This window comes from Gadus morhua, chromosome 16 (assembly GCF_902167405.1).
Source record: "Gadus morhua chromosome 16, gadMor3.0, whole genome shotgun sequence".
Lineage (NCBI taxonomy): Eukaryota > Metazoa > Chordata > Actinopteri > Gadiformes > Gadidae > Gadus > Gadus morhua.
Window position 1 is genome coordinate 22,113,825 of NC_044063.1, and position 142,735 is coordinate 22,256,559.

Genomic DNA, 142,735 nt, shown 5'->3' on the forward strand with positions numbered 1-142,735 from the left:
TACATTAAGAGGAGGAGGAGCATGTAACAGGTAATGCTAGAAGGAGGAGGAGCCTGTAACAGGTTACGTTAAGGGGAGGAGAAGCCTGTAAGAGGTAATGTTAAGGGGAGGAGGAGCCTGTAACAGGTTACATTAAGGGGAGGAGGAGCCTGTAACAGGTTACATTACGGGGAGGAGGAGCCTGTAACAGGTTATGTTAAGGGGAGCAGAAGCCTGTAACAGGTAATGTTAAGGGGAGGGGGAGCCTGTAACAGGTTACATTAAGGGGAGGAGGAGCCTGTAACAGGTTACATTACGGGGAGGAGGAGCCTGTAACAGGTTACGTTAAGGGGAGCAGAAGCCTGTAACAGGTAATGTTAAGGGGAGGAGGAGCCTGTTACAGGTTACGTTAAGGGGAGGAGGAACCTGTTACTGGTCACGTTAAGGGGAGGATCCTGTAACAGGTTACATTGAAGGGAGGAGGAGCCTGTAACAGGTTACATTAAGGGGAAGAGGTGCCTGTAACAGTTTACATTAAGGGGAGGAGGAGCCTGTAACATGCGTATGTTGGCCATCGCCCAATTTTCAAACACACAGTAGAATCAGTTTTACGATTGATTCAGCAAAGAATACAATAAAGACCATGGAAATGTAACTCTTATTTGTTATCCAAATAATTAGCAGTAGGGCCGAGATCGTTTATTGGCCTGTGGCATGTGCCACCGCGACCACTGACATACCATGGCATATGCCGTTCTGGAACGGTAACTGCCGTTCTGAAACGGTAACTGCCGTCGCGACCACAGACATACCATGGCATATGCCGTTCTGGAACGGTAACTGCCGTTCTGAAACGGTAACTGCCGTCGCGACCACTGACATACCATGGCATATGCCGTTCTGGAACGGTAACTGCCGTTCTGAAACGGTAACTGCCGTTCTGAAACGGTAACTGCCGTCGCGACCGCTGACATACCATGGCATATGCCGTTCTGGAACGGTAACTGCCGTTCTGAAACGGTAACTGCCGTCGCGACCACTGACATACCATGGCATATGCCGTTCTGGAACGGTAACTGCCGTTCTGAAACGGTAACTGCCGTTCTGAAACGGTAACTGCCGTCGCGACCACTGACATACCATGGCATATGCCGTTCTGGAACGGTAACTGCCGTTCTGAAACGGTAACTACCGTTCTGAAACGGTAACTACCGTTCTGAAACGGTAACTACCGTTCTGAAACGGTAATGCCATGGCATATGCCTTTCTGGAACGGTAACTACCGTTCTGAAATGGTAACTGCCGTTCAGGTGGAACGGTAACTGCAGTTCCCAACAATGGTATGTGACACCAGCATAACTCCTCCGTATAATTTCAAGACAGGTATTGCCATAAATGTAAAGGTATATATATTTGGTATTTATTGACACAATATCACAACATAACGCCGTAAATAAAGGGATTTACACGTTTCTCTCGTCCGTGCTGTTGTAAGGATATTTCCGATCTGTTTGTTGTTGCTTTTGTAATGACAGATGCTTTTGAAAACAGCCGGACTTGCTCCGGTGACGGTAGTTATAGCCTAGCCTTCTGGTGGCCATAGAGCTATAGTCTATTGCTTTGTTCCAATATCCATACTATCCGCAGTCATTATACTTTATTTTAGTATGACTTATTTTTTATATAGTTTGAGTACGTAGTGCGTTGCAATTAAGATCAGGGCGAAAGGAAGTGTAGTGAAAGGACCCGAATGGTATACTCAAAACGGTCAAACCGATGAGTGTGGATTGATGTACACCTTTCGTGCTCCACGGCAGCGATCTTAGCTACGTAGCTGAAGAGGCGGAGCCAGGCTGAGCCAACGTCGGCGCATTTTCTTTAATAGGTCCATGCATTTTCCACGTATCCTGCATTAATGGAGTCATTTTGTAGTTTTAATAGCTTTATAACTACTATGTGTAAAGAGTTCACCGTTCAAAGCGAGATGTTTATTGCGGTTGCGATCGTAGTTTCCGGTTAGTGCACCAGAGCCAGGTCCCTATAGGGGTGGCACTGTAGGCTATGGCTAGACAGTCATCCATTTTTCCACTCGTGTTTTATCAAGATGTTCTAGTAGCGTAGCCTATAATAAAGCCTACTGTATGACTGCTTCAGCACATAACTATTCAATAGGCCAAATATTAAGTTTTGCATTTGTTCTTATTGGTGTTTAACCAAATATTTTAAGTAGGCCTATAGGTTCCTATCATTTAACCCTGATCCAGTGTCATAAACCTTTCTATATCGACATGATCCAGTGGTATCATGGCATACAGGCCAAAAGTTTTTCCGCTGGCAAGCCAATTATGTTAATCGGAAGTTCCATTTCCTACTGGAACCACCGTTTTCCCGCTGGCATGCCACTCATGTAAAATGGTATTACCAGTTTCTACTGGCACCTACCGTTTTTCCGCTGGCATGCCACTCATGTAAAATGGTATTACCAGTTTCTACTGGCACCTACCGTTTTTCCGCTGGCATGCCGCTCATGGAAAATGGTAATTACCAGTTTCTACTGGCACCTACCGTTTTTATAAGAATGATTGTGTAGCTGTGAATCATGAGTGGTATGTGTGTATGAACGGGCAAATACCACAGGAAAGGAATATCTACTGGCAAACGGTAGGTGCCAGTAGAAACTGGTAATTACCATTTTCCATGAGTGGCATGCCAGCGGAAAAACGGTAGGTGCCAGTAGAAACTGGTAATACCATTTTCCATGAGTGGCATGCCAGCGGAAAAACGGTAGGTGCCAGTAGAAACTGGTAATTACCATTTTCCATGAGTGGCATGCCAGCGGAAAAACGGTAGGTGCCAGTAGAAACTGGTAATACCATTTTACATGAGTGGCATGCCAGCGGAAAAACGGTAGGTGCCAGTAGAAACTGGCAACGCACTACGTACTCAAACTATATAAAAAATAAGTCATACTAAAATAAAGTATAATGACTGCGGATAGTATGGATATTGGAACAAAGCAATAGACTATAGCTCTATGGCCACCTAGAAGGCTAGCCCAGCTAACAAAATGACGTCCCTAGGACGTCCCCTGAACGTCCCCGAAAGTTAAAAGGACGTCGCAAGGGAACGTCCCCACAACGTCTTTTTGTAGGGTTCCCTAAAGATCCCGGGGACGTCGCAAACAAACGTCCCCGGGACGTCCCCGGTACGTCCCCATGACGTCCTTTTGTATGGTTCCCTAAAGGTCCCGGGGACGTCGCAAACAAACGTCCCAGGGACGTCTATGTAACGTCCTCACAACATTTAGGGGACGTTCAGGGGACATCCCCAGATTTTGGTAGCAGGTCATGCTTTGGACCTTCATATATGCAGGATCAATTTCTCAACCTAGTCACATGCATTTAATGGATATTTTTCTGTATACAAAGTATATATGCATATTAACTAGTAAAATGTAGCCTATAGTGAAAAACTAAACTAAATGAGTTCACTCAACAATGTTATTTAACTTCTTTATTTAAAATAAATCTACTTACAGTATAACAGGCTGTATTGTGTATGTAACTTATTATGTATATGCTTATAGAAGAAAAAACACTGTTTAAAGTATAAACAAATTCTTTATTTATGGGTTAAAGCCTGGATTGACTCCTCTCCCTCCTCCTCCTCCTATTCCTCCACTTCGTCCTCCCCCTCCTCCTCCTCCTCGTCCTCCACCAGGTCGTCCGGAATCAATACCTGCAACAATTAGCTACAGTTAGACAACAGAGCAATTGTACCTGCTTTTAGTGAGAATTATGATGTAATGTAATGCATTAGTATATTAACATAAAAACATCCGATAATGGAGGATTCACATGGAGTAACTGCAGAGCAAATGCGAACATTAAGGCTTCAAGAACATTATTATGAAGAGTTTGCCTGATCTGATCTGCTATCATTTTATCCCAGTGTAACGACCTAGCCGGTGACATAATCAGCTGAGCTAACGTTATTCACCGTAGTTCTAAAGGGAACTACTTTTCGAGGGAGATGAACTTAAACAGAGTATACATTTAATAAGCATGCAATACGAATAAGAAAAAGGCTAATTATTAAAGTATTTGAATTGTTTTATTATGTTGGCCGGCGCGAAGTAGAATAAACTGAATAATCACCTCAAGGCAGGGCAATAAACAGTTTGATATGCCCGGCTCGCGGAAGGTTACCGCCCTCGACTTCGTCTCGGGTAGTAAGCCGTCCGCGAGCCGGGCATATCAAACTGTTTATTGCCCGGACTCTCGGTGATTATTCCTTACTTATATCACTGCTCTTTTCATCACAAAAATGCCATTACATCTTTATTACAGGCAGCATTACATAGGAGCAACACGACTGGCGCTCCACTCGGCTCTCCACTCTGTTCGACGTAGCAACAGTAACTCAGAGAGCATGCGCGTCTGAGTCCGTAACCAGGACAACAATGTCAAATGGCAAAGGCAGCCAACTGTCATTCTGATGCTTTTCTCGCTTAACGTCTTGTGGCTCTTGTCAAAAAGTAACTAGCTTTTGAGCTACTAGACTATAGCAGTAGTCTTAACCTGTCCAAAAGTAGCCAATTCAGCTGTTTTTGTATTTTATATATCCTTAATGGGGCAACACAACTGACGTGTAGGCATATTCCTACTTAGTGCTATCGATAACATTGTTTATACGCGTGTGTCGCGACATCTCAATTTAGCCGACTTCTCTTCAGTTTGAGCTAGTTGTACAGTTATTAATATCGATATTCATAGCTATGGCATTTTCACGTTAGATAAACATACAAATACATAGATACAGGTAGAACGTAAGTTTGTATTAAAATGTATTTACCTCAAATGATGTCCTTCGGGTGTCTGTCCTTCCCACCTTCACAAAAAACTAATCTAAACTATTCAACTATAACACTATACACTATACTAATAACACTATACACTAAACTACACTATAACATAACACAATAACAACTAAATAACTAAACTATCAATACTAAAACTTAAGTTAAATATATATTTACACAAAATGATTATAAAACGGTACTTTTACTAGCTGGATGTGGGATCAAAAAATTGCTGTCTCTCTCTCTCTCTCTCTCGACGTCTCACTCTACAACAGGGTTCACGAGCGTTGATAGGGACCCAACCAAGTAACCAGGCAGGTCCACGAGACGTCATGTCAGATGTCACGAGCAGCCAGGGAAGTTTCTGGAACGTCCGAGTGTCCCTCGAAAACTTCTAACATAATGTAATTTCATAACCAACCAGGGACGTTGCTGGAACGTCCCGAATGTCACCCGAAAGTTTTTAATATAATGTCATTTCATAACCAAACAGGGACGTTGCTGGAACGTCCCGAATGTCCCCCGAAAGTTTTTAATTTAATGTCATTTTCTTAACCAACCAGGGACGTTGCTGGAACGTCCCGAATGTCCCCCGAAAGTTTTTAAAATAATGTCATATCATAACCAACTAGGGACGTTCCTGGAACGTCCCCTGAAAGTTTAAAATTAAATTACTAATTGTGACATTTTAGGAACTTAAATAACGTCTAAACAACGTCCTAAGGACGTCCTAAGGATAACGTCACGGTATAACCTATAGGGGACCAAACAGGGACGTCCCCGAACGTCCCCAGGACGTCCCTTGTTAGCTGGGAGGCTATAACTACCGTCACCGGAGCAAGTCCGGCTGTTTTCAAAAGCATCTGTCATTACAAAAGCAACAACAAACAGATCGGAAATATCCTTACAACAGCACGGACGAGAGAAACGTGTAAATCCCTTTATTTACGGCGTTATGTTGTGATATTGTGTCAATAAATACCAAATATATATACCTTTACATTTATGGCAATACCTGTCTTGAAATTATACGGAGGAGTTATGCTGGTGTCACATACCATTGTTGGGAACTGCAGTTACCGTTCCACCTGAACGGCAGTTACCGTTTCAGAACGGTAGTTACCGTTCCAGAAAGGCATATGCCATGGCATTACCGTTTCAGAACGGTAGTTACCGTTTCAGAACGGTAGTTACCGTTTCAGAACGGTAGTTACCGTTTCAGAACGGTAGTTACCGTTTCAGAACGGTAGTTACCGTTTCAGAACGGCAGTTACCGTTCCAGAACGGCATATGCCATGGCATTACCGTTTCAGAACGGTAGTTACCGTTTCAGAACGGCAGTTACCGTTTCAGAACGGCAGTTACCGTTTCAGAACGGCAGTTACCGTTTCAGAACGGCAGTTACCGTTCCAGAACGGCATATGCCATGGTATGTCAGTGGTCGCGACGGCAGTCACCGTTTCAGAACGGTAGTTACCGTTTCAGAACGGCATTTACCGTTCCAGAACGGCATATGCCATGGTATGTCAGTGGTCGCGACGGCAGTTACCGTTTCAGAACGGCAGTTACCGTTCCAGAACGGCATATGCCATGGTATGTCAGTGGTCGCGGTGGCACATGCCACAGGCCATTAAACGATCTCGGCGTCTCTCATAATTAGTTACCACATGGTGGTAACAATTTACCACCATCGTCCTGTGTACCACATGGTTACTACAATGTTTCCCAGTAAATGGTCCCGAGGAGTGTATGATCCATGAACGATTCGTTCTCTTTGAACAAATCTTTTGTGTGATCCGTTACGTACGATCCGTATCTGCAAGTTGAATCATTTCGTTCTTGATTTTGTGCATGCTCATTTTATAGGGACCTGTTTCCTGAGTGGTGCTTAGATGTGCTTCCTAAAGTCCATCCTCAGACACATCTTTTCTCCATGTACCAAAATAAACCAAAATGTTGATTATGAAAACGAGAATGTTGGCTGTATTGTTTGTCTACTTGTCTGCTTAAAAACAAATTTTAACATAGGCCTATACCTTCTTCACTGTATGACCGTATATAATCCTGTATATGAGCGACTGCATTAGACGACCGTATGTGACACGCATTATTTATATGGTCCGATACATACAATCTATAGGCCTATCTGGGATTGTTCTTTCGTTCAATTCATCCTTTGCAGTCACGTGACTACCATGGCTACCTGGAGGGCAACACACGCCGACAAAATGGCAACGAACAGCGGCCAGCCAGGGGAATTTCTGCCTTGCAGATTTCCAATACTACAATCAATCAACTATTTAGACCATAAATGTTCAAATTAGATATCAAGAAAAGATAAACATACACGGAACTTGTGATCCACACACAGCACCCGCTGATGTGTTCATTACTTTGAAGTTGGCAACGTCTTGACCAGACGTGGAGTTTGGAGATATTTACATTTATCTTATAGAGAATCCTTCACCTTATACCGCACAAAAAATGAAAGCCTAAAAAAGTAAGGATGGCTAACTTTTTTTCAAGAGTGGGTTGATTAACAACATTAATGATTAACAACCAAGCCCTGATTGCAAGTGGTTTCCAACCGTTCTCAATTGTGGAGGACAAGGGATTCAGAAGTTTCACACAGGCTCTCAATCCTATGTATGTTCCTCCAAGCAGGATAATAACACTCTCAAAAAATGATTCCAAGACTGTATGACCGTCGGAATTACGGCATGACACCATTATAAAAGGTATACATAAGGGGTAATATGAAGAGCCGTTTGGGAGACGAAAGAGCCAGCTCTTCTTGGTGAGCCGTTCCAAGAGATCCGGCTCACTAAAAAGAGCCGAAATTCCCATCACTACAGCCTCCGCCAGTGTTGCCAGATTGGGCCATATTTCCCGCCCAATCTGGCAAAACGGGCTTTCCCCTTGACGGCAGAGGGAGGGTTATTTTCATTTTGAAATAATCGTAATTATAATATGCAATTAAACATTATATATTACTTATGGCAAATTCTAATCTTATGGACAATAATAAAACCATAACCCCGGCTTCACTCCTCGGCAGTTATTACATCCCATCGCACAGCAACTATCTGGCATATAGTTTTCACCTCAAAATACCAATTTTCATTCGTATGGTAAAACTGGCGACGTCCTGGCAGATACTTGATTAGTTGCTAAGTTGCTAGAGAACGCTGTTCTTGCCCGCCAGCCAGTCGTCGTGACGTCACTTGCAAAGTATGAATTTGCGCATCGAGCATGATCGATCCGTTTCGAAAAGGTTTTTTCATTTGCATGAACGAGATCCAAATACCCGGTTCCAAAAGGTCTGAACTTCGCTTCACTCTGCCTGCACATAAATACGTGCAGCGAGTATCACAGGGACACCTAATACACTATTGGATTTACGATTGGTGTTGGGAGTGTAATATTCAGAGTGTATGGTACCATTATATCTCCTTTCCCTAGTGTCAGGTGGTGGCCTGACTCAATAAACCGATCCCGCTCATGCATTCTCCTGATCATTCACCCCACGCTCCGTCATAGACTTCCTTTACATCTAAACTTATTGTCACGGTCAGATAACGTGTCACACCACTCATAGCTAGTCCAATCTAAACTCACGTGCTCCTCCTGTGGTACCTGCATGCCGTAACGTCTTTTTTTTAAAGGCACAGAATGCACTTCTATCAGCTCAACAAAATAACTTGCATAAAGCGCCAAACATAATCCTTACTTAATGTGCACACCATGATTATCATAAGATACCTCACATTATTATGGGGAACAAACAACCCAGGTCAGCTTCATGTTGTAAATTTAATTTGTTACAGTCAGAAAGTGAGGAACATCTGGTGAAAATAAAACATGTTACCATAGTCAATGTAAGAACTGTAATGCAATTATTAAGTACTTGTATTGGTAGTTCTGTATAAGCAACTAACCAAATGACATGGCCAGCGTCTGAAAGAAGTGGTATTGGTGCATCCCATTCAGCCGGCCAGAGTTCAGTCAGTAGTCTTACCTATTTAACTAAGGTACCTCTGTGTGTGTGTGTGTGTGTGTGTGTGTGTGTGTGTGTGTGTGTGTGTGTGTGTGTGTGTGTGTGTGTGTGTGTGTGTGTGTGTGTGTGTGTGTGTGTGTGTGTGTGTGTGTGTGTGTGTGTGTGTGTGTGTGTGTGCATCTGTGCGTGTGCGTGTACCTCTCTGTGTGTGTGCGTCTGTACCTGTGTGTGTGTGCGTCTGTGTGTGCGTCTGTACCTGTGTGTGTGCGTCTGTGTGTGTCTGTACCTGTGTGTGTGTGTGTGTACACCTGTGTGTGTACCACTCTGTGTGCGTGTACCTGTGTGTGTGTGAGCCACTCCGTGTGTGTGTGTGTGCGTGTACCTCTGTGTGTGTGTGTCTGTACCTGTGTCGGTGTGTGTGTGTGTGTGTGTGTGTGTGTGTGTGTGTGTGTGTACCTGTGTGTGTGTGCGTGCGTGTGTGTGTTTTAATCAACAAACCAAACAGTACATACAAGTCCATCATGTGTTTGTAAGGCATTACGTGGCTAAAGTAAGGCTGGTTCAACCAGACACCAGCATGAAAGTCTATCGGTTTGCGCTTGAGGCTAAAGAAAATGCAACTTGGTGAGGTTATTAACCAGCGTAAAAAACAAAGATTTACCTTAAGCTTTTACTTAAAGAACTCAAGTTAGAAGCAAGAGGATCACAGGACTTAAGGGAATAAAAACAGTGTTGGAAAACAGGCCGAAGAGGGAAGCGAGGTCAATAAGATCAGCTTCGGCACGGGAACCGATGGACATTGATTTGGTTATTTTGCACAGCATGAAATCCCAGACCGTCCACACATGGGGACATGGTTAGGGGGGGGCCTTCGCTCTGGGACCTCAACACTACGGACACAACCAGCATCATTCACATTTGATACATTAAGACCACACAACGCCTCAAACAATCACATCGAAAAGAAAATACATTCACGAATACAGGTCAAAAAAAATAAGAAAAACTGATAAAAAAAAAAGGAACAAAAACCACCAAATGAACTGGCAGAGAAGAGACTATTCAAATGGCTCAGTAGACAAAACATACACAGGCGTGCAGACATGCGGCCACTCTCAGCCAATGGGATGGAGAGGAAAAGAAAGCATTAAAAGTGGTACTCTTTCAAAGCCGTTTTTGGTATTTTCCATGTTCAATACCTAGAGGCCCCCGGGGCCCTCACTGGAGGGGCCTGGGCCCTCACTGCAGGGGCACCGCTACTGGCTTTGCCATTGTTGATTTATCCTGGATTATTTTATAGATTTTTTGCAGCGAGGGAATGGCGTCTTCACTTTGACGACGATCCCCCACAATTCCCTGAGTCCCCCCCCCCCCCCCCCCCCCCAAATGGAGGAGCCCCCACCCCTCCAACAACGCCCAGGGCCTAGGGCCAGCAGGGTTCCCCATGGTGCAGCGCTACACCACGGGGCGGAGTGGGGCTGCTGTTCTCCTGTCTACAACGAAGCCATTCAGGTCATTCATTGGCCTTCTTTCTATTTGAGGAAGTCTTCAACAGCGTTGGGCTCAGAAGGTGGACCACGAGTGTGCCGGCGGTAAAGGAATGAGCCAAAGAGGATCTTGGACACACATGACATAACATGATGCGTCGGCCAGCCCCGTACCAGATAGGCAAACAATTAGATTCCTGCACACAGCATTTATAACAGAATCTTTCTTTTTTTTTAATTAGCAATCAAACAGAAAGGGATCATTCATGGAAAATGGACCACAAGAGAAAATGATTATGTTTCAAGACACTTGCAAGGGTGTTTTACAACAAGCAAGAGATACATTAGTTGGCATGGCAGGTGCTGCCCCTCCAATATACACGTAGAAAGATGTGTGGTTTCAATATACATGTGGTTTACAGTGCATGGCTAAGTTCATTTACATCTCCTTAATGTCTTTATGTGTCTTGTGTGAGCGTTTGCGGATGTTTTCATAGTTTCATTATTAGTTGTTTTTTTCGTTGTACCGTTCCATCCAAGGATATATTGGCTTAAAGCAGGGACAGCTCCTATGGACAGTGAGTTTGCATTAAGAGACCGTTTCCCTTTACATGGCGTGACTGCGAACTCACATCCTTCACAGTTTGCCTTCAGTGTTAACCACCCTCCCCATCCCATCGACCCCATAAATATACATACATTTCCTTATATTCATACGTATCTCATGTTTTAAAAAAATAAGTTATTGCGCATCCAAAAAAGTGCAATGTTACATTTGAAAAATATCTCTTTCGCACCCCTCCCAGAAACCTCCATTCTGAGGGGCGGGTGTGTGGGGGATGTTGGGGAGGGAGTGTGTGTGTGTGTGAGGGGGGGATGTTGGGAGGGAAGAGGGGCGTCCCCCGCTACGCGATCACCATGGGAACATCGTCGGAGAAGCCGTTGATCATCGGGGTGTCTTCGTCATCGTCTCCTTCATCAGGAAGAACAAACAGAGAGGCATTTAGCAGTATGCCAAGTCATGCAGTCATTGGTCCACTTCAACATGGGGGATGGACCATGTGGAGAAGGACACTGAAAACGAAAAAAGAGCCAACTGCATTGTATGAACTCCTTCCTACTGGGCTGAGCACGGCTCCAACACCACAATAAGATGGGCTTGGTAGATCTTAAGAGATGCTGAGGCCGCTCACTGAACAGCAGAGACTAAGGATCTGATTGGGGACTGGTCAAGGAAGCAGGGGAGCTCCAACATCACATATTACATATTACCTGTATCACATCAGACCGAGGAGGGAAAGGTTTCACGGACAGTCCTGCTACCCTTCTACACTGCTGCATTGCAGAGGTTCTTGAGAGGAAGCTCTGCACTGCAGGGAAAACTTAGACGATTGTGTTCAACAGTCTGAGTCCCGCGATTGGCTCCTGTGATTGCTAGTAGCCCTCGGACAACAAGGTCCTGCTCCTCCACGCCACTCACGTCTTATTGAAAGCGACCGTGTAGTTGGCCGCATCGTGCCAGTCTTTTGTGTGAATAATATATATCTATATAGATATATATCCTAATAAATAAACCCTTACCTAGATCGTCCCCGGAGGAGAAGATGGCCGAGCCCAGGCGGGAGTTGTAGTGGGAGTTGGCGAAGGTGGTGAAGTTGTTCTGCAGCCGTCGGTGGCGCATGTAGAGTGCCAGCAGTCCGCCGCAAGCCCCCAGCAGAAGCAGGAACAGGACGGGCACCACCACCACCGCCACGTCCTCCGACGGGCCCTCAACCCTCTCCGCCAGGGCCCCTGGAACACACGCGGTTAAAGCTCTGCGCGCACAACCACGTCTTCTGTGGTGTTGCATGATGAATAATATCAGGCTTAAAAGTATCACAGGAACGATACAATGGTTTCACTAGTTCATGGATATCTAATCACCTAATCCACATGGCGGTCCCAATATGCTAGTACTCTTGATTCATCTAAGGTAATAAGTTATAACCCTTTCAAACATACACTGCAGGCTGGACATTCTCCGGATTATACCCGGAGGGGCTGCATTTCTTGTCATGACAAAAACGTCCTGAGACAAAGTGACTGCAATGGTTTAAAAATCATTCCGTGTCGTACAATGACTTGGTGAAATCATCTTCTGAAATGCCCATCTAGCCCCATCGCTAATTAGTTCATCTTCTATAAAATATATCAGTCAAAATACGATACATCTGTGAGGTCTCCTCCCAGACGTTGCATGCAACCGTTAACCAGTCCGTCAAAGATTCATGGGTACAGAACTGTTGTCCATTGCTTTCATGCAAAACATGTTGCTGATATATTTACTGTCAAATGAAGTGCAGTCAATTCAGTGAATTCCTGGACACTCTGCAAAGTTCAGCGATGGACTGGTTAACCAGTGTTTCCCATACATAGACCATTGTGTGGCGCGGCGCCACAGAATCAACATCGAGCGCCACGAATTGATTTGGGCTTTTTTTTTTTTTTTAATAACGCGATTTGGAAATCTAAAAATCGTTCCGTCCATTCATCTCCGCATAGCACTCGTTCTCCCTGTCATTCTTGCACACACACACACACACACACACACACACACACACACACACACACAGGGCCGACGGACTGCGGGGACAACGGGGACAGTTGTGGGGGGGCCCAAGGCAGAGGGGGGGCCCATGAAAAAAAAAAAAAAAAAAAAAAAAAAAAATATAATCATAATAATTACGCATCGGCCACGTCCCCCCCCCCCCCCCGTCAACAATCGCTCCATACCCCCCCCCCCCCCCCCCGTCAACAATCGCACCATACCCCCCCCCCGTCAACAATCGCTCCATACCCCCCCCCCCCCCCGTCAACAACTTAGCGCAGGGGGGCCCATTAGTACCTATAGTATAGGGGCCCAGGATTTGGTGCTACGGCCCTGCACACACACACACACACACACACACACACACACACACACACACGGAGCGACGATACGCTAACACATGAACCCACCGATGTCACCCGTCGCTTAGCAACCGGACACGCTGGGGTTGATAAGTTACCGGACTACTGTAACTACTACGGAGTGATAATAACACAGACGTGAATCAGGCAATAAATCCACTTTCCTTGACAGCGGTAAAGTTCGGTGTGCATTAAAGTACAGACGGAGTGGACCAATTGCGAACATCTGCAGCTGCTCTAAGTTAAACCCCAAACTAATCGGAATAAGTGTTTATAGCGGACTACACCACCTCTTCTATTCCGCATAGCATTCTATTCCGAACCGATTGAGTATATATATGATACTTTTCTATTCCGATTGAGCTGTTCTTCCACATCTATGCGGATCAGATGTGTAAACGCGGAGTTACATGCACACTCACTGACGGCTGATTTCGCCCGCTCCTCCTGTCCACGCGCAATGCTTGAGGTATTTGAGAAAAATATATTTGGCACAGAGAAGACGGTCTGCGACATTTGCAGTTTACCAAAGGTTAGTATGATATACTGTGGTCTAACACACCTTCCCAATTTTTTTTTTAACTCAGAAAAGGTAATATTAGCTTTATGAACTCAACGTTATTGATATTGAACATCCCGCACCCGTCATCATAGACGTCGTCGGTAACGCAGCGAACACAACGACACGGCGCGACGCCGTGTCGCGCGCCCCCCCCGCACCACACATTGGTCCTTGGTCTGTGGGAAACACTGGGTTAACACCCAGCAACAAGGGCAGCTGTGGACTGGTTAACACCCAGCAACAAGGGCAGCTGTGGACTGGTTAACACCCAGCAACAAGGGCAGCTGCGGCGGTACCTTTGCCCAGCTGGTCATAAAGGAGCAGGGCGGGCTCCCCACACAGCTGTCCGCCCAGCAGGCAGCGCGCCTGCACCGAGAAGCTGTAGTTGTGCCCGGCCAGCAGGCGGTTGATACGGAAGAAAGTCTCTGTGGTGTTGCCCAGGAACATGGTCTGGTTGCTCACGCTGTCGTACATGTGCACCTCGTAGCCCTGTGGGGGGAGGGAGAAAGATAAAGAGAGAAAGATAGACAAAGAGAGAGAATGAGAGAGAGCGAGAGAGATCAACACATTCAATCAAAGTAGATGATTGCGTCTATAGTATAACAGAGGGATGCAAAACTCGGCATAGAACAACCAGGCATAAATGATGTGCTATTACAGTGGGTCTCAACCTTTTTTGAGCAAGCGTCCCCCTGACCTTACCCTGATCCTCTGTGCGCCCCCCCCACGTTAAAAAAATAAAAATAAACTAACAACCCCACTCACACTCGTGTTATATTGCTTAAAGTTGTCAATGCATCGTTTTTCATTGATTTTGCGTTGGTCACTAATAGCAATGAATGCCCTCTGATTCGGTTTTGGTGCAAAAAATATTAATGAATATTCATGAAATGCAAATGTCTCAACTCTGATTGGCTAACAGCACTGTCCATCATTGTAATAAACCCAATTAAACTTCCAGAGAGACAGAGAGAGAGACAGAGAGAGAGACAGAGACAGAGAGAGCGACAGAGACAGAGACAGACAGAGAGAGACCTTGGGCACCGCGACCACTCCCGCGACTCCCGCCGTGCCCCGGGAACGAATGGCCCGGGAACCACGGGCACCGTGGCCCGGGCAACGCGGACACCGCGAAAACAGATCGCGCGCAGAGGCCTATATATTTTGCATTTGAAATGCAACAGCCTATTCGTGGAAACTACGCTCAGAGCAGCTGGAACTGAACAACAGCAAGAGGAAGGAGGAAAACGGGCAAGAAACCATGTGCTATTAGGTGCACCTTCCAGCCCAAGCTTCTTACAACATTGTGAGTGCATGCATTCGTAGCACATGTTTAAGGTGATTATCAATGGAACCGCCCATGCTAGAAATACATACACTGACAATCTGTTGGCAATTGGCTTGTCCTAGCCTCGATTTCCAGTCTCACTTGTGACACTTTCGTCCTGCAATAAAGCCGCCCTGGAGGAAGCCTCAAAGGAGCTGTATGGGTGATGGAACCGATAATCACTGATAAGGCGCCCCCCGCTCCTTCGACTCCCTCCCCCCCTCCTCCCCACACGGCGCTCCAGTGGGCGCCCCCGCGACCACGCCCTGGAGGCGAGCGCCAGAGTCTCTTCATTTGAACCGTATTGTCATCTGATGACACGTACCTCAATATGGAGAGGCAGAGAAGAAAGCCCTCAGGGTCACAACATAGAAAAAGAAAGATTGGGAAGGAGAAAGGGTGCGCAGGGATGAAAGAAAGCTTTTCAAAGTGGTTGAAAGACAGTCGTTTTTTATGTCAGTGTATCAAGAGGAGGCTTGTAAATATTCAGGTTAGCTAAATCTACTACTAGTAAAACAACAGGTTACTGTTGTCTTGCAACTGTGTACTGATCAGAATGGAGCCTACAATATAACGGATCATAACAAGAAAAATAAAGGAACTTGTTTGTGGTTATTTTGTTTTACTTCAATCTCAATGCAAGTCTTTGTTTTATGTCAATAGACCCAGTAAAAACTGAGTTATAAAGTTGATACTTTATAACTCTGTAATAATCCACAGTATTGCGATGCATCGAAGATCGATTATTTTTCCCACCCCTATTGGTTACTGTACTCCAACAGTTCTAACAGAGTCTATTGTTTTGCATCTAAGCTTTTTGGTGAAGCCAGAGTTGCTGACACGCGCCTTGTGGTGGGGTATAATAAGTGGCAAGTCTCTTTCAAAGATACTGAAGCACCATGAAACAAGTGGTTACCACATAAATGCTTATCTGATGTGGAAAGAATTGGCATCCCGCTTATGCCTAGGTAAAACTATTGATAGCGAATTGCAGAGAGCCTGTTGACTTGAGTGATCGACTGCATACTCTTCCTTGCAGAAAGAAACCTGCCACCGAGGGGGACAAAATGCACAGTTAGGAAATCCTAGAAAGGGACATTTTCTGGGTATCCCTGATCTCATAACACGATATGATGTTACACTGGGAGAGCATCTTAGAAAGGCGGCCTCTAAAAAAAACACTGGATATCTCTCCTGGTGCACTCAAAAGGAATTTTTTTGATTCAATATCAGTGTGTGTTTTAGGTCAAATTTGTGCCCAGATCAAAGAGGGGGGGGGGGGGGGGGGCTGCTATGTGTCTGCATGTGTGTCCTCACCCGGCTCTCGTTGAAACCCTTCTCCTTGACGGCCAGACTCTTCCAGAGCAGGAACACGTGGTCCTTCTCGCTGATGATCTTCAGGGCGTCAGGCGCTGGCAGAGCCACTGAAGAAAAAAGAAGAGTGCAATCTAGGTTTACTGAAACTAGACACGTCGAAATGTGGTCTGTTGTTACATTATGTGTGGCTGCGTTAGCCGGCTAACTCCAGGAAGCCTTACACGCAAACGTGAGTTGAGTCCGTGGACCACGAAGCAGACTTGTGAATGATTGAATGATGTTGGCTAATTAGAATAATTATTTACTCATAACTAATGCTCATAGCCATTATTCACTCAATATAAAAATGTAATTGGTCCTGCACATCTGAGGAGTTTGCGTCATTTATGATCATGGTTCATCAGAATCTCTTCTTTTTTTTTTCGAAAAACTTAAAAGAGGGACAGAAAAATGGGCGGAAGCTGAGGCCACAGGCACCTGGGGCGGAAGCTGAGGCCATGAGAGCTGAGGCCACAGGCACCTGGGGCGGAAGCTGAGGCCACAGGCAACCTGTGGTGAGCGTCCCCAAAGTCCCCAAACTCTGCTGATCTCTCTACCGCTCTGCGATATTTATCTTACATCGATATTCTGCTTGAAGATATCGAGATATGACTTTTGGTCCGTATCGCCCAGCCCCAGCCTTAGGCTGCGAGCGTGAGACTACAGGAAGCTGTGGTGAGAGCTGAGGCAGGTACCTGTGGTGAGCGTGAGGCTGGCCTCCTTGCTCATGTTGCGCAGGCGGACGGTCACGCTGTAGCGGCCGCCCGGCTCCAGGCCCTTCAGCGAGTACTCCACCGTGTTGTTGCTGCTGCTCAGCTTGTAGTCCAGCTCCGCCTTGCGGACCACGTCGCGCACGTGGACCACGTAGGTCTGACAGACAGACAGACACACACACACACACACACACACACACACACACACACACACACACACACACACACACACACACACACACACACACACACACACACACACACACACACACACACACACACACACACACACAATCGTTCTATAAGCAACCAAAATGACAATGCATATGAAAGTGAAATATCTCCCATTTGAGGAGCCTTGCCATGGTTGAGAGAGCTTCTCAAACTCTTAGAAAGGGCACTTAGATCGATATGACATGACGACATTGTTGTGATACAAGTAGGGAAGCCTGACAATAACAACAATAAACCTGACAACAACAATATCTCTGAACGACCAACAAATAAACGGAATGAAAAGGCTTAAAGATTATCGACGTATTTGCAACTATGATCAGTGGATCATCCACGCACAACAACCGCCTGAAGCCCCGTGTGCGTGCGTACCAGGGGGGAGGAGGGGGAGTCGTAGGGGGGCTGCCACTTCAGGGTGGTCCTGGTCTGCCCCACCTGCACCCGGTGGAGGTTCCTGGGGGGCAGTCTCTCGCTGGGGATCATCCTGACCACGGCGAAGGCTGATGGCGGACCCAGGTACGGGGAGACGGCCCGGACCTGGGCAGGACGTAACAAACGTTGTGGTCTAGGACGTAACACACATTATGGTCTAGGACGTAACACACATTATGGTCTAGGACGTAACACACATTATGGTCTAGGACGTAACACACATTATGGTCTAGGACGTAACACACATTATGGTCTAGGACGTAACACACATTATGGTCTAGGACGTAACACACATTATGGTCTAGGACGTAACACACATTATGGTCTAGGACGCAACACACATTATGGACGTAACAAAAGCTTATGCGTGTCCGACACAAGAGCACACACAATCTTATTTTGTGCCGTATTATATGATAGCTTACTGCGACAAGTACATTTACCTTTTCAATTATATAATTAACTATAAAAGAAAAAGCAAATAATAATGAGTTAGTCATTAGTTCTACATTATAGCCTGTGGTACAACATCCACAGGCCTTCGTGCTGCCAGACTCCTCCTGTCCATTTGACCCACTGACCAGGAAGAGGTACTGCTCGTCGGGCTCCACCTGGACCGTGGTCTGGCCGGCCGCCCCACTGCCGCTGGCGCTGCGGGGGCTACGGTACAGGTCCAGGAACGAGGTGGCGTAGAATATACCGTACACCTGCAACACACACACACCCACACAAATGAGTGAAGAGTCCCAGCTGTATTGATCAACGATATTAGCGCCACTAAGCTGGCGGTGAGGTGGGTGCGGGGGGCCGCGTGCTGCACCTGGGCCGGCAGGCCGGCGGTGGTCCAGCTGCAGTCCACGCTGGTCTGGTTCAGGGCCCGGGCTTTGAGCAGGGGGGCCTCGGGCTGGGTGCCGGTGGTCTGCTGGCGGGAGAGTGCGGTGGGGCTGTCCCCCACGACCGTGTGCGCCCACACCGCCACCTCGTACACTGTTCCCGCCGTCAGGTTGGCCGCTGCACGGGAGGAGTCATGCAAGAGTCGGATGACCATCACACACCTCTGACACTCTGGGGGGGGGGGGGGGGGGGGCTGACTCTTAGCTCACAGACTGAGACCAGACTGGGCCCCTGCCAGGGGGCTTCAATGAGTCCGATTAAAACACCGTCTGTAGAACCTAGTCAGGAGCTCATCGTGGACTGAGCCCAGACCGCCATCACCAGTCATGGTGATCTATGGAACCACGGAAAGTGGAATGGAAAGACTTTCTTTACGCCTTCCTGCAGCCTCAAGCCTTTCTTTACCTTCTGAATAGGGCATAGGTTTGAAGTAAGCCTATCTGCGGACACAGTGCTACAGTAGACCCCACTACACTCCCACTGAGCAGAGCCGCTCCAAGCGAGGCCGCAGTCTCAGGACCGCACCCAGCGGTTTCTGATTGTCTTTATTCTTTCCTTCACCACTTTACGGTTAGGGTTAGGGTTAGGGTTAGGGTTAGCCGGGGAGGAGAGCCATTTTTGCTAGGACGCCGTTGTAAATAACACTGAGTTAAGGGTCCAAATTATACTGAGGTTAAGGTCCTAATTACACTTCGGTAAACGAGCCCTGGCTGGAACCCAGCTGTATCCGCCCTGAAACCAAGGCATCCATATGTGTGAACGCACGTTGGAGCTTAGATATCTGAAACCAAGGCATCCCTACCACGGAGGATCCCCTTCTGGACCGTGTAGTTCCTGCTCTCCTTGACGTGGGAGTCGAACAGCCAGGACAGCACCACCATGTAGTGCTTCACCTAGTTAGAAAGATATTGGATGATTAACATACTCCCGCTCTAGTGCTGGGAACCACAGAGCCCAGTTTGAGTCCCAATGGGGCTGGTGGTGAGTCCCAGCCCAGGGATATGTCTCTGGGCTGCCCACCCTGGGCCAAGACTGATCCACACAGAGGTAGTCCCTGTCAGCATGGGAGGTTAGGGTGAGCTCTAGGCCTGATGAGATGGTGAACGCACCGTCCCGTAGTAGCCTCCATAGAGTCTGTTTGTTCAGTGGAGCCATGTGACAGGGCAGCCGGCCAATCATACCTCATCACTATGAAGCGGTTTCGAATGAACAGAAGCAGCCCCCCCGCGTCCCTCCCAAACACCCCAAGTGTGACCCTTCAGGCCTCTGACCTCGTTCTGGGAGTTGAAGCTGAACGACAGGCTGATGGAGTCGTTGGTGATGGTGTCAGCGATGACGGAGGGTGGAGGCAGCGCTAAAGGGAGGACGGTGTGGGAGAGGAAGAGAGAGAGGGAGGAAGAGTTTCTCACCGTTAGGTCTGCATCCTTTCTTCAGAGGTTGTTTTAAATGTGCATCTCTTATGTCATGCCGCTGTCATGTACTGCTGAGACGTCCTCATTTCGCATGTTCAGAATAGATTGATCCTATGTTAAGGGTGCAGTAAGAAGGATTTAAGAGTTGTAATTTGTATCTCATTTGGTAGAAGTGGATGAGGTGTGCTGGGACAATATCCGTCTGAGAAGACAGAGCTTCCTGTTCACAGCCTGGTCAACGATGCTGGCTCACTTCTGACCAATCAGGGTATCTCATCCCTCATCTTACCTGTCAATCACAGATGCTTGAATACAACCAACCCTCAATGGAGCAGTAATGTAGGGAGCAGAGAGGGAGGGATGATGCTCTCTTGGGCTCTACCTCTTAACATCTCATTACACTCAGCTTTACACTCAGGGTTTTGGTTCTAACCTTTCTTTGGTGTGATGGATTTGACCTCACTCCAGTTGCCCACACCTCGACTGGTCACGGCTGCCACCTGGAAGCGATCACAGCGTTGGAAACAAAGACGCCAGCCGTTACAACCAAAATCGTCAACCAAGACGTTTATATATAGTCTCAATGCAGCGATAACCTCAACGTATTCTGACTACATTAAGTTGAATCACAGACACCGTACTCAGATATGATATTACTGTTAAAAGAGCCAGTGAACAACCTGGTTCAGCTGGAGTGCAACAAGTTGAGACTTAAGGGCCAAACCTCAGTAGGTTTGGCCTGAGAGTTCTATTAATCACAAGATGGCGGGGGGAGGGTTATTATTGATATAAAGTTATTAAGCCCATGGTCATATTTGAGATAAAGAGTTGGAAAAATGCAATCAGTATGTTTCATGTATTCCTTTAACAAATATTTATAAATATTTCCATCAATGCTTGATGAGGAAGTAACCCAATTACAACTACACGACCACTCTGCTGATAGTATCACAGATGAGGCAGCTCTCCCCTGCTGACAGGTGCACCTGTAGGCACTGTGGAAACATCCTCCAGACCAACAGAAATGCTGCACTGAGAAGCCAAAGGTGAGATGTACAGTCCCAACTAGCGCTAGTCCCACCTAACACTAAAACCATGATGTCTGCAGGGTTAGCCTGCAAAAAGTGGAAGGATCCTGAGTGAACAACAGTTCGGTCAGGTGATGTTCTTTAGTGTAGAACGCCATCTGCGTTCACAGCAGAGTGAACCCGGCACGTAGTGTTCACGGGAGAATGGATAAAACCTAAGATTTGACCCCTGGTGTTATTTTAGTACGATTAATCGCGATTAATCGCAAATTATTTTTCTATGCTAAATATCCCTTGATTTTTTTGTCCCATAATTCTTCTCATTTTAATTCTCTTATCAACATGGTGAATTGCATCGGCTTGCCTTGTGCAAATTATTTTTTATTGATAACAACATTGGCATATACTGATCAAAACAGGACGATACAAAAAAAGAGCCTATAGTGCAATTAAACGACTGCTTTGAACAAATGTCATTTGAACATAGCAGTCAGGCTACTGCTTCTTTGTTTTGAGCCAAAAAAAAAAAAGTTTTTTTTTTTTTGCGTTAATCGCACGATAAATTTTTTAACGCCGTTAAATTTGGTTTGCGTTAACGCCGTTAATAACGCGTTTAACTGACAGCTCTATATAAAACATAAAAAAAAGGGGGTTTGGATTCACCGGCTCTTTAGTGTGCTCTTCTTACCCTGAACATGTACTGCGTGCTTGGCACTAGCGTGGTCACAATGGCCCTGGTGGTGGGAGTCCTCTGGTATGTCCACTCGGGGTCACTGTTCTCCTTGTAATGCACCTACACACACACACACACACACACACACACACACACACACACACACAAACGTTGAAGGGTTCAATGGAAGACCTTTCTCTTATCCCTCAGTCTATGCATAGCTACTTTGCCGGCGTTATATATATTATATAGGTGGCTACATGGTAATCCAATCTAATATGTATGTTTAGGGCAAGTCCCTGAATATTATATTGCTGCTTCTGAATGGTTTGTAATATTTACACTGTAACACCAAGAGTGTACACAGTTACACTCTTAGTGTTACATGTGTAACTCACTTGATTTTACACCTTGTGTTGAGAGTAAACAACACAAGGGGCCAGCCTCTGGCTAACCAGCCCGCTGGCTAACCCTCCAGGCTGTGGGACTCACTATGTACTCCCTGATGAGGCCTGGTTCTGGGGGGCTGTGTGACTCACTATGTACTCCCTGATGAGGCCTGGCTCTGGGGGGCTGTGTGACTCACTATGTACTCCCTGATGAGGCCTGGTTCTGGGGGGCTGTGTGACTCACTATGTACTCCCTGATGAGGCCGTGGGCCTGGTCCGGGGGGCTCCAGGACACGTCTACCGTTCCATCCTCCCAGTTGTCACACGTCAGCTGCAGGTTCTTGGGAGGGTTCGGCACTATGGATACACACAGAGGAAGGTGACACACACACACACACACACACACACACACACACACACACACACACACACACACACACACACACACACACACACACACACACACACACACACACACACACACACACACACACACACCCACCCTCTCCCAGGCCGTACTCACCTCCCTCGGGGGTGCGGATGGTAATGAAGTCGTTGCTCTTGTGCACCTTGCTGAGGCACTGGGTCAACACCTTCAGCTGGTAGGTGGTGTCTGGCTGCAGCAGTGTCAGCCTGGAGCTGCTCTTGTTGCTCTGCGTGTCCATGCTGCTCCACTCCTGGATGCCCACCACCCTGTAGAGGGGGGGGAAGGGTAGGTAGGGGAGTGTCAAGGGAGGAGCAGGGGGGGGTGGAGGGAGGAGCAGGGGGGGGGGGGGGGGGGGGGGGGGGGGGGGGGGTTTGGAGAAGATAACGTCCAATCAGATGCAGTGTCAGGCATGTATTTTGATAGCCTGCATTAGGCTATCAGATCTCTTTCCAATCCCCTGTTTCCAAGGGTCCAGGGGTGCTTAAGAGCAGAGTTAGGAGGGTCCAGGGAAGGAGAGCTGACCTGTAGTAGATGAGGAAGGCGCAGTTCTCCGGGGGCATCCTCTTGGATGGTGTCCAGGTCAGGGTGATGGCACCGGAGAAGTCTGTGGTCCACTGGATGTTCTGGACCTTGTACACTTGAGCCTCCACTGGAAGGAGGGAGGGAGGGAGGGAGGGAGGGAGGGAGGAAGGGAGGGAGGGAGGGAGAGAGAAACAGAGAAACAAACAAATAGATAAGGCGAAGAGAAAGATCCATGCCAGATCCTGTACAGATTGATCCATACCTTCATGCCTTTCTATAGTTATGAACCCTATAACCCCCCCCCCCCCCCCCCGGTCAGACTGCTCTGAGCGGTGTGGACCTACGGGTGCAGTTGTCCTCGTCGCTGCGGTCAGAGCAGTCCAGGAAGCCGTCGCAGCGCTCGCTGTCCAGCACACACACCTCGCCGTCCGCACAGCGCGTCCCGTTACTGCAGAACAGAGGCCCTCGGGTGGCTGGGGGGAGACAGAGACAGAGACAGAGACAGAGACAGACCAAAAAAAGAGAGAAAGAGAGAAAAAATAAGAAAAGGGAGAATATAATTAATGGAAATGCATACACACAGACAATTGAAAAGCTTGTGATGATTATTGGCAGGTTAGGTAAATGTTGTGTTTCCTTGAAGAGGCAGGTGGAGCTTTAGACCATTGAATTGTGTAAAATGTATTTCGGGTTCTTCCCACCAATAACCAAAGATGAATCTGTTTCATAAGCAAAGAAATCCATCAAATGGTGATTAGGAAGCCACATCGAAACAGGAAGTGAGAAATGTACCATCATCAGTGGAACGTCCCCTAAACCCGTCGGCCCTGAACTCAGCCCTGGTCTAGGGCCAGGGGAGGCTGGTGCTGGGTGTGCTGCCTGGTCTTGGGACTGGAGGCGGAGTAGGGTGTACTCACGGCAGTGGGCCTCGTCCGACCCGTCCTGACAATGCACGCGTCCGTCACACCGCTGCCAGTCGGGGATGCAGTGGGGGGGGCGGCGACAGCCGAACTGGCCCCGGGAACAGTGTCCCGGGGCGGGGGGTACCGGGGGGCCATGGGTGGGGCCCGGGGCTGCCGTGCCGTTGGTCCCTAAGATGGGGATGGGACATAATAATGATGAGGTGATAGGAACACGTGACGACCCCATGAAGCTGGCAGCCCTGAGCACGCACCGGGGGGGCAGCCCAGCTCGTCGCTGCCGTCGAGGCAGTCGGCGTAGCCGTCACACACCCCGGAGTTGATGATGCAGGTCCCGGAGCCGCAGTGGAAGCGGTTGGGGGCGCAGGAGGAGGTGCCCGGGGCCGCCGTGTGAGCAGGGACCCCCCCTGGAGAGTTGAAATGGATTAGAACGACTATCCGAGGTGGACGGTGCCTGGGAGAGAATTTGTGTGAGTGTGTGAATGACCAGGTGTAGCAGTACCTGTATACCAGGTATAGGAGTACCTGTACACCAGATGTAGGAGTACCTGTACACCAGGTGTAGGAGTACCTGTACACCAGGTGTAGCAGTACCTGTATACCAGGTATAGGAGTACCTGTATACCAGGTATAGGAGTACCTGTACACCAGGTGTAGGAGTACCTGTACACCAGGTGCGGCAGTACCTGTACACCAGGTGCGGCAGTACCTGTACACCAGGTGCGGCAGTACCTGTACACCAGGTGCGGCAGTACCTGTACACCAGGTGCGGCAGTACCTGTACACCAGGTGCAGCAGTACCTGTACACCAGTTGGAGGAGGTGTAGCGGTACCTGTGCACTGGGCCTCATCAGACCAGTCCCCACAGTCATTCTCTCCGTCACACTTCCACCAGGTGGGGACACAGTGTCCGTTCCCACACTCGTACTGGAAGTACTTGGAGCAGCCTGGCACCTCGGTGGGGGAGGCTGGGAATACACACACCACATTAACATACATACCTTTAATACTATTGCGTCCATAATGTCATTCCGACTGATAATCAAAAGTGTGCTTGTTCACCCACCACAGTTGGCCTCGTCAGAGTAGTCCCCACAGTCGTCCATGCCGTCACACTTCCACTCCAGGCTAACACATAATCCATTGGCACACTGGAAGGTGAAGGCGTCGCACGACTTGCCAGAATCTGTTGGCGTGGCTGGAGACACACAAAGAATCTTCCAGGATAAACTGAGACAAACTGAGAGAATGATGTTTAATGCATATGCAATAGACCTGATCCATGAACTATCACGTGTATATTTTGATAAAAGGAACAAGTTAATGGTATAGTGGTTAAAGTCTTTACCATAATCACTACTTTACTTCTAAGCCATGACCACTAGTTTTACAGATTAAATTAATTTGAAATCCACAAGGAACCTCACTTGACACTTGCCTACTCAATGTTGCCGTAGACAATGACATCATTGCCCCTTAAATACTTCTGACTCAGGATTACAGCATATTAAGAGAAAATCCAGACAGAATTCATATATTCATCCAAGAGGAAACCATTGTGGGATGGATTTTTGTTTTGGTATAGGATAAGGGATACAAAACCGGCAACAAACGCCTATGCAATGTTTATTTTCCATTTTGTGTGTGTGCAAGTTATTGTGAGCGTGTGTGTGTGTGTGTGCTCGACCCTCCCGATTTACCAAAGCTTTCAGACCCCCTGAAAGCTTTTTTTTTTTTTTGTCACCAATGGTCGCCTAACTGTTTTTAAGCCCACTATGTCCAGTATTCAGAATTCAAAACATTTGACAAATATGTTATTTTTTGCCAAGCAGTGCCAGCCAGTCCTGTTCTGTGCGTATGCAAATTAGCCATGTTCGCCAAACAGAAGAAAGATGTGTTGTTGCAAAATCATACTAAAAATGGCTAGCAAGCCGTGTCACTCACACATTTTGGGTCTATTCGAACTTAAGGTAAGAGGCCATCTATTAAATATTTGCAGTGACTGAATTGTGATGATAGGACTGGGACATAGGGTGCACTATGCATAAGATGAGTGTGTGCAGATGTGTGCATGCATGTCCTTTCCGGCTTGCATGGTAATCAAGGTGTTGTGGTTGGTTGTGGTCCGACTGTGTGTGTGCGTGTGCATTTCTTTTCTGGCTTCGGCATACTGCATGGTTATGAAGGCCTTGTGGTTAATTGTAGTCTTAGTGAGGGTTGGACTAGACCCAGGGCTGATTTTATCTGTGCCTGAAATTATCATGCATGCGAAGACAAGACACCATAGAGAATTTACTTTCTTGACAACAATAAAAGGAGCGGAACTCGAACACCATGTAGCCGATGCAAGAATACGTTTTTATTGCATAAAAGTGTAAAGTACTACCCAAAGTGGTGTGCAAAACGTTTTCAGCCCCATTCAGACCATCCTCAGTGCAAACAAACAAAGGTAAAAGAATTCCTTGTATAGACTACGCCTAGTTGGTGGCAGACATGTCAATCAAAAGGTCAGGTAGGTTGACGTGGTGACTAGACATTTTAAAAAAGGCACCGCTCACCTATTTTCACTTTTCTTGACAACATACATGGCCGAGCTCAAGCCTGAATTCAGGTGCCACGCCTGAACTCTATCAGGCCTGTAGGCCTAATTGTTTACGTGCGTGTGAGAGAGAGCGCACGGGAGTATAAATCGGTCGGGCTCTAGTGTGTGTGTGTGTGTGTGTGCATGTTATCGTGCAAGTGTGTATGTGTGTTATTGTGTGTGTGCGCGTGTAATTGTGTGCGTGCTTGCGTGTTTACCACAGCCGGCGTAAGCAGGGTCTTCGTCCGAGCCGTCCTCACAGTGCTTGGTCCCGTCACACACGAGGGACTTGAAGAGACACTGGGCGCGGTTTTTGCAGACAAACTCCATGTAGCGCGTACACAGGGGGTCTAGAGGGGAGGTTTAAATAGTCTGGATTAGCAGTTGTATCCACCAAAACACCTGTGCTGTGTTTGAAATCGCGCACTTACGTAAGTGCACTTACGTAAGTGCACTTACTTCAAGTGCACTTCATTATCCCTTCAGTACACTTACTTATAGCCGCAGTGCTCTCATTTCTACAGTGCACTGTCAAAACGACCTTCGCGCACCTACCGGAAATTGGTTTGCTTTTTGACGGTTCTTCTTCTGTGGTATTTTTTTTCTGGCTGATAATTTCCATTAGTCGCCTGTATTAGCAATCTAGCAGTATTCATGACATCGTTCTTGATACCAACTGATGACAGAATTAACAATATAAAAACACTGGTCGGATACAGCTTAACACATTGTAGTTGTACTGAAAAACAAACCAAATATGTGTAATTTTACTGACATTTGTAGTGGGGTGTGACTGGTTGGCCCGGGACAGCCAAAGGCTGCTGACCCATTGCAACCATGGATACAATATAACCCCGTATCAATGTGTCATGGAAATTAAGTTCGGAGGGTGAACTCTCACCCCGGGTGGAGACTTATGCTGCAGGTCTGTTTGCTCACCACAGTTGTGTTCGTCTGCGCCGCTGGGACAGTCGGTGACTCCGTTGCAGTGGGCGGCGGCGGGCAGGCAGGTTCCGTTGGGACACAGGAAGCCGATGCAACGCTCGCCCCCTGGGGACACACAGCAGCAGAGGGACACCTGACAGTTGCTAAGAGTGTACACATTGTACACCCACACTGCTCCAGGGTGAGTCTGTAGGTTAGGGTTAGGGGTGTCGACCCTGTAGGTTAGGGTTAGGGTTATAGACCCTGTAGGTTAGGGTTAGGGTTAGGGGTGCAGATCCTGTAGGTTAGGGTTAGGGTCAGGGGTGTCGACCCTGTAGGTTAGGGTTAGGGTTATAGACCCTGTAGGTTAGGGTTATAGACCCTGTAGGTTAGGGTTAGGGTTAGGGGTGCAGCTCCTGTAGGTTAGGGTTAGGTTTAGACTCTGGATGTAGGTGCATGTGGGCCCCTGCCTTCACTCACCGCATTGACTGCGGTCTTCATCCGAGCCGTCCTGACAGTCATCATCCCCGTCACAGACCCAACGCTGGGGTATGCAGTGACCCGTGTGACACTGGAAGCTGCTGGCCTCGCACGTGTGGTGACCCACTGAGGTGCAAAGAGAGCAGCACGTTATAATGCTGCTGCAGACATTTTAAAAGTTATAATACTGCATTATATGTTTATACGTTACAAATGAGAAATAAAAAACCCTGATGTCTTTGTTGGTTGAGTTGGATGTGACAAACTGCAGAATAAGCAGGGCTGGATTATAAATGATCTGCTGATCTCCACGTCCGCAGGGATTTGTTAAAACATAACAAGCACCTGTGCAGTTGGTCTCATCTGACCAATCCCGGCAGTCATTGTCTCCGTCGCAGCGCCACGCCTCACGGATGCACACGCCGCGCGTGCAGGTGAACTCTCCGGGGCCGCACTGGTGGGACCCTGGGGGAAAGGGGGGAGGTTAACCTGAGGTACGCCCTGGGGGAACACACACCGTGTGCTGCTTCTAGAGAACTCACACCGTGTGCTGCTTCTAGAGAACACACACCGTGTGCTGCTTCTAGAGAACACACACCGTGTGCTGCTTCTAGAGAACACACAGCGTGTGCTGCTTCTAGAGAACACACAGCGTGTGCTGCTTCTAGAGAACTCACACCGTGTGCTGCTTTTAGAGAACACACCCTAGAGCAGGGGTGCCCAACCAGTCGATCGCGGTCTACCAGTAGACCGCCGACAGATCCCAAGTCGACCGCGAGGGGTGAAGAAGAATTTTTTTTTTTTTTTTTTTTTAAATATTTTTTTTTTTGCGCGGGACATATACGCGCGGTAGCGCATGCGCTGTCAACAGCAGTTGAAAGCCGTCAACAGTAGTAACGCACTCCTAAACGTTGGCATGGTTGAGGGGAAACGAGCTAAGACCTACCATTTTCACCCTGAGTGGGAGGAAGATTATTGATTATTGTTGAGAAGGTGCCGTGCGCAGACGGAATGAAACCCCTCCTGAAGTCCGTAGGTTCTTCAGTGCCCCCCCCCCCCCCCCGCTTGAAGGTAGGTTTGCAATGTTGATACTAGGCTGGTAGATCTCGGGAGGTTTGGCTACTTGAAAAGTAGATCTTGGGTCAAAAAAGGTTGGGCACCCCTGCCCTAGAGTGAACATACCTTCTGCACATGTGTCCATATGAATTACTGATTAACCAATACCAGATACCAGATAGATCGATAGATAGATAGATAGATAGATAGATAGATAGATAGATAGATAGATAGATAGATAGATAGATAGATAGATAGATAGGCTCGCTTTGAAACCACACAAATAATAAACCAGAGTCCACGTGCTAATCGGTTTCCGTCAGCAACAGAACTCGAAATAAAACGTTCAAATCATTCAGCTCCAGTGTGATGCTCCCTCCCAGTTCCGAGGGGGGTTACCACAGTGCTCTTCGTCGCTGTTGTCCCCACAGTCGTCCTCGTGGTCGCACTTGAAGGCCAGAGGGATGCAGGAGCCTGAGGCCACGCAGCGGAACTGGATGGACGAGTCACAGGACGTGGTGGCTGCAGGCGAAACACACACTCAGTCACCTAACAGTCAGGGTGGACTGATCATGACCGCCCCTGACTTGGACAGGAACCCTTTACCCAACACAAGGGGCACAGAGATGGATCTAGTATCTGGGATGATCAAATATTGCCTATTCATTGTTGGCTTTTTGGACTGAAGTTAGAGAAGGTTAAAATAAGCCTAAACCTTTGAAAATATCCCTTTAAGTCTTAAGGAGAATGTTAATCTAAGAAGGTATATTCGGATACTCACGGCACTCTTGTTCGTCGCTCAGATCTCCACAGTCGTTGTCACTGTCGCATTTCCAGATGCTGCTGATGCAGCGGCCATTGGAGCAGCGATACTGGTTCGGCAAGCAGCTGTGCTCTGATTGAACAAGTAACGTAATTATAATCCAACCCCAATATAATGAGTGTCCAAATCAGGGATTCCTACAGGAGGAGAGCTGAGTAGACATTACAGACGCCTGTTATTTCAGCGATCATAACAACACCCCAGTTTAAATGAATCCAAGCAAACCAGCACCTGTGAGGACTAGTTGGGAGGTGGTTACTGTCTGGGGGGCTAGTGAGAGGTGGTCAGTGTTCCCCTCTAGAGGGGCCGTGTCTGGAGGACTAGTTGGCAGGGGGTCAGTCTCTGGAGGACTAGTTGAGAGGGGGTCAGTGTCTGGAGGACTAGTTGAGAGGGGGTCAGTGTCTGGAGGACTACTTGGGAGGGGGTCAGGGTCTGGAGGACTAGGTGGGAGGGGGTCAGTCTCTGGAGGACTAGGTGGGAGGGGGTCAGGGATCTCCCCTGAACGGGGGGCCGTGTCTGGGAGGACTCCGAGTGAGCGGGAGGAGCCCACCTGTCTTGACGCAGGTGGTGTTCAGCAGCTGGTAGCCGGGGGGGCACTGGCACCGGAGCCCCCCGCCGGGCAGGGCCGTGGTGGGGGCGCCGTCAGGGCACACGCAGGTGTGGCGGTGTCCGGGCAGGGGCAGACACAGCTGGGCACAGGGCTGGTCCGAGCAGCCGTTATGGCCTAGAGGGGGAGGACAAATACACACAGAACCTTTACTACTTCTGAACTGGAGGATACATACAATATGAAGTGCATGCAACATAAGTAATAGATTATTTTATTGGAAAGTCTCTCAAGAATTTCTTAAAAATAAATATAATCTACTAAAAGTCTACGGACATCTGTGCAGACCCCCCCCCCCCCTCCCCCCTCAGAGAGGCCCCCCACAGAGAGCCAGCCCCCCCCCCCCCCCCCCCCCCACCCCTGGTCAGACCCCCCTGTTACCTCGGGCCTTGCCCTTGTAGAAGACCTTAAGGTCCATCACTCCAATCAGCCTGCCTATGATCAGCTCCTTGTTTGGGGAGCCCGACTTTGGAGCCTTGAAGATCCCCATTTTGGACCAGTCGTCCCAGTACAGGTCGTTCTATCAAACAAACAAACAAACAAAAACTCAATACCATTCAAATGAATATAACAAAGCACAAACAACAACAACAACAACAACACAGACACTGAACCAACTTGAGCCAACATGGGGTCCTGACCCCACCCTCCTGTCCTACCACCGGGCGTCCCCTGACCTCACCCTCCTGTCCTACCACAGGACGTCCCCTGACCCCACCCTCCTGTCATGTCCTCTGAGCGCTGAACACAGACCATTGTAGACCCGTGTTCAGGTCAGCAGGCTCTGCAGCGGCCTGGGGGGAACTTTGTGTACCAACGTGTGGTTCCTCTGTTGGTATGTCATTCCTCTTTCTGCTTCGGACGTGTCCCTAGGCTAGCCCGCTAAGGGGGCTAGCACACTAAGGGGGCTCGCTCTCTAATGGAATATCTCGCTGAGGGGCTAGCTCGCTAAGGGGGCTAGCACACTAAGGGGGCTCGCTCTCTAATGGAATATCTCGCTGAGGGGCTAGCTCGCTAAGGGGGCTAGCACACTAAGGGGGCTCGCTCTCTAATGGAATATCTCGCTGAGGGGCTAGCTCGCTAAGGGCTACCTCGCTAGGGGCTACACTCCCAGAGGGGTCCCCACCTTGAAGACGGCGATGGCGTAGGGGTGCGGCAGGCCCTCCATCAGCACGCTGCGCTGCCCGCCGCTGAGGTCGGCCCTCTCGATGCGGTCGCTGTACGCCTCGGTCCAGTACAGCCAGCGGTCGTCCACCGTCACGCCGTTGGGCCAGCGCATGCCCTCCGACGCCACGCACAGCACGTTGGTGCCGTCCATGTGACCCCGGTACACGCCCGCAGCCCGGTCGCCCCAGTCTGTCCAGAACATCAGACTGGGGGGGGGGGGGGGGGGGGGGGGGGGGGAAGAGGAAGAGGAAGAGAGATAGCAAGAGAGAAAGGGAGAGGGAAATGGAGAGAGAGAGACATAATCACTGACTCTTCAGTGGGAATTGTGATGTGAAGTATAAGGAATAACAGAAATACTCAAAGCAATGTGAATTAAACCGGAAAAGAGAAGTGAAACTAATTGGACTTGCTGCAGGGAGCAGCAGGGGACGCGTTAGAACAGAGGGTTGAGCAGGGTGCGTCTGTGTGTGCGTCTGTGTGCGTGCGTGCGTGCGTGCGTGCGTGTTACCCCTCTCCTGGCAGCAGCACCAGGGCTCGGGGGTGCTCCAGAACAGAGGAGTTGAGCAGGGTGCATCTGTGTGTGTGTGTGCGTGCGTGCGTGCGTGTTACCCCTCTCCTGGCAGCAGCACCAGGGCCCGGGGGTGCTCCAGAACAGAGGAGTTGAGCAGGGTGCATCTGTGTGTGTGTGTGCGTGCGTGCGTGCGTGCGTGCGTGTTACCCCTCTCCTGGCAGCAGCACCAGGGCCCGGGGGTGCTCCAGAACAGAGGAGTTGAGCAGGGTGTGGCGCATGTCTCCGTCAGGGTTGGAGACCTGCATCAGAAAACCCATCATTACCATCGATCAAGCTGCTACTCGAGTCCTGTCCTGTCTCACCCTTCAGAGGCTCAAAACTTTTACCTTAGGCCGCCCTTCCTCAACTCTATTCTGTGCTATTTAACACGGTAAACAGTCAAATGAGCCTTCTCCACCCGGTCAACGATAACCAAAGTCAGACCACATCTGTCCATTAACGATCTTTCTCTCTTCACACTGTTCACTCCATTCTCTACACTATGTGGAGGCTACATCAGGGGTTTATTCATGTGTAATCAGTAATACACTGTAGACTAAACATTATACACTTAGCATGTGTTCACCATGTGTTGCTATGTTTAAAGTCCTCAGAAAGAAGCAGAAATATGGATCATATTTCTGCCTACTATGACCGTGCTCAGTGTGAATGAAATGTATTTGACCTAAGCCTACATCTATTATTTCAGCATTAGACAATATAAAATCAATACAGAACTCGACTGGCTACTGCATTACAACGTGTGTCCACTAGGGTGCATTCAAATCTTTAGATAGAAACTCCACGGTCTAATATGTCTGCTAGTCAAACAGCAACACTGAACATCAAGAAAAGATGGAGGCCTAAAATAGAACACATTATATTCACATTGAACACAGTCGTAAGAGGTGGAAATATGATCCATGTGTGTTGTGCTGAAGACCTGATCTGCAACGATGTCTGAACTTCCTCTCCAGAGAAGCGTCCCTGTGTCTGCGTGCAGTCTCTGGCCGGACGGTCTTACTGGCCAGAGTGGTCCCAGCATCATTCATACCACACTCAATCACCCACTCCAGGCCAACCTCTATCTTCTGCGCTCCGGCGTCGACCCAGTAGAGCAGCCGGCTGATGGGGTCGAAGGTCAGAGCCTCTACGTTCTGAAGGTCCTTCCTGACCACGACCTCCTGGCCCGTGCTGCCGTTCAGACACAGCCGCTGCATGGGGTCAAGAACCACAACAGCCGGGCAGTGACCCTCTGTTCTACAGCTGCCTGGCCCCGCTGTGGGGCGGAGCACGGCCTGCCGGTCTGCCACCGTGCCCTGCTGCGTGGGGGGGATGTCTACGCGATGTCTAAGCTCTGTGGGGGTAGGGGGGCATGGAGGGGAGCAGTGTCCGGGTAAAGACAGGAGGGGCATGGCTCTCAGCAGCCCCCCAAAGGAGAGGAGAGGTAACAGGTGACTGGTTACAGATGACAGGGGACAGCTGCGGCCTCATCACTAAAGGGGGTTTATTGGCCTTCATTATGAATCTAAACCTTACTATACCCTACTAGGTTTAGTAAGGAGAGTCAACTGCTTATTTGACTCTCCTTACTTACGCGTTACTAGAGTAAAATGACAATTTGAATTTTTTGTGAAATTAGTATTTTTTCTTAACATTTGGGCGATTTTCTGATTTTGAAGTATCAATTATTTGATTGTTCTCCGCCCCCCTTGTAGCTCACAGACCGCCATGCGTCAGCAGGTGGACCAAAAGGAAACAGCACAAAGGTGAAAAAGACCTGGATGGTGTCCAGGGATATGTCGGCCCAGTACAGGCAGTTGCGGTCGTAGTCAAAGTCCAGGGCCACAGCCTCTCGGAGGCCGGTGAGGGGCAGGGGCGTGTCGGTGCCGGTGGCCAGGTCGTAGCGGTGGATGGAGCTCCGCACGGCGTACAGGATGAACTCGTTGCTCTCTGCAAGCATCACACCGAGGGGCTGGTTAAAGGAGATCAACAGGGGGACAGACTTGCAGTTGTGCACTTGAATAGATATCAGGTCTAACAGGCGAGACTCGGAGGTCCGCCCACTCCACAGCGAATACTTATTTCCGCTGCTATCGAAACCCTTTAACACGTCGCCCTGCCAGAAGGGAGGAACTTTCTCTCCCTATTTTAGACAGTAAAACGGCTGAGCCAGGGGGGGGGGGGGGGGGGGGGTCTACCTCCAACCGGACAAGGAAGCATCTCTCCGTTCAGTCTGGTCTCCACGTCTCCCCCCGTACAGCTGTCCCCAGACACTTTTCTGTACCTGGGAGAGACACAGAGAGAGACACACAGACAGACAGGGACACAGAGAGAGAGACACAGGGACAGAGACACACAGACAGACAGGGACACAGAGAGAGACACACAGGGACAGAGACACACAGACAGACAGGGACACAGAGTGAGAGACACAGGGACAGAGACACACAGACAGACAGGGACACAGAGAGAGACACACAGGGACAGAGACACACAGACAGACAGGGACACAGAGAGAGACACACAGGGACAGAGACACACAGACAGGCAGGGACACAGAGAGAGACACACAGGGACAAAGACACACAGACAGACAGGGACACAGAGAGAGACACACAGGGACAGAGACACACAGACAGGCAGGGACACAGAGAGAGACACACAGGGACAGAGACACACAGACAGACAGGGACACAGAGAGAGACACACAGGGACAGAGACACACAGACAGACAGACAGACAGGGACACAGAGAGAGACACACAGGGACAGAGACACACAGACAGACAGGGACACAGAGTGAGAGACACAGGGACAGAGACACACAGACAGACAGGGACACAGAGTGAGAGACACAGGGACAGAGACACACAGACAGACAGGGACACAGAGAGAGACACACAGGGACAGAGACACACAGACAGACAGGGACACAGAGAGAGACACACAGGGACAGAGACACACAGACAGGCAGGGACACAGAGAGAGACACACAGGGACAGAGACACACAGACAGACAGGGACACAGAGAGAGACACACAGGGACAGAGACACACAGACAGACAGACAGGGACACAGAGAGAGACACACAGGGACAGAGACAAACAGACAGACAGGGACACAGAGAGAGACACACAGGGACAGAGACACACAGACAGACAGGGACAGGGAGAGAGACACACACAGGGACAGAGACACACAGACAGACAGGGACACAGAGAGAGACACAGGGACAGAGACACACAGACAGACAGGGACAGGGAGAGAGACACACACAGGGACAGAGACACACAGACAGACAGGGACACAGAGAGAGACACACAGGGACAGAGACACACAGACAGACAGGGACAGGGAGAGAGACACACACAGGGACAGAGACACACATACAGGGAGAGACAGGGAGAGAGAGACACACAGGGACAGAGACACACAGACAGACAGAGACAGGGAGAGAGAGACACACAGGGACCGAGACACACATACAGGGAGAGAGAGACACACACAGGGACAGAGACACACATACAGACAGGGACAGGGAGAGAGAGAGACAGAGAGATAGAGAGAGACAAATACAGAGAGAGACACAGGGAGAGAGAGAGAGAGAGAGAAACAAAGATACAAGGGAAAAAAAGTATAAGAAGAAAAGACAAAAATTTGAAAACAACAAATGTTGAGCTCTCCCAGTCTGGTGCCAGGTGGCGCTAGAATCAAACAAGTGTTTTTACAACATGCTGATCTTCACAAAGCACCAGTGCAAACAGCAAAGCAAACAGCGGTTCCCCGCTCCCTTGATGCTAGCTAGCAGCAACTGTTGTCAATATGCTAACTAGGGGTTGCCTCGTGGCCATCCTGACGGCGAACATTACCGTTAGATAACAGAAAGTGTATTTACTGTAAGGGATCGGTCCTCCTTTCTAAACACTGCCGCTCTCCAACTCCTCTGGAGAAGTGCTAGGGGTCGAGGTTTGAGAGCGAGCCGAGACGCTAGTGAATGTGGCGTGTTGGACGGGTGATGAACTACAAACAGACATCTGAACTACAACACCGGGGTTGACAGGAACTCCTCCACCGCACGGCTTACCCCTTGCTGCGCCTGTATGTGGTGCCCACGGGGCAGGGCACCGGGGGGGCATAGAGGTTCCCAGAGAACTCGGGGTCAGGCATGCACACCTGCAGCGCCAGGTCCTCGCTCAGCCTGAACCCGTAGTCACTGGGGAGAGATAGAGTGGACAGTAAGGGACTAGTGCTAGTAAAGTACTAGTATAATGCATACTAATACACAATACACTGATAGTACTAATATAATAGAATGCATACTTTTAATGTTACATGAATTCATTCTGTAAGACTGTTCTAGAGCCAGTCTATTCCTGTTCGTTTGGATGATTGCGTTCACATTGGTTGTTTAAAGTCACACGTTGTTAGTCTCTTCATTAGTTAAGAGGTTAGCCATGTTCTTGTAAAGCCAGCGAGGTTCAAGATCCCTCTTTTCATTTGGCTCCGTCTGCCCGTGTAAGCCTTGGATTACTTACAGTTTCATACTATCAGAAACAACTTGGACATAAGGAAATGCTACATCCTCAATAAAAGGACACGCAAGTGCAAGCGACTTTTTGCAGCCTCGTCATTGAAGCTTCCTAGCATTACTCTAGGTCCAGTGTTTCACTATCTGGTGATGGGTGCCTCGCTACTCGCTCAGGTGCCGGAATACATACTAATACACTAATGCGTACTAGTATAATACAATGCATAGTAATACACCGATGTTGCTAGTATAACATTGTCCATACTAATACACTAGTGCGTACTAGCCTTGAAACTTTACCATCAGTTTCCATCTCCAAAGTACCTTTTCACTAGCCTGGTTCTACCAGACTCTCGTACTTCACTTCATTTCATTTGTACAGAGAGTCTGGACGTAATCAATTGACAAACGTTAACTCACTTGAAGGCGGGTGTCTGTTGAAGTTTAAATTGATTGGATCTGCCCAGTGCCACTCTGGATCTGCCATAACCAATCGCTAACGTTTGGTTGTGACGTATGTCATGCGCCGGGAATCACGCGCAGGTTGTACACAAACCAAACACCTTGCGCGTCTGCACGAAAATGTCCGTCAACGACAGCTGCAGGTTTAGCAATTTAATTTATCAGGAAAAAATTGCACATTGTAAATCAATATTTTATAGTAAGGCCAGAGATGATGCATGCAGTCAACTTTCGAAGCCGGGTCTAGTCATTGTTCTCAGACACGCCCTCTGTTCGCTGATTGGGCGCACGCTGTGGTAGCGCAGAAAACCAAATTACATACAGCAGGTCCAGACCTAGTACTGAAGGGAAATTCAAATCGAGCGGAAGTACTTAGGCGGGCGGAGCCAGGCTACCTTTTCACCTGGCCAAGAGCACAATGCCTGGACTCAATTGGACAGACCTACAACCAATCAGATTAACGTGAGGGACATCAGCCGCAGCCATCTCGGGTGTTATTGAAAAGGCCTCAGCCATGCTCCTACAGCTGCTCTGTACATCAAACCCGCCCATATTAGATAAAGGGTTGTGATTGTCCAAAGTCTGCTGGACATCGGTCTGAACAGCAGGGGGCCAGACGCATAAAGAGCAGATGGAACAGAGCTCAGGTCTGTCTGCTTCCCAGGTTCATGACCTCCTGCAGCTATGAGTCATTACATTTCACCACAGGGTTGTTCAGAGCATCCTCCTCAATAAGAAACAGTTTAGAAGTGGATTAAACAACGCATATTTCCACCAATGCCTGGTTTGCCGATGCCAAGGAGCCAGTTACCATTCGTAGTCCTGCCGCTGGCAGGAGCAGTTGGTGGCCGTGACGGGCCGGTCAAAGTCCTCCCCGTTGAAGCAGGTGGCGTGCGGTGTGCGCCTCCGGAACACCATCTGCCGGCCCAGGAGACAGTCGTTCCCTCGCTCGTCCGACGGAGACCAGCGCTTGTAGTCCGCCTCCGCACACGGTACGCCTGACCCAGGGGAGAACACACAGGCCTGCAGTAAAGCACTGGCTCACAGGGGATCTCACATGAGAACTCACAGGGGAACACACTAACAGGGGATCTCATTCACAGAGGAACTCACTCACAGGGGAAGTACTCACAGGGGAACTCACTCACAGGGGAAGTACTCACTCACAGGGGAACTCACTCACAGGGGAACTCACTCCCAGGGGATCTCCCTCGTGATCGACCGATATATCAGCAGGCCGATATTTGCGTTTTTTACGTGTATCATATCGGCCGATATTTTTTCAGCATTGACATTCTCGCTCATGTTGCCAAAGACGAAATAACAAACCAGATAACACTTGTTTTTACTTTATATTTGTATTGTATTCAATTGTTTAATCGAAATAAGCTAGTTAACTGAGTGTTTAAAGATATCAAAGTTTATATTTGTATTGTATTTAATTGTTTAAATTGAATTTAGCTAGTAAATTGAGTGTTTAAAGTGTATGTAGTCTCGACGTCGTCGTCGCTCGTCGTTCGACGCGATCGTCCGTTGCCAGGCAACGTTCGACGCGATCATCAGTTGCCAGGCAGGTTGTACAATCTTCGCCCCAGGTACAAATTTGGTGGGACAGCACCAAGCATGCATTTGAAAATATCACTGGATATCACACATTGGATAACACTACGAATAATCAGATGAATACAAGGGTTGACGTATCCAGACCAGTGGAGCTAACCAATAGATAAGACTCTTGCCATATGCGGTCGGTAAAACAGCAACGCTTTTGGCCCTCCTAGATTGATACATCGATGCGATTGATTAATGTTCGGGGCCAGGGGAGGCACAGAATATTACAATTACAATTAGGGCATTTAGCAGACGCTTTTATCCAAAGCGACTTACATCGGTTAATACACACATTGACACACCGACGGCAGAGTCAACCATGCAAGGCGACAGCCAGCTTGAATATACACTAGTATATTGCTTGTTCCCAGAGTGACTTGCTGAGCAAAAAAAAATTGTGCTCTCGCGAGAACTCTGGATTTCCAGGGTATTATCGGCTCCAAATATCGGCTCAAGAAAATCGGCATCGGCGTATCCAGGGTATCTGCAGGTTTCAGCAGGTCAAATTTAAGACTTTTTAAGACCTTTTTAATACCACCTTGAATGAAATTGAAGACCTAAAACACGCGATGGTGGGGGGGATCCCGCTGTATTATAACCCAAGCATAGCATGTGTGTCACTCAATGAGACTCATTCAACTACCCATGGTCGCAGAATAGCTAGCAAGTACGCAGATAATCGTTTATATATGCAGCTAGCAAGAAAGAAGCCTCTACATGTCCTTCCTGAAAAGTCCCACGAGAAAAATAATGCCCCGACAAATTTAAGACCTTGAGTTACAGCATTTAAGACCAGCATATGACATTTGTAATGAATTGAAGACTTTTCAAGGCCTTCAATTTAGAAACATGAATTTAAGGCTTTTTAAGACTTTTGAAGGATGCGTGGACACCCTGGTATCGGTTATCGGCTAGGGCTGATGAAAAAAAGAAATCGGTATCGGCCCTGAAAAATCCATATCGGTCGATCCCTAGAACTCACTCACAGGGAAAGTACTCGGGGGAAGTACTCACAGAGGGAAGTACTCACATGGGAACTTACTCACAGGGGAACTCACTCACAGGGGAAGTACTCACAGGGGAAGTACTCACAGAGAAAGTACTCACAGGGAAAGTACTCACAGGGAAAGTACTCACAGGGAAAGTACTCACACACAGGGGAACTCACTCACAGGGGAAGTACTCACAGGGGGGGAACTCACAGGGGGGGAACTCACAGGGGGGGAACTCACTAGGGGCTCGCAGGGGAGGAACTCACAGAGGGGGGAAACACACAGGGGGGGACTCACAGGGGCACACGGTACGCCTGACCCATAGGACCACACAGGACTGCGGTAAAGCACTGGCTTTGGCACTGCCTCAGTGGAGCACGGGCCACTGGCTGACTACTCGGTCATTGCCTACACCGAACCATTTCTGTCCAGGACTCTCACCCAGCACGTCGGAGGCGTTGAGCTGCAGGATCAGCCAGCTGTGTCTCTGGTCGGCGTAGGAGCCAAAGATCGTGAAGATGGTGCTCTTCTCGCCCGGCTCCGTCAGCAGCTGGTAGACATACACCTCCCGCTCGGAGAACTGGAAGTCGGTCCAGGTCTCCCCTTCGTTGGTGCTGAACCTGGCTCAGACCGGGAGGGATACGTACACGTTGTCTACATCATTATCATTGTGGTGGCTAGCGAGCCACACTATTGTGATCATGCGTCTTTTTTTTTTGCATTCTTCCACCTCATAATCAGTAATTATCAGCTCCTCCGGTTTGGGGTTATAATGCCATAAAATAGTGCAAATAACATTTCACTATACCTGCGAATATGATTTTTTTAAATTAATAATACTATTATTAATTTCTAATATCAACCACTCCAAACATGAACATAGAATAGAATAGAAAGCTTTATTGTCATTGTACAAAGTACAACGAAATGCAATGCAACATGTGTGGGTTGTAAAATGAAATGAGCATATGTACCCAAAATGTGCTACTCATAATCCTTAATCATGCCTGACCTCAAGTTGTTGTTAAGTTCAGCGCAAATATAATAATGCAATGAGACACCATTATTCAACCATTCACAAGTCTGCTTCAGAGAACCCAAGGGGTCGATAAGGTGGTGGGCCCTGATTAGGTCCCTGGGACTCCCCTTAGGTCACTTGGAATGTTTTCCATCAAACAGTGATCATTCAAAATAAAAAAAAACACTGACTTCAACCATTCCAAGGGCGAACAACTCTAAGAGTTGTCAAGCATGGTACAAATATAGAAACCACACGTAAGCAGGTCTCCAAAGAGTCTAAGACCTATTTGGCGACAGGGGGGGCTATAACCAAAAATCAAACTAAACATCAGCCCCGTTATGCAATCAATGGCAAGTCCACTTCAAAGCGGCCCAGGGACTTGAACGCGTGCTCGCTCATTAGCCTCGGTGGCATTAGCATGTTAGCATGCTCACGGATTGGGTTTACATCAGACGGTCAAAGCCAATTTGGAAAGCCCAAAGCACACAGCACATACTTCGGATGACTGATGCCCAATAGAACAGAATCAAACCGTTTTCATATGGCAAAGCAAATGGTGTGTTTTTTTTATCAGACTGAAGTCAGTAACCTTATACCGTCCATCCCATCATTGCCATATGCTTTTGGATTTACACTCTCATGGAAATGTAATTTTTGTGAAGGTTGATGCAATAGCACTACTTATCCAGACACAAATCTGTCGACTACTCGGTTTAAAGGATCCGCCAATAGAAATGGACGCTCGGTCCTTCAGTGAGTTTTCTCTTCGAGCCCAGGCCTGACGGAGCAGGGCCTTACCTGAGGTGCGTGGCGGACCCTCCCTGGGGGATGGCCAGCAGCAGCCCGCCGTGGTCCCCCCAGGTGTAGAAGTGAGGGCCGGTCAGCGCCTGGGGTACACGGAACATCTTAGACATCATCCTATCATCAGAGCTGGACTCTTTGTCCAATTACATTATGCTTTTGTTTGTCAACACGACCCTTTACCCTTTAGTAACTTCAATGCTCAAACCATTTTATTCGTGGTTTTATTGGTTAACATTCCAATCCCCAGCGGATATCAATTTGGTGCTACTGTATTATGTTTAGTACATCCTTCATGAGTTGATAAACCTTTGGCGTCAACCACTTTGTCATAGGCCTCAGGCCCTACGGTCTCACTTCAAGTGTACTTTGAAGTGACAATAATCAGGAAATCTTGGCAGCAAAAAGCAAGAAAGGTCAGCACATCAGGTATCAAGTGAAACATTTAGCAGTGGCTGTGTGTCGTTTGAAACATATAGATCACTGACCTCTCTCCATCTGGCTCCTGCGCTGCTGGATACGTACACATTAGGCTTGTTGGCCAGGCTCCTGCCCACCGAACCTGGATGGAAGAGGGGTTAGGTGGTCAAACAAAAGACTATGTGACCTCCAGAATAGGTATGGGGACATAAGTTTACACTTTTTATGAGGATACAAGGCAGAGAAATACATTTATTCAAAACACTTGTTTACTGCATCCTGAGTCCAAATTGAGATTGGTCCAGTAGTGAGCGAGAAACTTTCAGCCATAACCCTAAAAAGATGTGCGACATGCCCGTCATGAACAGCCTCTAAAAGTGCTTTAGAGGGTGCTACTGACTTAGCTTAGATAACACTTTAACATTAGGAAAGGATCCCGAAAGAGAAATGCCACTTTTGGTTGACCTTTGACCTGATTTGTTTATGCGTTTGTTAATGTGTCCAACCAAGACCGAAGCGTCTCTCTTGAATTTTTCCCGCTGTTGCAGGAAATGTCCCCATCGTCATCTGAACTCTCCTTCACTCAAACCTTCAAATAACATTGAGCGATACTTCCCTTAGGAGCGCTGTGCTGACCCACGATTTAACCATCTAACGTTATCTACAGCTGCATGGTTGACCCATCTAATGGTAACTTAGGAAGTTAAATTTACGTATATTCACCGGTGGCAGTGGTGGTCCCAGGCTCCTTCACCCCGTCATCAAACCACGTCTTTGGTTATTGTTTTGATTGAGATCTCTAGCACTATAAATTACACATCATACCTTAACGTGTTCAGTTTAATTCAGGAATTCATTTTGGGTAAGCAATGAGTTGCTTACTAAGCATTGAATAGACTTCTCTTTCAGCTCCAGTTGCAAGGCTACTGGATTCATTTCAAAAGGAGCTCATGCAAAAAGCTAATGGCACATTATCCAACCAAGCTACTACAGACTAATTACTATTAAAAAGACCTCTCAACAGGCTCTCCTCAAAATCCTCTTTGACACACAACCATGAAAACTAGGTCAACTGCCTGGTGAGGCAGAGTATTGGCCAACTAACAACAGGCTGTGTTTCAGTAATGGATCGCCATCGTATTGTTGGTGGAACACTGTTTTTATCCATGGTTGAGTTACTGATAGACCGAGTGGCTCCTGGCTCACCTGTAGCCAGGATGAGCCCCGGGGCCGACTCTTTGGATAGGATGGCCATCCGCCTCAGCTGCATGTTGAGCAGCTGGCTCCAGCGCTGGGCCAGGTGCAGGGAGCAGCCCTTGGACAGCTGGAGAGGGAGAGAGAGGAGAACATCGGTCCTGTGAGCCAGCGGGCCAGGTTCAAGTCCCTGCACCTCTTTGGAGTGGACTTGTATCTGACTAAATAATGTGCCTGATTGCTTAACGCAAACATTATTTAAGAAATGAACATAATGTCTGGTCTTCAAAAGTAGATGTGGACTGCACTGAGATATGGGCAACATATATGTTGTAGTGGTTTGGTATAACTCCTTCAGTAAAACTGAAGTAGATAATAACCTATCATTTGCCAGAACAATAATAATCTAAAAGATTAAAACTAGGGCTGTCAAGCGATTAAAATATTTAATCGCAATTAATCGCATTATTGTCATAGTTAACTCACGATTAATCGCAAATCTTTTTTCAATGCTAAATATCCCTTGATTTTTGCCCCATTAATTGTTCTAATTTTAATGCTCTTATGAACATGGAGAAGTGCATCGGCTTGCCTTGTGCAAACAACATTGGCATATACTGATCAAAACAGGAAGATACAAAAAAAAGCCTATAGTGCAATTAAACGATGAACATACAAACATACTGCCTTGAACATAGCAGTCAGGTCATGCTTCTTTGTTTTGAGCCAAAGAAAAAAAAAAAAAAAAAAAAACTTTTTTTTTTTTTTAAATATGAATTTGCGTTAATTGCACCATAAAAAAATTAACCGTTAAAATTGGATTGCGTTTACGCCGTTAATAACGCGTTTAAATGACAGCCCTAATTAAAACCCCAAATAACAGAAGCGTGGCCCAGTCTATGTCACGGGGTGTCTCTGATGAAGGCGTGTGGTCTACCTGGCAGTCGATGCGCCCCCCCTGGCTGTCGGCGGCGGGGGGCTGCAGTAGCTCCCAGGTGCCCCCCTTGTCGAAGGTGATGACCGAGCGCATGTTGTCCTCGCTGGCCGAGCCGTTGACGAGCGTGGCAACGAAAACGCCCCGCAGCCCCTCCACGCGGTGCAGGTCGGCGAACGGCTCATTGGCAAAGTACCTGGTCGACACATCGGAGAGACGCGTCAGCTGCCTTACTTTACGTCACCATGGCAACGTTGGAAGCTGGGCGGAACGCTCATTAACTTCTGGCGGACAGGGACAATAACATAGGGTATGACATAGCCACTCTATTGTAACAACATGATGTTTAATTATAGAGTGGTAGCGTCGGTCACAGGTGTTAGGTGGGCAGGTGTTCTGTGAAACAGTGTCTTGGGAAACGTGTGAGGGGGAGACAGTAGGGGGCATCGTTGAGCTGTGTCAGGTGACCCCAAGTGGAGGTGAAAGTACTACAGCATGTAGGCAGCAGGCCTACTTTATGCTATTAACTGTTAGTGTTAGTGTCATTTGTGTCGTATGCATGCAATTGCCTGGTTTGAATCAATCATTTGGGTAAATCTAACTTGCTTGTGATTTCCCACTTTTTACTGTGTAAAACTGTTCGATCATACTTGGTTGATGGTATTCCTCAAAGGGTCTATAGGGCAATAGTATCGCTTTAGAAGTCCAGCTCACATATTTGCCTGCAAGGCATGCAGGCAAATATGCAACTACTTCCTCAACTAACAAACCATCCCCCTAAAGAGAAAGTACACCTAAATAACTTTTGTTTATCAGGCTTCCCTGACACCTTTACGCTACGGCGTGTGAGGATGTGTGTGAATACCGTATACCGGTCTGACCAGAAGCATATTTTGATTTCTGCTTCATAGTAAGCTTATCGGAAACTTGTAGCATAATACCGCAATGTGCCCAGTAACCATGGGGATAACACGCCCACACCGCCTTCATAGAACTCTCTGCCCAAACACTTTCTTTAAATCTCAGTGTTCACATTCCAGCTGAAACATGGGTTCACTGATACGTCAACTCCCTCGACTATTCGATAAACATGACATTACACAACGTTGCAAAAGATGTCCAGCTTACTTCTCGATTAGCTGTGCGATCCCATATCAAGAATTTTTGAAGCAATGCGTAGTTGTGTAGTTAAACCATTTTCTGTTAGATTTTGATTGACCTGTCAGCTGACCTGTTAGTTGGGGGCTACTAGGCGGGGACAATCAAAGGCTAACCTGATGAGCGTGTTGCTTCCTGGGCCCTCGGGGCTGTAGTACAGCACGTTCTCCAGGGACAGCGAGAAGGAGAGGCCCTCCACGTCCGAGATGTAGAGGTGGGTGACGTTGTTCACGTGGTTGACGCACACGAACACCTGGTCCTCCGAGGCGTCGGCAATGTAGTACTCCTGAAGCGAGGGAACACATTAGCCCATTACAGAACCTATGCAGTACTCCTGAAGTGAGGGAACACATTAGCCCTTACAGAACCTATGCAGTACTCCTGAAGCGAGGGAACACGTTAGCCCATTACAGAACCTATGTAGTACTCCTGAAGCGAGGGAACACATTAGCCCTTACAGAACCTATGCAGTACTCCTGAAGCGAGGGAACACGTTAGCCCATTACAGAACCTATGTAGTACTCCTGAAGCGAGGGAACACATTAGCCCTTACAGAACCTATGCAGTACTCCTGAAGCGAGGGAACACATTAGCCCTTACAGAACCTATGCAGTACTCCTGAAGCGAGGGAACACGTTAGCCCTTACAGAACCTATGTAGTACTCCTGAAGCGAGGGAACACGTTAGCCCTTACAGAACCTATGTAGTACTCCTGCACGGCGTGGGACAAAGTTCGCAGGTCAAGCCTTGTGCTAATGGTAGCATCTTACAGAACCTACTGGACTCAACCGGATATAATTTAATACCAATATCACTTTTACATTAATACACAATAGTGAGGAAAACATTACAAATCATGCGAGGGTCCTCTATGTATTCCATTGTAATCCCTTAAATCAGTTGCCTCTTCATTAACAGAAATTTGGCCATGTTTGTTAACCGATCCTCTGAGGAAGTCGTATGTAACACCAGTGAAGGGCACCCTGCTCCATTGAGACAGCGAGCGGAGGTCCCGCCGAGACCCACTGGACCGGGCAGACTCACCGTGATGGGGTGGCGGGTCATGAACTGGGCGGCCTTCATGGGCTGGCGGTTGTACGACACCCACAGTTGAACAGACGACGTCTCCGGTCTACCAAGCAACTTCTGCAGGAACAAATGCATTAATGGAATGAATGGATGGAGCAGATGCTAGATGCCCTGTATTATCTAGGAATTCATTGCACGCTCTAGTGGTGATTCAGGTTCTTTGTGGAAAACAAATGCTTGTCGTAACCTTTCTTATTTAAATATAAACAGAAGAAACAGCATTGTTCAACAGCCAAAAAGATTACAAAAACGGAAGCAGTGCAAGAGCAATGAAACTTGAAAGACGTTTGAAACGTGTGTCCTCTTAAGGAAGCCCTGTAATAGGCCGGTTTGTTCTCCTTATTAAATCCTAGGGCACTTCAGACCTGAGGAGTGAAAGGCAGGATACAGAACACCTTCTGCTGTTCTGGTGGAACCTGTTTCTGAAACAACATCTAACTAATCACACAATCAACTCTGAAACTGAACTGAATTTGTGTAGCGCCTCACTGCAAAATCAGCTAGGCAGCGTTTGCTGAACCAACAGTCATCCGCTGACAAGATAACAGATCAACAAGCAGCTTCGAGGATTCAGCCAAACGTGAAAAAACACAAGTCATGTGTCATGTGGAAGGCGCTAATGTATTCCTGACACAATCTGTTATATATATATAGATATTAATATATAAATGAGAGGCGAGAGAGAGAGAAATAAAGAAAGAAAGAGATTCTAAAGAGTATCCTAGCTATGGGCGGAGCTAGTGACACTGCAGAACGATATCATAATATCAAATAACCTCTTTTGATCAGATAACATCCTGGCTCACTAGATAAACACAGTACATGACGATCATAAAATACATAGCTGTGAAGGCAAACATATTAAATGAGTGTTCTCCTTTATCTCCCCCTCATCCGTTTATGCTGTGGAAAAAAGCCACCGCTGTGGGTACTTCATGTTTACATTAATATTATTTGATTAAAGGACTCCTTTTGCTCTCTTTCTCCTGCACTCCGTCCAAAACTGGATTCACAGTTCTATGCGTAGCAGGTCTGAGCATTCATGTTGTGACGCAGACTTCTGGGAGTACTGCAAGTCTGGAGTCCTGCCTCACTCTTTCCCTCACTCCATCCCTCTGTCTCACTCCATCCCTCCTTTCCTTACCCCCTCCCTCTCTCCCTGCCTCACTCCATCCCTGCCTGTCTGTCTAACCCGGGGATTCCACCGGACGCGTTACGGCAACGTTACGGCTGCGGCACGTCTTGGCCGCGACTTTGCCCTGCTTGCATTTCCACCGGGCGCGTTACGGCAGCGCAACGCTGCCTTGCGAGCCAGCCGTATTCCCGCGAGACCACGAGATCCCGCGATAACCCTAAACCTAATGTACTCACCTTCCACTCCCAAAACTACTGCAGTTAAATGCCAGGCTTTGTCCTTTCTGACATTGTTCTTATAAAAAGGATGATTTGAGACCCTTTGATTGATTGACTGCTGACCTGGTGCCACCGGTCATGACGTAATAATGTTGGTGTTTTATTTATTGTGTTTTATTTTGACCGGAATGCTCTATGGCTTTTACTTTTTCACTTCCTGCCCTGATCGATCTGCTCTGTTGAAATTGACGCGGTTCAGCAACGGCTTGCGGCAAAAATAGAAATGCTACGGAATGATAGCGCTGCGGCACGGCGAGCCGCTCCTGGGACGTTGCTGAGACGTTCCGCAGCCGCGCCCTCTGGAAATGGTCTCATTGATTAGAGTGGAACCTATCTGCTGCGGTGACCGCGGCCAAGACGTGCCGCTGCCGTAATGTTGCCGTAATGTTGCCGTAACGCGTCCGGTGGAATCAAGCCTCAACTCCTTGCTGCACTCTTCCTCCCTGCCTCACTCCATCCCTCCCTCCCTCTCTCTCTCTCTCTCACTCCTCCTGCCTCACTCCCTCCCTGCCTGCCTCACCCCTCCCTCTCTCACTCCTCCTGCCTCACTCCCTGCCTCACCCCTCCCTCACTCAATCCTCTTGCCTCACTCCCTCCCTGCCTGCCCGTCTAACTTCTTATCTCCTTGCTGCGCTCTCCCTCCCTGCCTCACCACTCCCGATGCCCACCCCCTTCCGAGTATTAATACATCCCTCCCCGTCTCACTCCCCTCATCCCCGGGTCTCAGGTCCTCCCTTCCCCTGCCTCCCCGCCCCCGCGGACTCACCCGGGGCGAGGTGGCGAACATGTACTTGTCGCGCAGCTGGAAGCTGTCGGCGTGCTCCAGGACCACGCGGCGGTTCTGCTTGCTCTGGAAGAAGTCGGTGGAGCTGAGGACGCTGGAGACCCCCTGGGGCTCGCGGCGCTGCACCAGCACCGTGGTGGGCGGGTCGTAGGGCTCCACGCCCCTGCGGGCGGCGGGACATGGAGAGGAAGGGGAAGGAGGTGGGGAGGAAGAGAAGAAGATGAAGAGATGATCCAGGGAGAGGGGGTAGGTTAGAGTAGGCAAAGACAAGGAGTGGGGGAGATTGTTGCTGATGAGCTTCAGTGTCCGGTGTGAGGATAAGTCAGGATTAAAAAGGTAATTAGTGATACGTGCATTTCAGTGCCCTTTGTTCTCACTACAATTAATGAGTTGAGCGGATGACCTCCCCAGCCTCCCAGTGAAGCTCAGCGGAGAGCTGGGCTCCTTTGGAAAAAATCCTGCTCAACCAGTCGGACGCTTCTGGATCACGTCTGCCATCGCAGAGGCACTCCCAGAAAGATGTGTGTGTGTGGTGTGGTGGGGTGGGGTGTGGTGTGGGTTGAATCATGTTCATGCTCCTGCTTCAAAGCACCAGTTTTCTTTTTCATACTCTCTTAATGCTCTCATAACAAAACATAGAAGAAAATACCTTTAAAGATACAGGGTTGGAAGGGTTCATTGTATAGTGAACATTAGAACACAATCTCTAACCTCTATGTTTAACGTCAGATCTCCTGCCATGCAGGAGATCTCCCTGAGAGCGCTATGATGGCTGATTTAACCAGTACACACTGATGACACAATGTGCAACCCGTGTGCAGCCTCACCAAGCCCCAGAGTCCAATCAGACAGGGCCAGGTGTGGCTGCCGAAACCAGCCGTCTTCCACACAAACAGTATTAAACAGCTTCTTTTATGTATCAATGAAACTATAAATCTTTCAGAAGACCAACTGGACTCACATCCCAGCTGCTGGTCAGCCTAGAGGGGGGTTGTGAGGGAGGGGGTTCAACCCGTCTGTAACCATGAGGGGCTGGTTGTTGTGCATCCTGAGAGAGCCCGCCGATAAAGGTTTGAACATCCTTGGCACTATGGTTGATCTGGGCCCTGGGGATTAGACTGACTGAACGACCGCCTTACAGGTGCAATCAGGCCACTCCAATAATAATAATACATTTTACTTCAAGCGCCTTTCATGTCACCCAAGGACACTGTACAGTAAAGCCAAAACTAAAGGGTAATAAAATAGCAATAGACACCAAACAGGGACAGTAAAACCAGGACTTTCCACACAGAGCACAGTGTTGCCTACGTGTTTGGGACTACATGGAAGGGGTAGGACTCTGCTCAGTCACCCCCCCGGTGACTGAGCAGAGGGCGGAGCAGAAAGGGGCTTGCTGCTTGGAGCTGTTGCTGATCCTCCATGTTCCTCATTCCCTCTTCATCAAGGCTCATTAAATACATGTCCATCACCCCTCCACCTTTCTTAACAATGACCTGTATAAACGCCCCGTAAAGACTTTACGGGAGGAGCGTGACCCTAGTGACTCAATGAATATAAAGATGTTAAGAGTTTGACGTCAAGACTCCATTGGAAATTGCAAACATTTGAGTCAATAATCGTAATGCATTTTCAAAATTGCACTTAGTATTGAACTTGTATTTTGTCTCATATTTTAACATAAAATATAAAATATTTTATGTTAAATATTAAATATAAAATATTTTATGTTTTAACATAAAATATATATATATTTACCCAATTTAGCCCTCTCACCTCTGACGAGGTCAACAGAATAATAACATCTAACCATGCCACAACCTGCCCCCTTGACGCTATCCCCTCCTCTCTCCTCCAGGATGTCTCAAGCGAGATCCGCCCATTTCTCACCTCAATTATCAACTCCTACCTCACTTCAGGCATTGTTCTAGCGTCTTTCAAGACTGCCAGAATAAAGCCTCTCCTCAAAAAAACAACTCTTAATACCACCGACATCCAGAACTACAGACCGGTATCTCTTCTTTCATTCCTGTCTAAAACACTGGAACATGCCGTTGCTAACCAACTGTCCTCCTATCTCTCATCTAACAACCTTCTTGACCCTCACCAGTCAGGTTTCAAGAAGGCACACTCCACTGAGACGGCACTCCTCGCGGTGACTGAGTCCCTCCGTGCTGCCAGAGCCTCGTCCCTCTCTTCGGTTCTCATTCTCCTCGACCAGTTGCTATGCTGACGACACTCAGCTATTTCTCTCTTTCCCCTGATCTGATAAAGCCCTGATTGCAACACGCATATCGGAATGTCTGGCGGACGTCAGCACCTGGACAACTGCCAATCACCTGAGGCTTAACCTCAACAAAACCGAGCTCCTCCTAATCCCAGAGAAAGATTGCCCAAACATGGACTTAATGGTCACCGTTGAGAATATCACTGTATCTCCTTCTCCAACTGCCAGAAACCTCGGTGTGGTATTGGACAATCAGTTATGCTACACCGCAAACATCATTGCGGTGGCCCGATCCTGCAGATTTGCACTTTACAACATCCGCAGAATCCGGCCCTTCCTCACAAGGGAAGCAGCTCAGGTTCTAGTCCAATCACTGGTCATCTCCCGCCTCGACTACTGCAACTCACTCCTGGCTGGACTTCCTGCCTCTGCGATTAAACCTTTGCAGCGCATCCAGAATGCGGCAGCGCACCTCGTGTTCAACCTACCGAAGTTCTCCCATGTGACCCCACTCTTCCGGGACCTCCACTGGCTCCCTGTAGTAGCTCGCATCAAATTTAAGACGATGGTACTGGCATACAAGGCAGTCGATGGAACTGCCCCTGCCTACCTCCAAGCATTGCTAAAGCCACACACCCCAGCTCGATCCCTCAGCTCAACTACCTCAGCTGGACGTCTGGTACCGCCATCGCTAAGAGCTAGCAAAGGCCATTCAGCAAAGTCACAACTTTTCTCGGTTTTGGGACCTCAGTGGTGGAACGAGCTCCCTGCCGCTCTCAGGACCGCAGAGTCGCTCACTATCTTCCGAAAAAGACTCAAGACTCACCTGTGCAGAGTCCACCTCGCCACTGCATAGCCACCCTCCCCCTTCTGGCCACCATTGTACACTGTATTGAGTTGTGTTGTATTGTATTGTATTATAGTACTTAACTGTGTAGCAACTGCAGTAGCTGCTATCATTGCTGTAACACGGGGAATTGGTTAGCCTAGTGATTGTTGTACTTGCACTTGGTTCGATGAACATCCTTTCTGTACCGACAGCGATATATTGATGCACTTCTTATGACAAATGTACTTATTGTAAGTCGCTTTGGATAAAAGCGTCTGCTAAATGCCCTAAATGTAAATGTAAATGTAAAAAATTTAAATGTAAATGTAAGGGCGGTGTATAGGGGCAGTGTAAAGCCCTGGGAAGGGGCAGGATTTAGCCCTGGCTAGGGGCAGTGTATAGGGGCAGTGAATAGACCTGGCTAGGGGCAGTGAATAGACCTGGCTAGGGGCAGGATTTAGCCCAGGCTAGGGGCAAGATTTAGCCCAGGCTAAGGGCAGTTTATTTTACAAACCAATCTTTCCGCGTTGCTGCGTGTCTGCTGGCTGTTCGCATAGTTTACTGAGGCTGAGCCATTGCTCCAGCAATTCAGGTTTTTCTTGTTTTTGTTTTCAATTTCTGTGGGCCATGAATCACCAAAGGTCCGATTGTCAAATGGATCCCGTTCCATCCAGCGTTAGTCTTGATCTGGAAGGGTATTGCTTGATGAGCGGGTGGGTGCTTTTGTTGTGGGATCTTCCTTTCCCTGCATCAGATCTGTAGATTATCCTCATTATCCTCATGACATTACTGGGATTAGTCAACACTGCATTCCTGCATGTGGTAGGAAACTCAGAGATGCAATGACTCACTTCTCTCCTAGACAAATACTTGCTCTGGCCTACAGGAATTCAGGGGAAAACGTATCATTTACTCACCCTCACTCCCACTTGCCATCATGTGTGCATGGCTGGATGCAGTCCCTCATATGTAGCCACACACCTAGCCTCACACATGAAATGTGTATGGCTGGATGCAGTCCCTCTTATATAGCCACACACCTAGCCTCATATATGATGCGTTTATGGCTGGATGCAGTCCATCTTATAAAGCATTACATTGCCTAATCAATTCCTAAATGTTTCTTAGTCTGGAACATCCAATTTCATTTAGAGCTTCAAGGGGTGTCATTGTCTAAAATGTATTGTAAATGCCTCTGGACTCACTTGGAAAGACCTACAACCAATCAGAGTCCCATCAGCCGCAGCCATCTCGGTTGTTATTGAAAAGGCCTCAGCCGTGCGCCTACGGCTGCACTGTACATCAAACCCACCCATATTAGATAAAGGTTGGTGATTGGCCCGGGCCAGGTCTGTCTGAACAGGAGGGGGCCGGACCCAAATAACACTGCAAATAAACCATGACCTGGCAGATTTGACTGGTTTTCTGTAGGGCTGCACGGTATACGGTACTTTTATTCACCCAACATCGAAGAGCATCTAAAAGAAACGTTCAACACCAAACACTAGGAATGCGTTTATTTCTTGGTATAAACTAGAGTAGTAGGCTCAGATTATTTGACTTCAAAATGTTACTTTGAAGACTATTTTACTGCTAAACACTGGGTATTTTCCATGTCCTACTTCTCTGAATGTGTGCTGGAGAGCACTCTTCTTTGTCTTTTTCGAGCTTCTTGCGACAATAAACAGATTTTTCACAATGGATATTTTTTTCCGTTGTGACCTAATTCCACATTATTATTGACCAGCTTCCAAAAACTAAAATGATGCTGTTTGATAAGTGATCTGGTTTCAAATATGTAAAGTTAACTGACAAATCAGATTACTATATACCATGTAAATGCTTTCATAAAAATAGGACCATCATTTATGACCATAAATAAATGACATCAACTGTAAGTCGTAAACTTGATTCTGCTGCAGCTCAACCCGAGGAGGAAGCAGAATGATGAAGCAGATTGAACACTAAGGACATCAGCCTCCTCAGCAGAGTGAACACTAAGGACATCAGCCTCCTCAGCGCTCTGCAGTCTGTACACTAAGGACATCAGCCTCCTCAGCGCTCAACACTGTCCTGATGTAAGGAGGATTTTGCTGGGCTATCGTTTCAGTATGTAGATCAGTGGCGGTGGGTCAATAGAGGGCGCTAGGGCGCCGCCCCTCCATGAAATATTCACTTGAATATATCTGCCAACTATGAATCAACTAATATAAATACGAAATAAATCAACAAAAATACATAGTGTTTATCCTCGTTTAATCGTGTAATAGACCGTACTTGCCACTGCCAGCAATCATTTAAATGCATCTGAACGTCAATGATTTGGGCTAGGCTAGTTATTGGTCATTCTAAATAAAGCCCTCCTCCAAGTCAGGGGCGCCGGCCACGTTGAAGTCAATGTAAGCACGCAAACTTTTTGCTGTCTATCAAGCAGAGACAGCTTTTCATTGGCGCAAGAAAATTCGCCCTTGGGTTGCACCATTGTGTGCCCCGGGCCAATTATGGTATCGCTTTTTTTTTTGTGTTATCACCACATGATTGGACAATTCAGCGTATCAATCAAATAGGTTACCTCCCTCAGCAGCATTCGCGCAACACAACAACATGTCTTTCGGCCTGTAGCATCTAAACAAAATGAAGCAACTGTTTCACATTTCTAACTGCATTGGACGTAGACATTGAGAGGTACAAAAAATGGACGCTATAGGACAGTGATCATGATTTGTCTCAATATCAGAATAACAACAATGGGTCAAATAGCAATGGCTGTTGCAATGGCTATACAGTAGGTCTGTATATGCAGTGTAAGCTTGTCCAGGCCCTGCAAGTCAGGATGTAGGCTATGAATCTGAATGAATAGTAGGTGATAGGTAATAGTTAATGCAAAATACCGTAAATCAAATCTACCAAATTCAAAAAAAATTCTGACCCCCCGTCTATTACTGCGCCCTACGCAACATTTATAATTACCAGCCGCCAATGATGTAGATTATGGTATCCTATTGCAGTCATAGTTCTGGTATCTAGTTCTGGTAAAGCCAGTATTCTCATGTCTGTGACTGGTGCAACTTGAGCGCCACAGAGCAACGCCACAGGTGTATTTGAACAGATATTGTGGGACACAATTATAGCAGGGGATTGGAATGGTTTGGAGAATCGGGGCACAGACAGTGAAGCTGAGGTCCAGTTAGGAATGGTGTTTTGTAGGCATGACAATCGCGTGTATAAACTATAAGCTTTCAAAAAGTGATGTTTAGCTCAGGTGTTACAAGGCCCACACAGGAAATTGATAATGTGATGTCACTCTCTACTCCACAGTTGCATACATTCTTCTGTCGGGGAAAGCTTACCAGAAGTAGGCCATCACCTGCTCTTGGATCAACACCCATGTTTCGCCGAAGTCATCGGATTTCCACAACTACAGCGGCACAAGGTAAAGGACAGGGAGGAAAGAGAGAGAGAGAAGACATAAAAGGGTGAGGGGTGCATGTTGGGAATCTAGGTCAGTGCCCATTTCTACCGTAGGTCTGCATGTGACGCCTTGAGAGAGAGGGCTGTGGAGGAACACTGTGTTTGGAGAACCAGGCCGGCAGTGGACAGTGAATCAGTTATTCCAGAGACTACTCTATACATGAGATCGTGGTACAATATACAACAAGTAACAAGAACACACTACTACTAATGACTGACTCAAACGAGATCTAAATGGAATGTACTTTAAGATACTGTTATATAGTGAAAAACTACAAGAATATCGTAATAGGACAAAAATATTTAGCTAACTTATTATTTAAGTGGGGCTTGCAGCCTTGCGTTGCAGAAGGGTTTCTGTGAAGCCTGCAGTAAACTTGAACAAAGAAATCTCTCAGCAGCCCTAGAAGTATATTTAAGAAGCAACCGATGTTCAAAAGATGTGGAAAAATGAATGAAAACCGCAATCTTTGGGATCTTTGTATCAGCGGTGATGAACGTCAGAATTATTAATTTACCAAAACTATTACGGGGGGGGCGGGGTTGCCCACCTGAACTGCTTTTCTTGTGTGAGTGAGTGAGTGAGTGAGTGAGTGAGTGAGTGAGTGAGTGAGGGAGTGAGGGAGTGAGTGAGGGAGTGAGGGAATGTGTGTGAGTGTTTGTCCTTCGGTATCACTGTCCCCCTGATCTCCAGAAGGAGTTCATTGTGCTGCAGACGGACTACAGTCCAGCTGTGCAACCTGACCCCCAAAGCTTCTGAAAACATGCAGATACGAGCTGGAGGGGAAACTAAATATCTTCTCAGCTCCAGCGTGACAATGCAGGACAGATAAGCAGGTCTCAAGCCTCACCACCCTCTTTCAAATCTGCTGTGTGGCAACACTTTGACTCAGCGTTCAATGCGATGACGAGGGTAGGAAGACCGTAACAAACGCGGTACGGTCTGCAGGCATTGCTTTGCCACTGTCGGCCCCTCGAGTGGAAACACTTCTAACATGATGTCTCATTGACACCGCTGTCAGCCGGCCACTTGTCAGCAAAACCCTCTCGTAAGCATAGCCGCCTCATTTCCAACAACACTTTGCGAAATTGAAAACGAACTATACCTAGAGACAGTGGCGCAAAAAGTGGGTATGCACTATATGCGGCGCATAGGGGCGCCGCACCAGAGGGGGCGCCAAAGCGATGGAAATAAAAAAAATTGAGTCGGCATTTTCTGTATTTAACAGCGTTTGTGTACATGATATGATGATCAATAACAGAGGAACGTCACTGATAAGGCGCCCCCCGCTCCTTCGACTCCCTCCCCCCCTCCTCCCCACACGGCGCTCCAGTGGGCGCCCCCGCGACCACGCCCTGGAGGCGAGCGCCAGAGTGTCTTCATTTGAACCGTATTGTCATCTGATGACACGTACCTCAATATGGAGAGGCAGAGAAGAAAGCCCTCAGGGTCACAACATAGAAAAAGAAAGATTGGGAAGGAGAAAGGGTGCACACGGATGAAAGAAAGCTTTTCAAAGTGGTTGAAAGACAGTCGTTTTTATGTCAGTGTATCAAGAGGAGGCTTGTAAATATTCAGGTTAGCTAAATCTACTACTAGTAAAACAACAGTTACTGTTGTCTTGCAACTTTGTACTGATCAGAATGGAGCCTACAATATAACGGATCATAACAAGAAAAATAAAGGAACTTGTTTAATCTCTATGCAAGTCTTTGTTTTATGTCAATAGACCCAGTAAAAACAGAGTTATAAAGTTGATACTTTATAACTCTGTAATAATCCAAAAGTTAATAAGTTAATAATTAAGAAAAAAAAAGATTATTACCGTATCTGAATCGTTCTACACAGTATTGCGATGCATCAAAGAATCGATTATTTTTCCCACCCCTATTGGTTACTGTACTCCAACAGTTCTAACAGAGTCTATTGTTTTGCATCTAGGCTTTTTAGTGAAGCTAGAGTTGCTGACACGCGCCTTGTGGTGGGGTATAACAACTGGCAGTCTCTTTCAAAGATACTGAAGCACCATGAAACAAGTGGTTACCACATAAATGCTTATATGATGTGGAAAGAATTGGCATCCCGCTTATGCCTAGGTAAAACTATTGAAAGCGAATTGCAGAGAGCCTGTTGACTTGAGTGATCGACTGCATACTCTTCCTTGCAGAAAGAAACCTGCCACCGAGGGGGACAAAATGCACAGTTAGGAAATCCTAGAAAGGGACATTTTCTGGGTATCCTTGATCTCATAGCACGGTATGATGTTACACTGGGAGAGCATCTTAGAAAGGCGGCCTCTAAAAAAAACACTGGATATCTGTCCTGGTGCACTCAAAATGAATTTTTTGATTAAATATCAGTGTGTGTTTTAGGTCAAATTTGTGCCCAGATCAAAGAGAGGGGGGAGGGCTGCTATGTGTCTGCATACCCCCCAGAAAGTAGGTAGTTGCGCCCCTGCCTAGAGAGACACCGTACCTAGCTCTGTCCACCGATAGTTGGACCTCAAGTAGCTCACTTGACTTTGCACTTTATGTTGAAGGCAGAGACCTACAGGTTGTCACAAGTAGGAAGCACTTTGAATTGTTGCTTTTAATTTGAAACAATGCTAATGCTACTTTTAAGCCAGAGGCATATGGAATAAATTATGAAAGAAAAAGCCAGGAGGAAATTCTGGCGTCAAAAATGTTTCCATCAGCCTTGATGCGAACATCTGCATTTTCCTACGCCAGTCAGAGATCAGTGAATCGACAGATGGATGACTCAATGTAAAGGTCATTCACGGAGAAGGGTTACTACAATCAGTAGGTGTGCATTCTTTAATACATCCATGTTTAAAAGAATAAACTACCTCGGTACAAAACTGAAAGGGCTTTGTGTGTGTACAGTCCGTCAACTCAATGATTTGTTATTATTTTATTGAGGTGTGAAAGCAATGAAAAATGGTAATGTTCAATTCAATGTAAAATTAACTTTTGTCAGGCATACTGCCATCTTTCTGAATGGAAAGTTTTATTGCTCAATAAATTAAAGAGTGAATTGGTAAATGGGTGATTTCTATTGGTAAATATAAAAGATACCATAAACAGTTACCATAAACAGTGTGTGGTGTTGGACGTTTGTTGGGCTGGGAGCTGAGGTGTGTGTGTGCTTCTGCGTGGCGTTGGATGTGTGTGCATGCTACCTGTTTGTTGGGGTGGAGGTTGTCGTAGCCCAGCACCAGGTGGGCCTGCTTGCTGTGCAGGAGGAGGTCGGTGGGCCTGAAGGGCAGAGGGAAGCCCTGCACCGTCTTGCAGAAGTCAAATGTGTTCCACAGGTACGAGTTGGTGACGTCTGCAAACAGGTACTGAAGGCCAGCAAGGGGAGAGCCGTAGGGAGAAAAACACAATGATAAGCACACTTTTTACATTTGATTGTTTCTACTTGATCAGATTTCAGTCACTTGAGGGTCTAAGGCCACTCTGGCAGTTAGCGCACATTCTTTTGTTTAAATCTTGGTTGAGTAAAGACCGTAAATATGAGTCTACTAAATGAAGTCAGCCCTAAATGCATCGGGTTAAGAATCAGGTTTTAACAAGAGATCTTCCTGGAATTGGACTAAATTCAATGGCCATTCATGAGCTACCAACCAACATCCTTCATATTAATACCGCCGCTGACACACACACCATACAATGCACACCTTTGTTTCTGATCCCTTACTCACATCAAATCGCTCCTAAAGAGCAGCTAGAATCTAGCATCAGCAGGTGGGTGGGACAGCACCAGGGTACACAGGTAACTGCAGTTTGCCTTTCCAGATTGCAGCTGGCAACTTCATCAGTTCAGCATGTAAGCATCAGAACCACCTGGAATGGTTTCCAACCATAACCCTTGTTCCCACCCAGTTCCATGAGATGAAGGGCTGGGTCACACCTTGGGCCACAAGGGTCAGAGGTCAGCTCTGGGGCCTCAGAGCCATACGGTCACGCAGAGGTCAACCAGAGGTCACCCAGAGGTCACCCTGAAGACCTTGGGCCATACCGTGTTGAGCATGTGGAGACCACAAAAGGTGCAAGACTTCCCTGTGCTCTGCCCATAACCAAGGCCTAGGACTGGACATGGTTCATCTGTGTGGCAGCACAATGCTCCCAGCAAGTGAGGATGGGTCAATACAGAGAGAGTGTAACAGGATTAAGTACATCTCCTTCTTTATTCCATAGGCTGACCTGAGGGCCAGCAGGTGAGCCAGAGCTTGGCTGGTCACTGACAGTAGCACGACATGTCAGGGAGCTGCATCCCTCCCTGCTCTGAGCGCTGTTACACACTGCCTTCCCGTGATCACCAGCATTACCAAAGGCAATACAGCAGCGCACCATTATTATTTTTATCGTTTACATTTGTTTTTCATTGAATTGGTTTATTGGAACGGCCAGCACCTTCATGAGAGCTGGAGGAGGGGAGTTTACGTGCGTGTGCGCGTGTTTACAAAATGCAGCAGGACAGATGGGCCCCTTGTTGAGCAGTTTGGATGTCTCACCCTCTTGTTGTCCGCTGGGCTGTGATAGAACTGGGCGATGACCTGCTTGCGGTCCTCCTTGGCCCCCGACAGGCGGAAGCGGTCCGAGACCAGCACGAAGCTGGTCCCGTAGTCGTAGGACACGTACACCTGGGCGGGACGAGGAGAGCGGGAAGAAGAGGGGAACGAGAAAACGACATGTCAAGATAAGTCAGCAAACATGCTATGCTAACAATACTAATTGTAAACTCTGACTCAAAAGATCTAAAAAGGTCAAAAGACTGATGGATTAAAACCTGAAGAAATAGCTGATAGTAAACCGTGTGTGTGTTTGTGCGTGCGTGCTCACAGAGCTGGTCTTGGAGCCCGTGGCTCCGGCGCTGTCCCTGGCCAGGGCCACGATGACGTTGCTCTTCTCACCCGCCCAGTGCACTACCATCTGGTTGTGGGAGTCATTCAGGTTGGCCTGAGGGAAACACAGGACACTCTTCCTGAAGTAACATGTACGCGTAGGAGTCGGGCTGATAACGAGGGTGAGCCACACGGCAGTCCATGACAATGCCATGTGGCGTGTGAACACACTGGATCCACATAAAAGACGGCCTTCCATCAGGTCAGTGGAAATCTAGACCAATCCAAGAGGAGCAAAGTTCTCCACATATGCTACATTTGAAGAAAAGGCTCACCTGCGGAAGTACCATTTCCAAACCCTGAAACCGCCTTTAGCTTTTAATTCAACACAATTGCTTTTATGAATAATAATATCCATTGACTTACCAGTTATCCAAGTATAAACGAATGAGTTCCAATCTCTTGTCTGTGCTTTTAAATACTGAGGAATAATTAACTGTTGTCTACTGGTGCACTCCGTAGACATTAGGGCCCGACCGATTTAGTCGGCCGATTATAGCCTTTTTGAAAATAATCAACTTCTGCCAAAAAGACGCCGATTACAACCGATTTATTTTTATTTATTTTTTTATTTCATTTTTTTTAGAAATGTTATTGCGCTTAGTACCCTGCAGATTGCGCTCCTACTCGCCTTGCTAACTAACAACTTTAGCTGGAGTAAAAAAGAGGAGATTGAATTTTACCGTACAACATGAAAGCACGCTCGCTCAGGCAGCTGCGCGCTCACCTCACCAATGTACACAAGACGCGTTGTTTGAGCATGTTGTGCCTGTTTTTCTTTAGGTCCCAGGCCATGTTAATTTGTTATACTGTAGACTCTAACGGTGAGACCATAGTGCTCAGCACGCACGTGTTAGTCACTGCTCACGAGCGCAGCACATTGGGAGTTAGTTATTTATTTTACATTTTACATTACACTCATTTTTGACTGTAAATGTATTCTTAAAAACTCAAAGGTTCTGCATTCAATTCACATATTCGTCAAAAGTGTTTAAAGTATATTTAAGGTATCAAAAACTATGTTTTATATGCTTTTTTTTGTTTTGTTTTTAATCGGCCGATTAAATCGTAATCGTAATTTTTCTCTGAAAATAATCGGCATCGCCATCGGCGCTCAAAGATCTATATCGGTCGGGCCCTAGTAGACATGTCCCATTATCTCATGGTTCATGAAGATTCTGCAGGAATCCAGCAATCCCAGTTTGCTAGGTGTTGCGATCACGATCAGATATGGATGAAGAGTTTGATGGGTGAAAATACAGTGTTAAATGGAATATTTCACAGTACATTTGCAGCCTGTGCTTATGATGTAGTTGCTATGCTACCTAAATGTGGCCTGTCCATCACATTCCCAAGCAGAGCCTTAGCGTAGCTTCAACAAGCAGGTGAAGCCAGCCCCTCTCAGTGGGGAAGCTAGTTAACGGAAGCTTTAAGTGAAACGGTGGGCCTCTGCAGATGTTACCAGCTAATAGGATGGTCTTCAAGCGCAAGCGAGGGACAAGGGCATTTCTTTTTTTATGATCCAAATCCAATACATAATCAGTCGATTATTACGATGATTAATACGAAGAGCGGGCCACTTATTGTTTGTGAGTTTCATAACAACAGATGCATCAGAACCAGTGGGTTTAAGTAAAGCAAGATGTTTTTTGTCTTGTGATACAATTCATCATGATGCGCATATGACTTTTCCACACAGGCCGGGTCTTCTTGGCTACTTGGTACCTTGGTCTGGCAGGAACTCAGTTCTCCTGACCCGGCACAAACAAACACAACAACACATGCCTGAGCAGAGATCATGCCTACAGCCCTGGCCAAACATGGAGAAGCCAGTATCTAAAACCACCAGCTCCCCATCATCCATGCATTCATTGTGTGTGAAGAAAGGCTTCTCTTACAAATGTATAAAGAATTTAGGATATATATGCGCATGTATTAGTTTAATGTTTGCCTTAAAACGCTTATGATGCTAGAGCGTTCAGAAGTATGGAACATAATTTGTGCCCTTGAGAAATAAGATAAATATGTAGGTATATGCTATGGGTCCTCGATTATGGAAAAATCCTAATCACGAATATTTTGGTCTATTGAAATCACGATTTTTCAAACGATTATTTTTGAGTTTGAAATAATGTACAGATATGTATTCAGCTGTTTTTTTTCAACAAAAAAGAAAAATATAAAAAACTCGATTACATCAGTTTTGTGATCGTTTGACGCTAAAATGGAAATCGAGATCGAAATTAGATTAATTGCCCGGCCATAGTAAATGCAAAGATGGATTTAACTGAATCCAGCTTTAAGTTGGTGAAATTTAATTAAATAAATGTTTACATTGATCAAACTGAAAAGTTTGTCTTCATATTGTTAATGCACTTCCTATGGAGTGTCACACTAAAAATTATCTTGAACACATTTGTAATGGAGTTACATTCGGTGTTCCATCTACATAAAGAGTAACCGTCTGTCCCGACATGACTTTAAAAAAGATATGGAAATAGTTCAGAGCCGCCTTAAACAGGTGTGTGTGTGTAGTTGATGGCCACTTTAAGCAGCCGCACCTGGCCCAGGTCAGACTGATTAGGCTCTTGGGCTGGGTGAGGCTCCACACCTGTGGTGCATTGACCAATCAATGACCAATCAACACACCCCATGGTAAACCAGCCAGACAAACTGTTAGAGCAGGTGTTTTTTCTTTAAAGACTGGAAAGCTTTCAAGCAGATGAGCGCTTCTCAAACTTATGTGGTCCAAAACGAATAGAGGTTGTGATCTTCAACATTGAGCTGAGCTGAACAGAGACTGGACAGGGTGACCAGGATGCCTCAAGCTTTGTCTTTTAGCGGAGCTTGATCTACCGGGAGGGAGCAGGAGAACGTTGAGGTTGATTGTGGAATTCCGAATTCCACACTGACCTGTGAGTGTGGACAAGGCCGACAGGTTGTTTTTTCATTTAAAAAATATTTAAGATATTTAGATCAAAGAACACATATGTGGATTGTTAAATGCCATCTTATTCTTTTCCTATATTATTTGGGACTAGATCAGAAAGGATTTAGTCAGAGATGGAGCCATTTCTTACTGAACTGAATGGTTTTGTCTTACTAAATGGTAATAAATACACAACTAGAGAGGTCGCCGCATACATTTTCGGAAGAAAATGAGTGTGTGGTTACATGAGCCAACTTGTTGTTAGCGCAATATTCTGTGAGCATTCCAACTCTAGTATCACTAATTTGCGCGCTCCCCAAGCTTTAAGTCCCTGAGGCGCTTTGAAGCGAACATTGGGGCTGAAGGTTTTTCTTCGATTTTGAGTTATAGCGCCCCCTGTCGGCTCAGAATTACCAAACAGGTGATCCATCCGCTCATTTCATTTTATCGTGATAGATATTAATATTGACTAATCGGCCAGTCCTTTTGCCAAGGGTGACACATAAGCTCACAGACCACATGCGCAAATCCAGAAAGGAACAAACTTTGTTCTCCAATATGTGCAACCACGACTCAGCAAACGGTTTGAAACAAAGGTGGGAGATGTGTGTCTGACCACCAGGGTTTACACGGTACTTTGTTTCTTCGACCTAAACAGTCCCTTGTTTGGACCAGGGGCGGGGAATGGGGAAACCCTTTTTTATTATGTTTTTGGTATAGAAAAAAAAATTCTCACTTTTTTTTTTACAGGGAAATTTGCCTCTTTAGCTAGATGTTTTACCACAGAGGTATTTTAGAATCAAACCTATGGGCTGGATGCAAGCAGGCAGAACAGCAGGCTGTCTCTGCGATTTGCAAGGGGCTTTTTGACCACGGTGGCAGTTGTGCATCGAAAGATTGTCACTAGAAAAGCCTATTTATGCTTCTGGCTTTATCCTTTATTGGGTTTTGTTAGACACTTTTTGTGCACTTGTTCAGTGTGTAAATGTTCACAGGGCAAGGCTCTCACTGCAAATGCAAATGTTGGCAGTTATATTCTACTTCATAACAGAACAGGGTACCAGAGTATTCAAATACAGATCTCAGATAGGCCGCCTGGCTCGGACTTTCACTGCAAGAACAGACAAGGTTACTGCAATGCAGGCCTGCAAATGCCAATGTTGGCAGTTATATTCTACTTCATAATAGAATAGGGTACCAGAGTATTTAAATACAGATCACCGATAGGCCGCCTGGCTCGGACTTTCACTGCAAGAACAGACAAGGTTACTGCAATGCAGGCCTACTGAATAACTGCAGGGCACACCATTTTTTACATTTTTGTTTGAGTTTCAATACGGTTTGGCTCTTAGTATGAATGCAATCTTCATGATGAGAAATTAGTACTGCAACTAATCTCTAAACGAATACTGGATCTGGCAAGATCAGTTCAAAAGAGGTTGCATCACAGCAGTCCATTCTTGTTTAGTGTTTCTATTCTCAGTATATACATATCATTCATTACAATCAGGACAACCCTTTAATTATACCAAGTGACTTGCTCTCTCTTCGTTTCCCAGACAGCTTCAGTTTTGGGGATGCTTTGCAGAAAGGTAAAGATTGGAGGAGAAATGACTCGAGGGGACCACAGAATAGGCTGGTTCACCAAGGCGTTGAATGACAGATGCCTGATGGGAGGAGAGATGACAATCTGGGAAACGACCACCACCAGGGAAATGCATGCTTGGAACCAGAATGTGAACACGTGAGAGTAACGTCCAGCCCCCCCAGGTGAAATATGTAACACATGTGTGTCTCAACTTAAACCATATCTTATTTCTTTCTCACTTCAGCGGTGGTCAGAGATTCCCATATGTTCTGCAGGAAATGGCAACGCATCTTTGTGTGTGTGTGTGTGTGTGTGTGTGTGTGTGTGTGTGTGTGTGTGTGTGTGTGTGTGTGTGTGTGTGTGTGTGTGTGTGTGTGTGTGTGTGTGTGTGTGTGTGTGTGTGTGTTACCTGTCCGTACACCTTGGGCAGGGCCGACACGGCGGCCCCACGGCGGTTCCTGATACGGGGTCCGGTCCCTGCACTCCCCCCGTCCCCTATGGCTGCACGCCGCGCGGTTTGTCGCAGTTTGGGAGCTGCAGCGCCCAGTCCGTCTGATAAATCCACGTCTGCGTTCACCGTTATAAATCCTCTGTCTTGTGGTAGCCTGTGTCGTTCCTCTTGGTGAAGACGCAGTGTGGATGCCCGTACCGCCACTGCAGACACGAAGAAGAGACACACGGTCCATCGGAGAGAGGAGCGCATCCCGCCGTCCTTCGCCGTCGCCATGTTTGTGTTCATGTTGCTGATGAGGTCACCGACAAGCGCGCCTGCGATTGGCCGCTGGGGATGAAGAGCAGCACGACGCCCACCATAATAAAAACATGAAATACAGCCTCCCAATCTACTGGCATGTGGCATCACGAATTAAAAACACTAGGCTATATCATTTAACAAATTAAATATGTAGGCCATGGAAAATAATGTTTATTTTTGGTCTTTCTGTTCTTCTCCATGCTTTATTCAATGTACATGGCCTAAATGTTCCTTCAGATATTCAAATATTATGATCTGATGTAGGCATAAATGAAAGTATGCTTACATGTGTTAGGTTTCAAATTCTAAAATGATATGAACATATCTCTTCTATTCAGTGACAAGCACAAAATGTAAAAAAAGAATATTCAAGATAAGTAAGAGGATTATTTTAATGAGGTAGGGAGTAGATGGAGCTGCTGACATAGAAACCATGATCACCTGGGTGGTGCTCCTATGTCATCAAATGAACCCCATGGGGGAATGATCACGTGGGTGGTGCTCCTATATCATTACATGAATCCCATTAGGGAATGATTACCTGGTTGGGGCTCCTACATCATCACATGAACACCATGGAGGAATGATCAGCTGGGTTGTCCATTAACAGCCCTACGTCTTCACATGAACCCCAATATTCACCTTCTTGACACAGGTTAATGAGGTCATGGTTAGAGCAGCTCGCGCTGGTCTTAACTCGTTGGTCTAAAGTTTAACCCTCCGCGTTACCGTCTGGTTCACTGCGACGTGAGTCAGCAGGTTCACTGAGGAACATCACTGGGCCGGATCAATGAGGAGCGTTATCAGGCCGCTTCACCGCAACAAGGGTTCACTGAAGAGCATTAACGGGCGGTTCACTGAATAGCGGTTAACCGCGACGTGAGTCGGTTCAGTGTTTTTATCATTCTCCAGCCTTCCGGTGTTTAAATAGGCCAATATGTTGACGTTAATGTTCATTTAGTTTGTAGCGTTTAATAAGATGTTACCGTTAATGTTCGTTATGTTGGTAGTTTTCAAATATGATGTTAACGTAATGTTCCTTATGTTGGTAGTGTTAAAATAAGATGTTAACGTTAGTTTTAATTCGTTTGTAGTGTTTAAATAGGATGTTAACGTAACGTTAATGTTAGATATTTAGGGAGTGGACATTAGCTTGACCCGTTAGCCGAGCTAACCGCCGCTTCGTGGTTCCGTTCCTCGGGGTTCATTAGTCACTGAACTGATCCTCAGAAAAGAGCCCAACGGTTTTATTTTAAAGATAACCTATGTCCACAGCTTAGCTGTTCTATAAGCATAACTGCTCCTTCCAAGGCGGTGGGTTGAAATCCGCATGGTCTGATAAAACAAACCAACTGAATCTGGTTTACATGATAACGTTTGTGTCTGAACGAGCTGATTCTGGTTCACAGAATTACATTTGTGTCTGAACGAGCTGATTCTGGTTCACAGAATTACATTTGTGTCTGAACGAGCTGATTCTGGTTCACAGGATAACATTTGTGTCTGCACGAGCTGATTCTGGTTTGCAGGATAACATTTGTGTCTGAAGGACCTGAATCTGGTTCACAGGATAACGTTTGTTTCTGAACGAGCTGAACCTGGTTCAAGTGATAAAGTTTTAGTCTGAATGAGCTCTTTAATCAGATAACGACCTTTACCCAGATCATGATCTTTAACCAGTGCACTGGATCTTGGCATCAAGGGTTTTTTACATAATAATTACATAATCCTGACCAATTTCACAGCGATGTGTCAGCTCGTTCAGACACAAATGTTAAACGCATGTTAAAGTACTTCCTGTTAATGTCGGTGACATTTCCTCCAAATCATTCTGTACAACTCTAAGTTGGGGAAGAGCATTGTGTGCCACTGGTATAGTAAAATGCAGTGTTTCCCCCAGTACTGTATGGTTAAGGCGGCCGCCTTAAATTCAGTTGAATATATCCCATACTTACTGAATTAATGTTATTGGTAATGTCCTTGTTTTAGAAGTGGCTTAAACCACTGAGCTCCTCACAAACAGATGGCAGTGCAACTTCTCTCCTCCAAGCATCCTTGCTATTATGGTTGATTATATTATGATTGACTCTTAAATGCAATGTGCTTTTTGAGTGGTGTGTTCAGTTATGTGTGCTATAAGTGTACAATATTGATAAGTCTAATTGTTTTCCCACATTTGCAGTCACCGTATATAATAATGAAAGGATTTCCAATGCAAGTTAACATGGCTCCAACAATAGCAAGCAACAAGGGTGTTAAGAGCAGATGCCCTAAACAGAAACCAATTGAAGAGGTGAGCAGAAGTGACCTCAGGCCAGTTTGGCTGCCAGCATGGTGGCCAGATGAATGAAGCTTTGTAACGTTGACTCTAAGGCTGGTTTATACTGATCACAGAGACGGTATTCCTGCACCAGTCTCATGCTACTGAATGTGACTTTACTGCTGTTTGTACACGGATAGTTTTCAGAGGATTCTTCCCCTGTTGCAATAGATGGAGCACATGGCTGCATATCAGGACCGATCAACGGCAGAGAAGAAAGCCACTTGGAGTAAAACACAGATGCTGGGTCTGGCTGGTGTGTTTGAAGCTTCAGTTGCAGGTATGCATAAAGACACGTGCTATTGGTTTCTACTCAATGGGATGTATTAGAATACTGCCCAGGTTCAGTGTATAGAACATGGCTAAATTAAACATGAATTCACCAGTTATTTAATAATCAAAACCTGTCCACTTCACTTGATTATTTTATTTTCATGAACCCTTCCATTGTTCATTTCTTTAAGATTCATTTGAGTCATTTGTTGTATTCCTAATCAGTCCTTCCTTCTTCCTTCATTACGCATCCTGTTCATGCACTGGTGGCTCCTTCATTCAGTTTCAACATAGTTTCCCTCCTTTGTTTGAATTTGCTGTATCTTTCATATGAAACCACTTGGAGAAGCAACTGTGATAACGTGCACAAATAAGACAGACTGAACTTAGTTATCTTTCTGATAAACAGGTGCAAATAGAGAGGTCAACATGCTGTTTTCGCAATATGCTGCTGTTTTAAGGTAGGCTAATCAATATAATTAAAGCGTTACTTGTGTTCTAGTTTTGAAACCTTCTGATATCCTCCCTGATTCCGATGCATCCTTTGGGTTCCATCCTCTCCTATTTGAATGGACAGCCCAAGTCACAGCCCCAGTGTTCTTGTGTTGCAGTGAGAGAGCAGCACTAGACGCCTCTCAGGTCAGGGACCTGGAGGGCATTCTGAATGAGGCCAGGCAGCTTGAGGCTCAGCTACAGGAGAAGAAGGACAACCTGAAGCATACTCTAGTCCTTATTGCTGATAAACTCAAGGGGTGATGATCTTCCACCCAGGCCCAAAAGAACACATCTCATCAAATCAGTTTTTTGTTTTTAAACATATTTATTTTTGTTGTCAGTGTTTATACATTTTATTTTTACAGTTGTGTCTTCATATTTAGTTTTGATTCAGTATTGCACCAGTTACAATATGGAATAAATGAATAGCCATTAACTGTCTAGCGTATTTTTCTTGAAGACATGTACGTTGGATATACTTTTGGATAGTTATCTTCAAACACATTTTTGTATTTGATCAATTACTATATGATGAAAACAATACTTTTCTCCTTTAACTAATTTCATAAATCAAAATTACCACATTTGAACATTTATAAAGTTTATCTAATTGTTTATACAAAAGTATAAAAAAATATATTATACAAACATATATGGTGTCTTTTTGTTTTTGTTTTTCCTCTCAGTGTAGCAATATTACTGTCATGTCTTTAAGACAATGAACTTTCAAAATCTAAGATTGTGCTGCTTTTTGAAACTACATTTGGTAAATAAGATATGTTTCAAGTTAATTAATAAAATCTGGTGTGCATTGCACTATACAAATCTTGTCGGAGTATGCAACAGTTTCTCTATACTATTTGAGAGTAGAGACAAGCTAGTCTGGTCCTTCCCATCTATGCCGTGGCATTGAACGTCCCATGGAAACCATAGGGAATATTCACTGGCACCTCTGCTCTGCCCAACTCCTTGAAGGTCTTGGCGTCCAACACCAAGAGAAAGGTGCTCTTGTCCTGTTTCGGGGATAAAGGTTATACTCAAGAGATGCTAAATTCATTAAATGCTTCTACACAACATATGTGCTTACAAGGGTTTGAAGATTGAAGCCAGAGCAAGCTGAGTGTGTTTACCTTGTTTGGAGTGATGACCACAGCCATCACCACGCCATCGTCTTCCTCTGTGGCGTCAGGAGAAGGTACGAAGACCGGTTCAGATGGGTACAGACCTGGCCGTTCCCACACCTTGAATGATAACAAATAGTACAGTAGTTATTCATTGTTTAAAATGCTAATATCTGGTAATAGCGTATCTCCAGTTGCATTTCATTACTGAGATTTGATCTATTTCAATCATGATAATTATGTACAACAAAGCCCTGACTTGTAACATCAATATGACCAAAGGTACCTTCATCTGTTTGCTGTGGATGTCCATCTTGATCAGAGTGTCTCCCACTAGGTGTCGGAAGCCACAGCCATAGAAGTAGCGGTAGGGCCGTGTGTTGTACTTGGCATAGTTAATCTGTGGGAACTCCAGACCTCCATAAAAGTGGAGGTCCTCTCCATGGAGGTCCTCATGGGTACAGAAAACCTGGATCAATGGAATAACGATACATCATTATTCTATATTTATTACAATCATTATTACTAATAATGAAAATGAAAACGCAAAAAGAAAGAACGGTTGATTTGGTAGTGAATTAAAAATGTGTGAAGGGTGTGAGAATGTGAGTGCGTTCACAGTGTACGTGTACTTTATTGTTGGAGATCTTGATGGCTGTGGCCGTGCTGTCCGTCTCCTTGTTCAGGTCGGTGCCACATGGTGTATCAGTGCCCACGTTAAGAGGAAGGACGAAGCGCCTCGGAAACACCCTGCACATGGTGTTGTACACCTGAGGAAACACACCCTTTAATGATCCCCGAGAAAACAACCTGCACATGGTGTTGTAAACCTGAGGAAACGCACCCTTTAATGATCCTCGAGAAACACCCTGCACATGGTGATGTACACCTGAGGAAACACACCCTTTAATGATCCTCGAGAAACACCCTGAACATTGTGTTTTACACTTACTAAAAGACACCCTTTAATGATCAAATTCACTGTGACAAAAGGCCCAAGTACATTCCAACGCTATCTAACTTCACATGATATTGTGAGATATGATATTTATCCATATGGTTACAGTCAATTACAAATAGAGATGCAATATACTCTTTTTGTCAGTTGGCCAAGTAATATGGACTCTTAATGCCCCGTTTACACCATCCCACTAATGGCCACCGATGTGGAATTCGGGGTGATTCGGGTGACATCGGGCTAAAAATGTATGATCGGGTCAATTTATCGGGGTAGCACATACCCGATGTTATAACGATAACATAACGATTTATGCCAGGGAAGACAGCCGAAGTGCGTTTGGCGTCATTTGACGTCATTTCGAATGACGCCAAACACGTCAAATGACGCGTTTGGCGTCATTTCGGGAGAAGGCAAAGGGGAGACTGGTTTAGACTGATATTTATTTATATTTAAGCAATAGATCACGCCAGGCTGTGGTATGTGATCATTATACCACTGTTAAGGGGCGTTGTCCGGCCCCGACGCGCAGCGGAGGGCCGGCGACCCCCTTCACAGTGGTATAATGAGCACATGCCACTGACTGAAGTGATCTATTGCTTTTATACAACGGTTACTATTATGGCGAAACGAAAGTCATAGACACACTACATTTAAATAGAAACCAAGAAAGTGGTTTCTATTTAAAGAAGATTAACGAATATAGCCGATGTACCCCAGGAAAATTCCCGAACGACTTGCGATGTCTTACGTTATACTCCCGTAGTCCCGTTCTATTCCCGATTATAGCCGATTAGTCCATAGCAACACCTGGTAACCGATTCTACCCCGATAGACCCAAAATTAACAAACATGTTCGTTCTTTGCCGATGTTACCCGATGTTGCCCGATCATTGAGCTTTTCTTCCCGTTGTCTAACGAAGTTCCCGGGAAGAGTAACGGTGTTTCCCGATGCAACCACGCTATTTGCCGATGTTATAACGATAGCTGCTGATTTATCCATCGGGCACCATCGGGGCCCACTATCGGGTAGGTGTAAACAGGGCGTAACTAATTAATATGTGCTAAACTCCCTGTGTACGTGTTTCTTCTAGATTTTGTCATTTCTTTCACTTTACATTTCTACTGCTGTCCTTTACTTTCTACTGAGATTAATAGAGTTTCCTCTGTCTGCTGAACTGACCTCATCAAGGGCTTCTCCGGACTTGCGCAGGTTCTGCACCATGTAGTTATTGATGGCCTGGCCATCGTCTGATACACACATGTCCATGAGCAGGAAGCCATTCTCCTCAAAGGCGTTGATTTGGTGGAAGGTGGACATTGCTTTGGTGTGGTACTTCACCAAACTCAACTGAGCAAGAGAAGTCAGACAAAGGAGTAAGGTTAGGCCCCTCTTGAAACATACGGGTCAGCTTTCGCCTGAACGGATCACCAATAAGCAACCCTTCTGGTCGAAAGCAGTGGGACTACAATATAACTTAGACCAATCTCACCTTGCCTGTCTTTTTGTCTATCAGGTGAAAGATGGTGTCAAGTTTGGGTTCCCAGTAGACACTGTCACTGATGCCCTTCCCAGTAAGTTTGCCGGTCACAACCTTCAGCAGGTTGATCTTGATGGGCTGTTCGATGAACACCACGTAATTCTTCGACATGGCTGAAAGGGGAAGCAACAACGTTAGTCTCTACAAACCATACCTTGAGGAGACTAACGTGCATTCTTCTTGATGGTATGGTGACGTTGAAGGGTCTATCTCACCAAAGCTGTGGTAGTAGGAGGGTTTTGTCTTGTCTGTGGAGGGAATGGAACAGACTACAGTGGCCCCCTCCAGCGTCTCCTCTGGGGAGGACTTTGTAGGTGGCACACGGATGATGTTGTAGAAGGCCCCTGGTGTGACACACATTCAATAGGATTTTTTCAATGTGTCAAATCATTCAACAGTATATGCTTGCTTTAAATGTACTGAACCATGTCAATGTGTGTGAGGAGTTAGCTACCTTTTGGAGTGTAGGAATTGCCCATGTTGTAGGTGGTGCCATCCGGGTCATTGTGTGGGTGGGCTGTGGCTCCATTGACTGCAATGAATTTGCTCCAGTCCACCTACTCAGAGAAAACTTCACTTTAATCCATACATAAAATAATCTGAAACTGTCTGTTATATATTGTAAAGGGGAACAGAAGGGAAAGATGCACAGGTTCTGAATTAAGGAATATAACCCTTAATTATCTTCCTTACTCAATATATAGCAGTTGTGCGCACAGGCGAGGAAGCTTGGTTAACAAGTGTGTAATTGAACCTCCCCTCTGTACCTTTCCGGTGGTCTCCAGGGTCTCAGGATCCACTTTGTGCATGAAGGTGGTCTCCGTGCTCACATAGTAGTCCCCCTTATAGGTGACGAAGCTAACACTGGCGTTATCAGTGGCCTCTGCAGACGGGAACACATTGACCACACTCGTTAGAATATAGGGAACACTGGAACATGATTCTACCACTTCACCAGAATGACACACTTTTTTAACGCATAAGTTATTAAAAAGCCTCTACTAGATGAGGCTATTTCCTTTAGATACTCCTTCATGCCATTATCTTACTACCGATCTCCCTAAAAATGCCTCAGACCACAAATGTTATGAAATGTAGTCTCATCTGTACCCTTAAGTCCCCTCCACTATACAACACAAACAGACGCCCTGCGTCTGGATTATTATATCAAACGATTAAAGAGTAGGCACAAACGATTAAAGAGAGGCACAAAAGATTAAAGAGAGCACAAATTCATGTATTTATGCTCACAATATTTGCAACTTACAATGTTTAAATGTATATGGTGTTCTCTTTAGAAACTCACTTGGCAGCTCGAATCTGGACAGAAAGCGGTGGAAGAAGTTTTTACAGGGGTCCGGCAGGGCGACGGTTCCGAACTCGGACACCATGATGCGGTTGTTCTCGTTGTTGGCCTGGTAGCAGTCACTGGACAGGAAACGGCTCCTGTACGTCACCCTGCCTTTGGCTATTTTGAACTGGTGCAGAAGAGCCATGCCATCGAACCAGTGGTTGAACCTGGACAAATGAACAGAAAAACATTCAGGCTCAGGGAATCCACTGTTTCATTTTGGAAGCAGTGTGATCCTTTGTTACAACTCACGTCTGATTTCCATACTCAAACTTCCCCGGGCCGTTTCTGAGGAAGTTGCCCGTGATCCAGTCCGGGATGGTGCCGGTGACCCGGGTGCTGATGACCTCCGGGGTGTGCTCCGCTGACCTCACGAGGTTCTCAATGCTGGGCAGGCCGTGCACGTCTGTGAAACGGCAGGGGCTGGCCATGTTTGATTCTGTGCAACAGAGGTCAAAGCATGTTCCAAATGGCGTTTAGAATGTCATACAAGGTGAAATTGAAGCTCTTAAAGAACAGAATTTGAAAAGAGAAAATATAGATTTTCCTTTAAATCCAGTTTGAACAATGATACAACATGGACAGAGGGTTTCCTACCTGGTTTCTTGATCTGCGGTCGATGGATGGAAGCCATTGGTGTTGTCTCTTGACTGTAGGCTCGCTTATGGATGCAGTTGCAGGATTAATGTTTTAGAGTCGGACTGCACCGCTATTTTATAGTCCCCGGACAGCAGAGACGCCTCCCATCCGCACAGAAATACAGGCAGAGATACAGACAGATAGAGAGCCAAGCTGATTGTGTAAGTCAGCGCATAATAGAAGTACTTTGTGTGTAAGATAGTAACATGCGGTAACTGATCTGAAGGCACAAAGACAGCTTTTAGTTCTCAATAGGGAACAGACATACTCTTACATTAATCCAAACTACTCAGAATAACCTTACTTTGGTTCAAGGAGAACAATTTAGTGTGAAATAATATATATGCAAATATATAAAATTTTCTTTTCATCATTTATTCCGTTTTGATTTGTTGCATACATGAAACTGGTTAATGATCAATAAATTATGTATTACTAATTTAAGCCATGGAATGGGAAAAGAGGATAGAATCGTTACAATCGTACAAATTTGACAGTTTATATTTAGTCAATGCAAATTATTTCAAGTGCATAACATGTTATTTCCAAATCACGAGGAAATCAGGAGGCTGGAGCATTATCTAAAAGAGAAATATCTGCAGAGTTTCCCCGTGTAAAGTAGGAGCATTGGGACAGAATTGAGGTCAAACGGAGAAATGACAAATCAGACAAAGTTGACCTATTTCTTTCCGTCCCACCAATGACCTGTTCCTAAAGGAGAATGGGCTATTCCTGTTGACCAGGGATAATCGCTGGGAGACAACTGGATACATTCAGCTAAATATACCATTGATAATCGGTCTTCACAGTGAATAGACTTGTTTGTTTGGAAATTCCCACAAAAACAACAAAATGCCTCTAGCATAGAATACAGAGCTAAATACAGCATGTAGGGTTCTACTATAATAATAATTATAATGAGAACAATGAGAACAACACGTTCCTTATAATAGAGTTTTGGTGAAGAAGTACCAAGACACACAAACCTCTTAATAGAGTTAATAATACATTATCCTAAATATACTAGTTATATAGATCTGCTAGGAGCTTTATATGTTAACACAATGTAGTGTTTCTGTGCAATATTTATGGCTCTTTATTTTAAATATAAACAGCAATATAAACAGCATCCCTTGATAGATATTGCCCTCTATTTCACAAGAAACCTCTGTGGTTTAACCAAGCAACATAATAATAAAATGCTAAAGAAATGTGTGTGTTTCTATGGTTGTACAGTAATGGAGAGTAGCCTGGTTCCTCGGGTTAACCTGCAAAAACACTGTTGGCATGCTATTCTCCAGACACATAATTAACTTGTTATTTTGTTATTTATTTAATAGGATCAGCACATGGCATTAGTAGGTAACCTATTTACATAACTTCAAAATGTGAAAAGAAATGTTCCTTTCAGAAGCCATTAAGCCATCCGTTTTTTATCTGATATTGATAGGTTGGGTATATATACCTTATCCTACACTACTGTCATAAATATTTAGGACTGCCTACATGTTGCTCAATGGCCACATGCTACATGCATCTCAAAGTGTAGACTAAGTAAAAAAAATATTTTCGTAAGGATTAGTTAGTGAATATATTATGTTAGGTTTGTTAGTAATGCAACCTTTCTATCGTTGGCATGGTTAATCATATAGACCCTGCTATTCCTGAAACCATGCAGCTTCATGTTGTTTGAATCCTTGTCTTTACATTAGTAATCTGAGCTGCTTTGTTTTATTATACATTTTTATTTGATGCGTTAGTATCATTATCATTTCACCCATATATGAAAAGCTATCTTGACGTGTCAAGATAGCTTTTCATATATATATATATATATATATATATATATATAATAAGACATATATATGTGTGTACACATATATATGTCTAGCTAGTATATGATTGAGGTAAGTAATACCTAAACATTAATGTCATCCATGGCACTCATGGAATTCCATTTCCATCTCAAATATGCTAAACAAATTACATTTTCCATAAAGTGTGTGACACTTATTTCACTGTGCATTACAGGAACCAGATTGCAAATTGATAACACCATAAATAGTACCCTGTAGGCATTACGGATGCCTGGTTTGCTTGATGGTATTTGGTTATATATACAGGGCATGCAGTAGCTCTGAAACACTACATTACTTTATCGCAAATGAGCAAGGATTCTTGTAAAGTTTATAACTGTCATAGAGATATTTTGGAGAAATGACATTTAAGTAGTGAAACGGAAAACCACTATTTGACACAGCTGTATTAGTAGTTATAGTCTGGCTGTATAATCCCAGCTGTTTGAGTAGTTAGGATCAGAATGTTTAATCACAGCTGTATTAGTAGTTATAGTCAGAGTATTATCCAAGCTATATTAGTAGTTATAGTCAGACTGTATTATCACAGCTGTATTAGTATTTATAGTCAGACTGTAAAATCACAGCTATATTAGTATTTATAGTCAGACTCTATAATCACAGCTTTAATAGTGGTTATAGTCAGACTGTATAATCAGAGCTGTATTAGTAGTTATAGTCAGACTGTGTATAATCACAGCTGTATTAGTAGTTAGAAGCTATGTTTATTTTGGTTTATGCTTAAGCCATATTGTGAATTGGTGTGTATTGGGAGTAGAACATGGAAAAGCATTGGAGGTTCAATGTCCCCTAGAAATGAGCATGGCAGTGTTTGTCATGCTTGGCAGAGGGAAGACGCCTTCAGCTGTAGTTATTTTGAGATGAGGAAAGTCCAGTCCAGTGTTCTGTTGGAAATGCCAAGTCATTCTGCAAACTGATTCAGCTGCCCAAGGTACCCCACTCTCGATCAGTTGAAATGCAAAAGCTATAAAGGTTGATAATATGTGCTTAGATAATTAGGTCTGTTATATTTTATATTCCTATGGAGTTGTCTCCTGTTTGAGCTTTAAAAACATATTTTGGCATATGTTTCATGTGTTACAATGTAATGTTACACATAATGTTATCATAGCACAAGAAAGAGGTGTGCCTTTTCTCCTTTGCCTTGTGCATCCCTACACGTTCGTCATGGTAACATGAGTTCAGAGGGGGACCAGCGGGGGTCCATCATGAATAAACATTGTCATTCCTCATGCTTATCAGAGTGACCCGGTTGCACTCATACTTGGTAAATAATTAATTCCTTTGACCCTGTTTGAATGTTCAATTTTATCCAATTATAACAAATGTGCTCATATAGGATTCCAAGTTGACTGATTAATTACAAGGCTTCCTTCCCACATATTACATAATCCACCTTCTGAGCAGACCAATCTCCTGGTCTCCTGGAGATAAGCTCTGATAGATGTATTGTGTCATACAAGTGTACGAATGATCAACCCCTCGTTAATTGAGCATCGGGGATATGCATAAAAATGCATGATGTACATTGTGTACAATGAGTTCACAAGTTCAGCCACAGTTCAACATTTCACTCCCTGTTCTCCAGAGGAGTATGTTTATGGTTATGGACGTCATAAAGAAACTCCCAACTGGTTCATGACTTGGACTCGGCGGCTTTACTGCATGTCGGTGTACAGTTACATGTTTACATTCCTATATGCCTTTAAAGAATCCTCTGCAACAGAGACAGAGAAAAGCCAGCAGACAGACAGGCAGGCAGGTGGTGGAGGGACAGATTGACAGAGACACCAAATGCTCTACCTTGCCTGGATGTGGACTGTTTGCTTCACTTAAGTAGTGATATAGCTAAATGTTTACACCAAACTTAATCTAATAAAAGCTTATATTTCAACCTTTGTTAAGAGGGTTTAGAATTGGACCTTCTGAATCCACTGAGGGAATTAGAGAATTGGAATTTATGTACACAATATATACAAAATATTTTAACCAATATATTGGCAAGTATCGTGTATCATGTTTATCATGCATATACCCCTATAATTTATAATAAAGTAACCCCTAAGCTCTACTGACATCCTATACTTGATCAAAGTTTACTAAGGTGTTGTTTTGTAACTAGGAGGTAGTCTTTATAAAGTTAAACAGGAGACATTATCACATGTGACAAGGGTCATAAATAAAGTCCTAAAAAGGCTTACTTCATAGAGAACCCTAAACGGATAGAGTAGAGGTGAGGCCCACTGCCCACATACACCAGAATTAGGTGGATGTGAAGGAACGTTTCGATGCAGGAGAGCCAAGACTCACACGGAACATTAAATCACTGGGATTGTTGCTGATCGGTATTAAAACAGTTTTTCTACTTGATGTGAAAATTACTAAGCTGCGGTGAAGAGGAATATGTGTTAAAGCTAAAAATTATTGTTGGAAGAAGAGGAAAGCAACACTGAAGTTGGTTCCTTATTCACAGTCAGGGTTCCATTTTTTGGAAAAACCTGTTTCTGTTCATCATAAAAAAGATCATAAAAATTAAAAGACAAGTTGACATTTGACAGATTTCCTTTTTATGGAGATCCAACCTACCTACAGTCAGATCCCATGGAGATCCAACCCTCTCAGATTCCATGGAGATCCAACCTCACTAATTATCCTTAAGTATCCATGTGACCCCGGATGGAAGGAGGAGGAGGCGGAGTCAGGTGGAGTCAACTATGTTGTGGAGAATTATCTGAATCATATTCATGGTTGATAGGCTGTTTAAAAGAAAACATCTGTCAGTTCAGCATTAGATGAATAACAAATACACACATCGTATTCATATTTGTGAAATAAGGAGGACAATAATTATGTCTGAAGGATAACCCAGAATAATTAATCATGATTAAATAAGAATGGATACACTGCAAAAACTCAAAATATCTTGTCACAGACAATATAAGACAAAATCACCTAAAGAGCAAGATTTAAGTGATTTAGGGCCGGTTTCGGAGACAAGGCTTAAGCTATAGTCCCAGACTAAAATGCTGTTTGAGCTGGCTTAACTGAAATTCACTTGCACAGACATAGCTTAAAATAGTCGTGGATTAAGCCTGTTCTGGATTAAACAAAGCCGATTGCAAAATTGAGCATTAGAGCTACTCCAGGACTAAATTGGACTGAATTGAAGCTTAAACTAATCTGCCAAGGAGGCAGGTTTAACTCCTGCTTAGTAGGCTAGGCTACTGTTTGTGAAACTGAGCTTGGATTGTTTGGGAGCATGGACTATTTGGAATATCTAAATGAGGACCAACATGCACGACAAAGGCCAGCCAGACGAATACTGCTGGATAGGAGTGATCCATTGAATCAGTTTGATTAAATAACTTTTCGAGACCGCTTACGTATGCACAAGGAAAATGCATTGGAGATAATTACTTTGCTTGAGCCTAGACTTTCCTCTCTGACTCAAAGAGGAAGGCCTGTGTCCAATCAACTGCAAGTTCTGATCACTTTGAGGTTCTTGGCATGTGGAATCTTTCATCGTGAAACTGGTGATTTGTGTGGTGTCAGTGAACCAACTGTATGTAGAATAGTTCACAAAGTCTGCAGTGCCATTTGTGAACTGAGGAGTCTTTACATCAAGTTCCCTGATGCTGCTGGGCGAGCCAACTATAAAGTGCAATTCTATGAATATGGGCACTTCCCAGGAGTGATTGGCTGTATAGACGGATGTCATGTTCCCATCAAGTGTCCATCAACTCCTGATGCAGAGGAATACAGGAATCGTAAGAACTGTTTTTCAATCAATGTTCAGGGTGTATGCACTCCTAATTTGGAGTTTTCAAACATTGTTGCCCGTTGGAAAGGTGCAACCCATGATTCAAGGATTTTTCTCAACTCTTCATTGTGTGCACAATTTGCGAGAGGACAACATAGTGGACTACTACTTGGTGATAGTGGATATGGTCAGAGTAACTATTTATTCACACCACATCTAATTCCCACAACAGCTGAGCAGCAAAGGTACAACAGAGCTCATATCCGTACTAGAGGGATGATCGAGCGTATGTTTGAAGCATGGAAAACTCGATTCCAGTGCTTACGAAATACGCTTCGTTTCAAGCCAAGAAGATGCTGCAAAGTGATCATTGCTACAGCTGTGCTGCACAACTACCTGAAGCAGCATGGCTGTCCTGATCTGCCAATGGAAGATCAGGATGATGCAGATGTGCCCATGGTGGCAGAGGCAGCCAATGACCAGCGAGGACTTGCACACAGAGCTGCTTTCACAGTGCAGCACTTCAGCATTTAAATATGGAATGTATTCATTATGGTATAGTTTTGCTTGCATACTGTTTCTGTACAAAATTACAATAATGTAGCAAAATTAAACGAGTGAACCAAGGCTGGTTAAAATGTAGTTTGTGATGATTAATACTCACTCACACTCACATGCCAAATGACAATACATTTATTTTTATTTTTCATATTCACCATGGCTACTGGTATGCAGAATTATTTTTTGGAGCATAGCCCTCTCTCCCAATTTTCCTACAGCAGGAGTATTGTATTTGGGTAGGCCATAAATAAGCAGGGTATAGGCAACAGGAAACAAACACATATTTTTGTGCCTAATAATGAAGATTAACCCACCTGCAGTTGTTGTACTGTTCTTGTGTTGACATCTTCATTTGCATTGAATGCATTGCCAATTGCAGTCCAAGCACTTCTTTTCTTCTGTTCAATAGCAGCAGTATGGATTTTGCTTTCAATGACTGGATGGTTCGATACAATTAGTTTTAGTAGTGTTTTTTCATGCTCACTATAATTTTTGGAGTGAATTCTCTTTGCCTCTGCCATTGTGTTGTCTCAAAATTCACTGCAACAATGGTGTTTCATACTCCATTTCAGGTTTTCATGAGCACAATTGGACCAACAGCCTGTGCTTCCACTTAGTCTAATGAGGCTAGTCTCAGACTAACTAAGCCAAATTTATGCCATGTTCATGCAAGCCACTTAAATAGCCAGGATTAACTAGTCTGACTTAGGCCTACGCCAGTCTTGATTTAAGCCCTGTCTCCGAAACCGGCCCATAAAGGAGCTTGTTTTTAGACAGTGCATATTGAATATTTTGTTAAGTGAAACTGTCTTGAAAACATCTTGTTTTGAATCATATCTCGGGTTAAACAAGCTTTTTTGACATGTCATTAGGTTTTTAAACGCAGCCCCATCCATGGTCCTCTTTCTCCATGCACATTTCAAAGGCCACTTCAGAGCATCAGCAGCAGGATCAAAAGGTAATGGACCTAGATCGATGAATGAAGAAGCTTTATCATGTTCCTGGAGCAATTCATGCATAACAAACTGAAATTGAAGACCCAGTTCTGCAGATGGATTATCCCGAAACCCATAATTCACTGAAGGCTGTGAAAGCTGCAAAAGAAAACAGTGTTGTCATGTTCACCCTGTCACTTCATACATCCTATTGCTTACAACTCTTAGGCCCTCAGACCACTGAAGACATACTACAATAGAGTCTTTTGATGGTTGGATACGTACAAATCCTGGTATAACCATATTATGAGAGTCCAGGAATTGTGAAGGAAGTATTCATGTCAGTAATGATACCAAGGAGCATCATCTCGGGTTTCAAAGTGACAGGCATATTCCCATTCATCAGGGATATTTTTGGTCATGGTCACAGACAATCCTCGAAGGAGATATGTCCCATCAACCCATGCCGTGAGTCCATCAGAAGGCGTTGATCTCCGGGGGACATTGTGCCTGACAAACACAAACCCTTCAGCGTCGACGTCACCTTGGACCCGGGAGCAGGCCAGTGCACGGGTACAAACATGAAGAGTCCACCAGGGTAGAGCGCTTAGGGCAGTGGTAGAAGGTCTGCCCGTCTACTTACCCAAACACAGATGAAGGCCTGGGTTACATCCACGCTGGAGGTTGATGCCAGCGGGATGGCCTCTGTCCCCCTGGTTGTCCTGGGAGAGAGCAGAGGGCCTAGAAGGTCAACACTGTCAGGTTTAAACGCTGCTCTTGCACCTGAAAGAATTCCAATGGTGCCTTCATGTTGTGCACTGGATCTCCAAACAGGTGTTCACTCAGTGACCGATGTCCTTGTGGAGCCAGCGCCAGACAAACCCCCCCGAAGCAGCCTCTGGGGTTGGACGAGGCCAGTGGGCGCTTGGGCCGGGGATGAGACAGCTGGGCTGGCAGGCTGCACTGGTAGCCCCTCGGAGGGCCCAGCGCAGCTCTATGTAGGGCCACGCTCTCCCAAGGCGACAGGGCCTTCCCCATCTCCCTCCTGGAGCAGGAGGTCCTGGTCTGACGTGGTGGCTGGCCAAGGGGGGGGGGCTTGGCCTGGGCTGCCTCCCCCATCCTGCACCGGGCTTCACTGTGCTGGGAAAGGGCAGGTGCTGGAAGGCGACTGTCCATCGTCGCTGTTGGTCAGCCAGAGCATCCTAGGACAGTCCTTCTGTGTCCCAAGCTGTTTGGAGAAGCCCCACTCTAGGTGCCAGTGTAGCAAAGGACGACGTTACATACCACCTTGTTGGCTTTCACTGTGCTCCTCCAGACAAAGGCCGCAGGGTGGTGGTGATGATGAAGCCGGTTTATTTTAATGTTTGCAGACGATGATACATGACCTGTTGCTTCATGTTACCATGAAGGAGATCTCTTCGTGAGTGTGATGAGATGGCTGGTTAAACCTGTGTACACTGATTACTTAAGTGCAACAGGTGTGCAGCCTCACCTAGCCCCAGAGTCTAATCAGACTCGGCCAGGTTAGGCTGCTTAAACCATCCTCCACAAAACTCCTTAACGGGCATGTTGGCTAGTGCTAGCTGGACTTGGTCGGGCAACAAAATAACCAAAAATAGTTCTCAAGGGAACATGCTTTGTAGTGGCTCCAGAATCCTTTCCTATGGTCCATCAGCTTAGAGGGTGTCGACTCACCCCAGCGAGGCAAGGAAAGGAGCCATCTGGCGTCCTCTGATACGGCCAGCCCAAATGTGGCCAGTAGACGAGCCTCAAGCTCTGCGTACCTGCCAGCCACTGGGGGAGCAGATGGACGGCTCTGGACGGGGTCGAGTGACTGACAAGTGACCACGTAACAATCCCTTCATAGCTTAGAGCAAACTGTGCTTCGGCTTGTACGAAAGTTGACGCTGCGTTCTCCTCCCAAAACTCCTGTAGCCTGCCATTACAAGGCAAATGAATCGTATGCAAAGGGGGGAGCTAGAAAGGCTGAGTTGTTAACTAAGGGCCCATGGGACATTGGCCAATGTTTGAAAATGAGCAACAGCGAATAAGAAACAAACTTCATCGTATATCTCTTCCATGGTCACCTGGACGTGACAAAACGGGTTGACATGACATCATGGCTCCTAATACCTATGCACAATGGCTCCTAGCCTATTGTGAATAGCTTTGATGAATCATTTTTTAAAACGTTTGTGCTTAGTGTAACTACATTATGCTATTCTCAGGCCTACTTATTACGCATCACTAATGCAACTTTATGAATGAAGCCTACATTTATATCCAAGTAATAGTCCAACAGTTACTACGTGAACTTATATTTCAATACATAGGTTGAATATATGAATGAGCTTAATAGCAATAGTTTTTGAAAGACAATGGAAAGCTTTTTCAGACAGTCTATGTTTTAGACCTGTTTTATGACTCCAGTGGCGGATGTATGTAACAGCAGCATACTGAATGAAGAGGAAATGCTCTATCGTTTGCAATAATCGCCAAGACACGATCTGCGGTAAGACCTAAATCAAACTTTTCTCTATCTAATGAAGGATTCAAGCTAGGCCTACAGTCGCGTACTTAGACATTAATGGTGCTCACACTACACTTGAATATTTAAGCAGGCAATTACTTCCGTGTGATTGTTCATCATATCGGACCATTAAATTATTAACGCACTGTCGGTGGTTGTTCATCAGAATGATCCGAGGGCTTCTACAGCATATTATCGGTTTGATTTACTTGCTGCACTACATAATTTTTTGTTCACTGATCCGAGTATCATTGATTAACAATAATGTATCATAAACCATAACATGCTGAAAAGTTGCACTTATGCTGAGGTGTTTTAGGCACACTGTTTTCATGTGAAATTAATAGAGAAAGGTAGGCTGTAGGTCATCATATATTTAGTAAGATAACTACATACTGAGGAGTACCCTCGCAGGATTGGGTTGTGCGTGTGGGACATTAGATTAGGACTTTTTTTCTTCTCCAACTGAGCGCTCCTTTCAGTTGCCTGTGTTTCAACATCAGCATTTGTTGAAAATCAATATATGAAGTAAGGAAATGTGTTACTATATTTCCACAAATTATAGCCTCTTGATAAACCTGGTCCTAGGGTACCGAAAGGTATTCCAAGCCCATCTATACCGCAGAGCCTGTCCCAGCGGGGCCGTGTTTCTCGGACACGGATCGCCCCGTATGGAAAGAGGACACAATCCGGCCCGAATGGCTCGGTGAAAGGTCTTAACCGGCCGGACGCACAGAAGAAAGACGCAATGTATAGAACTGATTGTTGTGCATTGTTGGGCATAGGTAGGCACAGGGACGGCTGGTATAAATGGGCTAACATGGCTAAGCCCTCCCTACCTTTTACAGTAAAATGAAAAAATATCATTAAAAACCTTGGCTTAGAACATATTGTTTAAAAATTTGGTAGAACCTAAAGCAGCAACAGCACCAAAAAGTGACAGAAAAACCCAGGATATATGACATATCTTCGGTTTTTTCCTGTGAATGGGCACGTGTTGACTGCCCGAGTCCATACACACACAAGCCCACTAGGGGGAGCAGTCGGCTTGCATAACATTAGCCTACAACGCCTTTCTCTACACCTTATTCTTGTTTAAAAATCATTCACGTTACATGAAAGTTATGAACAGAGCTAGGCTATATAAGGTGACCTCATCGCGTCTGGAGTCCTGTGAAGTGTTGATAAATGTAATGCATTCGTTAGCCCATCCACCCAAAATCACCACCAGCCGTATGGGTAGGCCTACTGCAGGGTTAGTTGTGGTTGGTTGTGGTCTTAGTGAAACAGCCCAGCCTTGGAGTTGGAGTAGTTTGAGTGATTGTGTGATTGTGCGAGAGAGAGCGCACCGTTGAATGTTTGGCTTGTTGTGGACTTTGTGTGTTCAATGATGTATCTGTCTGGTCGTATTAGATGTATGGGTAAATAATGTCACAAGATCGGTCATACTGCAGGCTCTCATTTGCAAATGCACTGTTTGTGTGCCTATTGTGTGCTATATTTATTCAGCTCATTGTTCTTCTGAATAATTGCCAGAATGGTGCCAATTATTGTCGTGTTTGCATTGTAGGCCTAATGCACAACGTTGCCTCTCCCTCTTATAAAATAACGTGCATCCCAACAACTTAGCCAACTTTAGCCAATGCAGGCTCCTATGTCAGTGTTGCTTTACGAGTGTGTATTAAGTGTGCGCGCGCACGTGTGTGTGTGCGCGTGTTTGTGTGTGTGTGTGTGTGTGTGTGTGTGTGTGTGTGTGTGTGTGTGTGTGTGTGTGTGTGTGTGTGTGTGTGTGTGTGTGTGGCATTAGGCATACCAGGCAACTGCCTGGGGCCCCGCAATTGTTTCGCCCCCCCCCGTCAACAATCGCTCCATACACCCCCCCCCCCCCCCCTCAACAATCGCTCCACCGTCAACAATCCTCTGCCTAGGGCCCCCACACTACCTAGAATCACCCCTGTGTGTGTGGGTGTGTGTTGTCGTGTAGGCTATAGATATAGACTGATTGTCTTGGCTTGCATCCATGAAATATTGTAATGTTAATGTTCCGATTGGCTGTCAGTGTTTTGCCGCTGAAACGCGTCATAGTAATTTGCATAAAGTTCAACAGTTTTGAACTTTTTTTGGACGCTCTGGTCGCTCAACTTTGGCCGCGGGTAGCGTTGGTCGCTTTGGTCGCTTTGGTCGCTCTTGCCCATAGAAAGTGAATGACTTCCGGCGATTTGGTAGCTCAATTCGCTTCTGGTGTGGACTAGGGCTCCGCGACATGGACTGAATCCGAGTGGTTTCACAAAGGCCGTTTTACGTGGGATTGTATGCCCCCTGCGGTCGAAGTGGTGCGTAGCACTTAATTGTGCACCAATTCTTAATGACACTGACGGTTTGATTTATCTATCAACACAAAACGTATTAGCATGCCATGGGAATACCTAATATGAATACATCAACCATACAATAACAATAGGTATCCTAGGATACTCTGTGATTACCTAATACTAAACTAGAAAATGCATTTCCTGCAGAAAATGCGTAAGTGCTGTAGTACACAGCAGGCGCGTTGTTAGACCTGGGCCTTCATGGCTATTGTCCCGGATCTTTGGGAATAGCCCCGGATCGCTGTGCCGTTACATAAAAAACAAAAACATAATAATGAGGAAAATAGCCCCGTAGAGTAGGCTTCTTTGTGGTTGCATTACCAGCAGCCACAGATGCATCATTATAGACAGCGAAAACCGCAAAATTCTGAGGTGTCCATATCGGCAGATTAAGAATAATTTGTTGCAAATTCAACGTCGGTTTTCTTTCTTCTCTATGCATAACGTATCTCGTCGATAGTGCTGTTTCGTTCTGCTAGCCTTTTAGTGAGACCAGACAGTGTTGAGAAGGACAGTGATAAAATATCTTTGGTAAGATGGATATAAGAAGAGAGACCCGCAGTGAATTCAATCCGGTCAACTTGACGTCTATATGCGTTTTTTTGCTCCCAGAAGAACATTCCAACTCGTTATCTTACTAAACATATTCCAGATCCATTTTACACCGGATTTCTCCTTTAAGAAGAACAATTGAATGTTTTCCAATCAGCCCCACCACAACCAGGGGGGTCCTCAGAACCAGGCCCTGTCCTGGGGCTCGGCCACCCACGAGTCCTCAGTCCTGCTTTGGGATCACTTGCTCCAGAGCAGGGCCACCGCCTTGCTCGAGGAAGGAGATAGGTCCCACAGTTTGTAGTGAATAAGAAAGAACGAAATAAAGAATACCATTTTAGAAGAATAGTTGAGCGCTGCATGCAGCACTCACCTCATAAAAAATTAAGTGTTGTTTGATTGTCGTCCCTAATGAACATTTCTGTCATCAGATAATGGCTACCAATCACTCTTGTCTACCCTGCACTTTTGTTGCGATATCTGGAGACAACTTCTATTTTCAAGGTATTTATTTTTTTCAAACTGAAAGGTTTAGATTTCATAGGTCTACACACCCTCTTTGTTCAGTGACAGTGACACTAATCAATCTGGCTTTGTCTCATCCCTGTCCTGTGCTGAGAAGTTAACGACGATGAAACAGGTAATGTGTTTAATGTGTTAAAATGTCATTACTTGTCTGCAGATAGTCTCGATTTAAATGGCCCAGGCCATACCATTGACAATAAGTACGTGTGGAAGCTATACATTTGCATTAATGTTGATCTTTCATACAGATTTGCAGTGTGATTCATATCAAATAGCCACAACATCCAAGGCCAAGCATTGGCTCCGAGTCCAAGACAACTGCTTTCTCTCAGTTACTGGAGAACAGTGTCACTTTGTGCATTTAAACGAGGAGGAAGAAGGACCTGGTAAGTGTTATGTATCCATGACAGTGTTTACGGCATGCCCGTATTTTGATAGCATGCCTGTATTTTAATGTAACGGATGACGTGTTTCCGGTGAGTGTGTCCGTTGGGATAAGTTTGAGTAAACAGTTGAACTCATGAGGCTCCCGTGTTTCGCGTAGTGTTTGCACACACAACAGTAAGGTACACTGACACCAGTACTTAGTGATTCTGGTGGTAGTGCTTACCTACTCCTTATCATATATATTAAAACTACACTAATCAATAAGAAGTACACGGTCTGACAGACGGAATAACGTGCGCTTCTTCTTCCTTTCAGACTGTCAGTTCATCGTTCAACCGTTCAACGAGACCCCGGACTCCCCCCACTCTGAGGCTAGAGGAAGGGCCGTCACCCTGGCTGTTAGGGAGGAGAGCAAGTACAAGGTGGTGTCCTGTCGGGAGGGCAGCAACGACATCAAGGTGGAGATCATGGTGAGGGACTGCTCTGAGGGCTGAGGTCTGTGTGAGGTCAAAGGGACTGCTCTGAGGACCAGAGGAACTGCTCTGAGGGCCAGAGGGACTGCTCTGAGGTCTGTGTGAGGTCAAAGGGACTGCTCTGAGGGCTGAGGTCTGTGTGAGGTCAAAGGGACTGCTCTGAGGACCAGAGGGACTGCTCTGAGGCCCAGAGGGACTGCTCTGAGGTCTGTGTGAGGTCAAAGGGACTGCTCTGAGGACCAGAGGGACTGCTCTGAGGACCAGAGGGACTGCTCTGAGGGCCAGAGGGACTGCTCTGAGGTCTGTGTGAGGCTAGAGGGACTGCTCTGAGGACCAGAGGGACTGCTCTGAGGTCTGTGTGAGGCCAGAGGGACTGCTCTGAGGTCTGTGTGGATGAAGGCTGTTTCAACATGGAGAAGGTCCACCATCCAATATAATGATAGTGACATACATTGGATAGACACTTATCAGGAAGAAATGTGTCGTACAGATGTACTTTCAATTTCTTCACTGCACCCACACATCAGGAAGCCAACTATTTTGATATGCATACTCACCTGGCTATGTCTGATTTAATTTCTCATACAACCTTTGCTAGATAATACTGTAACATATGGACGTATGTGGGTCGGCTTAGCTCAGGAGGTAGAGCTGTTGTCTTGAAACCGAAAGGTTGCTAGTTCGATCCCTAGCTCCTCCTAGCTCAGTGCTGAAGTGTCCCTGAGCAAGAAACCTAACCCAAACTTCTCCTGACGAGCTGGCTGTCGCCTTGTATGGTTGACTTAGCCGTCAATGTGTGTATCAACCGATGTAAGTCGCTTTGGATAAAAGCGTCGTAATTGTAACATGTGTATGTAATAATCCTTATTCTTCCTCTACTCTACTGCAGAATAAACTTCCAGAGACAGTCGGCGACACTGACTGCTGGTTCTTGTTCTACATGAAGGACTGTATTGGGAGGAGTGGGCACTACCTGTTCGTGTCCGCTGCCAAGCCGAAATTCGCCCTGGCCATCGAACCGGAACAAGGGACTACCCGAATAAACAAACTAGTGTTGCGACAATTAGATGATGAGGTGGACGAGGGCTGCCACATTGCAGTGCCTGAAGTGCGTCGGTCTGTAAATGCAAATAAATAGATGATAAATAAATGTGAAGTGTTATTTGTTCCCTAGAATCCCTTGTACATTTTGCTATCGATGAGCACCTGATACTTGTTTTTGCCTTGCCTGCGCTAATTGTTGCCAGCGACTCCACTGACAGATCACAGTCCAGATGTGCTTCTTCTTGCCTTGTGCCACAGCGCCACGCGTCCATATACATGGCAAGCGGTCAAGGCTTGGGAAGGCAATGCTCATCATTTGCCTTTGCTTGATTCCTTGCTCCAATGTCCTGTTGATGGCCTTTGCTACCCATCCACATAAAACAAGGTGTGCTGTAACCCAGGAGCCAAAATGTACTTACATTGATGGCAAACACCAAGCAGGCCGAGAAGAATATTGAGTACTTCAGGATTCATTAATCTATCACAAGTAGTCAAGAAGCCTACAAGAATATGCCGTAAAGCTGATCGAGTCAAATCCTCAACTTGTATTGATCTAATATTTACAAATGTTTCGGAGCTGTGTTCAAAAGTAATTTCCATTCCCATAGGCTGCAGCGACCACAACCTTATCGCTATTGGAAGAAAGACGAAAATACCCAAGCAGGGTCAGAAAGTTATTTTCAAACGAATCTTTAAAAACTTTAATGAATATAACTAGTGTAATGAAGTAAGAGAGGTTGACTGGTCTGATGTTAGACAGAAGGAAGACCCTGATCTTGCTCTGCGTGCGTTTGACAGTTTATTACTCCCAATCGTGAATAAACAAGCTCCTGTCAGGAAGTTAACGGTGCGAAACACACCATGGGGCCCTATTTTAACGGTCTGAAACGCAAGTGGGAAGCGCAAAGCGCAAGTAGCTTTGTGGGCGGTTCTACGGCGCTATCGCTATTTTACAGGCGGATAAATGACACTTGCGTCGCGGCGCAAGTGTCAAAAGGGTTGGTCTGAAGCAGCCTAGTTACCCGTAGGTGTGGTTTGGGCGTAACGTCCAACAAACCAATGAGAGTGCCAGCTCCCATCCCCTTTAAGAGCCATGAGCGCATTTGAATCGGACGAGTTGATATTTTGACAGCGCGTCGGCAGTCTCCGATGAGACAGATGCACATGAATTTGAAACTGCAAATGGCTCAGTTTATTGCCAAATAATATGGCCTAATTCACACATGGAATAAGGGGTTTTCTTCACCAACTTCAGAAATACTGAGTCCTCAAATAAATTTCGGCAAAGAAACGTATATGATATAACATATGATATGCGGTAACTGTGGTTCTATTTAATGATATACGTGTGGCAATATGTAGTTTGTTGTCATGGTGACTGTCAGCTGTGCGGCAGTCCCAGCCAATCACGGTGGGAGACTATCTATAAAGGCGGGCGTAGAGCGCCTGTCGGCATCTTGCTTGCCGCAGGCTGGGTCACGTTGCGCCTGGGCGTCCATTTCCGCTTCCGTGCGGTGACAGGCTCTTGCTTGCCGGAGGCTGGGACACGTAGCTCCTGTGCGTCTATTTCCGCTTCTGTGCAGTGATAGGGCTCACTTGGATGTTGCTGCTGGCTGCGCGCTGCTCATCGATACATAGCCGATGCCGCCTACTGAACTGTCGCTTTTGTATAGCGTCCCGTTCCCTGCTCCACGTCACGTTGGCCGGGACTGCCCGATTGGGTGGCCGACAGTAGCGGCGCAGCGGCGGCCAATCCACCTGTAAAAACCACTGCTGCTTTGCTTGCACGTTATTACCGCCTTGCCAGGGCCAGCTCGGACCCGATCGCTTTGCCGTTCATTCGGCTAGCGATAGTTTGTTCCTTTTCCTGTTGTGTCGCTATCTCTTTTGTTTAGTTGGTGCCACTACATATTAAAGTGTGTATGTTATGTAAGAGTTTTTGCTGATTTCTCCTTGTTTACTTATAGTTTTTGTTTATTTAATTAATTTCTCTTATTATTATTTTGTTTCCATTATGTTTTCTAACTGGTTGCTCTGCGATCCCCCTCAATTCAGGTGCTGAGCCTACGGTGGTGGACTGGTGTCCTGGTCACGGTGTCCCTTTTGTATTGTGTTTGCATTTGGTTTATTTTTCATTTGTTTTACGTGTGGTGTTCCTGGGACCCCCTTTCCTTTGGATGCAGGTGTTCACAGTAGGTCTCAGCACTGATTGGATCTCAGCACCCAATTTCCCTCCTTAGTGAGTAATTCTCTAGTTTTAAGAACAGACATTTTGTATAAATAAAAGTATTTTTGTATGATTGAACAGATCGTCTCTGCCTCATTGCATAACGGACCTCAGTGCCTTTCCTTCATTTGTGCTAGTCCACTTAAAATAAATCTCTGGGTGAAATTCCCAGGGTGGCGTTGTCTGGCAATAATTAATGCTACCGATACTGCCTTAAGAAAAGGGGCATCACTCCATAGCTCGTGCTGCCACATACGCAATACATTATAAACATTGTTTCTTATCAGTATTGTATGCTATCCTAATATGCATGTGTCCCCGCGGTAATAGACATTGCCATTGATTGTATTATGCGTTACGTGTTTAGTTTGCGTGTGTTTAAACAGAGCACACACGCGCGCCCGCATTCATTCATTCTTTTTAACACTCACTCGCGGTAAAACAATGTTTTTCACGATCAAATACTCATCAATCCTATCCTTATGGGCATGTAGGCCTACACGATGTCTCTGTCAAGAAAATATGTGTTTGCTGCCTACGGTGTTTGCAGATGCATTGATTTAAAAGTACAACTTATTACCGCTGCATCAGCTGTTCTTTCCCAAATAATTTACCAAGAATGTGCGGCTAGGTAGATGGGAGAAGCAAAGTGTATGCGCGAGGTGCACAAGCAATCCGTATGCGTATTTTAAGGGCGCATGTATGTGTAGCCGAGCGTTCTGGGTTCAACGATACTAATTATTATATAAAACAAAGACCGGGACCAGAGACGAGGTAGTGCGTTCAGCAGCCCACTCGGCTTCACTTTAATCACCCCTCCCCCACACACAACACATCAACAGTCAACTTCCCCCCTTACAGCAACTCACGAGGGACACACCTCCTTTTCCAGACTAAACGCCGAACAGTCTGTTACACACGTCCCCTCCTCAATAAGAAACGTCCACGTTTCACCTGAACAAAAAAAAAAAACATGGGGAGAATATCCCCCCAAATCCCCATCTGCTGTAACTCCAACAGAACAACAATATAGGCAACACAAATAATCAGAACATACATCAAACACCTGAATTCCAAATCCTCTAAGCAGTTGTTAAGCGCAAACTATACAGTCACCCTGTAACCAGTGACCCAAACATACAACCAATGCAGCCAAACATTTGTGCAACACCTTGAGGCTAAACACATAAACCCAACCTGAAACAAAATTAACAAAAACAATACAATGAACTCATTTGTTTTCACCGTACATTTCACCTTTTCATCAATTCAAACCTTTTTTTTTTTATCAAGCAAACTTCCACTGCATTAACAAATCCAGAACACCATAACTTCAAAACATGACAAAGTCCTGCAAATGGGACGGAGGCCGCACCACTCGCCCGCCGCGAGACTGTCCGGACCTGAGCTCCGGTAAGTTCCCACCCAGTCCATTGTCCAACTCACCAGCCCGAGGCTGATCCCTGCTCTGTGGGAGCGAAGACTCGACCACAGGAGGAGAACCAACGGCAACAGGAGTGGCAGGAACAGTCTGTGCCGGCAATGGCAGAGTGTACGGTTTCAGTCTGTCATGATGAACCACTTGAGCCCGCTCCATCGGGTCGAGAGCGCTGATAATGCGATATGTTAGTGCAGCCTCCCCACCAGAAACCAGCACTTGCACGACCCGATATGGGCCCTTCCAGTGCGGTGCCAGCTTCATACGCCTCTCCGTGGGGTTATTCAGCCACACCAGCCCACCTACACTAAAGGGACGGTGGCAGCTACTCTGGTCATGGTACAGTTTCTGTCTCTCGCGAGCCTCCGCAGAGTTAAGCCTGGCTGCGCCGAAGGCTGACTCCAGTCGCTCTGCAATGGTGGATGCATAATCCATCTGGGACCCGGTGCCCCGGGAGTCCAGATCACCAGCAGGCACCAGCACGTCAGCAGGAACCCGGGCCTCACGTCCATGCATTAGGTAGAAGGGGGTGAACCGGGTGCTGGCATGTTTAGAGGAGTTGTATGCAAATGCGACTTGCTTCACATAAGTGTCCCATTCACCTCCATGCGAAAGCAACATCTTTGCCAGCTGATCGATCAGAGTCCGGTTGTGACGCTCCACCATGCCATCAGATTTGGGATTATAGGCAGTGGTGCGTGTTTTCTTAATCCCCAGCCATTGACAGAGGCTCTGAATCACCTCTGCTTCGAACTGCCGGCCCTGGTCGGTATGCAGGATTTCTGGAACACCATGCACCAACACATAATCCTCAAAAAGGCAGCGCGCGACTGAGTGTGCGGTCTGATTCGGTAAGGCATACAGGGCAACAAACTTTGTAAAGTAGTCCTCGACCACTAAGATGTACCTGTTCCCCCGAGATGTCATGGGCAGCTCCAGAATGTCTGCGGCCACCCTCTGCAGAGGACGGTCAACTTGGGACCCTCCCATAGGAGCCCTCGGCCCTGGGACTGGGCTCCTGCGAGTCTGACAGGCCCTGCATTGCTCACACCACCGTCTTATGTCCCTCAACATGAAGGGCCAGTAGCAAGATTGCTTGGCTTTCTCCCACACACGTTCAGCGGAAAAGTGTGCAGCAGCCGGCCCCCCATGCAACTGTTGAAGGATCTCCGGCACCATGGCTGCAGGAACAACAGCCTGAATTTGCTTCTCTCCCGTGGTTTCAGGCAACGCCGTGCGGCACAGCAGCCCCTCCATTGCCGACAGACGGTGGAACTCAGTCCATAACTTCCTCAAGCTGGCAGAGGAACCCCCGGGGAGTCTACGAGGCCGCCGCACTCTGCCCTGCTCCAACCAAGACAACACAGCACTAATGTCAGGGTCTTCACGCTGTGCTGACCGCAATTCAGCTCCACCACCACTAAGTGAATACACCGGAACTGGCTCTGTTTGTGCCCCGTCTGCAGGCGGAGAGTGGTCAGACACCTCCACTGAGGCCACGGCGCAAAGCCCGGCTGAAGGAGCATCTGGCTCGACAAAGTCTGGAGACACGGGTCGGCGGGACAGAGCGTCCGCATTTTTGTGGCGGGCGCCATCCTTGTGGACCATGACCCAGTCAAACGGGTCCAACTCCAGCACCCACCTACACCTCCGTCCAGTAGGGTCATTATCAATGGCCATGCGCCTAAGGCCCAGCAGAGGGCGATGGTCAGTGATGATGCAGAACGTGGATAGTCCCACATAGTGTTTGAACTCACGGACTGCCCACACCACAGCCCATAGTTCCCTGTCAAAGGTGGACCATCTCTTCTGTGTGTGTGTGAGGGCCTGGCTTGCGTAGGCAATCACCTTCTCACAACCCTCTTCATCCTGCGCTAGCACTGCCCCAACCGAGTCTTTAGAGGCGTCGGTGTACACCTTGAAAGGAAGTGCAAAGTTAGGTAGCGTAACTACCGGAGAAGATGTAAGCACTTGCCTGAGGTAGGTGAACGCCGCCTCACACTCAGCCGACCACTCAAAGGGCACATTCTTCCCTGCCAGCCGGTTCAGTGGTGCAGCGTGCTGGGAGAAATTACGCACAAATCTCCTATAATAGGAGCATAGACCCACAAAGGCCCTGACCTCTGACGGGGTGCAGGGGGTTGGCCAAGTTCTCACCTTATCAGTGTTCCGCGGGTCTGGTTGGAGACCATCCCTGGAGACCACGTGGCCCAAAAACACGACATGGTCCCTGGCAAAGTGGCATTTCTTGGAATTCAACTTCAGGCCCGCCAGCTGGATCCTAGAAAGGACTTCATCCAAATGAAGGAGATGGTCTGAGAATGTACGGCTGTAAATCAGTATATCATCCAGATATATCACACAAATGTGCCATGGCAGGCCCCTCAGAATGAGCTCCATCATTCGTTGAAACGTGGCTGGAGAATTGGTCAGACCCATAGGCATAGCCCGCCACTGATACAGGCCCCGGCCAGTCGTGAAAGCTGTCTTCTCGCGATCCTCCTCAGCCATCTCTACCTGCCAGTAGCCATTCGAAAAGTCAAGCGTGCTGAACCAGGCCGAGCCAGCCAGAGCATCTAGGCTATCATCCACTCGCGGGAGGGGGTGTGAGTCTTTGATCGTCACTGCATTCAGCCGACGATAATCAATGCAGAACCTCCACTGTCCCCCTTTCTTCCTCACAAGCACCACTGGAGATGCCCAGGGGCTACAACTCTCTTCCACAACTCCATCAGCCAGCAGTTCAGCCACCTGACGTTCAATCTCTGTCCGTTTCCCAGGTGCTGCACGATAAGCACGCTGCTTCACAGGGGGGTGGTCCCCAGTTCTTATATGGTGTTTGATCAGGGTGCACCTGCCCGTGTTTCTGTCGCCCAGGTTAAAGACATCAGTGAACCTCTGCAGCAACTCAGCCAGCTTGGCCCTCTGCTCAGCCGTAACAGGAGACTCCTCTAAGGAGACAGGGCCTGCAGCAGCCGGCGGCACAGCTGGATGATTGTCGACGACACGAGGCGGCACTAAAATGTCTCCCTTTCCGACTGGGTAAAACTCACCCAGGTGTAGACCCTGCCTGAGTTCAACCGCCTCCCCTGTGGGATTGAGGATGCGGGCTGAGGTCACACCATTCCTCACACTGCTCACTGTACGAGCAACCACCAGCCCCGTTGTTTCTGGGATGTTAGGCTCCAGATATCCCTGAAAGTCTGCAGCAGGTTGACTAGCTCCAGCAGGAGTGAGAATGTTCACTGGCACCAGAGCCTCACTCAGCGGAGGAATGGTCATGACGTCAGCGAGGGATACGTTACAACAACTTGGGACCAACTCTCCACCCTGAAGCAGGGGAACAGAAACGTCCCATAGTTGTAAAACCCCTCGCCCCAAATCCAACAATGCATGATTCTTAGCCAGAAAGTCCAGTCCGAGTAGAACACACTGAGTGGATTCCCTTAGCACATGGAAAGTGTGCTGCCAGCAGGTCGGGCCCAGACGGAAGGTGATCTCACTGGTACCCAGTGTGTCTAATTTTTGTCCATTAACTGCCCGAGAGTCAATATAGTTATTTTTCAGAGGCCTGTTTCGCAGGGCAGGGACTGACATACGGAAGTCTGCACTAATCAGTGACACCGAGGCCCCGGAGTCCACCAACATGAGAACCTCTGTGCCTTCAACCACACCCCTGATGAAAGAAGTTGATTGGCCAGTATAATCCATACAAGCAATGTCATTGGAAAAGTCATGGCTCAAGGGACCCACCATAGGAGTAGCTGGCGTTTGGGCCTCGACACCAGCTACCGGCCGTTTCCCTGATGGCCGTTGTCAGCATCCTGCTGTCGTGGCAGGAAGTGCACGCCGCGTCGCCTGGGTTCGTCCTCACGTCGCCTGGGCTCGTCCTCACGTCGCCTGGGCTCGTCCTCACGTCGCCTGGGCTCGTCCTCACGTCGCCTGGGCTCGTCCTCACGTCGGGCACACCAGTTCGGGCTAGGGCTTCTACCCCCAGGCGGCCTGGAGGGCATCCCAGACGGATCTGAACGATAGCCACGAGACGGAAAACCCCCCTGGCGTGGGGACCGCCCAGGCTCGGGGGAGCGGCCACGGTGTTCCTCACGAGAGCCTCTCAACTGGCAGCCCCACTCGCCACAGGTACAGTTACAGCCTCCTCCTGAGGGCGAGCGAAACCTTCGCCCCCTTGTGTCAGCATCCCCCGACCTCAGCCTCCGATTTTCCTCACAAAGTTCTTTCATTCCCACTCTCATGGTGTGCATGTCCTCAGTTAGCTTTTCAACAGCTCTCTGGAGACCATCAGAGACTGACACGGACTGTACAGATGGGCCCCCACCACCGTAGGCAGCAGCAGCAGTACTCACGCAGTCTCTCTGTAGGGTCATTCTGGCGTTCTCACATCGCTCCGCCACGTGTAAAGCCTCCTCCAGGTCCGTGGCGCCCATCTCCAAACACTTGGCCTTCAAAGCCGGGTCAAGACCAGCCGGGAAACGCCGAAACTTCTCCTCCCTCTGTGCAACACCACCATAATCCGGAAATGCCTCTGTGACCAGCCGGCTCACATCAGCAGCGTACACCTCCAGACTTTCACCAGAAGCACGCACACGGGCTGACAGGCTTGCTCTGAACCGGTCCATTAATTGTCTCTGTCCAAACGCTGCTCCCAGCCTCTCTTTAATCGCCGCATAATCCAACTTGGTCGCATCAGGAAGACTGTCCCACAGCAGAAAAGCGGACTTGCTGAGGCGAGTGGGAAGAATCCTCACCAGCTCTTCCGTACAGCCGTGGCCGCCCCCTGCCGTGGCGCCGACGGCCACCTCCAACTGCCTCGCCCAGCTAAGGAAACTCTGGCTCCCGTCCCCGGTAAAAGGAGCAGGCAGGTCGATCTTTACAGCTCCGCCCGGCGAGTATCTGCCCAGCATGCTTGCACTGGGTTTAAAAGGGTCCTCGTCTGCGCTCCACATGTCAACCTTCTATCACGCACCACGTGCGGTCAGCCAGCTAGCTATACTGGGGCAGCTAAACCAATAACTAACTGAAACTAAAACTAACACCGACAAGGCGCCGCAGCAGACAAAATACTCAACTAAACACAATCAGCGGTTCACTGAAGAACACCGCTGCCACCAATGTAGCCGAGCGTTCTGGGTTCAACGATACTAATTATTATATAAAACAAAGACCGGGACCAGAGACGAGGTAGTGCGTTCAGCAGCCCACTCGGCTTCACTTTAATCACCCCTCCCCCACACACAACACATCAACAGTCAACTTCCCCCCTTACAGCAACTCACGAGGGACACACCTCCTTTTCCAGACTAAACGCCGAACAGTCTGTTACATATGCATGCGCCCTTAAAATAGCATCTGAACAACGCGCCACTGACTTTAAACCAGGTATTTCCTGGTTAGTAGCGCAATGGTATTCAGAAACGGCAAAATACCGTTTGCGCCAGAACACGCCTCCTCCTTCCGCCGAACCGCCCCTTGGGGCGCATGATCAATCCCTGAGGCCCCGTCCACACGAAGCCGAAACGGGCGAAACCGTTACGGTTTCGATCTATCCGGTTTCTATGTATCTCCGTAAAGACGAAGCCAAGCGAAACCGGATAGATCTGTAGAAACGCTGTAGTAAACATTCCAGGCCCATAAGGGGCGCTGCTTCTGGTACACAAATCCAGAAGAAGAAGAGGCGAGCATGCGCATAAAGGCTGCCCCCCGAACCACTAACAACACAAACAAACAGCTCTTCTACGATGGCAAACTAGATTCTCAATAAATAATGGCTTAGCAACCCAACAAGGGACATGATATGCTGCAGAACGATTACAAGCTTGTAGTCCGCCATCATCATTTTTGTTGTGATTTCTGAGACTCCGCGGGCCTAAGAGCCATTGGCTAGGAGGTCGAGGGGTGGGGCGATGACGTCATGGTTTGCGGTTTCAGTCGGTTTCAGGCTTCCACACGAAACCAAAACGAAACCGGATAGATTTGAAACCACCTCCGAGGGTGGTTTCAGAAGTTTGCGGTTTCGGTCAGCGGATTCGCCGGCTTCGTGTGGACGGAAGGCCGAACCGTATAAGACCTTTGCGGTTTCGCCATGAAATCGGCTTCGTGTGGACGGGGCCTAATTTACCGGCGAGTGGCGGTGGTGGGAAAAGAACGCTCTGTGCCAGTTGTAAACTAGCAACAACACATGCGCCAGTGCCTAAGGCCCCGTCCACACGAAGCCGATTTCATGGCGAAACCACAAAGGTCTTGTACGGTTCGGCCTTCCGTCCACACGAAGCCGGCGAATCCGCTGACCGAAACCGCAAACTTCTGAAACCACCCTCGGAGGTGGTTTCAAATCTATCCGGTTTCGTTTTGGTTTCGTGTGGACGCCTGAAACCGACTGAAACCGCAAACCATGACGTCATCGCCCCACCCCTCGACCTCCTAGCCAATGGCTCTTAGGCCCGCGGAGTCTCAGAAATCACAACAAAAATTATGATGGCGGACTACAAGCTTGTAATCGTTCTGCAGCATATCATGTCCCTTGTTGGGTTGCTAAGCCATTATTTATTAAGAATCTAGTTCGCCATCGTAGAAGAGCTGTTTGTTTGTGTTGTTAGTGGTTCGGGGGGCAGCCTTTATGCGCATGCTCGCCTCTTCTTCTTCTGGATTTGTGTACCAGAAGCAGCGCCCCTTATGGGCCTGGAATGTTTACTACAGCGTTTCTACAGATCTATCCGGTTTCGCTTGGCTTCGTCTTTACGGAGATACATAGAAACCGGATAGATCGAAACCGTAACGGTTTCGCCCGTTTCGGCTTCGTGTGGACGGGGCCTCAGTCACTTGCGCCGGATGCAAGATAGGGCCCAATGTCTCCTTGGTTAGATCAGCGAGTTAAAGCACACATGATGGAGAGGGATAGAGCCAAGGCAGTGGCAATACAATCGGGTGGTGAACGAGAATGGAGTATGTATCGTAAACTAAGAAACTTTGTAACAATGTTGAATAAAACCAAGAAGAAAATGTACTAACATAAGAGAATTAGTAATAGTAGTATCGATAGCAAGACCATGTGGAATGTTATTAATCAACTAATGGGAAAAAATTGTAGATCTACCCCGTCCTTCTTAGAGGCAGAGGCAATTTTATCACCAAACCAGATGAAATTGCTAACTATTTAAGTGTTTATTTCGTGATAAAATCCAGAAATTAAATGATGGTATGAAGGGAGAAAATAAGGGTCTAGAGCTCTCATCCAGGCTTAAACAAATTGATGAAGAATAAATGTTGTAGTTTCCACTTTGAAAAAGTCAAGGTGTCCACTGTAGAAAAATTATTGAAACTCAGTAAGGACAAACGAGCGGGTTTTGATAACCTGGATGTGAGGTTGCTTAAACCTGTTGCAGATATCTTGGCTCTGCCTATCTGCCATATAATTAATTTAAGTTTTGAAAAATCAATTTGCCCAGCAGACTGGAAGATTGCTAAAATCATCCCACTGCCAAAGAATAATAAAGAAAATTTCTCAGGGAATAATAGTAGACCAATAAGCATTATACCAACCATAAGCAAGATCATGGAAAGAATAGTATATGAGCAAATATAAAATTATTTCTATATAAATGACTTGAACACAGCTCATCAACATGCATACAGAAAGGGGCACTCCACAGCTACAGTGCTAACCCAAATGACTGACGACTGGCTGAAAGAAATTGACGCAGGTACGATTGTTGGTTCTGTTTTATTAGACTTCAGTGCCGCTTTTGATATTCTTGACCATAGATTATTAGTAAATAAACTGTGCTGTTATGGTTTTGATAAGGGTTCTGTTGCCTGGATCAATAGTTATCTTGCAAATAGAAAATACTGTGTGTACTTTAATGGTGGATTTTCAGAAATGAGGGTTATGAGCTGTGGAGTGCCGCAAGGGAGTTGGTTAGGGCCACTTTTATTTTCAATATTTACAAATGATTTACCTCTAATTCTAAACAATGCATCTATTGCTATGTACCCAGATGACTCAACCATTTATTCATCAGCGCTGACACCAAGAGATCTTGAAAAGGTTCCAAATTAAGAGCTAGTGCTGATAAGGAAATGGGTTAACATAAATAAAATGGTACTTAACATAAAAAAACCAAAATGCATAGTATTACGCTCTATTGTATGACAATGTTTATATGTGAAGCACTTTGAGTCTGCCTTGTGTATGAAAAGTGCTATACAAATAAAGTTGCCTTGCCTTGCCTTGCCTAAACGGGGGGGGAGAGTAGAGCCGAAACTGCATCTAAAACTAGATGATAAAGAAATCAAACAAGTCACCGAAGTTAAGCTATAGGTGTGCTGATTGACAGCCAAATGACCTGGGGCCTCATGTACTAAGGTTGCGTACGCACAAAAACGTGGCGTACGTCCTTTTCCACGCTCAAGTTCAGATGTACAAAACGTGAAATGACCGTAAAAATGTGCGGTCCCCACGCCAGCTCCAGAGCTGTCGTACGCACGTTTCTACAGCTATTGTTCCTTTGGCGACACTTATTAGGCCCCGTCCACACGAAGCCGAAACGGGCGAAACCGTTACGGTTTCGATCTATCCGGTTTCGAAGTATCTCCGTAAAGACGAAGCCAAGCGAAACCGGGTAGACCTGTAGAAACGCTGTAGTACACAAGCCAGGCCCATAAGGGGCGCTGCTTCTGCTACAGAAATCCAGAAGGAAAATAAATAAGAAAAGAGGCGAGCATGCGCATAAAGGGTGAGACTCCGCGGGCTTAACAGTCATTGGCTAGAGGATCGAAGGGGGGGGGGGGGGGGGGGGGGGGGGGGGGGGGGGGGGGCGATGACGTCATGGTTTGCGGTTTCAGTCGGTTTCAGGCGTCCACACGAATCCAAAACGAAACCGGGTAGATTTGAAACCACCTCCGAGGGTGGCTTCAGAAGTTTGCGGATTCGGTCAGCGGATTCGCCGGCTTCGTGTGGACGGAAGGCCGAACCGTACAAGACCTTTGCGGTTTCGCCATGAAATCGGCTTCGTGTGGACGGGGCCTTAGGCCCCGTCCACACGAAGCCGAAATGGGCGAAACCGTTACGGTTTCGATCTATCCGGTTTCGAAGTATCTCCGTAAAGACGAAGCCAAGCGAAACCGGATAGATCTGTAGAAACGCTGTAGTAAACATTCCAGGCCCATAAGGGGCGCTGCTTCTGGTACACAAATCCAGAAGAAGAAGAGACGAGCATGCGCATAAAGGCTGCCCCCCGAACCACTAACAAAACAAACAAACAGCTCTTCTACGATGGCGAACTAGATTCTCAATAAATAATGGCGTAGCAACCCAACAAGGGACATGATATGCTGCAGAACGATTACAAGCTTGTAGTCCTCCATCATCTTTTTTGTTGTGATTTCTGAGACTCCGCGGGCTTAAGAGCCATTGGCTAGGAGGTCGAGGGGTGGGGCGATGACGTCATGGTTTGCGGTTTCAGTCAGTTTCAGGCGTCCACACGAAACCAAAACGAAACCGGGTAGATTTGAAACCACCTCCGAGGGTGGTTTCAGAAGTTTGCGGTTTCGGTCAGCGGATTCGCCGGCTTCGTGTGGACGGAAGGCCGAACCGTACAAGACCTTTGCGGTTTCGCCATGAAATCGGCTTCGTGTGGACGGGGCCTTAGAGGTGACGCTGGGAAACTGGGAAAAAAGGTGAAAACCATGACTCATCAGAGTGATTTGCACATCATAGACACACTAATGAACGATTAACACACCTTGCAATTATATGGGTGGCTATAAAAGCATGCGCAATGGATGAAGAAAATTGTTTTAAAAATGGCTGCGTTAGCGTTGTTAGAGGACATCGCAAATGGTCAAATCCGAAGGGAACGTATATTTAGGGAACGCGAGGACTTACTCGCAAATGATGATGATTGGCTCATGAGCCGATTTCGTTTCCCCAGGCCAGTATTACTGGAGCTGTGCGCAGAGCTGCGGCCGGCCCTAGAGCGCCACACAGCCAGGAGCCAGGGGTTGTCCGTGCCCACACAGGTGCTGACCACGCTGGGGTTCCTGGCAACAGGGGCCTTCCAGCGGGAGCTGGCCGATCGGTCAGGAGTGTGCCAGTCCACCCTGAGCCGAGCCATGCCAGCTGTGTGGAACAGAATCATCATATGAGATTAATATGAGTCCAGACCGGCCTCATATGCATTAATGCATTAATATGAGATAATTAATGCATTCAAAGCCGAGCCACGCCGCCTTGCCCTGTGAATTCAGTTGCAGCGCAAATATAGCAGCAAATACGTTACATTCTTAACCCAGCAGCGGTGTTGTTCAGATACTGATTAAATGGGTTTGTTAACCATGCGTAATAGTATGGCTCCATGAGTATGCGCACACGTTCTATGTGTTCTTCATCTCTGGGCACTGCGTCCCTTTATGTTTTGCAGCGGTTGCATTTGTTCTCTGTTAAAATACATAGTTAATGTATTATTTTGGAGTTAATAAATTTGAAAAAAAAAAAACAGGAACACCACTAGTTTCTGGCTACGCCACTGGTGTCACCGATCAAAGCGGCCACTCTCAAATCGAAGGGGGAGAGTTCCCCCACTCCCGTCCCCCCTCCTGTTGCGGTCACGCTTCGGCGGTGGGCAGAAACCCTCCGCTTTACCTCCACCTTGAGGTCTGACCACTTTTTTTTAATTTCAGAGTGTGTGCGCTGCTGAGACCCCACTGCATTGGCGGCCTCGCAAACACGCTCCCACTCACTTCTCTTTTGTTTTGCATTTATCCCTGTTGACAGGGTTCCAAATATGCTTGCGCATTTCTACCTCGTGGAGCAAAATCTCGAGCTCGGACTCCGTGAAGTTTCGTTTTTTGCCTCTGTTCATGGTGCCAGGTGATCGGATTAAGAGGTGATTCTCAGGTCCAGAGGCCTATTTAAATGAAATTGCATATTTAAATGAGGGCGTGGACAGGGAGGAGTTTGGCACCTCGGCATATGCGCTCAATTCCACGTTGATTGAGATGTACAAAAGAAACGTGCTTGGATCCATGCGTTCGCACACTTTGATACATTCTGAATTTATTTGTGTGTAAGACAGTTTCTGGGTTTTGGCGTACGCCAAGTTTCAGTATGAAATCCACGCAAGTCTTAGTACATGAGGCCCCTGGGGTCTCATTTATAAAACTGTGCGTGGGATCGTTACTAAAAATGTGCGTACGCCCAGAAGCCAAGTTTTGCGTGCGCCAAAAAATATTCGGATTTATAAAACACTGCGTACGCACACCTGTACGCAATTTTTGCTTTATAAATCACATACTGACTATAATTGTGCGCAGCTGAATCAGCTTCACGTTCCGCCCTCTACACGCCCCTTTTTAACCATAAATGGTCAATGCAAATGACCTCATGAATGCGATCTGCATATAAAACAGACTCAGATGCCGGTATTATGTCTTGTTGGAAACAATGGCAGAAGTACTGAGAAAATCAAAAAAGCGAAATTTCACGGAGGTTGAAGTGGAGACACTTGTGGGTGAGATGGAGGCCCGAAAGGTAGTTTTGTTCGGCGGTCACGGGATTGGAATCGCCAACAACAAAAAGCAGAGTGAGTGGCAACATGTTGCTGCAGCAGTGAACTCTGTCAGTAGCACGGAGCGCACAGTCCCAGAATTAAAAAAGAAGTGGTCTGACATAGAGTTACATATTTTTATGTAGCCTACCAATAAATCGTTATGTTCCCTAATTACCCTAATAATACCTGAATCAGCTTAAGCTGATTCAGCTGCGCACAATTGTAGTCATTATGTGATTTATAAAGCAAAGATTGCGTACAGGTGTGCGTACGCAGTGTTTTATAAATCTGAATATTTTTTGGCGCACGCAAAACTTGGCTTCTGGGCGTACGCACATTTTTGGTAACGATCCCACGCACAGTTTTATAAATGAGACCCCAGAAAACAATCGTAATAAGCTACAGGTAGCTCAAAACAAAGCTGCTCGTATAGTGCTCAACTGCTCATACAGAACTAGAGTATGTGAGATGCTGAATAAGTTGAACTACCAGTTCAACTTAGGTTACACTACTCTCTAGTCAGCTTTTTAAGAAATATAATAACAGCAAAGAGTCCTGTAAGCCTGTTTAATAGCTTCGATGTTTTGTTATATGCACAATTACTCTACACGCCAGTCATCTGAGAGGAGATTTCTACTCCTTGTCTATAAAACAGGGGCCGGACAGAGAACACTACACTACAGAGCAATGGTAGCTTGGAATTCTCTTCCGCGTTTTTGGTAAATGAAACAAGTAAAATGACCTTTCAATTCTAATTGAATTTGGTGATAAATTATGTTTTTCTCTTTCTCAGAATAATCTTAACCAACTTAAATCAAGTAATGATTTATTTCCTCCTTTAGTTGAATGTTTTTGTTCTTGTATGCTGTGTGCATGCATGATTTTATGTAAAATAGGATATGCAATTTGGAACTTTTGACCTCAGGAAGAACAGCACTCATCTGTGTATGAGAGACCTGATTGTGGATCAAATAAACAATTCAATTCCATGTTTCAATAAAGGTGAACAACTTCTAGATGGAACTTTAATCAGGTGAGACGTGAACAAGGTGGTACAGGGCAAGTCTCAATGGTGCGTAGGTCTGAAAGGACAGACCCAAGTAAACATGACAGTTTACCTCCATGCAGCCTAATTAGCCAAATCTTACAAGCTCAGCTTGCATGACTTAAACTGTTCCAACATCATAGCATTTACAGAGTTATGAGCAATTACATTTGTTCCAAAAATGTTGTACACACATTAAGGGCTATGAATCTTCAACAGTCAAAGAAAAGTACAATATTATTTATTTTATTTGCGACATTAATTATAAGGGAGTGTGAAGTCCACATCATGGCAGAAAAGTTTCTAGAATTACTGTCAGAGCAGCATTAGCATACGTCAGGACAGAGAAACAATGTCAAGCAGAGCAGACTATGAAGCACTTGAGTGGCGTATGGTCACCCAGTCTTTAGGTCACCTTTGTGCGGATGAGAGGTTCATCTCATGCTTAATGCTCACTTTTACCACGCTGTCTCTTTAATCCCAAAAGTGCCGCATCAAGAAGGTTGTCTAATGCATTGTGGAGGAAACGTCATTTCTTAACAACTTTCAATTCAGTGCCTACCTATGCAGGAGCAAAGCAACGAAGACAAGAAATCACCTGAATGCAGAGACCATTAATTACACACACACTGCTGAATCGCTGTAGGGTGATGGTCAGAAATGATATATTTATAAACTATTTAAATAGAAACCCTTCCTTGAATGTTTTCCAATCAGCCCCACCACATCCAGGGAGCTCCTCAGAACCAGGCCCTGTCCTGGGCCACCCACCAACAGTCCTCAGTCCTGCTTTGGGATCACTTGCTCCAGAGCAGGGCCACGGCCTTGCAGATGCCCACGTCGTTGTAGTTGAAGTAGCAGAGGCCAGCGAAGGTGACAGTGGACAGGAGGAAGAGCCCCGCGTTGGCCATCTTGATCTTGGTGTCCCCGTGGACGTAGTCTGTCAGCACCTGGCCAATGCCCCTGGACCAACAGAAAACTCACTTTACAACGAGATAAGGAAACTATGTAGCCGGGAGTTCTTAAGTTGACCTACTTCTCGCCAACCATTAAATTTGATCAAGGCAAAAACAGGTGACTAATCAGTTCCATTGTTATTCCTTCAAATATAAAAATTTAAAATATTACACCTCCAATGCATGCAGCAATCAGACCCAGGCGAACAAACATGGCGACTCAAAAGTCGAGTCTCCCTCCACCCACACCAGGTCACAGCAGGTATCGTGTTGGATAAAGTAGTTCAACCAGCAACGACAACGCATTCAAGGGAGCTGAAAGGCACAGTCGTAACATTTGAAGCTTGTGCCTTAAAATTACTTTCCCATAACTGTAGCTGATCTATAGTGGGTTCAATAAAGTTATCAATAAAATCCCATTCCATGTGATCCATCCTACACATTATAAATGTAATGGCTGGCCAGCTCTGCAGCACCCTCGATATTATGAGGGGTCTCTAGTGTGGGACCCCCCATACTACTGAGAGTCAGTAGTATGGGGGGGTCCCACACTAGAGGCCCCCCATACTACTGATCCTATATAGTATGGGAGGGTCCCACACTAGAGACTAGGGGTGTGCCAAAAAATCGATTCATCTAAGAATCGCGATTCTCATTTACTACGATTCAGAGTTTCAGATATAAAATGGCCCAAAATAGATTAAAAAAAAATAAAACAAATCCTCAGGCTGTCTGCCTCCGTTTTGTACACGGGACGTCTTGACGTCACCACGCAGCCGGTTCTGGAACAAACGCATGCGCGGTAAGCACCAAAAAAAAGGAGGAGACTACAAAATGGAGGAAAGAGAGATTTCACCGGCCCGTCCTCGTTGAAGGCAAAGATTTGGACTCATTGTTTTTTACCGAATGCCCGGATCGTTTTGAATCGAAAATCTATGTTAAATCGAATCGTAGCCCCAAAAATCGGAATCGAATCGTGAGATAGTAAAAGATTCCCACCCCTACTACAGACCCCTCATACTACTGATCCTCAATAGTATGGGAGGGTCCCACACTAGAGGCCCCTCATACTACTGATCCTCAATAGTATGGGAGGGTCCCACACTAGAGGCCCCTCATAGTACTGATCCTATATAGTATGGGAGGGTCCCACACTAGAGGCCCCTCATACTACTGATCCTCAATAGTATGGGAGGGTACCACACTAGAGGCCCCTCATACTACTGATCCTCAATAGTATGGGAGGGTCCCACACTAGAGGCCCCTCATACTACTGATCCTATATAGTATGGGAGGGTCCCACACTAGAGGCCCCTCATACTACTGATCCTCAATAGTATGGGAGGGTCCCACACTAGAGACCCCTCATACTACTGATCCTCAATAGTATGGGAGGGTCCCACACTAGAGGCCCCTCATACTACTGATCCTATATAGTATGGGAGGGTCCCACACTAGAGACCCCTCATACTACTGATCCTCAATAGTATGGGAGGGTCCCACACTAGAGGCCCCTCATACTACTGATCCTATATAGTATGGGAGGGTCCCACACTAGAGGCCCCTCATACTACTGATCCTATATAGTATGGGAGGGTCCCACACTAGAGACCCCTCCCACTCACTCCAGCTGAGCTAGTTGAGTCACAGTTGCCCCTTTCACACCGCCGCAAAATCGGGGCCGGTTCCGGGCCAGTTCGGAGCTAGGGCCAGGGCTTTGGTTTCACACCGCCAAAGAACCGGCTCCGGCCCCTAAAAACCGGTTCAACTCTGGCCCCACTTTAGAGCTGGGCTAGAACTAGAACCGCTTTTACGCCGGGGGCAGGGGGCGGAGTTATCCGTACCTTCATAAACAGGAAGACCAACGAAGACCGGCATTTTTTAAAACACCGAAGTAAACAATGGACGTGAATCCGTGTATGGTTCTTTTTTGTTTTTTCTGATTTTGTTTTAAATCGGAATATTCAAAGAACGAACCATACCCGGATTGAATCGAAGACGAAATTGTTGTGTTTGAAACTGGCGCGAGGGTTCTTCTGCGCGCCTATCGTGTGGTGGTTCAACGCGTCAACGCGCCAACGCAGCTAGATGAGTCCATGTCCATGCAAGTGAACGGAGCGTTCCCTTTTCGTCATAACTATCAAACCAAACATCCGTCACATTCACCGAGCGAACATTATGAAAGTAAAATGCACATTTCTCGCTAAAAATGTTTCCATAAACGCATTTCATGGCGTAACTATGTTACTATTTCCACCCAGAATAAAGAAAGATGTCGGCCGTATGCTTCTGTCCAAGCTCACTAGCCGAGACGTTTGCAGTGACGTCATGACGTTGCTCACGCCGGCTCCATGGCTGGCTCTGGCCGGTGTGAAACCAACCGGTTCTTAACTGGGGTAAGGCTGGAACCAGTTTGGAACTGGCCCTAGCACCAGCCCGGAACTGGCTCTCGGTTCTTTTTGGTGTGAAAGCGGCAAGTGTGGCCAGAACAACGTTATTGATTATATGTTCTGAGACTAACTGGGCGGGGCTCAATCTTACTGATTGCCTCTCGTTAAAGTCAGACAGACTCTCGAAGGACAGCACTAGCCAGGAACTCCGTAATACCTAAAGGGTCCTCTGGAATACCACCACCTAATGAGGAATTATCCCCACATGTGACTTGGATTTGGTGGCTGATGCCTGTGATGCCTCTTGCACTTTGCTGGGATTGATGACTGAGTGTTGCGCTGTGACGCTAAGCTAAAGCCACACTCTCACATTGGAGAATTTAGAAGATTAGCAAGAAAATGTGTAATTTCTTGCTTCCACTTTCCACAACCCTGAATGCCACAAATACCTCCACATCAAGCCGTGCAATAAGGTCCAGTCTCAGTGAAACAAGACAGCGGATAACCCTGGGACCTCCCTGGACAGCCCCACACACATAACGGAACAACAAAGACGTACGTGTGACTTAAAGGTTACACTCGTTCAACTCTGGGATTTCTACTATTTAACAACATCTTCAACCCTAACAATTGAGCCCACATCGTCCATTAGTGATCACCAAATGAGCATGTCATAACATCATAAACATTCAGAGACTCCTTCACCGACTCCGAGACCCGGTCCACTTCCAGTCTCCCTCACTGACTCTGAGACCCGGTCTACCTCCAGTCAGAGACTCCCTCACTGACTCCGAGACCCGGTCCACCTCCAGTCTCCCTCACTGACTCTGAGACCCGGTCCACCTCCAGTCCGGACTAATGTAATGACTCCTATTCTGGGCTGTCAGAGGTTTGAGGCAGAACTCTGCTGCCCAGGTTCTCTGCTGTACCAAACCCTGACAGCCTCACCCCAGTCCACACACACACACGCACACGCACACGCACACACACACACACCAGTGTCCGTGCAGGGTGAGGGCAGCAGCCAGGGAGTAGTCCACCACGGCTCCAGGGAGGAAGTAGCCGGCGGGCAGCAGGGCCAGCAGCCAGAGGCTCACCACCCGCTCGCCGGTCCAGTGAAGAGAGGCTGCGGTGGAGCCCGAAGCAGCTGTACAACAGGGGGAGAGGAGCGGATGGGTGGGTTACCATAGAATAAAATGCCTTATAGGAGCTAAATAGAGACCACAGATGCAGACAGGGATTCACGGATAGTGGTTTGGTTTGACAAAGACTTTGGGTTGACACAAAGACTATAGTCTTTATGTCAACATGTGTTTTTTGAGCCGCTTGATGGTTTCCGGTCTCTGAGAAAAAGCTCCACTCACTCTGATCACCAACGGCATGGGCATCTGATCATGACAAACCCCCATTGATGAAGACAACATAGAGCATTTGACTTGAAATAAATATGAATGATGCATTTTAGCGTATAGAGGAATTGGTCTACCTTCACCGTAGAAGAACAGTGAAAAGGCATCTTCTCCACTGATGGAGTCATTTCACCAGCTTGTTTTAGATCCATCGCTCTTAGTTGTACATCCCTCATAAGCTCAACTAGGTCCCCTTACAAATGGTTAGTAGCTTATGAAAGGCCTATTAGAATGTGCTGTAGCCATCTTCTCCACAGGTAGTGCTGTCTGCTGAGATGTTGACCAACTGAAATGGCGAGTAGAGGCTAGGGCTGCTCGATTATGGAAAAAAATTATAATAACGATTATTTTGGTCAATATTGAAATCACGATTAATCAAACGATTATTTTTGAGTTTGAAAACATGATGTATTTACTCAACATTTCTATCCCAAATATACTTTGTAACTGAGAACTTTGAGAATTTCACCTTAAAAATGTACACAAAATGGTCAAAAAGAAGATGTTCAAATCTGAAATAATGAACATATATGTATCAAGCTGAAATCGAAATTCGATTAACCGCCCAGCCCTAATAGAGGCCCAGGGCTAGAAAGAGAAAGAACCCTCACAGACAGTTCGGTTCTGGTGCAGGCAATGTTCATTTCCTGTATACACCAGGGGTCTCATTTGCAACCGTTGCGTACGCACAAAACAGGGCTGAGAGTGGCGTACATGACTTTCCACGCCAAGGTTGTGATCTATAAAATCGAACTTGACGGGAGAATGTGCGCAGCCCTAAGCAAACTCTGACCCATGCGTACGCATGGTTTGGAGGAAAAGGAGAATTGGCGACACAGATAGTGTGGTGGTGAACTGAAGTCAGACAGAAGAAATGTAGAGAAGAACGATTATGTTTTATCATCGCCCTTCATAAATTGAATTTCAACCCGTATCATGCGTTAAATCGATGTAAGCAGAATAATTTAAGTCACCTGCGTTATTTCTCAGTTATAACTCCAGAAACATCTCCTTAGAATCTAAATGAAAATTCAAAATGAAAATTCTCTATATTTAATCCCGTCAATCCATACTGTCCACTGACGGCGCGACTGCATGGAATAAAGCATCTGTCTAACATGTGTCAATAATATAATATTTTTATGTGACACTGTAAACGCATAATCAAATGTCAATTAAATCCCAAATGTCGAAATCCAAGCCTACATACTCCTCATCACAATCGTTATATTATTGTCCGTTCCTCTTGATGCTTTTCATGACAAATCAGGCATTAAGAAGGGGTTATATTCAAGAACATTTTACGCGGGTGATTACAAACTGATTATCCAAGGTGTTCTCGGTCAGTCTTATTACTGTAACCCTATAAATACAGCAGTGAGTCCCGTGCATAATGCTGCACCATGGCACTGCTGGAGGACCATGCAAATGGCAGGATTCGGAGGGAGAGGGTCTTCAGGGACCATAACGATTTATTGGTACATAAAAACCTTTATGTCAGACCACTTCTTTTTTAATTCTGGGACTGTGCGCTCCGTGCCACTGACAGAGTTTACTGCTGCAGCAACATGTTGCTATTCACTCTGCTTTTTGTTGTTAGTGATCCCAATCCCGTGATGGCCTAACAAAACTACTTTTGGGGCCTCCACCTCACCCACAAGTGTCTCCACTTCAACCTCACTTTTTTGCTTTTCTCAGTCCTTCTGGCATTCTTTCCGACAAGACATAATATTTCAATCCGAGTCTGTTTTAGATGCAAATCGCGTTCATGAGGTTGTTTGCATTGACCATTTTTGGTTAAAAAGGGGCGTGTACAGGGCGGAACGTGAAGCTGAGCACACATGTAGCAGGGCTCCAGACTAACTTTTTCCTTGGGTGCACTGGTGCGCCTAAATTTTTAATTTGGGTGCACCAGCACGTATTTATGGTGCACCCAGGTTTTGAGTTGTTGGGGGGGGGGGGGAGTTGGACCGTGCCTGCCTTGCGCTGAGTTGTTGACGGGGGGGGGGGGGGGGGGGGGGGGGGGGGGGCAACCGGGCAGCTGCACCGGTTGCACCGTCGATATTTACGGCATTGATTAATAATATTTTGACCATTAAATAAATGCCTTAAATAAATGACGAATCTGTACCCCTCATAAAGAATATCGTCAGACAATGCCAAGGGATCGGTTCTGTCCCGAAAAACCCTCTGTCTCCGGAGAGACGCGTGTACGATAAGTGCACCGAGGTCCATGGGAACACCCACAAATGGTGACGCCATTATCGGAGGAGGGGCTAGGAAGCTGCGCACGCCGATATAAGTAGCCGATCTCCGGGTAGACTCGCTGAAAAGCTGCTCCCGACCAGGTTTGGTTGCGAGCGTAAGTCACCAATGGTGATACAGCGACGCTTAAAGAGATCGACTTTCATGGTACAGCTAACCCAGGCTTTCAGCTCAACATACCTCGCTAACCCTTTATTCGAGCTTCGCAGTACAGGCCCCTGGATTGGGCTTTGCGGGTTTGTTTACCGGCGTTGCTATTGTTACCGGTCTTGCGTGTTCCAACGGCTTATTAGGTATCTAATAAATCGCTGTCTAATCAATACTTCATTCACTGCCTCTCCCGTGGTCATTGCAATATTATGAATAGACTGCTCTGTAAAAAAAAAAAAATACTAATAATTATACCAGATAAATTTTCAGTCGCACCGGTGCGCCCAAATGAAATATTTGGTCGCACTACCCCGAATTCTAGGCGCATGTGCGCCCAAATTAGGCGCACTCTGGAGCCCTGTGTAGGCACTCTGTGATTTATAAAGCAGAGATTGCTTAGAGGTGTGCGTACGCAGGTTTTTATAAGTCTGAATATTTTTTGCCGCACGCAAAACTTGGCTTTGGGCGTACGTACACTTTTAGTAACGATCCCACGCACAATTTTATAAATGAGACCCCAGGTATGAGTGTGATTGGCCGTGTGAGTGTGCGTGTCTACCTAGATGTATGACGGATAGATGAGCAACGTTTGCTGAAGTCCGCTGGGTAGGCTGGTGGACTGATCTATCCAGCACACACCTAGGTGGACACGCCCACTTGTGATGTCAGAAGAGTTCGATTTCAAAACGGCTTGTAACGGCTAATCACACACACACACACCTAGTGGTATAATATGTCACCTTTAAAATGCAGTCTGACAGATGCGTGTACTCTGAAATGTAAACTACTCAGCGGCGTGCTTCCTTTCAAGCCCAACCTACTGGGCCAGCCAAAGTTCAAAACCTAGCCATCAATAATCTTCAGCGATAATGTTACCTTGAATTTTTGTCTGTGAGAGGAGGGAGGTAAATACTAATCATTCCCTGCATGTTTCTATGCAATCCTAAAGATTGTATTGTTTGTTAAAAAACAACATAAACGGCTCAAATAAGTTAACCAAACTGAAGTCTAAAAGCTTTATATTCACGGAAAAGCAAGAATTTTGCATCACTTAATTAACCCAGAAGATGTTTCCCTACTGGTAGGTATTCATTTAGGAATGCGACCCCAAGAAGAATGAGATTTCAATAAAAGGGAACACATGTTGCCCAATTTAGTACCGACCTACCTAATTAGTCTTGTTTGCAGTTCATCGCAGCAAAGCTGCATAGACCGTAGAGATCCACAGGTTTTTCAAACTTGGATTCTGATAGGACTGTACTCACCATCAAGGTTCTGCGATGCATGAATCCTTGCCGACAGAAGGTAAGGGCTCTCTTGGTCCTTGAGTGGGAGGGCCAGGGGCCTGCCCAGCAGGGTGCTGCGGTAGAAGAGGGCTGAGGACAGAGCATAGGAGGCGCTCAACAGGGTAATGCCTTTCCTCAAAGCTCAGAGGACGCCACCATCACACACCTCAATCACTGAGCAACATGAGCATTATGTTATTAGCTCATTATACTACAATGAGCTTTATTCCTTATACAGCAATAAGCATTATGTTATGTCTCCCTTTAGGAATCATCTAGCCAGCTCATCTCAATACGAACTAACGCTAGTCCCTATAGTGAGGTTGTTCATATAAGAGAGAAACATCCCTGAAACAGCCTGCTGGTCCTAGCACCTTCATAACATGCACACCAAATGAGACATAGATTGACTCGTAACGAGGCACGGTGTTTTAAATAACTTCCTCTTTTAAACAAGTACATAAGCCATCGGTCGTCAGCTGGTACCCATGAAGCCAATAAACACATCAAACTAAACAACACTTACGTTTTACTCCTCTGTGGCAGACAGAACTCAACCTGAAAACAGCCGCCATGACGATCAGTCAATCAAGGTCAGCGCACTGAACCGGAAGTAGTGTTCAACGTCCCGGGATTCAGGATGTAACGTTACACTGCTTGCCTTTATAATAGCGTAAACGCACATAATTAGGGTGATCGAATCTGATCAATCACAGTTGAGCTTGGAAACGTAAATATGTTAATAATATAGGAATTAACAAAGGATAATTTACAGTTCGCTCAATGTTGACAGTTGAGATATGTTTGTAGATCCGCGTAGTTCACTGCGTCAGCGAGTACTTCCGGTCCACAAGGTCGTCCGCTAACAGCCTCACCGTTGGAGTGTGTCTTGATACTGGGAACCTGAATTACTTCACATACCGACCGGACACCTCCACACGATGGACAGCTACGATCATAACTCATCGGAGAAGGCAGAGGCGGCGGAGCTGCAGCGTATGATCGCCATCGAGCAGCAGAAAGCCCAGTTTCAGGCTCAGGTAAACCCGCCTCCATCTTTAACAGGGCTAGCCGCATGTAGTAAGCCCGCCTCCGTCTTTAAACAGGCAAGACAATGCCCTCAAACAAAACACAATTTAAAAAAACTTTAGGGGTCGAACGGAGCCAAACAGATTGCAGCTTTAAGGGTGCCGTAATATAAAGCGATTGCAATGTGTCTTGACCCTTTTTTGAAGGAAGACGTCGTGAATTGCTGTCCATTCTAAATAACGGGGCTGTTCATTCTTATTAATGGTGCTCTTCATTGTTATTATTTGTGCTCTTCATTCTTATTAATGGTGCTGTTCGCATTGGTTGCAGGTGCACAACTTCACAGACGTCTGCTGGGACAAGTGTATAGACAGCCCCGGCTCGAAGCTGGACAGCCGGACGGAGACTTGCCTGGTGAACTGTGTTGAGCGCTTCATCGACACCACTCTGACCATCACCAACCGCTTCACACAGATGGTTCAGAAGGGGGCTCATTGAGCATGCCAAGGACGCAACCTCTTTCTGTTAATTCAAGAGAAAAGGGTGTCTAGGACCCTGTAATGGGATGGAAAGCTGGACATGCACTCAATATGCCTGGAACCTCGGAGAAGATGATGTGGATCATATCTCCCGATGGAAAGAAGAGTCCCCCACACTGTGCATTGTTTAATGTGTCTTTATGTTGTACATTCTGCTGACATTTTACCTTAAAATCTACAACTGTCAAAGTGTCCCCTTGTATTCCCTATGTATTAAGGCCTTTATTAAACATTAACACTGATTACCACCCAGGGTTTTTTCTCCTGTCAGCCATGTTACAATATACACCACATTACCAAACTGCTCCACTGTTGTACCGCCCATACCTTCTATCTCCCCTCACAGGGGCTGAGTAGACATTTAGGTTCTCCCCTTTACCATAAATACATTGAAATGCTCCACGTGAAACAGAATTATTAACTTCTGAGTAACTCAATGAAATGAACAATTAATATTTAATGGGGACAGGCGTCACATCAGCGTTACTGAGTCTTTTGATTATGATGATCTAATTAAGACTTTTATAAAATACATTAAAACATGAAGGCACTTTGCTGAAAAGAGTGGTGGAGATCCAGGTTCTGAATCCTAAATGTTGTAGCCGTTAGCCCGGTGGCTAAAGAGTTTGTTGGTTGATGTTGTGCGCGGCCCTGAGGGCAGACTTCATGGCGGTCTCGATCCAGCCGTGGGGGACGGCCGTGTGCTCGCCTGCGAAGTGCACGCGCCCCTCGCTCTGGAAGAGCTCAGCGGCGTAGTCCACCTGCTGGTAAGGCGTGTACAGGGCGAAGGCCCCCAGGCTGTAGGGGTCCAGGCCCCACTTCTTCACCAGGCCCCCGGTCCACAGCGGCCGGATGTCCTCCCCGTGGATCCTCACCAGGTCGTCCAGAACCAGCGCCATCACCTCCGCCTCCGCCACGCCCTGGAACAAGGTGGAGTCGTCGGAGCAGGTGTAGGACGCCAGCAGGGCGCCGGCGGCCGTGCCGGGGAAGCCGTGGCTGGGGTAGTAGATGAAGCGGGAGGGCCGGTCGGTCACGCTCTTCCCGCCCCGGATGCCCTCCGACTCCCAGAAGCGACGGCTGAAGCTGAGCACCACCTTGGTGGAGCTGGTGTAGTGCACCGAGCGCAGCGCCTCCATCTTGTGGGAGGAGAGCGGGGGCAGGAAGTCGATGAAGAGCGCAGCCTTGGCCGTGGCGGTCACCAGCACGTAGTCCGTGGTCAGGCTGGCCAGGGCGGAGCCGTCCTGGTACGACACCGTCACGCTGCCCCCGGCCGATTGGTCGATGAGCTTGACCTTGGCGTTGAGGTGAAGGGTGGCGTTCAACAGCTGGTAGAAGGTATTGGGGAGGTTGTCAAAACCATTGGCCACCTCATAGTACCTGAAGAACAGACCATTTCACATCAATTTAGATTTAGATTTGTATTAGCAACTGCAATGACAAAACCGGACTATGCTAATAGCCTAACTCTGATCCCTAAGGAGCTTCATGAGCAGCCCACCATGCCTTCATCTACACAGAGTATAGTGAATGGTTCAAGTAAAGCAACTACTGTAAACTGTGAGCTGCATTTGCCGTAATCTGGGCAATTTTATACAATGCTTGAATACCGACTATTCCACGAATTGTTTGATCATGTAGCAGCATTCCCTGTGTTCTTGTCTTCTCCCTTACTCAACGTCGTCGTTGATGTCGGCCTGAACAAACAGCATCTCCGTCAGGGATGCGTAGAAGAGGCTGTTTTCATTCAGGATGTCCCCGATCATCCTCAGGGCACTGCGGCTCAGGTTCCCCTCCTTCACCAGGTACTCCTCGAAGAGGAGTCAAACCAGCCACTCAGGGACGCATTTTGTTTACGTCACACAGTGCTACGATTGTGACCTGAACACTCAGTAAATTAAATCATTTTCTCCTTACCTTAACAGAGTAGGAGTCGTACTTGTCAAGCATGGCACTACAGCCCATCATCTTTAGATCATCCCTCACCTGACAACAATAATGGTTTTAATCCTCTTTAAAAAAATAATAATAAATTGGTTACAATTGATCAAATATTGACACTAATTAAGTCATGGCTTAATAGACCTGTTACACTGCGGTGTCCTCGACTGATCTGGGACGGTTAGTTACAGCATAAGTGATGATGTCCTGATGTTGCTGGGGAGGACGTACCTTCCTCAGTGCCTGACTGAAGAGCTGGGAGGCAGACTTCCCCCTCTCCTCTCCCGATAGGTTGTAGTTGAGAATATCCGGGAGCTGCTCCACCACGTAGGTTTTCTGCAGGATGCCGTTGACTAGGTAATAGGTATTGATGTCTTCTTGAATGAAGTGGTTCAAGGAGATTGGCAGTTTGGCCACCAAGGAAAGCAGAATTCTGTGGAGCACATCACATGACTGTAACAACCTGATACCCATGCCGAGTTATTTTATTTTTCAAAGCCAAAGAATGGGGTTACACCTCAAGATTAATTAGAGACGCTTTTGATTCATGTCACTTGCTGGTAGAACACACTTGGGATTCATGTTAAACCAATAACTAACTTTATAAGTTAGTAGGAATTAGTTGATCCAGTCTGTGCAGAGTGAACTGAGATGAGCACACATTGGTTCGGCTCAGTTCTCTGCAGCGTACTTACCTGTGAAAGCTGGGGATCCTCATAGCACCAACCTCTGCATACCACCCCTCTGTTCGGTTTCTAAACGTCTCCACACGTCCACCAATGCGGTTACTGGCTTCCAATATGGTCACCTTGTTGCCAGAGGGCCAAAAAGTGAAACTCGTTAAAGATTAAACCTGATGTGGTATAACAAGTGTAAATAAATACTGCACAGTGCTACAGTAAAAATATATAATATTCATGTTTATTATTTTATTACCTTATGTCCTGCGTCTTGCAAAAACTTTGCAGCGGTCAGTCCAGCCATGCCTGCACCAATGATAGCTACGTGATGAGGAGTCTTTGTGGGAGTGAGACCCTTATCCACAATAGCAACAAGCTCACTGTAGTCTGCGTCTTGAAGGCACTCAACCAAAGGGTCCCCAATGCTCCCAGTGATGGCGAAAACAATGGCTCCCACTACAACCAGAGGAACTGCCAAGACAATTCAAACTAGTTATTCAGTTTAACGTGTAAATATTTGTACCCTGACCAACATCCACTTTTTCATTATCTTAAGAAGTATATTTTCTCCCAGTACATTCATAATGGTACAAAACAAACGTTTACATTTTTGTAATTATGCAGCCATATTCACCAAGTCACAATATGTGCAGTGAACATTGTTTTCTATGGGGATAATTCCACAAAGGCAGCAATTCAGATTAATTGATATTTGTTTTGTAAATACTTACATAGTTTGCACAGATGGGGGATCATCTTGAGCATGGAGGTCCAGGCCTTCTTTCTGCTATGGACACTGAGACCATCTGTAGGAAAGGAAACCTAAGGTACACAAGGTTATGTTTCAACTTGCCCCAGAGAGCAAAGGAAAAAGCAAAGCAAAGGAGTATAAAAGCTATTTAGTGGATTAAAAATATGTATACATATTCAACACTTCCTGCCTTCCTTTCATATACAATGCAAATGTAGGCATTGATGAGTACTACTTACAATTATGTTACGTGCAATTATATACCACTGATGAGTATTGTATACAAGTAGATCATTCACAGAAAAGGTGATGCTAACATAATAAATAACACTAATGGCGTTTGGTGACAACCTGTGTGCCTAAAGATGTTCAACTCACCGCTGGCAGAGGGAACGTCTGGAAAGTGGTCAAAGAGCTGGGCATGCTTCCACCGGTCCTTGCAGGTTCAGGTGGACTGGCCAGCACACATGGTGCATGGGTATAGGAAGGTTTAATGAGTCACCCCAGGTCCTCTCTGGAAATATGTTCCCACACCAGCTCCAGATGCAACCACTCTGAACAAATTAGATTAGTGAGCTTGTCGTATCCCCGGCATACCTCATTTCCGCTATCCTCTAATATCAGACCTTTTCTTCCCTTTTTTAAGCGTTGCCAAACAAAACATAGTGAGTTAAGTGGCTTAAAAGAATACTTGCCTTGACACAACAATGTTTAATGCTGTTAATCCTTAACACGACTAGATTAGGTTTGTAACCATGTCCTTAGTTCCTTGATATTTCAAATGATATTGATGGCTTTATTTGAAAAATGTCTACTTAATAAAAGGTTTAAACATGTTGTTTAAACATGTCCTGAATGTCTGATTCAGGAGATGTGATACTCATCTATCTCTTCCAGTCTCTAGATAGTGGCTAATCTAAAGCAGATAGACCCACACCATGAAACAACAAAAAGCAGAGTGGAAGTCTCTAATTTGTAACATCTCTGTATGGCCAGTTCTTTCCAAGAAAGACGTTATCACAGCATCCTGCGAGGACTGGTGTCATTCAACTTTTTTTCTGTGGGAAAACATTGCGATCATTGACCAGATTAGTCTTTCAAAGGAACTAAACTGTAGTTAATGTGTAACAGCACCCCCATCATCTTAAGGGGATTCTTAGCTATGGTCAGAAGTGTAATTTAAGATTGCTCGATGATAGACTGAATGAGTAAATTGAGAGAGAGAGAGAGAGAGAGAGAGAGAGAGAGAGAGAGAGAGAGAGAGAGAGAGAGAGAGAGAGAGAGAGAGAGAGAGAGAGAGAGAGAGAGAGAGAGAGAGAGAGAGAGAGAGAGAGAGAGACTATTTCAATGCAACATTGTATTGGTCATAATATTGTGGTCCTCCTAGTAGTCCTAGGACTATGCTTCCTTTCTTATCTCCTCCAGCACAGGTTTGGAGTCCAGTTTAACCTGTGACTGGACCATAGGGCACAATGGAGTCCAGTGTAACCTGTGACTGGACCTTAGGATACAGTTGACTCCAGTGTGATCTGTGACTGGACCTTAGGATACACTGGAGTCCAGTGTGATCTGTGACTGGACCTTATGATACACTGGAGTCCAGTGTGACCTGTGACTGGACTTTAGGATGCACTGGAGTCCAATAGTGTCAGCAAAGTGTAGAGCGAACTGTTCGCACGAGTACGAATTCCGCGTGAACCAGGTTCTTTGCCGGGGAAAATCCGAAAAATTCGCTTCCAACCAATGCAACAACATTGCATTGACTTTGTATGGAATTGCACCGCGCCTTAATTTTATACAAACATAATGGAAATACAAACACCTGCTGCGCTACCATTAACGGCGAGGCACCCGGGCTGAGTGGCGTGTGCGTGTGCGTATGCGTGTGCGTGCGTGTGCGTGCGTGTGTGTGTCAGTAGGATGAGCCTCAATGGATCAGCTGCCTTGTTTTTCCGCGGCGCGGTAGCGCGGTGCGCCTGGGAACACCGCGTCAGCTGCGTCCATTGTGGCTCATCTTACGTCACGATAGCGGAAGTAAACAAAGCGATGGCGCTGTCAAAACGATCAACGAAGCTCGGCACACCTCGAGCCGACATGTTTCTGACTCTCATTAACTGTCTTTCACTGATTGATTGATTGATTACATCGTCGCTGACTTTGGTAAGGTTGACATTTACCCTTTGGATTAAGGCTTATTCAGAAATCCATTGAAATGCACGTTTTGATCACTGACATTATGCATAAGGTTTGGAGCCATCATATAATCATGATGGCCGATGTCCACCTACAGTTATCTGAGTGGTTGAGCTTCAGGCAAAGTGGTATCAGCAGTTCACTAGAGGAGGCTGATATCCATACCCGAATACCAGGCTAGTTAGTCCTGCTACTGGATACCCAGGGTGGTGCTGACAGGACGCCAGTAGCACCAGTCACATGATGCTGCTGGTTGTAGCGGAGAGTCCGCGGGAATATGTTCTGCTTATTATTTCATGGGGTCTCGAGGATCAAGTTTGCGTCTTGATCTTCTATTATAACTTGTGTGAACGTTCGTTTACTGTTTTGCGTCTCTCGATCTGCTCTTCTAATTGCTCTAGCAGGGAGTAATCTGTGGACCTCCATTAACGCACTGCGGTGTGTCTCTGTCTTAATCATCTCATTCAAGGTCTACTCTGAAACGAATGTCGCGCCACAAATACAACAGCGTTAAATAAGACGGTCGCAGCCATGGCAGAAGTACTTGGACGGAGAAGCTTATTAGGCTTTGGTGTTCTGCTTGCCTGGCTTGTTCTCTTCCACCTCCTGGTCAACATCTGGCTGCTGTGTGTGTTCACCAGCCTGCTTGTGGTACTCGGGGGCTGGCTTGGATCGCAAGCGGTCCTTGAGTCCAACAGCCTAGTACACCTGGAGAGGTTCATCAGCCTGAATCCGGTAAAAGGGTTTGGTCTCTCCAGTCTCTACTCCACTTCTTTCTTCTCAGCCCTCTCCCCTTCTCTGGTCTTTCCAGTCTCTTTCTTCTTAGCCCCCTCCAAATACTCTGTAATCATGGGTCTCCCCACTTCAGGGAGCTTTTATTCAACAAGTCATACTTTTAAGATAAAATGTTTTGTATAAGTTTGCAGTAATAAATCATGTGAATATTGGATTATATAATGACAGGGTGTGATAGTCAATGTGCTTAATTAAACTGTGTATCCTATTGCCAATGATCATGTACAATTGATCCATGTATTTATGTATAGTGGGAGGGTTGCATGTCTTGTGTTTTCTAAAACGCACTCTCGTTTGATTTGTTTAAGATTTCCTCATCTGTGGAGGATGAGGAACAGTTGGATCAGGAGATTCAGAACACAGTCATGAAGATCATAAGGGATTTTGTCTCCTCCTGGTACTCCACCATATCCACCGAGAGGGCTTTTGAAATAGATGTGCACGAAGCCATGATCTCCATGGCAATGGAACTGAAGACACGTGCTAGATTGGTTGATCAGAAGGTACTTGGTTTGTATAGTCACATCAGCGTTACTGAGTCTTTTGATTATGATGATCTAATTAAGGCTTTTATAAAATACATTAAAACATGAAGGCACTTTGCTGAAAAGATTTAAACCACATTTCTATTCTGAATGATTATCTGTTGTGCTCCAGGCCCTGTCCGAGAGGCTGCTGGACCTCTATGGTGGCCACCTGCAGAAGTTCCTCAGAGCGACGCAGCTGGTAGCAGAGCAGCCCAGCGACGCCAGCGACAGGTTGTGGAAGGTCTACACAGAGCTGGAGCCACCTCACCCTGCGGTGAAGAGTGCTGCCGTGGAGCACAACTACACCCGGGCGGTGGTGGACCTGCTCCTGCACTCTCTGGTTCCGCCACCCAACCTGGAGAGCACCACTGGCCGCTTTGTGGTGGGCGAACTCATTACTTGCAACGTTCTTCTCCCGTTCTTCACCAAAGTCTCTGAGCCGGACTGGCTCAACGTCCTCCTGGTTCAACTCTTCACCTCCCCATCAGTCCTCGCTGCAGAGCCCGTAGAGTCCTCATCAGCGCAGCCCCCTCAGCGTCATTCCACGCCTGTCCCGCCAGTGCCTCCATCTGCTCCACCGTCTGCTCGCTCAGAAGTGCCACCGAAGGAGGAAGAGACCACAGCCCCCCGACCCACTGAACAGACAATGTCAGTGTCCCCCTCGTACGCAGTGGCTTCAGAGGTGGACACCCATTCAGCCAGCGACACAGACACAACCACAGACAAGCTTCATTCGGTCAGTTGCGACACAGTGGACTCTGAGTTGTACAGCCCTCAGAACATCATAGAGGAGGTGGAACACTGTCGTCGGTTCCTGAGGAACTACGTCAGGCCGTGTAAGTCCAACCCTTTCTACCAGGAGAACGACTCTGACCTGGAGTCGCCCTTGGCCGACTATAAGCGGGACTCTTTAGACTCTCTGATCACGGATGGGCAAGAGGGCAGCCAGTCTGATCTGCCCCGGGAATGCGCCACACCAACCGATTGCTTAGATCTCGACCTGGATGTTGACCCCGGCCACGTCGATGAGATGGGCCCTAAGGCCTTGTTACACTCCCAGCCGCTAGACCAGGTCGACGGCTGTGGGCCCTCCTGCTTGCGCCCGGCACAGGGTTCTCCCGGCCCCACCCGCAACCTCCATTTGCCGGACCCGGTGGGGAGCCCTGTATCCACTAACCCTGCCAGGGAGCTGTTCCTGGGGCTGGAGGGGGCGCCGGGGACCCCGGGGACCCCTAATGAGCTGGCCCCCGCCATCGCCTCGCTGGTGCCCTCGTCACGGCCTTCCTTCAGCTTCGAGCCGCTGAGCAGCCCCGAGGGGCCGGTGCTCATCCAGAACCTCCGCATCACTGGCACCATCACCGCCAAGGAGCACCGCGGCACCGGCTCCCACCCCTACACCCTGTACACCATCAAGGTAGACACACCTCCACCCTCTACACCATCAAGGTAGACACACCTCCACCCTCTACACCATCAAGGTCGACACACCTCCACCCTCTACACCATCAAGGTCGACACACCTCCACCCTCTACACCATCAAGGTAGACACACCTCCACCTGTACACCATCAAGGTCGACACACCTCCACCCTCTACACCATCAAGGTAGACACACCTCCACCCTCTACACCATCAAGGTAGACACACCTCCACCCTCTACACCATCAAGGTAGACACACCTCCACCCTCTACACCATCAAGGTAGACACACCTCCACCCTGTACACCTTCAAGGTAGACACACATCCACCCTCTACACCATCAAGGTAGACACACCTCCACCCTCTACACCATCAAGGTAGACATACCTCCAGCCTCTACACCATCATAGTAGACCCACCTCCACCCTCTACACCATCATAGTAGACGAACCTCCACCCTGTACACCATCAAAGTAGGCAGAGCCATGCAGGAAATGTCATATTACTAGATAATGGAGGTTGATAGTTAATGGATATTTTTTTATGCAATGGGAATGTTTCCATTGCACTGGTTTGATTGAGCCAGTGCATTGATAGCATAACACGGACATAATACAAATGTATGAACATATTATATTTATCTATCAAAATGTAAGAGCAGTACTATTATTGACAGTATTTAGATTAGTCACACTGAATGCAGCAATATGCAGTTTTATTATGATGTTTGACAAGGTAGCACTATGCAATGGACAACAGACTAGAGACAAGCATGTTCAATCGCTAATTGAACATTCTGTTATTGTGAGCACCGTTGAAACACGTGTGTCTGCATGTGTGAGCGGCTCACGGCCGTAAGGGTGCTGATTCAGGCAAGTGTGTGTGTGGCAGTACGAGACGGTGGTGTACTGTGAGGCGGCGGCCTGCCTCCAGCCAGGCTGTGAGGAGGGGGATTCGGCCCAGGGGCCTGGGGACGGCCCCGGGCCCGCGGACTGCCCCGGGGCCGGGCAGCCAGTGGCCTACCACACGGTCAACAGACGCTACAGCGAGTTCCTCAACCTCCAGACACGCCTGGAAGAGAAACAGGAACTGCGGAAGCTCATCAAAGGTAGGCTCCCACGGCCCTGCTATGGTCCCCTTGTGCTGCATGACGGGGAATAAGACAACAAACGCTTTGGCAGGGAGCAGCCTTTTCTTGTTGAAGAAATGTATGGTACACGTTTAGTCAAAGTTACCCCAAGAGAGCTGCTTCACTGAGAAGCCTCACGCCACACACACCTCCCCACCGGTTTTCTCTTGACAGCAGGACCTTCTGTGGAATATATGCAGCGCAATTAGATTATACTTATAAAACACAGTTTGTGTTAGTTTTCACCACCCTTAAAAAGTACCTTTCAATGCTTTATTTGATTAATTAGTCGAGTCATTTTCAGTTGTCTTTTTTTTTATTGGAGTCTATGAAATCATGGCTGTGTAATGTTTTCTTTACATGGTGTTTCCACATTATGGAAGATAAGCTCTGCTTCTGGTTAAGGTGTAAAAGGACCAAAGAAGATATTTCCTGACATGCCATTTGGAAACATGGACAGCGACAAGATTGAAGCCAGAAAAGGATTGCTGGAGACTTTTCTAAAGGTTGTTGTTGCTATCTTTGTATAATGTTGGTTTTGAGTGTTTAAGTCAAGGAATCAATGATTCAATGCAATAGAAAAACGTTTTTATAAACATAAATAAATAAACATGGCATTTTGATAGAGAGATAATTCACATATTCTGGTAATTGCTCCTTTTGACACCAAACTCACCAGCATTTTCTTTGATTTCCCACTTCTTTCAGCATCTCTGTTCCATCCATGAAGCTGCAAACAGTGAGGAGATGCAGGAGTTTCTGGCCCTCAACACAGATGCTCGGATTGCCTTCGTCAAGAAACCTTTCATCGTGTCTCGCATAGACAAGGTATAATTTGTCATGCAGAGATTAAGTCAAAGTTTATGGGTTGATATGTCTCACGGAAGTGTGATTTTAAGTTAAAACACAGTGGATGCATCCCACTGTAGCAATTCTTTTAAGGTCCAGTGTGTAGAATTTAGTAGCAACTATTGATAAGGTTGCAGATAGCAACCAACTGAATCCCCCCGCCACTCCCTTCCCATTACTGACCTGGGGTCTCATTTATAACCGTTGCGTACGCACAAAACGGGGCTGAAATTGGCGTACGTGACTTTCCACGGCAAGGTTTGGATCTATAAAAAAACAAATTGACGGGAGAATGGGGGCAGCCCTAAGCAAACTCTGACCCATGCGTACGCATGGCGTACGTACACTTTAAGTAACGATCCCACGCACAGTTTTATAAATGAGACCCCTGGCCTGTACTGGCCTTTACTGGCCTGAATGCTGGCTGGTTGTGTTGTCTAAAGTGTGGGTATGTGTGCAGATTGTGGTGAATGCCATCGTGGATACATTGAAGACGGCGTTCCCCCCCCGCTCAGAACCCCAGAGCCCTACAGAGGACAACGAGGGAGAGATGGATAGCGGAAAGATGAACCCTGACAAGAAGAACAGGTAGAAGAAAAGAAGATCCTTTCATAACATGTCTTATACAGCTTCTCCAGAATATAATAACATGAGGACTATCATAAAACAAGTCACAGAAATAACATAGAAACATTATTATGTTACTGCTTGAGGTACAGAGTAAAGATTGCCACATGGTACAAATAAGCTGAAGACAGTTGTGTTTTGTTTTAGCCTAGTCATATAATTCATATGTACTCAGGTCTCGCCTAAGATTCTCCAGCAAAAACAACCCCTATGTGAATGGCTCTGATCTGAGGCCTCGGGTGACGTTCTGCTTCGAGCAGAGCAACACGGTACGTATTTACAGTAGGCTGGGGTTGTAGCAGTGGGGTGGAAATGAAATACAGTGGGTTCCTTCTTTGAGTCTGAATTAATGAACTCGGGACCTCATTAGTTGGTAACCACCGAAAGGGCTTAAGAAGAAAACGAAAGGTTGATTCTTGTCATTTTGCCATCCTCAGTTGTGAAAAGTTCAGACCTGTGCTGAGGTTCTTCCTCTCCTCCTCCTTCCCCCCACCCCGTGCTGGCAGATGTTCAGCGGCATGTCGCTGGCCCGCCTGCAGGCCTTGCTGACGGGACAGGAGGGCCCCGAGCCTGAGTGGGGCGTCGGTGGACAGGTCAGAGGAGGGGAGCCATGCGTCCACGTGGACAGCAGACCCAAGGCCACACCCCGGGCCCAGCCTGGTAACCTCACAATATTATATTATTAGATATCACTGATCTGCATTGCAGATTCTGTCCCATCCTTTTGCTCAGGCGGTATATATTTCATTTTGAACAACTTTACTGCCATTCAAATGCTCACTGTATGTGTTAATATATCTATTATATACTATTTAGCGTTTGCTGATGAGGGGTCCACAATATCTCTTGCTAATGATCTGGTCTCACGGGTATCTACCAGGAGGACTTCTACTGTGCATATTTATTACTTTAATACACTTTATCATAACTTTCGGTCATAGGTCATTCATAAACCTTTAGTTAATGATGAACTATTCATTATCAACAGTAAATCCTGACAAGATCATAAACAAATCATTAGTAAATGATTTATAACTAGTTAGTTGATATATAATGTATAAAGAATCTCCATTTTGGCGGTTTCATGCTGTGACATCTGATGGAGGATGGATGATTAAAAATATGGACTTATTTTATATTTACAATCATTTGTTTTGGTTTCATTTTGCCTTAGAGCTTTTGCACTTCTCTTTTTTGAGCTGCACTCCTTCCCCCTCCCCACTGGAATACCACAGAAAAAAGGTTGTTTCCTTGTTTCATTAAAGAGAACAGGGTTTTTCTTTTGACTCTCTTAATCTGAGATATATGCTAGCAGCTAGAGCACTCACCCATGTACACAGTGAGTGGAACCACTAGATGGCAGTACTGCTACAGGTAAACTGGAGACACAGTCATCAAGATTTAGGTTGTCTCTAGCTTTGAATAACCCTTTTAATATTAATTATTATTATTATATATAGTATTGTCATAAATATATTCATTCCCCAAGTCATTATATCCTTGGACCAAAATGACACCCAGTGAGGACCAACAAAATAATTAAGGAAAGGGTGTCTGTGTGTGCTTGTGCGTGTGTTGTGTGTGCGTTTGTTGTGTGCGTGTGTTGCAGGGTGTGAGATGGCGCTGGCGGAGCCGGCCCTCAGCATCGTGTGCCTGCTGATGGCGGGCCAGTGGGGCTGGCTGTGCACGGAGAACGTCCAGCGGACGGTGCGCATGCTGTTCGGGACGCTCATCGACAGGTGAGGCCTCCGCGGGCACCTGGGGGAGGAACCAGTGCTGGAAACCAGCCAGCGCTGATGTGGTACTGACATCCACCCAAGACTAACTCAACGCACCTATGATTTACTGAAACACTTTATGCACCTCCGCTGAAACCAAGGCCATGGCCATGACACACAACGACTGCAAACACCACGAAAACTATTTGTAGGAAACAAAACTGATTCTGGGTAGGCAAACCTTCCTCCTTCCTTTTTAGAAGTAGGGAAGAGGAATTGTGGTGTGTAGCAAGTTGCGATGAATAAAGATGCAAACCTTTTTTGGTTTTTAAGCTTTATCATAGAGTGAGATAGAGAGGAAGGTATGGGAGATATAAGGGAGGAACTGCAGCAAAGGACCACGGGCAGGAATCCAATCCAGGTCGCTACGTTCAGGGCGGAGCCTATATGGTACGCACTCTACCGTGGGCCACCCGGGCTCCCCTGACCTGCATGTTTTAAAGTGACCAAAGTATACACCAACGCATGGTGTATGCTTTGGTAATACACCATGCACTCAAAAAGTTTAAATGTTCGGTGACCTCTATCCATTGCTGAATCATTTAAGTTAATTAAACGATCAATACATGTCTTAATGTCCTGCTCTGTTCCTAGAATGGCGATGAAAATGTTGTTAATCGAGAAACCCAGGAACAACGTGTTTTTTTGGGTCCTTGATTTGCCCCACTATTTCTAGGACTAGGTTGTAGATCAGGTGCTTTCTCTCTTCGACTTTGCAGTGCTTCATACTTTTGTGTAAAGGCAGAAAGACACGGTGGATATACAGTACTACAATTACATTTCAGGAATTTAGCATAGAAATGTATCCAAAGCGACTTGCAACCATTCGTACACACATTCACACAGTCGTCAACAATACTGGAATGCCATCTTGTCCACTCCAACAATCACCGCCTCTGGATTACTTGAGTGCTTTTACGAGGTTTTCCATTCTGAAGAAGCCATGGAAAAAATGTGGGGGTGTGCTCTGGCCTATGTACAGTAGTGGATAAAGATACATGTTATTTCAGACCGGGGTTCGGCGGCCATACCTCTGTCTCCATCCTGTTGTGTGTCTAGCGCTGCATTTCATTTAGGTTTTTAGTTGGAGTCCAACAAAATTTTAACAATCAGGTATTCTCCTCTTTCCTTCATCCTCCACTGTCTTATTGTGCTACCTGACCCCTGATAAATGATCATTCATGTTCTTTAATTCTAAAGGGCAGTAGGTGAGCTCATGGGCCTCTGCTGCTGCAGCTTTATCTCTGTCCCTACCAAGCATTTGTCACAGACAGGTTTAGCTCACTCTGCTAGTAAACTGGACATGTGGCCAGTGCTCTTGACTTCGTGTTCCCATGGGTGCCACCCCCAACCAGGCACTATCAATGTGACCATGGGGAGGCTATGTTAAGGAGACTCAGCAGGAGGGCATCAAGGGGCCTTCTCTATACTTAGCGGGGCTGACGGTGCCGAGGCCACAGCTTCTATGTGTGGCCGTGCTATCCTTCATTAGGGCCTATCGGTGGGAACCGATAGGCCCGATGGGCAAGTTTTTGGTAGCACGGTCTCTCTGTTGCTTTTATAGAACTTTTCACCATTTTTAGCGTGGTTAAATAACGACGGTACTAAAAATGTTGGACCCACTCAGTCGTAACCAAATCTTTATTTATTTTTAACCTCAGTTGAAACAGGGGGTTAACTGGCTCTTTAAGATAATTCCACCTTAACCAGGAGTTCACTGTCTCTTTCAGCGGGAGGCACAGGAGATGCTTCAATCATGTGAAACCTTATCCAAGTCTACCGCTCAGAGACAGATTGTTAATAAAGCAGGCCCTCTACCAGAGTCAAGTGTTTTTGGCCATGCATTAATTGAAACTAGGGCCATCCTGTTGAGAACATGCCTGGTCAGAAAGGGCTGCAGTTTTCTGGAAAACAGCTCAACCAAACAGTGTCACACTCCAAGTTGTAGGTGAACTGCTGTGAAAGAGATCGGATGAGCACACACACACATGCACACACGCACGCAGGCACTCACACAGTCCCTAATAGAGCCAGTAATAACACAGCCATGGAACATTCCGCACTAAGAATCCAAAAGACACAAGTCACACTTGTGACTTGACGATGATTGGAGCAAAGGTTATCAGACACAGATGCAGGGTCTCCATGTTCTTGTGTATTCTGCTGAAATGTAGACAGACGGGAGACCAGGTCCATTGGGGGGGGCATGTTTGGACTCGCACTCCCTCCACTATTGCCGCTGTCATGCAGACGTGACCTCACTCTTATATTTACTCCCAAAATGCCCTCCTAATGCACATACACTCGGGGCATCAGTGCAAGTCCCTGACAACAGTCCGATGACTAAAGTGAGGATAGCTGGAAGATGGAGGGTCTTAAGCCGTCATCAACCCCTCTCCTGTTGCCATCCCCGGACTCTCACATCATCTCCTTTTCGTGACACTGTTCCCCCCTCGCTCCTTTTCTCCTACCCTCTGTGTTAGTGACCCACACAGAAGAACACAGAGCCCTGCCCCAGTGGTCCAGGGCCGGCAGGGGTTTTACCATCCTCTAAATGATGCTGTTTAGTTTGGGCTGGGGGCATATGGGTCTGCAGGCTGAAACAACCGTGTGACCACTGAATTGTTAGGTGTATGTAAAACGAAATGGACAGAAGAAGAGTGAGGCTGTACACAAGGGTACTCACTCATTCAGCTTCAGATCGGCTGAATGCTTCTCTGTAGCAGTTGGTGGATGTATGTATGTTTTAATTACGGGATATGACGGTAGAATGGATGTGGAAGATGTCTGCCCTTAACATAAGTAACTAGCTATCTGTCAGCCTTATTAGACGATAGAAGGGTTAGAAACAGGTAACTTAATGACCTCTGACACTCTCTTGGTGATAGGGCACAGATGTTCCCCTGCTGCGATGATATGACCTTTGAGTCGCTGGAATTGTTGATGTCTCAATTCATTTGAACTTCACTTTTGAATGAACTTTATGTGGTTCAAATTTCTAGGTTGTGGCTTACTGTTGAATAAGTGCATCCCTGTGTCACTCTGGGGGGCAGTGAGATTTCTTATGGAACATGCTGTACCCTCCTCTGGAAGGCCATCGGTTAAGGCCTATCCGGCTCTCATTAATTTTTCCGTATTTAGCCCCCCAGCCTCATTAGCTGTCCAGCCGAAGTGAAGCCTGGTCGGCCCGGCCACTTGAGAGGACAGGAAAGGTGCTGCAGAATCACCCAGTGTTGCCGGTCACAGATTAGCCTGCTTCTAATATTGCGTACACTGACGCTAAAATTAGCTTCCTGGCTCATTGCCGCTAGATGCTATCAGGGGTCCGAGAGAACGAGCTTGATAAGTGATACACACTGATTCTTCAAAAGGCTCTAGGAGGAATTCATTGCCTTGCTCACTGGAGGCCTTCTGGTGTCTGGTACCCATGCTCACCTTGGCCCCGGGGGCCCTATAAAGGCCCCTCCGGTCTTCTTCTGTCTCTGGAGAGACAGACATGCATAGACACTGGTATCCCATCAGCCGTCTGCTAACTGAAATCTTAGTTTAGCCCAAACTCGACTTGGAGATACTGGCCTTTGATTGCCCTAAATGGTGATGCCAAAAAACCAAAAACTTTATTTGGTTTACAGCACATGAAACGTTGCAGGACAATAAACCCAATTTGCTTGAGGAATATATTTTGTTCCCTTGCTATTCATAATCCCTAAAATTCTCTAATCCCACTATCAATGTATAAACCCTCGTCACCCACAATCCCTTGGCAACATCAAGCCTTTTGGAGGAAGCAGCGTGGTGGCACTCTGTTGGCACTAGAGTATGAGGTATCCTACTGACACTGGCCCTCCTGGACAGTGTGCAGGACTTGTGGCAATGGTTCGTGGATAGCTATGTTGAACCATTACTCTGACGCAACATCTGTCTCATCCACTCACACTGAAAAATAAAATAGGAAGGGCCTTTTGTCCGGGCTGTCCTTGACAAATTGAAAGTCCAGTAATTTGATTTAATTGACTAGTATACTACTTCAATTGGTGTCAGTGAGCTTGAAATTCGTCCTGGAACGTGTTTGGATACTGAGGGCTCTCTGCATTCCTTCACGCGACAAGGAGCCCACACTAGACAAATCCTCAGCCTGAATCTAAAGTCAAACGCAAGTCTATTTCACCCACTGTGTTCAACTAGCCGGGTACTAGGATCTCAGTACACAACGCCTGCGTGCAAGTATGTTTAAGAAAGAAGTAATCCTCTTGAAGGGCTGATTATGGTTCCACGTCGAAGCAACGCAAGGGGGTTTACGGACCCTCCTTGCGTCCACCGCAAGGGCCTGACGTGCGGCTCCCGAAAATTGTAACCTTGCGTCGAGGCGACACAGCAGCGAGCGCTGTAATCGGTCCACTAACTATAACCTGACAGAGAAACAGAACGGGTTTGCGACTGTGTCGAAGCGTCTGCATGGTCCTTGCGTTGTGTCGGTGTGGAACTATAATCAGCCCTTGACGCTCCATGCCCCCTGCCCCCGGCATATTCATCTTCTGAGAAACCCTTTCACGTTTACTACCTCATAACTGTATGGAAAATCAGTGTGCTTTCTTTAAGCAATCTATTTATACCCGTTATATTTACTGCAGCTGATGGCTCTGGGTTTATGTGCTTAGCCTCAAGTGGACACGATTAGAAGAGTGCCGTGCGAGGGTGTACACAGCCTTATTGGGCTCATATTTGAAGGTTGGCTGTGTGATTTTATTCTAACATGTGGCTCTTATTGGAATTGGAAAGGTATACCTTTTCCTTGCATTGTTCTCATTAGGAAACAATGAGTGGGGATGGATAGGACGAGCAGCGACCCTCACAGACCTCAGTCAGCCAGAAGGTATCAGCGCTTCGACCCAGTCTGAGACCCATACTTAGAATTACGAGTTGATGGATTATTTAAGTGCTCTAGCTTAGATGCCAGCCCCTTTGTACACATTCTTCTTCGACTGAGTCACAGACAATCTATGAATTGATTCAATCACTTGTCCAAATTAACGTTGGCTTCTGGCTCTCTCCCCCTCAAACCTCATGTCACTTTTTCCAGGCTACCTCTTAATGTCCATTAGGCCAGATCCTTTTCCAGCAGCAGCGCACATTAAGTGATTGCATAGACATTTTCTGCAGCAGCAGAGGAATGCGAGTGCAAGGTAGTGGTGATGCTCAGGGCTCTGGAAGCAGCCCCATCGCCGTGGTGGGGTGCCACAGAAGCCCAGGAGAAGCATGCAATGCTGTACTTTTTATTAGGACCTTCTCCATGCTTTTTGAGAAATGTCTTAAGCTTTCTTGCCATGTGTGCAGCCTTGGCTTGGGCTGCCAGTCTGTAATGAGATATACTGGTGATATGGACTTTAGAGTGAAGATGGAAAGCACACTAAGTCTAGGAGAAAGTAGCCACCTTGATTCCATCTCAAGGTAAATCCCACATACCATATTAGCTATCTAGCTAACCCTGAAGATGACCCTGGAGATGAACCTAGAGATGACATAGAGATGGTCCACCTGTGAGCTTTTAAACCGCTTTGACCCAAATAAACGTTGTTACGACTGGCAGAACGGACAATTATCAAGTGTGTGTGTGTGTGTGTGTGTGTGTGTGTGTGTGTGTGTGTGTGTGTGTGTGTGTGTGTGTGTGTGTGTGTGTGTGTGTGTGTGTGTGTGTGTGTGTGTGTGTGTGTGTGTGTGTGTCCAAGCTCATAAACCAGAGAGGGTGAGCCTGACTTTAACTCTTTGGCAGCAGTTTAGTCCTCTACAGATAACACAAGGAGCCCCTCCGTGGGATGCTGTTTCCTATCAGCCAAAAAACACCTCAGTTAAGCATCTTGGAGTCCTAATTTGGCGAGGTACCCAATGTTCTGAACCTTTTTATTGGATCCTGCAGGTGCACTATGTCCTCTCCCTGTTCATTCCGCTAAATACATGGCCAGACTAAACCCTGTCAAACTGTCTAAAAAAGGGGAAACAAAGTGAAGATAAAATGCTTCTACTGACTTGTGGCTAGCATGCGGTGAGGCTGGTGGAACAGGGATTACCAGATCCAGGAGAGGCCCTCCTCCTGGCCCCAAAGGCAGCCCCTTGTTTGTTTTACTAGTTAGGCTGTGGTTTGAAATGATGTTATACAACAGCATCTGCACAGTGTTAAATGTTTCACCAAGCAGACTTTATCTCGTCCCCCCGGGATGGCGCCTGGCGGCACAAGGCCGCCTCTCTTTAGTCACTCCGGCTGACCTGTTGCCCATGTTGTGTCCTGTGTATTATCGCTTCAGCAAAGGACAACGTCCATTTCAACTCCTTAAGAGGCATTTGTGTACATGCATTTGATGTTACACGGGCCGAAAGATGTTCTACCTTGTGTTCCTCACTGTTGACGGAACGCAGAATACTTCAGGGTTCAAACCACCAGGGATCAGATTCTGTCATTTCTGTCTGCTTGTGTGCTAGTTTAGACGTGCTTTTTTCACGACCAAAATGTTGAGACCCTGACAATGATACTACACCATACCTTACTGGCAGAATGAGGTCTTGGCCCTTTGATGAGGTATGGGACGACTGCTGTCAAGAGGGCAAGGCTGAGCTGCCAGGAGAAAGAAAGGATGGAAGAGTTTGTTTGCAGATTAGAGATTGAATAAAAGGTTCCCCTCTTGATTACCACAACGTGCGCTGTTTCTCTATAGTCTCTCATGGCTGCTGTCTGGTGGTGTTCTGGACACTGGACAGCAATATGTCCACACATCAATGGCCATATCATTTTCCATACTTTCAAATACAATTAGAAAAACATTTATTTTGTGTTTCTGTTTGTCTTGCATTTTAAATGTATATGTCGTACCTTGATGTTCTGAACATGAACCTTCTGTTCATGTTCAAATCTATTTCTATTTTGGTAACTATAGAGTTGTGTTCCAGTGCACAGCCTTTAGAATTAAGCTTGGGGTCAATTCAATGTTTAGTTGTATCATACCTTGTCATAATTAGACACTAATGTGTTCCATATGTTGTATAAAGAGCCTGTCTGAGGGTGTTGGTTTGGGCAGTCCCAAACTGGTTTGGAGCTGTAATGTGCTGCTCTATCCTGCAGGTGGCTGGAGGTGAGCGTGGCCAACCTGACCAGTATGCAGTACTGGGTGACATATCTGCAGATCATCCAGGAGGCGGTCTGGCCAGGGGGGGTCCTGCCCGCCGAGCCCTGGCCCCTGCGCACCCCACTGGAGAGGGACCACAGCCGACAGCAGGCCCTGCTGGGACTGATGGGAGTGGTGCCAGGTACGACCAGTACTCCCACTCCCCTATACACCAACACCAGCACTCACTCAGATTCAGACAGGCCAACGCCCAGGGCTGACCGTCGCCCTGTCAGCCCCACGCCGAGGAGAGGTCTGGTCGTCCTCTGAGCCTCTGCCTCTTCTTTCCGGCAGACCTGGTGTCGGAGCTGCTTGGCTCTGACAAGTACAGACTGAGCTGGAAGACGGCACTGGACTCCCTTCAAGACCCCTACATCAACAGGTGAGCTCAGGAACACATGAACACAAAGACAGACCTGAATATCAATGATATGCCTCACAACCAACCCCTTATAAATGATACGATCACTCACACAATACTAAAACACTACATCGTAGAACCCCCCCCAAAACACACACACACACACACACACACACACACACACACACATGCGCAGGCACAAACACACGTGCACACACCCATTGAGTTTGGATTTAGGCGTTCAAAGCCACTCCCAACATTACATGAATGCACACATACAGTCCCACGAGGCCAACATGTGTAGACTGTTGAAGCGTGTGATCTGAAGGGCCGTATAAGTACTGGCTACAAGCCGGGGGGACTCAGCCCTGCTTCATTCTGGAGTCTGATCTTCTTACTTGGTTTGAGGTTGACTAAATTACGTCCAGCAGCTGTTTGATGGTGTTCTATCTGCTGGTTCTGCCTGAAGGATTCCTCCCGGTATGCACCGTACTAGACACTCTGTTCTCGGCGTTTTGTCCCAGCTGACAGAAGCTCAGGTCTACATCCGCTATGCCTTCCCCACTGCTGCCGTAGAACATCTGGTTCAGCTGTTATGTGTTGTACATCTCTGGGGAGATCTTCAACCAAAAGACCTCCCAACTTCAGCCTCTGATTTGGTTCATCTCAAGGGATGTGATGGACCCCCATGTTAGGATTCCTTGCTCAGGCACGTGCATCACCTTCCGCTTCAGAAACACATGAACTCTTTTGTCTTTTGTACATTAAGAAGACCGTGAACGGGACTGACAATGCAGGGAGAAGCACCGTCTCAAGCTGGAGTCATAAGCTGTTTCAAGGGATGGGAGATGGAGGGTGGGGTAGAGCTTGGGGAGGCTGGATGTTTGCTTACAGCACATCCAAGAAGCTGGATGAGACCACGACCAGTCTGTAACCCCCACTGCTTGTGTTGATGTCAACTTCGATATTTTGCACCGATCATATAGAAAGGTCAGTACAATTCAAGCCATCTGTTGAACAGGATCTAGTCACTGAGTCCTCCAGAAAATTTCATGCTCTACCCTCACACGGGCTCAACCACACATATACACACACTTTGTACTGGGGAGCTGGCAGGGAAAGTCTTTAGGTCCAACTGATTAAGACGTTGGCATTCTCACATACAGCTCCTAATGTCTGGATAAGATCAGGTGCTAGTGACGGGGACTAACGGTATATAACGTGTGTTTGAGGCACCACTCTAACTGCTCTCACTGTACAGCAGGGATTTCACATGGCTCTGAACTAAAGGGCCCCTTAATAGTGCTTATTGGCTTGCGGTTTACAATATATCGTTTAGAAAGGATGGGTCAAACATATTCAGACGGATATCTTCCAGTGGTTTTGTTTAGTATGGCTACATTGCATGTCAAACATTAGGGGACAACGTTCATTGTTGGCCATAATCAGAGTAAAGTCTGAGTAAATAAAGGGTGATTACTTAAGGGCATGTTTTTAATGCATCGGATTACAAACATGTCTTCTCATAACCATTCTCTATTTAAACTGTCAATCAGTAATCAATAATTAACTTCTGATTGTATTCCTGCAGACACCTGCTCTACTGCATTCTGGACCTTCTCCTGGAGTTCCTGTTCCCTGACATCCCAGAGGAAGACTTCCAGCGGATTCTGCTGCAGAGCCTCTCCAAGACCACAGAGGGCCCAGCGGTGTGAGGGCTGTGGGGCAGGGTTCAGTATGAGAAAGCTGCTGGAGCAGTGTGGAGCCGTTTTGGACACTGGAAAACAGAGACGAGGAAGACCAACTGACGAGGAAGACCAACAATGCCAGCTCACGTGACATCTCCAACTGGGCTTTGAAGTATTGGCCTTGGAAGAAGTGTACTGTACAGGTTTTCCTGCATGCACACAGCCTCTTCCTGCTCACTGAAACCCCATCTTAAAGCAAACCAACCTCGGGTGCTCTTCACACCTTACCGCAACAGCAGTGCACATCAGAGTTTTTGAAGTACGATGTAGTCCCACATCTTTCCCATATTTGGGCCTGGAGATATGCTACAAAGGGGGTCGCCTCTGCCCCCTGTCCTCTAAAATCAGCACCAAGCTGTAGGTTTCAGGTCCATCTGTGAGCCCACCGTCCATGATGTGAGCATAAGCAGCTTCTCACCTCCAGTTCTTCTCCACAGATACAATCATGGATTGCTGTGTGCTGCACTCTCCACCTCCAGCTAGCTGTATTGACCATCTATCATACTGTACCCTCCCAGGCTTCTATCACTGATGGTCCCTGTACTGTACCAGCATTATATCACTGATGGTCTCTGTACTGTACCAGGCTTCTGTTATGATAGATTAAATGTCTGTTGATTCATTTGTATTTCAGGATGTTTCGATGAAGTTCCTTCTTTCCATCTTCATAGGGACTACCGTTACCACACAAGTCATTACTTGTTTTCTCTGCGGAGGTCCAGCAGGAGCAGGAATAATGGATTGTAGAAATAGTGTGATTCACTTTTCCTAGAAGATCAACTTGAATGGAGCATCATCTAGTGCTGCTGTCTCAAGGCCTGCGATTGGACGGGCTCGTGGGTAAAGGAAGGCTGCTGAGGCCTGTGAGGAGCAGACGAGCTTCAGTCCAACATTCCAAAGTCCATCCATCCAACCCCTGGTGTTTCTGTATTCCAGTGTTCTGTCGCTTGTTGGCCTATCGTGAAGCCTTGTCCTATTTATTCAATCAAATAATTTGCTTGTAAGGAAAAAAAGTGATTCATTTAGTTCTATCTTGTAGGAGATGTTTCATGTGAAATGCCTTACAAAGACTTTGAGAAGACCAGGCTAGTGCATACATGCAATCCCATACAATGAATATTCCTCTTTCTGCAATTGCTGTTCACTTGTGCCAATGGTATTGTGATTGCTCTGAATGTTTGCGTTTACAATGTTAATGATACTGTTATCCTTTTTAGATGCTCTGTAGTCGTTTCTTGAAACTTGTTGATATTTATATTTATACACGGCGACCAATATCTTTACTCACATCTGCTCTTTACCTTCCGCTCGAGTTACACACACACACACACACACACACACACACACACACACACACACACACACACACACACACACACACACACACACACACACACACACGGATCTCTGCCTTATGGAGCAATTATTCTGCTACATTTTTCAATATGTTCAAGCCGTAATGTGTGCCCTCAAAGAGCAATAGAACAGTATAAGAGAACAATGAAAGGTCAGTTTACTCATTTAATTGAATGAGTTTTAATGATGTGTTGCGTAAGGAACCTCTTGTTTGTGTCTTGATTTCTCTGCACCTTAAAACCCAGATAGTAAAATCCACACGGAAAAAAAGTACTTTTGAAGAATGTTTTTTTTTTTCAAATTTTGAAGGAAATGTGATTAGCAACATTCCAATAAACAATTCTGATTATTATTGCATCTTATCCATCATGGCACTTTATTTTCAAAATGTGTTTCTGAACTCATTGTTGTGCAACTTTGTGAGTAATTTCCTCGTACTGCAGTGGAGTCTGTTGGTGATTGTTTAACCAAATGTGCATACATTCCTTCAAGAATTCACAGTTTTTTTATTTGGTGCTAAGTCACAACAATAAAGACCCTACCAATGTTTCAAATCTGTAAATGATTTTCAAGCTCATTATTTTCCTTAGAACAAAACTTTTTTTTTATTCTTTGCAATAGCCATATATGTTAATAACTAGGGATCAGATTTGATTAGCTGTCCACATGGTATTATTGAAGACCTGATTTTTGTCCAATGGCAACAAAGCACTACCCAATCACTCAAATCTGAACGGCTTTTCGGGACCGATGTTTCGGTTGAGCTTCATTTTGTTAAACAAGACGGTTGAATGGAGACCAAATGGAGTCATTACGTACGTCAGGAACCTTGTGGTGACTCGCTCATTCACAACACTTGTTCATTGTTTTGGTAAAACTGTAGAACTCACCTTCGTGTTTGGGCTACTTGGAGAACCAAACCCGTTAAGGAAAAAACATTTGATGACATGATGCCTGTTCACATGTCCCAGACTAGCAACTGTTTTCAAAATACTGCTCATCACACACATATTTCCTTATTTTCGTTCTGTACGATTTCGCCATTTCTCAACATTTTGGACGCCTTTATTTTATTGAAATATGAACAATGAATGTTTGGTCTTTTATCCAAGTCAGTAAAACATATTGACGTCATCATCACCGCTAACTTCTTTCACAGATTTTACACATTAAGTTATGTTCTATTGCCCATCTGATGGTGACCTGTTATGTTAGCCTTTTGGAAGAGGTAGCGGCTATTCCAGACTTGATGGTGATGTTCCTGTATTCAGCACAGACTCAGGGCATTTGCTTACATTTGTGGGCAGGTTGAATGAGTGTAAAACGAAGGGGAACTGTAAAGAGTTCATGTGAGGTCTGAGGACAACCAGGTGTCTGCTGTGTTTGCACTGCATCCCCAGAATCGCCACAACAACTCCGCTCAACTGAACATATCTGGGAACATTTGGAACGTGATCAGAATGAGGGAACATTACTTCCAACAATAAGTCGGTGAGTAATACTTTGGGAATTGTCTTGTGTTTGAAAACAATTATTTGGCCGCTCCATATTTGTCCAATGCTATTCATTCCTTGGCTTGGACAAAAACCTCTCCAGAGGACAGAGAGGACGGATCAAACTGAAGGCCTTCGTCACATGATGCACCGTATTCCACTGCAGGGCCAATAAAGGCATTGGACATGCTATACGCTAGCTGACAGATGTATTAAGAGAAATGTAAGCAATACGTTTAGTGTTAATGATTAAATATAATGTGGCTCACCATTAGGCCCCAATCAGGCCCCAGCAGGTGTCAGAAGGGCAGGCATGCAGGCATGCGACATGCTCGCCCTCAACAAGCGCTTCCAGTAAATACCCCCACGTCTGCCCGCTGCCTTCTGGGAAAGCTATTTCTGAGGACGATGTCTTATCAGACAATGAGCGGGGCGGGGCTCCTGTTACCATGCAGCCCTGGGGGTCCCAGTGGGAGGGGGGCCAGACCCAGGGAGATGTGTTAATGGAGTTGGACTGGAGGTCGCACAGGAGCAGGCCTCGAGAACATCAGTTGCTGATGCCTCTACTGACAGAACCTTATCAGTCGCTGATGCCTCTACTGTCAGAACCTTTATCAGTCCCTGAAGCCTCTACTGACAGAACCTTTATCAGTCCCTGAAGCCTCTACTGACAGAACCTTATCAGTCGCTGAGGCCTCTACTGACAGAACCTTTATCAGTCCCTGATGCAGTACTGACAGAACCTTATCAGTCGCTGAGGCCTCTACTGACAGAACCTTTATCAGTCCCTGATGCAGTACTGACAGAACATTATCAGTCGCTGAGGCCTCAACTGACAGAACCTTTATCAGTCCCTGATGCAGTACTGACAGAACCTTATTAGTCGCTGAGGCCTCTACTGACAGAACCTTTATCAGTCGCTGAGGCCTCTACTGACAGAACCTTATCAGTCCCAGGTGCAGTACTGTCAGAACCTTTATCAGTCCCTGAAGCCTCTACTGACAGAACCTTTATCAGTCCCTGAAGCCTCTACTGACAGAACCTTTATCAGTCCCTGAAGCCTCTACTGACAGAACCTTATTAGTCGCTGAGGCCTCTACTGACAGAACCTTTATCAGTCCCTGAAGCCTCTACTGACAGAACCTTTATCAGTCCCTGATGCAGTACTGACAGAACCTTATCAGTCGCTGAGGCCTCTACTGACAGAACCTTTATCAGTCCCTGATGCAGTACTGACAGAACATTATCAGTCGCTGAGGCCTCAACTGACAGAACCTTTATCAGTCCCTGATGCAGTACTGACAGAACCTTATTAGTCGCTGAGGCCTCTACTGACAGAACCTTTATCAGTCGCTGAGGCCTCTACTGACAGAACCTTATCAGTCCCAGGTGCAGTACTGTCAGAACCTTTATCAGTCCCTGAAGCCTCTACTGACAGAACCTTTATCAGTCCCTGAAGCCTCTACTGACAGAACCTTTATCAGTCCCTGAAGCCTCTACTGACAGAACCTTATTAGTCGCTGAGGCCTCTACTGACAGAACCTTTATCAGTCCCTGAAGCCTCTACTGACAGAACCTTTATCAGTCGCTGAGGCCTCTACTGACAGAACCTTATCAGTCCCAGATGCAGTAGTGACAGACAGGGGGTCCCTGCAGTGCCTGCTCTTTAGGGCTGGGCCCCGGGGGAGAGGGGGTGACCAGGGGGTCTCTGGAGGGCCGAGCCCCAGGGGAGAGGGGGTGACACAGGGGGTCTCTGCAGTACCTGAACCCCAACACACACTCAGCTTGGTCGCTAGCCAGATGGGCTTTTGACACTCACAGGTTGCCATGACGATAACCATGGCATTTATTTATTTATATTATTGCTGTCTTTTTTCATGAGCTTTGTCTGTCTAGTATGCTATAAATATACACACACACACACACACACACACACACACACACACACACACACACACACACACACACACACACACACATACACACTTACACACACACGCACACGCACACACTATCAACCACACATACGCATGTACAAGAACCCAAACACAAAAAAGTTGAAGATAATATTTAACCCCGATCCCCGCAGGAGGAAAGAACCACATGACAATCCGAAAAAAAAAAGCGAATTTTCCTATTCCACCCTGAAAAGCATACTCGGAAAAATACAACTCTCTAATTGTCATTGCAAAACGATGCCAAAGCAATAGCAAATAAAATATGACATATTATAAACAAAAACAATCATAGATAGAAACAACAATAGAAACAACAAATCCAATACAAACGTCCCCCCCCCCGTCCCCCCCCTACATACCAGCCCTATGCCTTCACATTAAGAAAATTAAAGAATTACAACCACTTGATAGCTGCAACATCAGCATAGTACCACTAGAGGACACTACAATATAATATTTAGATTCTTGCCCAGAATTGTGCCGAGGTAAGCTGGCCACGAGG

General features: G+C 46.4%; 7 protein-coding genes and 2 long non-coding RNA genes across 11 annotated transcripts; 4 read left to right on the top strand and 5 right to left on the bottom strand.

Moving 5' to 3' along the window:
* Positions 1–3,579: 3,579 nt before the first annotated feature.
* Positions 3,580–5,649, bottom strand: LOC115528936 (uncharacterized). The gene is made up of 2 exons (XR_003973406.1): positions 4,834–5,649; positions 3,580–3,717 (listed from the first exon to the last, which is right to left on the bottom strand). It is a non-coding gene; the product is annotated as an uncharacterized LOC115528936 (long non-coding RNA).
* Positions 5,650–10,533: 4,884 nt separating this feature from the next.
* sorl1 (sortilin-related receptor, L(DLR class) A repeats containing) lies at positions 10,534–65,459 on the bottom strand. The gene is made up of 48 exons (XM_030381513.1): positions 65,120–65,459; positions 60,132–60,248; positions 59,804–59,932; positions 58,469–58,630; positions 55,166–55,233; positions 48,742–48,922; positions 46,518–46,619; positions 45,590–45,759; positions 44,319–44,511; positions 43,394–43,511; positions 42,256–42,329; positions 41,765–41,853; positions 40,387–40,565; positions 38,154–38,340; positions 36,437–36,565; positions 34,552–34,637; positions 34,131–34,303; positions 33,433–33,564; positions 32,519–32,610; positions 31,760–32,006; positions 31,015–31,153; positions 30,577–30,750; positions 29,985–30,098; positions 29,603–29,725; positions 28,493–28,612; positions 28,148–28,273; positions 27,683–27,793; positions 26,962–27,093; positions 25,229–25,360; positions 24,996–25,130; positions 24,417–24,569; positions 24,160–24,333; positions 23,587–23,715; positions 23,243–23,369; positions 22,817–22,986; positions 22,538–22,650; positions 21,920–22,024; positions 20,637–20,703; positions 20,063–20,145; positions 19,594–19,684; positions 18,718–18,908; positions 18,479–18,604; positions 17,838–18,002; positions 17,214–17,388; positions 16,480–16,586; positions 14,132–14,324; positions 11,906–12,115; positions 10,534–11,297 (listed from the first exon to the last, which is right to left on the bottom strand). Exons 1-48 carry the CDS (start codon positions 65,447–65,449, stop codon positions 11,230–11,232), a joined length of 6,711 nt encoding a protein of 2,236 aa, XP_030237373.1. The 5' UTR covers positions 65,450–65,459; the 3' UTR covers positions 10,534–11,229.
* Positions 65,460–65,997: 538 nt separating this feature from the next.
* Positions 65,998–68,988, top strand: LOC115528874 (uncharacterized). 2 transcript variants are annotated; one of them, XR_003973396.1, is made up of 4 exons: positions 65,998–66,343; positions 67,956–68,064; positions 68,467–68,518; positions 68,669–68,988. It is a non-coding gene; the product is annotated as an uncharacterized LOC115528874 (long non-coding RNA). The 2 variants fall into 2 exon arrangements; XR_003973395.1 differs by lacking the exon at positions 68,669–68,988 and adding an exon at positions 67,647–67,757 and having other exon boundaries at positions 66,001–66,343.
* On the bottom strand, positions 68,858–74,286 carry bco2b (beta-carotene oxygenase 2b). The gene is made up of 12 exons (XM_030337250.1): positions 74,121–74,286; positions 73,776–73,962; positions 73,479–73,690; positions 72,940–73,055; positions 72,627–72,729; positions 72,388–72,516; positions 72,125–72,285; positions 71,815–71,982; positions 70,306–70,443; positions 69,960–70,142; positions 69,683–69,793; positions 68,858–69,565 (listed from the first exon to the last, which is right to left on the bottom strand). Exons 1-12 carry the CDS (start codon positions 74,155–74,157, stop codon positions 69,449–69,451), a joined length of 1,662 nt encoding a protein of 553 aa, XP_030193110.1. The 5' UTR covers positions 74,158–74,286; the 3' UTR covers positions 68,858–69,448.
* Positions 74,287–83,721: 9,435 nt separating this feature from the next.
* LOC115528903 (uncharacterized) lies at positions 83,722–89,284 on the top strand. The gene is made up of 6 exons (XM_030337299.1): positions 83,722–83,807; positions 87,181–87,253; positions 87,372–87,389; positions 87,523–87,660; positions 87,977–88,131; positions 89,024–89,284. Exons 2-6 carry the CDS (start codon positions 87,184–87,186, stop codon positions 89,270–89,272), a joined length of 630 nt encoding a protein of 209 aa, XP_030193159.1. The 5' UTR covers positions 83,722–83,807; positions 87,181–87,183; the 3' UTR covers positions 89,273–89,284.
* Positions 89,285–105,418: 16,134 nt separating this feature from the next.
* sdhdb (succinate dehydrogenase complex, subunit D, integral membrane protein b) lies at positions 105,419–114,563 on the bottom strand. The gene is made up of 4 exons (XM_030381458.1): positions 114,435–114,563; positions 113,888–113,998; positions 109,795–109,945; positions 105,419–106,415 (listed from the first exon to the last, which is right to left on the bottom strand). The coding sequence occupies exons 1-4, from the start codon at positions 114,481–114,483 to the stop codon at positions 106,250–106,252; spliced, it is 477 nt and encodes a 158-aa protein (XP_030237318.1). The 5' UTR covers positions 114,484–114,563; the 3' UTR covers positions 105,419–106,249.
* A 92-nt stretch (positions 114,564–114,655) lies between these two features.
* On the top strand, positions 114,656–115,724 carry timm8b (translocase of inner mitochondrial membrane 8 homolog B (yeast)). The gene is made up of 2 exons (XM_030381460.1): positions 114,656–114,948; positions 115,268–115,724. Exons 1-2 carry the CDS (start codon positions 114,850–114,852, stop codon positions 115,433–115,435), a joined length of 267 nt encoding a protein of 88 aa, XP_030237320.1. The 5' UTR covers positions 114,656–114,849; the 3' UTR covers positions 115,436–115,724.
* il4i1 (interleukin 4 induced 1) lies at positions 115,598–119,591 on the bottom strand. Its single transcript, XM_030381457.1, has 8 exons — positions 119,224–119,591; positions 118,826–118,916; positions 118,351–118,565; positions 118,110–118,222; positions 117,646–117,847; positions 117,391–117,459; positions 117,148–117,284; positions 115,598–116,853 (listed from the first exon to the last, which is right to left on the bottom strand). The coding sequence occupies exons 1-8, from the start codon at positions 119,266–119,268 to the stop codon at positions 116,094–116,096; spliced, it is 1,632 nt and encodes a 543-aa protein (XP_030237317.1). The 5' UTR covers positions 119,269–119,591; the 3' UTR covers positions 115,598–116,093.
* Positions 119,592–120,865: 1,274 nt separating this feature from the next.
* Positions 120,866–139,339, top strand: snx19b (sorting nexin 19b). Of its 2 annotated transcripts, XM_030381526.1 has the most exons (14): positions 120,866–121,005; positions 121,508–121,773; positions 122,142–122,336; positions 122,491–123,774; positions 124,672–124,888; positions 125,315–125,415; positions 125,618–125,737; positions 126,219–126,346; positions 126,561–126,654; positions 126,892–127,045; positions 127,995–128,124; positions 135,275–135,459; positions 135,612–135,699; positions 137,270–139,339. In XM_030381526.1, exons 2-14 carry the CDS (start codon positions 121,570–121,572, stop codon positions 137,391–137,393), a joined length of 3,024 nt encoding a protein of 1,007 aa, XP_030237386.1. In that variant the 5' UTR covers positions 120,866–121,005; positions 121,508–121,569; the 3' UTR covers positions 137,394–139,339. The 2 variants fall into 2 exon arrangements, with proteins under 2 accessions (XP_030237386.1, XP_030237387.1); XM_030381527.1 differs by lacking the exon at positions 121,508–121,773.
* The last annotated feature ends 3,396 nt before the right edge of the window (positions 139,340–142,735 follow it).

What these genes read in the sequence shown, in the direction of transcription:
- timm8b (XM_030381460.1), top strand. Translation starts at nt 114,850, where the DNA reads ATGGACAGCTACGATCATAACTCATCGGAGAAGGCAGAGGCGGCGGAG. An exon ending in AAGCCCAGTTTCAGGCTCAG is followed by an intron (nt 114,949 to 115,267) that starts GTAAACCCGCCT and finishes CATTGGTTGCAG; the next exon opens with GTGCACAACTTCACAGACGT.
- il4i1 (XM_030381457.1), bottom strand. Translation starts at nt 119,268, where the DNA reads ATGCCCAGCTCTTTGACCACTTTCCAGACGTTCCCTCTGCCAGCG. An exon ending in TCAGTCAGGCACTGAGGAAG is followed by an intron (nt 117,460 to 117,645) that starts GTACGTCCTCCC and finishes TATTGTTGTCAG; the next exon opens with GTGAGGGATGATCTAAAGAT. An exon ending in GACATCAACGACGACGTTGA is followed by an intron (nt 116,854 to 117,147) that starts GTAAGGGAGAAG and finishes TCTGTTCTTCAG; the next exon opens with GTACTATGAGGTGGCCAATG.
- bco2b (XM_030337250.1), bottom strand. Translation starts at nt 74,157, where the DNA reads ATGGCTTCCATCCATCGACCGCAGATCAAGAAACCAG. An exon ending in CAATTCCTACACTCCAAAAG is followed by an intron (nt 72,517 to 72,626) that starts GTAGCTAACTCC and finishes GTGTCACACCAG; the next exon opens with GGGCCTTCTACAACATCATC. An exon ending in TCAAGATCTCCAACAATAAA is followed by an intron (nt 70,143 to 70,305) that starts GTACACGTACAC and finishes CCATTGATCCAG; the next exon opens with GTTTTCTGTACCCATGAGGA.
- LOC115528903 (XM_030337299.1), top strand. Translation starts at nt 87,184, where the DNA reads ATGGCTACCAATCACTCTTGTCTACCCTGCACTTTTGTTGCGATATCT. An exon ending in CGAGGAGGAAGAAGGACCTG is followed by an intron (nt 87,661 to 87,976) that starts GTAAGTGTTATG and finishes TCTTCCTTTCAG; the next exon opens with ACTGTCAGTTCATCGTTCAA. An exon ending in ACATCAAGGTGGAGATCATG is followed by an intron (nt 88,132 to 89,023) that starts GTGAGGGACTGC and finishes ACTCTACTGCAG; the next exon opens with AATAAACTTCCAGAGACAGT.
- sdhdb (XM_030381458.1), bottom strand. Translation starts at nt 114,483, where the DNA reads ATGGCGGCTGTTTTCAGGTTGAGTTCTGTCTGCCACAGAGGAGTAAAA. An exon ending in TGCATCGCAGAACCTTGATG is followed by an intron (nt 109,946 to 113,887) that starts GTGAGTACAGTC and finishes CCTGTTGTACAG; the next exon opens with CTGCTTCGGGCTCCACCGCA. An exon ending in CTCACCCTGCACGGACACTG is followed by an intron (nt 106,416 to 109,794) that starts GTGTGTGTGTGT and finishes CTGTTGGTCCAG; the next exon opens with GGGCATTGGCCAGGTGCTGA.
- sorl1 (XM_030381513.1), bottom strand. Translation starts at nt 65,449, where the DNA reads ATGAACACAAACATGGCGACGGCGAAGGACGGCGGGATGCGCTCCTCT. An exon ending in AGATGAGACCAACTGCACAG is followed by an intron (nt 28,274 to 28,492) that starts GTGCTTGTTATG and finishes TTTGCACCTCAG; the next exon opens with TGGGTCACCACACGTGCGAG. An exon ending in CCCTGCTTACGCCGGCTGTG is followed by an intron (nt 25,361 to 26,961) that starts GTAAACACGCAA and finishes GTGTGTCTCCAG; the next exon opens with CCACGCCAACAGATTCTGGC.
- snx19b (XM_030381526.1), top strand. Translation starts at nt 121,570, where the DNA reads ATGGCAGAAGTACTTGGACGGAGAAGCTTATTAGGCTTTGGTGTTCTG. An exon ending in TGCTGGAGACTTTTCTAAAG is followed by an intron (nt 125,416 to 125,617) that starts GTTGTTGTTGCT and finishes CACTTCTTTCAG; the next exon opens with CATCTCTGTTCCATCCATGA. An exon ending in CAAGACCCCTACATCAACAG is followed by an intron (nt 135,700 to 137,269) that starts GTGAGCTCAGGA and finishes GTATTCCTGCAG; the next exon opens with ACACCTGCTCTACTGCATTC.